This window comes from Equus asinus, chromosome 19 (genome assembly GCF_041296235.1).
Source record: "Equus asinus isolate D_3611 breed Donkey chromosome 19, EquAss-T2T_v2, whole genome shotgun sequence".
NCBI lineage: Eukaryota > Metazoa > Chordata > Mammalia > Perissodactyla > Equidae > Equus > Equus asinus.
Genome location: NC_091808.1, coordinates 19,119,427 through 19,253,077, shown reverse-complemented (window position 1 = coordinate 19,253,077; position 133,651 = coordinate 19,119,427). Strand labels below are relative to the sequence as shown.

The window sequence follows — 133,651 nt, the reverse complement described above, 5'->3', positions numbered from 1 at the left end:
CTGTCCTCACCATGGGCCTGTAAGGCTGGTACTATTATCCCTGTTTACAGATGGAGAAACTGAGGCTTACATAGGGACAGGGACTTGCCCAAAGGCAGCAAGGACCATCTGATCTGGCACCCACCTCCTACCTAGGATGCACCCGTCGCCCATGCCCTCCTCTCCCCTCCCCATCACGTCACCGCTGTGGCACTGACCCTCCCCTCAGCCCCCACCTCGGCTGTCTTTCCTCAGCCCACAGGCTTCTTGTCTCTTGATCTGCTTGAGGCCTAGGGTGAGTGTCTGTCTCAGGATCTGAGCTGGCGTCTCTGCTGTGTCTGATCTGGGGTCAGTGGCAGCCTGTGGCTTCTCTTCCATTATAAATAGTGTCAGCAGAGATAAGTGAAGGGGCGACTGTTCCACGCGGAGATAACCTGTGAGAGAGGGATGGGTGTTTGGGATGGCCCTGACGTGGAGGAGGACAGTGCAGGCCTCTTCCCCCTCACGTCCCCGCCAGGGCCAGCCTCCTTATCATCGTTCAGGGAGCACAGCGTGGGGAAAGAGCTTCAGAGTCAGAGGGAACCCAGTTCAAGCCAGGGCTCCATCATTTATTAGCTGTGTGACTTTGGACAAGTCCGTTAATGTCTCTGACCTCGTTGGCAAAATGAGGATCATTTTGCAGGGTTGTTGAAAGGATTATGGAAAAAAGATGCATGTTGAGTAGCTGGCATAGGCTGGGCACAGAGCAGACAACTTTTATTGTGATTTATAATATAATGTTTTTGGCACCTACTGCAGGCAAGGTTCTGGGCCTGGCAGGACAAGTCAGTCCTATCTTTAAGGAGCTTTCAGGCTGATTCAGGAGCCATGACGTGTGCAAGTGAAGAGGCAGGACCACCCAGGGCAGTGTGGGCCTGGTCCTGGAGGTCCTGAGGAGGGCTTTGGGGATTGGGGTGCAGGGTGCCCTGGGCCGGGGCGCCCGGCAGAGGAGGCTTCCCGGGCTGGCACTCGAACTGCATCTTGAAGGAGAAGATCTTAAATAAGAGAAGACTGTTCCAGAAGGCAGGAATTTTGTGAGCAAAGACCTGGAGCTGGAACTCCTGTGGCTTGTTCGGGGACCTCACGGCAGGTCAGGGTCAGAAGGTGGAGGAAGAGCAGGAGACGTGGCGGATGGGAGTTTGGGATGCTACCCCGTAGGCAGTAGGTACCTTTAAGGTTTCCCAGTCTAGAGGTAACGTGCAGTGCCATGGGCGGGGTGTGGACCGCAGTAAAGGAGGGCTTTCACGGGCTCTGTGCTGGAGATGGGACTGGCAGTGGCCATGGGGGTGGAGGAAAGGGGGCTGAGCGAGGGACCTTAGGAACAGAGACTTGCCAGGACTTTGACATGGAGGTGTGATCCCCCCAGAGGTGCTGAGGTGAAGGGCAGTCAGCAGGGTGGGAACCTGCAGAGGGTGACCACTGTGGGAGCAAGAGGAGAAGTCACTGGGCCTGAAGTGCTGGAGGCGTAGACTACCCCAGGGTTTGCTGCACTGTGGACTCACTTCTTGCTGTCTGCCCCACCCCTTCCCCCTCACCTCCTCCCTGCAGTGGGTGGGGGTGAAGGGCCAGGCCGGGGTGGCATGGGCCTGCCCCTCAAAGCATCCTCCTGGCTCAGGCCTCATGTCACTGTCTCTCCCCCTCAGACAGGGATGTCCATCGCCTGGTGTTCCCTGCGGTGGGACCTCAGCATGCCGGCGTCTACAAGAGTGTCATCGCCAACAAGCTGGGCAAAGCTGCCTGCTATGCCCACCTCTATGTCACAGGTGAGGCAGGCACCCTCCTGCCAGCCACATCCACAGCCCAGCCTCTGGCCTGCCCAGGCTGCTGGCTGAGCAAGGGGCCTCCGTACCAGCGCCCTTCCCCTCAGTTCCCTGGGGAGCCATCTAGCCTTACCCCTGCCCCTGTGGCTGTGCCCCCAGCCCCCCACCCCGAGGCTTGCTGGTCTTGCAGAGCCCTTGGGCCCAAAGGCTCAGCTGACTTCCGACCTGTGGCTTTCAGATGTGGTTCCAGGCCCCCCGGATGGTGCCCCACAGGTGGTGGCTGTGACTGGGAGGATGATCACACTCACATGGCACCCGCCCAGGAGTCTGGACATGGCCATCGGTGAGGCAGGGTCACACAGCGCTGTGGGGTGGAGATGGGGACATGAGCAGGGCAGGCTCGGGATGAGGCCCTGGCAACGGGGCAGGAGAGGGGACAGAGGGAGCCGCCGCCTTACCGTCTCTTTCTCAGAGGGACTGGGTGCTTAAGACATGGTCCTGGGAAACCGCTCTCCTTCCCTGCGTGTGGTCTCTTCCTGCTCTGTGCCTAAGTTTCCCTACCTCAGATAGTGGCAAGGAATTGGGACACAAGTCAAGCTTCCTCCATGCCTGTAACCAGACCCCATGCCTGGCACCTTATTGGCTCTGAGCCCGGCCAGGCCAGTGGTCCGGCCAAGGGCAGATGGGGGCCAGGCAGAAGCAACCAGAGAAACAGAGGGGGGTCCTCAGAGCAGACTCGTGATGGGCTCCTGGGTCCCGAGCCAGCCGAATGGGGGTGGGGGGGCACCCCCTAATGACCGCCTCTGGCCATTGCCTCCCCCACAGACCCGGACGCCCTGACCTACACTGTGCAGCACCAGGTGCTCGGCTCAGACCAGTGGACAGCGTTGGCCACGGGCCTGCGGGAGCCTGGGTGGGCGGCCACAGGGCTGCGTAAGGGGGTCCAGCACATCTTCCGGGTCCTCAGCACCACCATCAAGAGCAGCAGCAAGCCCTCGCCCCCCTCCGAGCCGGTGCAGCTGCTGGAGCACGGTGAGCCTGGCTGCTCCTGTGGGGTGGGGGCAGGAGCTGCTGGGCCCCGGGGTGAAGTCTCAAGGGCTGGTCCGGACATCACAGCTGTGGTGGGAACAGTGTGGCCGGGTGTGACCTTGACCCGTCAGAGTGCTTCCTTCTCTCTCCTGAAAGCAGCATGCACAGTGGGCCAGGCTGAAGCTCTGCAGTCAGACCAGCTCGGGGTGTAGCCCCTCCTCTGCCGCCTCCTAGCTGTGTTCCTTAGACAAATTGCTAAACCCCTCTGCACCTCAGCTTCGTCATGTGTGAAAATGGAGCTCACATGGTGCTTGGGAGGGTTAAAGGAGCAGCGGGTGCTAAGGATCCAGCATCAAGCCCTCATAGAGCCTGGGCTCTCCTCCTCCCAGGCCCACCCCTGGATGAGGCACCCACTGTGCTGGACAAGCCAGACATCGTGTATGTGGTGGAAGGCCAGCCTGCCAGTGTCACCGTCACCTTCAACCATGTGGAGGCCCAGGTCGTCTGGAGGAGGTAGGCTCCAACCTTGCATGCCCTGCTTCCTGCATGTGGCAGTCCTGCTCCAGCCATCCCGGCCTGACCTCCCTGTGGCTAGATCCTGGGTGACCTCCCTGTCCTGTGTCCCCTAGCTGCCGAGGCGCCCTCCTGGAGGCACGGGCAGGTGTGTATGAGCTGAGCCAGCCAGATGACGACCAGTACTGCCTTCGGATCTGCCGGGTGAGCCGCCGGGACGTGGGGCCCCTCACCTGCACTGCTCGCAACCGCCACGGCACGCAGGCCTGCTCGGTCACACTGGAGCTGGCAGGTGGGTGACAGCGGGTCTGCTTCCCCTCTTCTCCCTCTGAGGCCCACAGCCCCCTCGTCACACCCTCAGGTGCACACACCCACCTGCCAGTCCTAACTCTTCGCTCTCAGGCGTCTCCATCTAATGGCTGTAATAATACCAGAAATGGCAATAATAACAGTAATAGTACTGACAAGATTTATGGAACACCTACAATGTGCCAGGCTCAGTGATGTCTCACCTCGTTTAATATTTACATCAGCCCTGTGAGATGGGGTTGGTTATCAGCCTCATTTTACAGATGGGGAAACTGAGGCTCAGAAAGTGTGCTAAGTAAGACCCAGGGTCGCACAACCTGATAAGTCGGAAGCGGGGATGCTAGTGCCCGACTCCACAGCCAGAGAGCGCTCTTAGCTCCTGCATTAAACACAACGGGAAATAGCACCTGGAGTATAACAAGCCTGGGGAGATCAGGGGACTTAAAGAAAAAAGCTCGAGTTAGTGGTCTTCTCACCAGCCCCCCAGCCCCAGGGTCCTGGCTGCCCTTCTGCACAAGCCTGTTTGACAGAGCCTCCAGCCTCTGCACAAGGGCCCTTTTTATCATTTCTCCTTTAAAGACGTAGGCTCTCAACCCGCAGCCCGCGCTCAGCAGTAATTGTCTTGTTTTCCGGTTTGTTAATTAACTGTAGACATATGTAGCTGCCACTCAGCTTCGGCTCAGCGTGAGTTAGACAGTGGTACCTGCTGAGGAGATACAGTGCCAACCAAATGCAAAGAAAGTGACATTTTAGATAGCACAGGCCACCTGATCATGGGGTAAATGTGCATTTTCTGGCACTTTAAAAAAATTGTGGAAGTTCTCTTGAAGCCTTCTGATCCTTTGACCCTCATAGACGGACCCCCACCAGCAGACTAGGGACAGGTTCCTAGAGGGAGACAGGCATATTTAAGGTGGAAGAGAAGTGGCAGTAGCACGTGTGAGGAAGGTATGAGGGAGACCCCCAGCTCTGCTGTGGGTGGTGGATGGGGTGGGGCCACAGATCATCTGGGCCCCTGGTCTCCCTTCTCCTTGTCCTGCTTCCCTGACCCCCACCCCCATCCTGGCACTTTCTACTCAGCCCCCACTTTGCTCCTTAAAGGTACCATCTGCAAGACTCATCTTCCTTCTCAGATATAGGAGGAGCCCCGAGGTTTGGGGAGACGCTGGCCACCGAGGGCCCTGCAGCCAGCCTGGCTGGGACAGTGACTAAAGGAGACTGTCCAGCCGGCCAGGGCTAGAGCAGGGCTACCTGCCTCCTACTGTGCCCCATACCCAGGGAGGTGGAGTGGCCCCTTTCCTCCACACCTGCCTCACTGTAGCATGGACCCCACTCCCAGAGGCCCTCCCCTTTTATCTGTCTAAAATCAAGCCGTGTGCCTGTGATGGGTGGTGGTCCCTGCCCAGGGTCCCTGCTCTCCCCTCAGGACGCGATCACTCGTACTCCCCTTAAAGCCAAGATCCCCACACATGCTCAGGAGGGGTGCACCAGAAAGTCACAGCCTTCTCTGAAAAGCACATTGGAATATGTACTTAATTCTATGGTGAGAATTAGAATCTGCTTTACCAAGAACTAACATGGCCCATATGTGTGGAGAACAAAATCACAGTAATACCGGGAAGAACTAAGCAGAGCATCGGGACCATTAGTGCATCTTGCCACCTCCCAGATGGTGGAAGTCCCCTTAAATAAGATTCAGAGAGAAAACTTCAAGATAGAGGCAATGCCATCCATGAACCTGACTCAGGGTCACAGACTGAGCGCCTACAGGGCCCAGGGTGGCGGGGCTGGAGCAGCCCGCAGTGGGGCTGCTCAAAGGGCGATCGCCCACAGGGGGCAGCGTTGAGCCACTCTGTGCCCACTGGCCATGCCGCGGGGGAAGCGGCTCAGGGTGGGCAGCCCTGATTTTCCAAGAGAGGCGGGAAATCCAGATTTCTTTTGCATGTGAGAATCTCCTAATTTCAAAGCTGGTAGATGAACACTGAGGGTCAAGCGGAGCCAGCCTGCACCCTGTGCTTGGGTTTTCTGAGATTTGGAGAACATCACGTATGGATTGACAGGGAGAGTGCTTGGTTCAGGCAAGGAACTCTGTGTTCCCAGGCGCTGAGTTTGAGAGTCCCAGTAGGCAGGGCGCTGGGGCTCTGGGAGGTGGGCGGGTCTGGTGTTCTGCCTGAGCCAGTTCCTGAGGGAGTGCTTGGAGAGGGGCCAAGGAGGCAGGCCCTTGTGACCCCAGTGTTCTGTCCCCACTCCCACCCCGTGTGTTTCAGAGGCCCCTCGGTTTGAGTCCATCATGGAAGACGTGGAGGTGGGGGCTGGGGAGACTGCACGCTTCGCAGTGGTGGTTGAGGGGAAACCGCTGCCGGACATCATGTGGTTCAAGGTCAGAGGATGATGAAGGCCTCAGCGGAGTCCTGGCCAGGAGCTTGGGGAGAGGGGAGGAGGGATTTCCTAGGGGCATGGGAGGGGTCCTGCAGCCTTAGGAGGAGGCGGGCCTGGGCAGAGAAGAGCAAAGGTGTTGTCAGAGGTGTGGTTAGGAGAAGGAAGGGGGACCCAGGGGTGCTGGGTAACTCTGGTGTGGGGTTGAGGAACCAGGGGACTAATTGGGGTGCAGGGCTATTACGGGGAGATAAGGGTGGAGCTGATTCTGGGTCCTGGGATGAGCAAGGTCCCTGGGGCAGGGATGATGCTGGGCCCCGAGGTAGGGAGGTCCCTGGCCCTCAGGTAGGGATGAGCCTGGGTCTCTGGCCTGGGGGTCCAGCTGGGTCCCAGGTGGAGGGGGAACCCAGGTCCCAGGCTGGAGGTGACGGCCAGCTCTGCAGGACGAGGTGCTGCTGACCGAGAGCAGCCACGCGAGCTTTGTGTACGAGGAGAACGAGTGCTCCCTGGTGGTGCTCAGCACCGGGGCCCAGGATGGAGGCGTCTACACCTGCACCGCCCGGAACTTGGCTGGCGAAGTCTCCTGCAAAGCAGAGTTGGCTGTGCGTTCAGGTGGGCTGGAGTTCAAGGGGAGAAGGGCTCAGCGCTCACCCCCAGGAATCTGACCTGAGTCCCTCACCAGGAACCGCTCACCCAGCCCTTTACTCCTTGACCACAGCGTCTGCCAGCCCCTGCTCCCCGCCTCGGGCCCCCACCATTCTTGCTTCTCTTCCCTCTCCTCTTCCTTCTGCCTGCCTGTCCCAGTCTCTTCTCTCATTCCTCTCTTGCCCTCCCCACCTAACACCAGGCATCTCTTCCCCAGCTCAGGCAGCTATGGAGGTGGAGGGGGTCGGGGAAGATGAGGACCAGAGAGGAAGGAGACTCAGCGACTTCTATGACATCCAGCAGGAGATCGGCAGGTGTGGGGCCAGGAGGGGGTGTGGTGTCTGGGGGCCCCCCCGAGAGGCTGGCTCTGAGGCCAGGAGGAAGTGGAGGGCTGGGGCCGCAGCGACGCCTGGGCCCCATCCTCTCCCCGTGTCATCACCCAGGGGTGCCTTCTCCTACCTGCGCCGCGTGGTGGAGCGCAGCTCCGGCCTGGAGTTTGCGGCCAAGTTCATCCCCAGCCAGGCCAAGCCCAAGGCATCGGCGTGGCGGGAGGCCCGGCTGCTGGCCCGGCTCCAGCATGACTGTGTCCTCTACTTCCATGAGGCCTTCGAGAGGCGCCGGGGGCTGGTCATTGTCACCGAGCTGTATCCTGGGACAGGCTGGGCGGGTGGGGGACCCATGGCCTGAATGATGGTCCTTGTTGTAGCCAATTAGCAACATGTTTTATACCTTACCAAGTAGTCCCGTTGACAGCTGGGACGGTCTGATACCTTTATAGAATGTTCCCATTGGCAATTGGGAGTTCTGAAGACATCTTATAAATACTCACAGAGTGGAGTCTGGAGACTCCTGCAAAAACCAACATTTTCAGCCCTTTTTTTTTTATTATTTTAAACTTACATAGCACTTACTATGTGCCTGACAGTGTTCTAAGAGTTTTACAAATATTAACCTATTTAATCCTCATGTATACATATCTCACGGAATTTTTTTATCCCCATTTTATGGATGGTGAAACTGAGGTACAGAGAGGTTAAGTAACTCACTTGAGGTGACACAGCTAACAAAGGGCGTGTGATTTTTGTCATGAAATGCAGACACAGTGTGTCTGAACATTTGAAGTGACCCCGTTTCAGATGAGCACCAATCCCTGGCTTTACTGGGAGGCCGTTTGCATAAAGAATGGGTTTTATCCTTTCACGAGAGCTGTGGTTAAGCAGGCACACTGTGATAGGGTGCGGGGTCATCTGCTTGCCACTCCCACTAAGAGGGTGACCATGTCCTTCACACCGGCCCCCCAGTCTGCACTGTTAGAACCGAAACTGCAGCAAAATGACCAATTATTTACATGTCCGGGACCTTCTGGGTCATCCTCAAATAGAGTCAAGAAGTTCCATCCACAGTGAGTAAAGTTCTGCTCTAAGTTGATCCTTGTAAATACCTCACAGGGTTGGCGAGGAGATTTCATCCCCATTTTACGCCTGAGGAAACCTAGGCTCAGAGAGGTTAGGTGATCTACCAAAGATGCCACAGCAAGTGAGAGTTCACGCAGGGTTGTCCCATCCGTGCCCCCAGATGACAGGGGGAAGGAGGAAGACACAGTCGCTGTCTGGTATCAGATGAGCTCTAAGGGGAAGGAGAGCCTGTGCTGAGCCGGGATCTGACTTGGGCTCCGGGGGTGGAGGGCAGTGCTCAGGGAGGTCTGGCGGTTGGCACTGGTCACTGTTCTCCTTGATCCGGGACACAGATGCACAGAGGAGCTGCTGGAGCGAATGGCCAGGAAACCCACCGTGTGTGAGTCTGAGGTGAGGGCAGGGGTGGTCGGGGTCAGGCTGGGCACTAGCGTCCACCCACCTGAGTGGTGAGAACGGACGGGTGGGTCCGGGGCATGCCCTCTGGGCCCATGAATAAGCCAGGGCGGTGCTGGAGAGCGCTGTTAGGCAGGTAGCAGAGCCCCCCTCCCCCAACAGACCAGACCCCTGCCCTGGGACTTGCACTGTCCTCTGTAAATCTCAGCATACCCACCCTGGCCCCTAACCCTATTGTTTCCCAGTCTTTCCCATATAAACATTCCTCAGACATTTCTCCCAGAATGAGCCCCACCTAGACTCTATTCAGTCTCACTGCTGTCCTGCCATGTAAGGCTGTACAAGTTGTGCACTGCACAGTTCTTTTTCTTATAATGTAAATGGCTCCCTCCTATAATTTTTGCTCTGCCCAACCTGTGTAGCTGTACATGGAAACCCTGGATCTCAGCAACCCCAAACCTATCTTTGAACCCCCTCCATCAGCCATCTGAAGGCCACTTTCAAGGCATAGCCTGACCTCTTCCCACAGCCCTGGTGGTGATCAAACATAATACCCCACCCTTCCCCCATGGACTCTGGGCCTCCTGTTTCCCCAGATCCGGACCTACATGCGGCAGGTGCTAGAGGGAATATGTTACCTGCACCAGAACCACGTGCTGCACCTGGATGTCAAGGTGAGGTGCAGGTGGGGGCTGGGGAGCAGGCAGCCCCTGGGGGAGCCAGGCAGTGGGGTGTCCTCCCCGCTTCGCTCAGCTCCCACGCCTCGCCTGTCCTGCAGCCCGAGAACCTGCTGGTATGGGATGGCGCAGAGGGAGAAGAGCAGGTAAGGATCTGTGACTTTGGGAACGCCCAGGAGCTGACTCTGGGGGAGCCCCAGTACTGCCAATACGGCACACCCGAGTTCGTGGCGCCCGAGATTGTCAACCAGACCCCTGTGTCCGGCGTCACTGACATCTGGTAATGTTGGCATCCTAGGCCGCTGGGGTGGGCCAGGCAGCTTCCATCAGTGCCATGCCGGGGACTTGCTCCCTGGCAGAGAGGAGCTTTCCTAAGCCAGGTTCCTGCTCTGACAGTTGGCTGGTGGCATTGCGTATGGTGTCTTCTGCCCATGTTTCTACCTGCCCCTCATCCATCAGAGCTGACCCAGTCACTCAAGGCCTCAGCCCTCGCAGGCCTTGGCTCCTTGGCCCCCTGGGTGCTGGGCCTCCTGCTCTGCAGCCACCTTGCCTCCCCCCAGTGAGGCCGGCATGGTCCCTTGGTTTCCTGGGCTGGCCCTGCTGTGACCCTTGACTCCTCCAGGGATGTCCAGCCCTCTGGATTGACAGTCCTCCATGAGGGAGGCACCCCTGAGCCCATTGTCCATGGCAGTGTGCACGGGGAACACCTTCTCTCTAGATGAGCAGTAGAAGAGAACTGGGAACTGGGCGGTCCTCTGACCCACCCACTCTCCTTCCCCCCCAGGCCTGTGGGTGTCGTCGCCTTCCTCTGGTAAGGACCCCTCTGCGCGGGAACCCCAGTCTCCCCCAGTCTCCTAGCAGGCCCACCCCTAACACTACAGCCCACCCCTTCTCTTCCACACCCTGCTCCTTCCTGCACGGCGAGGGGCCTCGTGTGTGTGCAGGTGGATGCACCAGTCTGCGTGTCTCAGCCCTGTCCCCCACCATGTTCTTCCATAAGGGGCGGGCACACTGGGGGGCTGGGCAGAGAGGGACCAGTGCAGGCTCCCTGCCATTTGGGCAAGGCACAAGGTCTGAGTGTGCAGAACAGGACCTAGAGGGCGAGGCTCGGGCTCGGGGAGGGCGTCTCCCCTTGGCACAGACTCCTCACCTCAGGGACAGGCTGCACTGGAGGAGGGGCAGCACAAGTCTTCTGAAGCGTGGGCCCAGGGCGGGACCTGGTTGCCCAGGTCTCAAGGCAGTCTTGCCCCCTGTCTGTGTAGGGGTGAGGCAAGAGTCTGAAACACCACACCCTGCCCAGTTTCACAGCCTCTGCCTTCCCCGAAGCCCCGGGGCTTCCACCGGGTCCTGGCCCGTGTCCCTACGTGGTCTCTGCGGCAGCCCCGGGCTCCTGCCGGCCCCCTTATGCCAGCCCTCTCCACCCCTGCAGCCTGACAGGAATCTCCCCATTCGTTGGGGAGAATGACCGGACAACGCTGATGAACATCCGCAACTACAATGTGGCCTTCGAGGAGACCACGTTCCTGAGCCTCAGCCGCGAGGCCCGCGGCTTCCTCATCAAAGTGCTGGTGCAGGACCGCCTGTGAGTACGAGGCCCCGGGGTGCCGCCACTGCAGAGTCCTCATGCCCCCTTCCTGCCCAAGCCTCTGCCCTAGACGTTCACTCACCCAATTCCTGAGGACCCCGTTTTCCCAAACATCTATGGCCTGAAGGAATGCATGATAAATCCCTTCTTGACCCTCGTTCCCTTCCAGGAGGCCTACCGCAGAGGAGACCCTGGAACATCCTTGGTTCAAAGTGAGTGTAATCCTGCAAAGTTGTGGTAGAAGAGGTGGAGGGAGAAAGAACGTTATTAACAGCTCCGTTTATTGAGGACCTACTGTGTGCCGTAACCATGATAGGCATTTCATATACATGCAGTCTATTAGCCGCACAACAGCTGGGCAAAGGAAGGTATTATTGCTCCCATTCTGTTGATGAGGACACTGAGGCTCAAGTTGGGCTATCATGGACTCCAAGGCACAGGTCTACCCCACCCGCCCCAGTCCTGGGGGTCCTCATCGGGGTTCTCCCAGACTCTCGAGACCAGGCCTGGTCCTCCTACTCCTGTGTGTCCACCTCTGTCCTGCACTGGTCCCACACACTGTGGTTGGTGGGTGGCCTGGCTGGCTTGGCCTCTTGGCTTTGAGCTCCACGTGGGCAGAGTTCTCACTCATTCATCTGCAGGGCACAGTGCCAGGTTAGGGGGAGAGAGCCGTGTCAGCAAATGACCCAGAAAGATCAACTGGATAAACCGTCCATTGAGTGATGTGCTGGTCAACTGAGGCTGAGGTCATTCTGGTATCTGTCTTTGGAGTATGAGCCTTGTGTATCACATCAAAAACGAGCTCTGGAAAGGGCTGCCTGGGTGGGTGGCTGAGGAGAGCATCTGCCTTGGTCTGGCCCACCAGGGCTCCAGATGTCTGGGGCGCTGGCTCTACATGGAGACAGATGGTGAGCTGGGGAGCAGGGCCAGGCCAGGCGCCTAAGCACAGGCCTCCCCGAGCAGCCAGGATGCAGGACAGGGCCCTGAGCCCTGGTTCAGGCTCCGATGCTCACCCCAGGAGCCAGATTCTCTGCCTCTCCACTTGGTTCAGGGAAGTTGTCCCCACGTGGGCACCTGGGCTGTGGGAGTTATTGTGACAGATCCAAGGGGAAGGGGACCCGCAGGAGCCCAGATTTAATGCTGCTCGGTCCACTGTCCCCTCCTGTGGACTTTGTCTCTCCATTGCCAAACCTTGAGGGTCCAGGTCGACGGAGGACTCCCCCTCAGGCCCTCTTTCCCGGGTTTTCAGACACAGGCAAAGGGCGCCGAGGTGAGCACGGACCACCTGAAGCTGTTCCTCTCCCGGCGGAGGTGGCAGGTGAGCCGAGCTGGGCCCTGCCTCTGTGCCTCTCCCTCCTCCCTCTGCAGCCTTCTCCTCTAACCCTGCCTTTTTCTATCATGTGCCCTCACCTCCTGCTCATCCATCTTCATCCACTTTTGATTCTCTCAACTCCCAGCGTGCTTCCTGTCCCTGACCCTCTGCCTGCCTCAGGCCTTCTCCCCTGGGGCTGAGGAAGGACCCGAGGGCTCCCTCAGGTCTGACTCTAGTATCCTGTCTCCAGCGCTCACAGATCAGCTACAAGTGCCACCTGGTGCTGCGCCCCATCCCCGAGCTGCTGCGGGCACCCCCAGAGCGGGTGTGGGTGGCCGTACCCAGAAGACCACCCCCCAGTGGGGGTCTCTCGTCCTCCTCCGACTCTGAAGAGGAGGAGCTGGAGGAGCTGCCATCTGTGCCCCGGCCACTGCAGCCCGAGTTCTCGGGCTCCCGGGTGTCCCTCACTGACATTCCCACTGAGGAGGAGGCCCTGGGGGCCCCAGAGGCTGGGGCTGCCACCCCCATGGACTGGCAGGAGCAGGGAAGAGCCCCCTCTCAGGACCAGGAGGCCCTGAGCCCTCAGGCTTCCCCTTCCCCAGGCCAGGAGCCGCCAGCTGGGCTCAGCCCCCGGCGGGGGGAGCTCCGGAGGGGCAGCTCAGCTGAGAGCGCCCTGCCCCGGGCCGGGCCGAGGGAGCCGGGCCGGAGCCTGCATAAGGCAGCATCCGTGGAGCTGCCGCAGCGCCGGAGCCCCAGCCCGGGGGCCACCCGCCTGACCCGGGGAGGCCTGGGCGAGGGCGACTATGCCCAGAGGCTGCAGGCCCTGCGCCAGCGGCTGCTGCGGGGGGGCCCTGAGGATGGCAAGGTTAGCGGCCTCAGGGGCCCCCTGCTAGAGAGCCTAGGGGGCCGTGCCCGGGACCCCCGGCTGGCGCGGGCCGCCTCCAGTGAGGCAGCACCCCACCACCAGCCCCCACCCGAGACCCGGGGCCTGCAGAAGAGCAGCAGCTTTTCCCAGGGGGAGGCGGAGCCCCGGGGCCGGCACCGCCGGGCTGGGGCACCCCTCGAGATCCCGGTGGCCCGGCTTGGGGCCCGCAGGCTACAGGAGTCTCCTTCCTTGTCTGCCCTCAGTGAGGCTCAGCAACCCAGCCCTGCTCGGCCCAGCGCCCCCAAACCCAGTGCCCCCAAGTCTTCAGAACTTCCTGCCACCACACCCAGTGATACTCCCCAGCCTTTGGCACCCCGGCCTGCCCAAGAGAAGCCCCCAGAGTCCATGCCAGAACCCGTCCCAGGCTCCAAGCCTGCACAACCCCCCGTGGCTCTGCAAACCCCAGCGCCCCCACTCACACCCTATGCACAGATCATGCAGTCACTCCAGCTGCCAGGCCACGTGCCAAGCCCCCCGCAGACCCCTGCAGCCCCTCCACTGGAGCCCAAGCCCCACCCGGCAGTGTTCGCCAGGGTGGCCTCCCCCGCTCCGGGAGGCCCCGAGAGGCGTGTTCCTTTGGCCGGGGCTCCCCCAGTGCTAGCCGAGAAAGCCCGGGTCCCCACCGTGCCCCGAAGGCCAGGTAGCAGTCTTAGCAGCAGCATCGAGAACCTGGAGTCGGAGGCCGTGTTCGAGGCCAAGTTCAAGCGCAGCCGTGAGTCGCCCCTGTCGCGGGGGCTGCGGCTGCTGAGCCGCTCGCGCTCGGAGGAGCGCGGCCCCTTCCGCGGGGCCCAGGAGGAGGACGGCATGTACCGGCCCAGCCCAGCGGGGACCCCGCTGGAGCTCGTGCGCCGGCCCGAGCGCTCCCGCTCCGTGCAGGACCTCAGGGCAGTCGGCGAGCCGGGCCTCGTGCGCCGCCTCTCACTGTCGCTGTCCCAGCGTCTGCGGCGGACCCCGCCGGCGCAGCGCCACCCGGCCTGGGAGGCCCGCGGCGGGGACGGGGAGAGCTCGGAGGGCGGCAGTTCGGCGCGGGGCTCCCCGGTGCTGGCGGTGCGCAGGCGGCTCAGCTCCACGCTGGAGCGGCTCTCCAGCCGCTTGCAGCGCAGCGGCAGCAGCGAGGACTCGGGCGGCGCGTCGGGCCGCAGCACGCCGCTGTTCGGACGGCTGCGCAGGGCCACTTCCGAGGGCGAGAGTCTGCGGCGCCTTGACCTCCAGCACAACCAGCTGGCCGCCCAGGCAAGCGCCACCACGCCTTCCGCGGAGTCCCTGGGCTCCGAGGCCAGCGGCACGTCGGGCTCCTCCGGTGAGGAGGGGCAGAGTGGCGTGTGGATGTGTGAACAGTGTGGAGGGGTGGGGGTGCCCGTCTGGGATGACAGGTGCAGGGTGCTGAAGAGGGCGGGGTGCACTGGAGAGGCTCTGGGAGGAGGAGAGGGACTGAGACATCCACCAGGAAGAGGCTGGGAGATGCTGGAGGCCCTGAGGATGAACTTGGCAGAGCTGGAGCCACAGAAGGCTAAGGGCAGAGGCTGGCAGGGGAGCAGGCTGGGGTGGCGGCTGAGGGCTGCAGGGAAGTGGGAGCATCCTGGGACTGGCTGGGCACGTGCTCATGGGCCTGGGTCTTCCCAGCTCCTGGGGAAAGCCGAAGCCGGCTGCGCTGGGGCTTCTCTCGGCTGCGGAAGGACAAGGGGTCGCATCCAAGCCTCTCTGCCAGCATCCAGGAGGACCTGGGTCACCAGTACGTGCGCAGCGAGTCAGGTAATGGAGGCCTGCTGGGTGAGCAGCGCCTGCCCCACCCCAGAGGACAGTCCTAGCTGATAGGGAAATGACCTGCCTTCAGGAGCCCGGCAGTGGTGGGAGGGGCCCAGAGTCACAAACACAAGGACAGCAACATCAATAATAATAACCACAGCTGCCCTTAGTTAGCAGTGCCAAGTGTCCTGTTAAGCACCACAAGCACTGCCTCACTCAGCCCTCCCACACTGTTTGGGGGCTACTTTTCTCATCCCCATTGCACAGGTAGGGATACTGAGGCTCAGCATGCAGCCGCTTGTCCAGGTCACAAAGCTGGTAGTAAGCAGAGCCGCCAGAGATGGGCTGTGTGCCTCTCTGCAGCCAGACGCCAGAAGGGGCTTCGGGATACCACACTAATGCTTTTCTTTGGCTGGTCTCCTCCCTCGTGGGAAGGTCTCTGTCTCTGGGTGTCACTGTGAAGTAGCTGAGATAGGGCTCCCTGGCCCCCACAGCCCCCTCGAGATGTGTGTATGCTTGAACGTCCACTCAAAGACACCCTCTTCCAGCCTAGAGGCCCACAATCTGGACTGTGTCCCCAGTTCTCCATTTCTCTACAGCCCTGAAGATCTGCCTGCCTCACCCCGTCCCTCTGCCCTCACAGAAGGCACTTCTGGGCTCTTTGCTGGAGGGACGGGAGCTCGGGTATATGCCCTGGTCTATTTCTCAGCCCGAGGGTCCTGGGGCTGCAGGGAGGGGACCCACTTGGGGTCGCCCTGGTCCCCCACCTGAAAAGGGGGCATTACTCAAGGACTCCAGGAAAAGGCTTTGGGAGGCCAGGCTTCCGGGACCAGCATGCAGGAAAGGAGCGGGCCCACCAGGCCAGCCTGCGTACCGGATCTTTATCAGTCACCCATTCTCTTCTGCCCGTTTCCTGATAAAACTCCTCAACCATGCCTCAGCTAGGCTTGAGGTGACCGTGTCTGGCTTTGGCCAGGGGAGTTGGGGCATCTTTCTTGAGGCAGTGGAGGTGGGAGTGAGTGAAGAGGATGGATTGAGGCCAGCTGGTGGGGGCAGGGGTGGAGGAGGGGGAAAGAGAGAGAGAAGTCAGCACAGAGGCCTGGGGACAGCTGATCCCTTCCCACCTGGGTCCTCCCTCCCAGCTCCGTTTTGCTTGTGCAGCTGATTCCTGCCTGCTGAGGCAGTGTCCCCTTACCTCCTCCTCTCCCCCCTCCCGGCAGGAAGAGGGCTTTCCCGTGTCCACTTTACCACCTATGGCCAGCCCTGGGGGTTTTGGGGTGGGACTGGCAGAGCTGGGCTGGGGTCCCCTTTCACCTCTGCTCCTGACTTCCCTCTCTCTCCCCACCACCCAGTACCTTCACTTGGTCTGGAGGCCCATTGATGAAACTTGATGTTGTAGGACCCCTCCTTGGGGAACACAGGGATACAGTGGGAAGAGGGGGCCACACTACTGTCATGGTCATCCAGTCCTGCTAAGCATTCCTCTCCTGCCCAGCTCATCCCCACTCCGCTCCTGGTTCTTTAGACAGGCCATAGCTGGGGCTCCCAGGGGTATCTACCGCTCAGCTTTCTCTGCCCATGTGAAAAAAATCCACCCCCCTCCACCCCTCCCCCAGTGACCAGGACCAAATTGGGATTTTTCTAAAGAGACATTCCCAGGGAGCAGGAATGCAGACCCTCGTGGCACTAGGGAGCCACAGGCCGGCTGCCCTGGAGCAAGACGTTGGCCTGTCCGCAGCCCCGGCCTGGGCCCGTCACCAGCCAGCTGCGAAGCCAGCTTTGCTGAGACAGCCTCTTTCTTTGGGGGTCTGCATGTGGCTTTTCTGCTAGGCATATTAACAAGCTAATAATCACAACAACAATAAGAGCTAATATTTGCAAGCCCTTATAATATGTCAGACACATGCTAAGCACTTTATATGCCTCTTAATTCTCACAACAACCCACTGAGCTTGGTGTTATTATTTTCCTCAGTTTACAGACAAGACATGGTCCAAGGTCATGCAGATACCATGTCTCTCGCCATTCAAAAGCTCTCACCACTTAGCTGACCTGAAAGAATATTTGAGTCTAGGCTGGTCTGCCCAGACCCCAGGGGGGACGAGGAGTGGGGGAGGCTGGCGCACATCCAGGGTCTGTCTCCCGTCTGCCCAGACTTCAGCTCTTTTGAGATTGCACATTTTGATTGAACGTTGTGTTCAATTCCAGAGTCTTCCCTCAGCTCACCAGCTCCTCTCACTTGCCCTGTCGTGCCCCAGACGGAGTGGGTATCGCAGGATCTTAACCATTACAGTTTTTCAATATTTATTTGTTTTTATTTTGCTTAACAAATGCTCATAGGGCACTTAGTGCCAGGCCCCTCTCTAAGCAATTTACAAACAGATGAGGTGGTCAGCATCTTTAGGGGTCAGTGAAAGGAAAAGATAGTTCTAAACACAGTGAGTGCCTGGGAAAGTGATGCTCACCCCAGAGAAAATTCTCGAAGGCACGGTGTGGGGTTCAACTTCCCACATCTGACTGGGAAGAGACCACCTTCCACTCTGCTCCCCAGCTCTCACATGCCTCCTCCCCTCACTCAGCAGTGAGTGAGCCAGGGTCCCTGCAGACCCGTGGCTGTCTTTGCTCTCCCTCCAGACTTCCCCCCAGTTTTCCACATCAAACTCAAGGACCAGGTGCTGCTGGAGGGAGAGGCAGCCACCCTGCTCTGCCTGCCGGCGGCCTGCCCTACACCCCACATCTCCTGGATGAAAGGTGAGGAGGTCACTTCTCCACAGAGAGGCACAAGTGGCCCCAAGCCCAGGGGGGCTCGGGATGGGGAGGGGGCTGCCTCACTCAGCAGCCCCTCCTGCTCCTCCCTCCGTCAGACAAGCAGTCCTTGCAGTCAGAGCCTTCAGTGATCATCGTGTCCTGCAAAGATGGACGGCAGCTGCTGAGCATCCCCCGGGTGGGCAAGCGGCATGCTGGGCTCTATGAGTGCTCTGCCACCAATGTCCTAGGCAGCATCACCAGCTCCTGTACCGTGGCTGTGGCCCGTGAGCCGGGGGCAGGGACCAAGGCGGGCAGGGATGGGGGATCATGGGGTGGGGCTTGGTGGGGCCCCAAGCTGGGACATGGGGGCTCACTGGGGTTCCCCTCCTCTTGCTAGGCATCCCAGGAAAGCTAGCTCCTCCCGAGGTGCCCCAGACCTACCAGGACACAGCGCTGGTGCTCTGGAAACCAGGAGACAGCCGGGCACCTTGCACGTACACACTGGAGCGACGGGTAGATGGTGAGGGACGGAGCAGGCTGGGGGGGACGGGGTGGCAGGTGGGAGGTGGAGAAGCCAGGGAGACAAGGGCCCTCCCCAGGCAGAGGTCCCCTCCCTGGGCTCCTCACAGATAGCACTGGGAGCTTGGGCCACCCCTTCTGTGGACTCAGCCCCTCCCCATGCTGCCTGCAGGGGAGTCCTCCTGGCACCCAGTAAGCTCAGGCATCCCCAACTGTTACTACAACGTGACCCACCTACCAGTCGGTGTGACCGTGAGGTTCCGTGTGGCCTGTGCCAACCGTGCTGGGCAAGGGCCCTTCAGCAATCCTTCTGAGAAGGTCCTCGTCAGGGGCACGCAAGGTCAGTGGGACGGGGTGGAGGGTGGCCAGAGAAGAAAGGGGACTCTGAGCCCAGGGTCCACCCCCTCCTTGGAGCACCACTGTTTTGCCCCCCCGGGTGCCCTAATGATGATTTTCTTTGTCTCCCCTTAGATTCCTCAGCTCTGCCATCCGCTGCTCACCGAGACGCCCCTGTTACCTCAGGGCCAGCCAGGGCCCCGCCTCCTGACTCTCCTACCTCACTGGCCCAGTCCCTGACCCCAACCCCGGCTCCTGCTCCCACAGCCCCCCAGTCAGCCACTCCCAGCCCCTCATCTCCCCCACCACCACCCAGCCAGGCCTTGTCCTCACTCAAGGCTACAGGTCCACCGCCCCAAACCCCCCCACGAAAGCACAGGGGCCTGCAGGCTGCCCAGCCAGCAGAGCCCACCCCACCCAGTGCCCAGGTCACTCCAAGTGAGCCCAAGTCTTCCTTCCCTGACACTGGGACCCCGACCCCAGCCTCTGCCCCGCAAGGGGTTAAACCAGCATCTTCCTCGACTCCCCTGTATATGGTGACCTCCTTTGTGTCTGCACCACCAGCCCCTGAGCCCCCAGCCCCCGAGCCCCCTCCTGAGCCCACCAAGGTGACTGTGCGGAGCCTCGGCCCAGCCAAGGAAGTGGTCGGCTCTCCGGGGCCGGAGGGCACCACTCTTCGACAGGGCCTTCCTCAGAAACCCTACACCTTCCTGGAGGAGAAGGCCAGGCAAGAAGGGCTGGAGAAAGGAAGGGGTACAGAGGGGGCAGTGGGTGGAAGGTCGGGAACACAAGGATTCAGAGAGAAGACCAGACGGCCCTGGCCAGGATCGGGGAGGTGCTGAGATCTGGGTCCTCAGCACTACTGAGTTCAGATTGTCTCTGTGCCAGGCCCCATGCTAAGTCTTTAGCCATAAGATCCCATTTAATCTTCACAACTCTGAGAGGGAGACACTGCGTTATCCTCATCCCCCGTTTCACAGACGGGAAACCGAGCTTAGAAAGGTTCTGGGATTTGCCCACGGTACAGAGCCCGTGAGTGGCAGAGCTGGGGCCCGAACCCAGGCTCCTAGGGTTGAACTCCGGAGCCCCAACTTGGAACCACTGCGTTCTCGCCCCCAGGGTCCCTGCTCCTCTCCCACTCAGCCCTCACAACGAGGTGTCCCACTCTCTCCTCTGAGCCTGTGATGTCCCCCGACACACAGGGGCCGCTTCGGCGTAGTGCGGGCCTGCCGGGAGAACGCCACGGGGCGGACCTTCGTGGCCAAGATCGTGCCCTATGCAGCTGAGGGCAAGCGTCAGGTCCTGCAGGAGTACGAAGTGCTGCGCACGCTGCACCACGAGCGGCTCATGGCCCTGCATGAGGCCTACATCACCCCACGTTACCTCGTGCTCATTGCTGAAAGCTGCGGCAACCGGGAACTCCTCTGTGGGCTCAGCGACAGGTAGCTGGACCTTCTGAGCAGACAAGGGACAAGAGTAGGGGGAGGTGGGCTGGGAGATCACCTGCTTCCCCGGGCTCCCCAGGTTCCGGTATTCGGAGGACGACGTGGCCACGTACGTGGTACAGCTGCTGCAAGGCCTGGACTACCTCCATGGTCGCCACGTCCTGCACCTGGACATCAAGCCCGACAACCTGCTGCTGGCCCCGGACAACGCCCTCAAGATCGTGGACTTCGGCAGTGCCCAGCCGTACAACCCCCAGGCCCTGCGGCCCCTTGGCCATCGCACGGGCACACTGGAGTTCATGGGTGAGGTCACCAGGCCAGGCAGGGTGGGGGATGGGGTACTGCCAAAAGGGCAGCAGCCAGGGCTCACCCCACTTCACCCACCCATGTACCATTTATTGAGTGCTTACTGTATGCATGCAATGAACTAAGTCCCCTTCATGGATATTTTTCAATTTATCTTTACAGCAGTGCTGGAGATTGGCATGATATTACTCCTATTTTACAGAGGACGAAACAGAGGCCCAGTGAGGCTAAATATTTGTCCAAAATCAGAGTTATAAACGTAAAGCCAGGATTTGAGGAAGCTGGAAAGACAGGAGAATCAATTATTAATTTATATAAATAAGGAAAACCAGCTCCCATTTAGCTACCTGCTAAATACTTTATGTTCATTATCTCTATTCTGTAGAGTTATTCTACAAGCCACACTTTACAGATGAGGAAATGGAGAGCCAGGCACGTTTAGTACATTGCCCAGGGCCCCATCACTGCAAGGGGCAGGCCTGGGACTCAAGCCAGCCGGGCTGATTTCAAGGGCTCTTAATCTTGGTGTTGGCCACACTCTGAGTGGGCGCCCTACCTCGGAGCTGACCCCAGGGAGCTGGTGACCCTTGTTCTCCACTCCTCCACAGTTCTGGGGACACCCCCATTCAGTGCCTGGGCTCATTCCTCAGGTGCCCCACATCTCCCCTGGGAGCCACCCCCACTCCCACCCTGCCTGCTGGCATCTAGGGCCTGCGGTTCCAGTTGTATTCATGGTCTGGTGACCTGGACATTGTCCAGCTCCTCAAGTCCCCAGGGGCCTCCCCTGCCTCTGCCCGCTCCTCTGCCCGCTCCCCTGCCACCACCGGAAAGCTGGTTCAACTGGGCCTCTGTCTCCTGTCAGCTCCTGAGATGGTGAAGGGAGAACCCATCGGCTCTGCCACGGACATCTGGGGAGTGGGTGTCCTCACTTACATCATGTGAGTGTCCCCAGGACCCCCTCTGGCTACACCCTCTCCCCCTCCCCCCCCCCGGGCGCACACACACTCACGCACACGTGTGTGTGGACCCAGGTGCCAGTAGCCCTGTCCCTGAGTGCTGTGCCCCTCAGAAGCCCCACACTGATGTCCCCCTGGGCCTGGGAGTTGACCCTCAGTCTGCGTGTGTCAGCTGAACTGTCTCCACCACAGGCTCAGTGGGCGCTCCCCGTTCTATGAGCCAGACCCCCAGGAGACAGAGGCTCGGATTGTGGGGGGCCGCTTCGATGCCTTCCAGCTGTACCCCAACACCTCCCAAAGCGCCACCCTCTTCTTGCGAAAGGTCCTCTCAGTACATCCCTGGTGAGTGGGCCCCACACCCGCCAACCCCACAGTATCACCTGCCCTGACCCAGCCAGTGCCGTAAGATCCCCCACCTCCTCCCTTGCTGCCACCTCTGCTCCTAAATGGTTGCACTACCCACCAATGAAAGCCCATCAGAGCCCTTTGACATACGCAGAGTCACTGCCCATTCCAGATATGGGGAAACTGAGCCCCAGAGTGCCCAATATCACTCACTAGGGATGAATCCAGGATTGGGGCACGGATCCCTGGGAGGGCAGAGCCGTCCCTCCAGGCTCACCGTCCCTGGCTCGCCTGGCAGGAGCCGGCCCTCCCTGCAGGACTGCCTGGCCCACCCGTGGCTGCAGGACGCCTACCTGATGAAGCTGCGCCGCCAGACGCTCACCTTTACCACCAACCGGCTCAAGGAGTTCCTGGGCGAGCAGCGGCGCCGCCGGGCCGAGGCCGCCACGCGTCACAAGGTGCTGCTCCGATCCTACCCCGGCAGCCCCTAGCGCTCGGACCGCAGCCCGGCCTCCTCGGGCTTCGACTCGGGTTCCCGCTGACGCCGCGGGACATTCCAGGGCCCACGCTGAGCCGGCTGGGCCCGGGGCTTCGGACACCACCAGCAGCAACATCCGGCCGGGCTATTACCTCATGGACCTGCGGGGACAGAGGCCCCGGGCTTTGCTGACGTGACCCCGGCCGGCCGGAGCCAGAGTGGGAGACCGTTGGCCAGGCTGGGCGGGGTCGGGAGCAGGAAGAGGGGCAAGAAGGGAATGGGGAAGTGAGGAGGAAAAGAAGCGGAAGGATACGGAGGGGAGACTCTAGGAAGGTGGTGGGGGTGGGGGACAGTGCATCTGGGGCAGGACCGTCCGAGGAGGGTGTGAGTGGCTGGAGAGAGGAAAAGGCAGGGCCCAGGGTGTCAAGGCCATGGGCCGGGAGTGACTGTCAGTGAAGCAGGGGCAGGACGTGGAGACAGTGCCAGGGAGCCAAAGGCAGCATGTGAGAGAGGGCCGCGAGGTGGGGGAGGGGGAGGAGAGAGGACTCAGGAGGGGGTGAGCGGGCCAGCAGCCAGCATCCCGGAAGGAGGGGAAGGAGGAGGGCGGAGGGCAGAGGCTGGAGGCAGTGGGCACTGAAGCTAGTGCTCTCCTCCCGTCCCAGTGGACGCAGCTGTGGGCGCTCTGTGCTGGCCCCAGGATGTCCCCACCACCCCTCCGTGGCCTTTGCCCTTCTTCCCATTCGTATTTATTTATTTATTGACTTTTATGAAATTTCCCTTCCATCCAATCCCTATTGCCCATGTTGTCCTGACCATCCCCCCAGCCATCCAGCTGTCTGTGCAGCTGTCTGTCTGTCTGTCACAAGGAAAATAAAAACGGCAAGCAGCAGGACCTGTGTGTGGTCTATGGGGAGGGATGGCTGAGGGTGCTGGGGGTGTTGGGACGGGGCTCCAGCCTTCTCTGGACCATCGAGAGCCAAGTTATTCCAGCTAGCCCCTTGAGATCTTTCTCCCCTCCTCTGGCCCTCCGGCCCACAATGCTCCCTTGTTCCTGGAGGGAGGAGAGACTTCAGTCTGCTTCTCCCTCTGAAGTTTCTAGAATTCTGGCAGGACCACCAAATCCCTACCACCACCCTCTAACCAGACTCTAGTGGCCCCCACCTCTTACATGTCCCGTCATCACAACTGGAAGATGCTGGGCCCTGGAATGGACAAGCCCACACCCCAGTCCTGCTCAGCCTCCTTCACTCTGTCCAGGAGACAGGCTAGCTCTGGTCCTGACCCCTGGAGCAGAGGGGTTTCCTCATAATGATTGGCAAGAGCGGGTGGTATGAAGAGCTGCAGAGGAGGCCAGGACAGGCCCATGCCCCAGGCTCTCCGAATAGGTCATATGGGCACCAGCTGCCCAGGCAGCTGCAAGCGCTCTGGTCAGCCTGTGTCCTGTGATGGGGCCACAGATGAGCATTTTCCCAGGGCCCAGGGACGCTCATCCTCCTTCTTGTCCCCATAGCAAGCTAGGGGGTCTGCTGTGTGCCAAGGCACCTTGACTCTAGCTGCTTGCTGCAGTGCCACAGAATGGCCACTGGGTCCTAGAACCGAGCTGCCCTGTCCTGAGGTGGGGGGAGGGAGGAGCCGGTTTTTGTATCTAGAGAGACTGTCTCCCCCCATGCCCCTCCCCGCCTTGAAAACTCTGTTCTTGGCCGAGTGAAATGAATAAAGCTTTCCACCACGATCCGGCCTGGTGTGTTGCTAATTGAGGCCGAGGGCCCCTTGGCTGGAGCCTAAACAACCCTTTGCCCAGCCCAGCCTAGCCCAGCCTCTCGGGCTTCTCAGGACCTCAGGGAAGAGGGAAGCCCCATCACCATAAAATAACAGGATGTTAAAGCCAGCTGGAAGGGACCAGAGAGACGCCTTGCCCACCTGTCATTTTAGCGATGAAGATGTACAGTTAGCCTGTGAGAATCTCTGATCCCCTACTCACTGTGAGTGTTTTCATAAAAATGAGGTGCCTGAACTCATATCTTGATAAATGGTAAAACTCCTCTCCCGCCCCCCTCTGATCTTGAGCTCCCTTCCCATCTCCATTGGAAATGGCATGTGAACTGCTGGCTCCAAACCCGGAGGAGCAAAGGTGATTTATGTCGGCAGAGCTGTGTCAAAATTGCTCTGATCAAAAGGTGACAGTCCTCCACAGCTGGGCGGGCAGTTACACCAAATGGAAGCAATGCTCTGCCTGGGGACCTGGCCTGGGCAGCCTGGACTTCGGGCAAGTCTCGGGGGGGGGGGGGGGTGGTTAACAGAACCCCTGCACCCCAGGTAGTCTGATACCCCTATGCACCAGTTTATGCCCCCAAAGGAGCTCGGACAGCCCTAGAGTTGGGGAGTCAGTATTGGTGCCAATCTCCAGGGACAGTGCAGCCCAGCCAGACCATATCATGCCACATGGAGGGGAGGGAGTGGGGGTGGGGTGGCAAGAGGGGATGCTGTTCTCAAAAATCTTTACTGTCCCCTCTAGGTTTATCTCAGTTTACCGCCAGGGGGCACAGTGCAGAAATGACCAATCCTAGACTCCTGGGGCTGGGGGAGAAAGGTGCTTTCGGATTGGTCCTGACAGCCAGGCTGCTCTCTCATAATTGGCTGGATGGACAGTGAAGTCCACGGCTACTCTTGCTTCATTCAGGGACACCCCTACAAACACTTGCACCCCTTAACTGAAGGTGTCCTAGGAGGGGCACGTCGTCTGACTGGGGATTGACGTGAGTGTAAAGCTGCTCCAGCAGGGAGCCTGGGGTCTTGTCTGGTCCTCCCAGGAGCGGGATGGATGCCCTCTGCCCTGGGAGGGGATGGGGCAGCATCCAGCTGCCCAGCTGTCCGGCTGCTGACACCGAGTGCACCCTGCAGCTGTTTGGGTTTCCCCCACTGCAGGCCTGCCCCAGTGGCTGAGCCAGCATCCCAGTCATCCTCAGGCTAAATAAGGAGGCCGCTTAGGTCAGGGGGTGGGGGCTTGGGTCCCCAGGGTTCTTAGGGCAACCACGCCAAACAAGGCAAGGAGGGGAGCGATATATAAAAACCATGGCCAGGGCTGAGCACCTGCCCACGCCCCTACTGTGCCATCTGGAAGGGCTCTGTGCCACCTGCTCCCCAGCTAGTCGACCCAAGTCCTGAAGTCGACCCCCACAGTGAGTCCTGATCCTCAGACCAGCCCCAGATACTCCCACCCCGGAGATATTCTGAATCGGCACGGAAAAAAAGTCTGAAGGCCGAGTCTCTGTGTCAGCCTAGATTCTGTGTTTATTTTGTGCTCCCCAGATGTCCAAAGCTGCTCCGGCCAAAAACGGTGGCTGCAGCCCCGCCTCCGGGATGCACCCTGGATGTCAATGATCTCCAGGTCCAGAAAGGGGCCATTCACATCCAAGCCTCATACTGGGGCCACAGGTGAGGGGGAGCCCTGGAGCCCTCAGGAGGAAGGGAGCTGGAGCTGCAGAAAACGCATTCCTGCATCAGGAGAGAGGTCCTAGTGTCATGGACCACCGGGGTCACTGGACTTCGGAGAGAGTGGTTACTGAGGTGTGGAAGGGTGGCCGACAAGAGAAAACTGTTTCATCAGGGTAATAATTAAGGAGCAACCCCCTTCCTACTCGTCCCCAGGTTTAAGGTTCTAGTGGGTCGAGGGGCAGGGGATCACATGTGGTTGGACAGGGCTGCGGGCGGGCTGGAGCCGTGTCTTGGGAGCTCTGGGCCCTGACCCGGCTCGCGGGCAGGTCGCGGAAGGAGCTGCGCGAGAACGGGCCGCCACGAGTGCTGGAACCGCTGAAGGACGTGGTGCTGATCGAGGGCAGCGCAGCCAACTGACTTGCCGCATTTCGGCTTTCCCGGACCCATTCATCCGCTAGAGAGAGGACGGCAAAGAGCTGCGCGACCGGCCCAAGTATCGTTACATCTTCGAGGATCCTGACGTCCTCGCACTGCTGGTGCGCGATGGCGAGCTGGCAGACCTGGGCCAGTACAGCATCAACGTAACCAACCTCTTCGGCTAGGGCTCCGACTCGGCGCGCAACCTCGTGGAAGGAATGCGCGCCCCGGATGCAGTGCCACTGCGCAGAGCAGCATCACCCCAGGGGCGCCCGCAGCTGGGTCCAGCCGCTCGTTTACCGCTGGGCCTAGCCGAGTCCGGATGTGGTGGGGCCCAAGCCAGCCCCGGGCACAGCCTGGGGCGCAGCGCAGCGGCGCGCGGGCTGGGTAGTCCTTCCCTACCTCAGGATCTGGTCCCACTCAGACTGAGAAGTCTGCTGTGGGCTTTGATCACTTGATTCCAGGGACCAAAGGTCACAGCGAGCCTGACACAGAGCCAGGGTTAGATTCCTTGTCTGGCTCCCAACACAGAGCAATTTCCACTACCCGGAGCTGTCTCCAAGGCACAGCGAGATGTGTGAACATTCCCGGGCTTTCACCCGTTGTATCTCCGTTGACGCTCCATTCAACCCTGCGGAGAAGGAGGAGCAGCTATCAGTCCCATTTAACAGCCGAGGAGATGAAGCCCCAGAGAGGATACAGACTTGCTCAGCATCACACTGCGCGTTTAAATCAAATCCATCTCGTATTTAGGGCGGGGTATTAGTTGGAGAAGTGATGCCCAGCCCCGCCTCACCTCTAGGTCCCTTACTGAGACGCATTCCCTTTCCCTTCCTCTAGTGTCCCCAAAGACTCAAAAGGGACCGGATAACACTAAGGCGAGCAAAGGCACCACGGTGACGCTGACCGCGGCGATCTTGGGCGAGCCTGCGCCCGACGTGGTCTCGACCAAGGACGGGGAGGACAGCGAGGAGGACGACAGGCGAGGGCGGGCACTTGCCGCAAGGGCAGGGCCTGGAGCTGGAGCCTGGGCTGGACGGGGCCCAGAAACCGGGAGGGCATTGGATGGAGCGGGGAACTGGGAGGCGGAGAACAGAGCTGGCTAATGAGCCCGGCCCAGGGCGCGTGTAAATTGCCCCGTGCCGACCCCCTCATGTTGGCAGTACCACCACGACCCTGACCATTCGTCCGGCCACGCCCGAGGACAGCGGCAAATATGAGGTGTACATGGAGAACAGCCTGGGCACGGACCACAGCTTCGCTAGCGTGGACATGGCCTGAAAGGGACCCTCAGACCTTTCGCCCTGGCTCCCAGCCTGGGCGTAGACGGGACCGACAACCCTCCTTAATAAAATCTTGCTTAATAAAACTGCTCTCTCTGACCCTCTGCGTCTATTCTGTTCCTTTGCGACGCCATTTCCTCTCCCCCGCACCCACACTCACACTTATTCCAGACCCACACACCAAGGTCACAGTGTTGGGATCAAAATGTTTGCAGAGTGGCTAGTCTAGTGCTTCATTTTACAGACAGTAAATCTGAGATAGGCATTCGGTCACGGTCGGAAGCTCCTTCTCCTACCAGCGGGACCCGCAGAAGAGTCTACGACTCCGCCTTCTCTTCTCTTTTACACCTCAAGCCCCACCCTCTCGTGGTGGGGCGGGGGTGGGGGGGGGTCTGCGCCCTGGCCCCGCCCATTTCAAGACTGGGCACACCTCCTCTTGTCTCTAGCCCGGCTTCTCAGCGTGACCTCGTTCACTACTTTGGCGGCTACTCCTTAGCCCGTTGCCAGACAGCTCCGGGTCCTAATCTTAGGCTCCAGCCTCTGCGTCTCAGGCCCCACCCTTCTTCTCATTTAGGCCCGCCCCCTCGATCCTTTGGCCTCGCCCCCGTGCCCTCACACTTCTCTCCTCACAGTCAGAACTAGGGGAAGAACTTAAGAACTACAATTCCCGGCATACGCTGCGAAGGAGTTCTCGCGAGTTGCGAGAAGACACGTGCGCGGAAGGAGCAAGCATAGCGGAGGGCAGAGCCGGAATAAAGGGGGCTAGTGGTAAAGATGTTGATGGAGGGGTGCCGAGACGAGGGGAGGGTGGGGGACGGGCCCTAGGTCGAGGGCGAGCTCGGAGGTGCGGGTTGGTTCTCCGCACGTCCTCTCCTGTGTTGGTCCCACAACCCCTGGCTACGCAAGGCTAAGGTTTATAAGGTAGAGTCAGTTGTGGGGTTCAGAGGGTCAGCAGTCAGTCCTCCAAATTCGGAGATTCAGCGCTTGTCGTCAGTATTGGGACTCAGGGGCCTGGTAGGTTCAGTGTTTGGGACGCCAAGGGAATCTGTCTTTTGATTCAGACTTCATCACCTAGAGGTTAGTTTTAGGATTCAGGTTCAGCACGTAGAGGGTTTTTGCTAGGATTTAAGATTCATCAGATGCGGATCAGTGTTAGTTCAATACTTGGGGTTCACTCAGGATTGCGGTTAAATAACTGGGACTCAGGCTCTGAGGTTCAATATTCAGGGTTCATTTTGGGGATTCAGGGCTTAACATGTAGAGTGAAGATGCAACAATTTGGGAATCAGTGGGTTCCGAGTTTTGATTTTCGAAGTTTAGGGTCTGAGAAGGGGGGTCTGTTGCTGAGTTTGTTGACTTTGTGGCCAGAGGCAAGTCTGTTAAGGGTCAAATTGTGGGATGTGAATTTCAGAATTGGGGAGGAATCGCTGGGGTATGAAGCCTTCTGCATTCTGGGTTGAGATTTGAGATGTGTGGGATTTGTGAGGTGTGTCCAGGGAGGTACTATACTGAACTTTGGATTTACATCCTGGGAGAGGGCTGAGGGTTGCTATTTGGGGCTTGGTTGGGGTATGAGTGGGGTTCTGGGTTGGGATGTGAGATCTGAGCTTGTCTTCCCCATTGGGATTTGAGGTCTAGGGTGCAGTTGCCATCATGCTGAAAGCTGTGATCCTGATTGGAGGCCCTCAAAAGGGTGAGGAGCCAGTGGCTGAGGGGCGAGGTTGGGCTGGAGTGGTTGGTGGGTGGGGCAGAGGAGGCAGGAGGCTGAAATATGCTTCTTCCTTCTCCCAGGGACCCGCTTCAGGCCTTTGTCTTTTGAGGTGCCCAAACCCCTGTTCCCAGTGGCAGGGGTCCCTATGATCCAGCACCACATTGAGGCCTGTGCCCAGGTAACCTCATAAATTCCCCTCTCCCACCTCACTGTCCGCTCATCTCCTTTGTGGTCTGTTTTCCCCTTTTCCAAACATGACTTCTTCCCACCCAGCATAACGCCAGGGACCACCATTTACAAATGACGATGTGAATGGCGCCCCTGGAGTTGTGCAGTGCTGTCTTCTAATCTAGTCTCTCCTCTGGCCTCTTCTTGCTCAGATTTCCCTCCTATTTTTAAAGCACAGAATGTGAGGTCAGGCAGGAATCTTAGAGACAGTGTAAAGCTGTAGCATTGGAAACCTTAATGATAGCCGAGCACAGAACTCATTTTTCGCACTGGAGCTAATTGCTTTATTGCTTCTGGTCTGGGGACAGGCCGGGTTTTGTTTGAATCCAGTCTTTGACTGCTGTAAGGACTTGAGCAAATTTCTCACCCTTTCTGAGCCTTAGTTTCCTTATTTGTAAAGTGGGGGTGATTAGACCGACTTTGTGGCATGGCAAAGCCTGGAGACGGTGTTTGTAAAGCCTGGAGTACAGTGTAGGCATTTGATACATGGTCTCCTTCCCTCAAGCTCAGAATGACAGATAATAAATATGGGGGCAAATGAATGGAGTACCCTTGAATGCAGCTTAGTAGGTAAAATCTTTCCTGGGGTGAGCCCCAATTCAGAGGTGAGGTCGGGGGAGGGAGGAATAGAGTAACAAAAGATGGAAAGATTAGGGACTGAGACTTCCTCTAACTTCCTCATCGTCCAGAGGAGAAGTCAGACCAGAGCAGTAGAGTGAGTGCCCAGAGCCCCACAGCTGAGACTGAAACTGTGGTCTCTGGGTTTCTGGGCCAGTACCAGGGGTTTCTCCAGCATTCCCTTCTATCAGATATTCTTTCTTCCAACTTATCCCTTGTCCTCAGGTCCCTGGGATGCAGGAGATTCTGCTCATTGGCTTCTACCAGCCCGATGAGGCCCTTACCCGGTTCCTAGAAGCTGCCCAGCAGGAGTTTCACCTTCCGGTCAGGTGTTTGTGCCCCTGGGCTGTATGGGGTGGGGGGTGTACCCCAGGCCTCTGAGTTCTTGGGAGTGGGTTGAGTCAGCATTGGCCAGATGGCACCGTCACACACGAGGAGGGTTCTTATTTGGGCATCTCGGAATCACTAAATACATTGAGTTTCTCTGTGGGCCTTGGGCAGCTGTGCCCCTGAGAGGAGGAGGGGTCACAGTGCCCCAGGCTCATGGGATCTGTCTCCTCTCATCTCATTGAGCTGGCTCTGGGGTCCCTGGGGACAGGTACCTGCAGGAATTTGCCCCCCTGGGCACAGGGGGTGGTCTCTACCATTTCCGGGACCAGATCCTGGCCGGAGGCCCTGAGGCCTTCTTCGTGCTCAACGCAGACGTCTGCTCCGACTTCCCCTTGAGCGCTATGCTGGATGCTCACAGACACCAGCCTCACCCTTTCCTGCTCCTCGGCACCACGGTGAGGGGGCGTGGAGAACTGGAGGGTGTAGAGGGGGTGATCCAGAGAGGTTCCTGGAGTGAAGGGTGACAGGGAGGCGGGGGCCACCCGGGGAGTTCACTGGGAACAGGCATCAGGAGAGAGATGGGCCAGAAGCCCAGCGGCAGTGGAGGTGGCAGGCGGTGGAGACCCCGAGCCCTTTGGCTGTTCAGAAGCAGGGAGGGGGAGGGCAGCTGTCAGTTCTCACCCCTGCTGAAGGCCTGTCAGTGGCAGAGCGGACTGCCAGGTGCTATGGGGGAGGGAAAGAAAGAAAGAAAACAGACCGTGCTGCCCTGGAGCAGGCGGGTCACCGTCTCCGTGTGTCTGTCTTTCAGGCTAACAGGACGCAGTCCCTCAACTACGGCTGCATCGTAGAGAATCCACAGACGCACGAGGTGAGAGCAGAGAGGGGCTGGCTGGGTGCCTTCTCATCGTTGCCCACCCCTCAGCCTCTAGAGAATGCTGCAACGCTATGGGGTGGGCCTCAGTCCCGTCAGACAGGTGGGATGCACCCTCACTTGTTCATCTCATATCCCTTTAAGAAAGATTGGCAGAGGAGTAGCAGTTCATTTCCATGAGTGTGGTGCTCCCATGGATGTATGCACTCGGGGTGCTGGGGGATCACAAAAGGGGGCTCAACCCAGCTGTGCCTGAGCGGGGGTGGGGAGGGCTCCCTGGAGGAGGCGAGGTCTGAGCTGAGTTAAATTTGTCAAGATGAAGGAGATAGCAAGGCATTGCAGGTAGAGGGAACGGTATGTGCAAAGGCACAGAGGCAGGAAACAGCATAGCGCCTGCAGACTTATGGAGGTGGGAGCATCATGGGCAAGGCAGAGGGTCTCTGTTTGTGAAACCCCCTGTTCTGGAGCCTAGCCACCTTTCACACACACCTTTTATTTGTTTAAACAGCTTTAGTATTAAAAATACATGTGAAAATACACATACATAGACACACATATATTTTTAAGTTTTGTGCTGGGCACTAGCCAGGTGTGAGAGAAACAGCCCAAAAGACGCAATCCCTGCCCTTCAGGAGCCCTCAGGCTAGTGAGAGAGATGGTCAAAAGCCAACCGTTGCAAATGACACAAGTGCCACGGGGGAGGTGTGGCCAGAGGACAGGGGTGCCTGGAGCTGAGACGCTAACTGTGGAGCAGACAAGAGCAGACTCAGAGGGAGTGACAGTGCCAGCTGGGTTTTGAAAGCTGAGTTTTCCAGATGAAGAGAAGGGAAAGGGCATTCCAGGCACAGGCAGCAGCGGCACGGAGCTGTGGCCGGGAGGTGGGGAAGATGTGGAGGGAAGGGCGTGGGGTTCAGACTGAGCTCGAAGGTGAGGGTGAAAGGCAGTGGCACGATGCACTCCGCATTTTAGGAGGACCAGCCTGGCAGCAGGGAGGACCTGGAGATCAGAGGGGCTCAGGGGAAGGTGGCAGCCATCCCTCCTCTACTGCACCCAGCGCGCTCTGTCCCCAGGTCCTGCACTATGTGGAGAAACCCAGCACGTTTGTTAGTGACGTCATCAACTGCGGCATCTATCTCTTTTCCCCGGAAGCCCTGAAGCCCCTTGGGGATGTCTTCCAGCGGAATCAGCAGGATGGGCAACTGTGAGGCGGGCCCCATGGCCCTCTAACCCCAGGCACCCCAGTCGCAGACCCCCCAGTCTCCGCAGGCTTCATCTCAACCTGCTCACCTTCCTTCTCCCCTCTCCCTTCCATTTGTCATCTGCAGCCGAGCCTTCCCGGTCCCTCCCCTTCTAACCTGATTCTGTCCCTCTTCCTTATCCATCCCAGTTCCTTCTCTGTCACCGCCTGCCCACTCCCCTTCTGGTCCATTTCTCTCAAGCTTTGAGTGTCCCAGAGATGTCTTTCAGAACAGACGGCAACACACACACTTGGGTGCACACACGCTCGGGTACAGACACAGAGACACACACACACGTACACTCAGGCGGAGGCTCCCCTTGGAGCATAGCACCCAGAGCCCTGCTCATCGTAAGCCACAATCCCCAGCTGGTCCTCCTAGGCCTGGACCTGTTCCCTTCTGTGGATTCACTCCCCGCCCATCTCCCCATGTCGTGCCTCATTCACTCGGCCATCTTCTCACTCCCTCCCATATCTTTGCTTCTCTCTCCATCTCTCCTGGCCTCTCTGTCTGTTTCTGCTGAGCGGGCATCTCTACCATCTCTCTCTCCCTCTCTTTCTGTGACTGTCTCTGCTCTCACCAGCTGCCTTCCTCTGGGGTGAGTCTGTCTGTGTTTCATTCCATCCAGTGAGAGGGAGGGTGTCTGGGGGCAGGGTTCGGAGGAGGGGTGGGGAGGAGAATGTGAAAATGGGGGAAGCCAGGTGTGGTTGAACTCCTTGGACATGGGCCAGGGATGGGCAGTGGGTCTGTGGCTGGGGCTCCCCGGGATGCACCTCAGCTGGGGGGAGGGGTGACGTGCAGGAGCTGTCGGAGCTCCCTGGGGTGTGAGCATCCCTTTGGAGAGGATCTGACCAGACCCGGAGAGGTGGTGGGATTCCCTCCGCTTCCTGTCCCTGAGAGGCTGTTGGCCCCCAAGACGGGCTCAGCTGGGGAACTGGTGTCAGCATCCCTTCCTTCCTGGCAGGGAGGACTCTTCCGGCCTGTGGCGGGGGGCAGGTACCATCCGCCTGGAGCAGGATGTGTTCTCAGCGCTGGCTGGGCAGGGCCAGATCTACGTCTACCTCACTGAGGGTATCTGGAGCCAGATCAAGTCTGCAGGGTAGGGGAGGGGCCTCTGATGGGGTCGTTGGGTTGCCTGGGGGTTGCGGCTTTGGCCCTTCTGGCCCCTGAGCCCCTGCTCCACTTTGTGGCCCCCAGCTCAGCCCTCTATGCCTCCCGCCTCTATCTGGGCCAGTACCAGCTCACTCACCCAGAACGCCTGGCCAAGCATACCCCAGGGGGTCCACGGATCCGAGGTACCCACCCTGCCAATTCCTAAGCTTCGCCCCCACCCCAGCACCCTCTGCCCTCAGAGCCCTGACTCCTGATCTCAGATCCAGAGGTGAAGGCTTCACCCTGCCCTCCCTGGACCAGGACCAGAGTTTGGGCTCTTTGTCCCCAGTCCTCTCTTCTGCTTCTAGGAAACGTTTATATCCACCCAACGGCAAAGGTGGCCCCGTCGGCTGTGGTAAGTGGTGGCCCAGCCTGGGGAGGAAAGGGGCTGTCAGCATGGGTGGGTTGGCATGGGTACTCCTGAGCTTGGAGTGCTGGTCTCTCACTTTGTCACAGCCTGTCTTGTGGCTTCAGGCAGGTCCCTTCCAGGGCCTGCTTGTGTGTTCCATGAGGGGGTTGGACTTGGGGTCCTCCAAGCACCCCCAGTTCTTATGGTATGTACTCCTCTCCACAGCTGGGCCCCAACGTCTCCATCGGGGAGGGGGTGACCGTGGGCGAGGGTGTACGGCTCCGAGAGAGCATTGTCCTCCACGGAGCCACGCTGCAGGTAGGCACGCGACACACACAGCACGGCAAGGTGCCCCCGGAGGCTGGGGAAGGGCTGACCCCCCCCCCCGGGCTCTGCATCTGGCCCCTTCTCACCCCTCACCTCGCACGTCCTGTTTGGCAGGAGCACACATGTGTTCTGCACAGCATCGTGGGCTGGGGGAGCACCGTAGGGCGCTGGGCCCGCGTGGAGGGTACCCCCAATGACCCCAATCCCAACGACCCCCGAGCCCACATGGACAGTGAGAGCCTCTTCAAGGATGGGAAGCTGCTGCCTGCCATCACCATCCTGGGTATGGCTTCCCAGGGGACCTGGGTCTGTGAGAAGCCTCCACAGGTGATGGCCACGCTCTGTGGGGAGCATTTATTCGTGTGTGCGTGTGTGTGTGCCTGTGCACGAGTGTGTTTATTCCTTTAGCAAACGTTTACCAAGTGCCTGCAGTGTGCCAGGCTCTGTGTGTCGCTAGGGGGCATGAGGCCAGAGCACAGATGGTCAGGGAGGGATCCCTCCTGGCTGGCAGTGGCCCCCAGCTCCTTGTCCCTTACCTCCCTCCCCATGGCCTCCCCTGGCACCCTCGTCCACCCTGCAGGCTGCCGCGTCCGGATCCCTGCTGAGGTGCTGATCCTGAACTCGATTGTTCTGCCACACAAGGAGCTGAGCCGAAGCTTCACCAACCAGATCATCCTCTGAGGGGGGCTGCCAGAAGGCCCCCCCCCAACTCCTCCTCACTCCCCTCGAGGCTACTGCCTGCATGGCCAGCCTCGGGCCAGAAAGGACTGGAGGGAGTCAGGCAGGATCCTCACACACCGGCAGCAACGTGGGTGCAACGTGGGTGGCGGGGGGATTCCTGGCCTCCCTCTCCACTCCCTAATAAACCCCCGTGAACCTTGGAGCCAGCACGGACTCCGCTTGTGCCTGGGCTGGGGGCGGAGGTGGAAGGGGGGGCAGCTGAGTCAGGCCCCCCCACATTAGCATTTAAATTGGAGTCGTTGCTGCGGGCTCATGAATAATGAATCTGGAGCCCTGGTAAATCTCCCCCTCCTACTGCCTCAGCCTCCTGCGCTGCTCGGGAGGAAGGCCCTCCAGGCTCCCAGCCTGCCCGGCCCCCACCTTCACCCCTACCCCGACGCTGCCCGCCCACCTCCCGGTTCCTCTTCACTGGGCCTGCGTCAGGATTCCCAAAGGAAGGGGTGAAGGATTTCAGTTGGGCAGTGGGTTACGGATGGCAGGGACTGGGAGCCACAGGGACCAGGAGCCACAGGCCCGAGGTTGGATCCCTGGTCCCTGCTCTTGTTCCTGCCGAGCCCGCGCGGGCCTGTTTTCCGCTTTGCCAGCTCCATCTGTTCCTAGCCTGGCTTTTGGCGGGTGGGGTTTCTTCCCCGCCAGAGGCCTGGTGTGTCTCCTACTCCCCCAGCAGCCAGGGCAGACCTGAGCCCGTGCCTTTCTCTCCAGAAGCACAGTGGGAGGCGCTCTTTTCTGGAAGGGGAAGGCCCCAGCCACCTCCCACCACCCGGGCTCTGCCCTTTGGGAGGTCTCAGGCCTCCTGTCCACATTCCTGGAGCCCCAGAGAAACCCAGCCATCTCCCATGTTGCCCATGACCCACTCATGCCCCTCCTGGGGCCCCCCCTTCCCCAGCTGTGGGTGCCGAGCTTAGTTGCCAGATGAGCTGGTAATGATCGTAATCTGCTAATTGAGAGGAATCTAATTACCCGAAGAGAATGGGGGGGCAGGGCGTGGGTGGGAGGGAGGAGGGGGTCCTGGCAGCAGGCAGGGGTGTCAGGCGGCAGGGTGCCGGGGCCTTGTTATCAAGCACCAGGTCTGGGACAGAGCCCAGGATTTCATCGCTTCTCAGCTGGGCAGTTGGGAAGATGCGCTTTCTCAGGAGCTGGGCTGAGAGTGACATGGGGATCCGCCAGGTGTGACCTCCCAGCCCCTCAGGCCCTGCAGGCTGTGTGAGAGCCGGTGTGAAACCACCCAGGGATTTAGCGTCCCAACCTATAACCTGCCCTGACTCAGCCCCTTTCCCGTTTCCTCTGGTCCCTGCCTCCGGCCCAGCCCTTCCGTCATCTCTGCGTGGGGTTGGGAGGCAGCTGCAGATGCCTGAGCCTGGGGTCAACCCCCTGAGGAAGGGGCTGGGAGAGGGGTGGGCTGTAAGGCCAGGGGCCGGGTCCCTTGCCTCTCCTCCCCCAAGTCCTGACCCTCCTGTTCCAAGTGGTTGGCAGAGGCCATGGCAGTTCCATCATAAATATGATAATTTAATTATTTTCTCAGCAAAACACCGTGAAATCCAATAAGTCTGTGTCAGGCCCTGGCCCCGGGGACCCCCCTCCTAGGCCCAGTGGGGGGTGGGGACATGGTAGGGAGAGGCACTGAAAGGCGACAGGGTCAGTCCTCGAAGTGGGAGGGGCTAGTGAAGCTGAGGTCTTTGCAACATGCCCCCCAGGCTGATGGAGTCACTGTGTGTGTGCTCAGGCGGAGCGGGGTCTGAAGAGAGAGGTTTTAATGCCCCCTCTCCTCTCCAGCCCTTGTCTGCCCTGGGAGAAACCCAGCGCCCCCTCCCCATCTCCAAGGACACAGCTCAGGGCCTAGGGTGTGGGAGCACCCTTCTCCACCACCCCTGGGACCTCATGGGCCCCGTAGGGGTAGGGGGTGCTGGCCCCCGGGAGGGCTTGAGAGAGGGAGAACCGAGGGAACTGGGGTGGGAAGTGGGGGATGAGCGGTGGGGGGGAGGCATGCGGGGGAGGGGTGCGCTCCTGCCATTAGCGCTTTTTTCGGTTTCCATAAAAAGATTATTCTGTAAAATCAGCGAGGGGGAGCGAGCTGGGGGCCGGGGAGTGGGGCGGGTCCCTGGCACCAAGCTGGATGGGGCGCCAGGGGGGGAAGCTGGGGACGGGGACTGAGCGTGGAGAGAAATTTGGATGGGCTTCAGGAGCTAGCCAGCGGGAGAGGCCGAGCCAAGAACACAGATGGGGGGAGGCTGGCCAGGACGGGGTGGGGCGAGGGCGGGGCCCTCATCTCTCTCCTACCCCTTTGGCGCGGCTGCCCCGGGCCCCCGTCCCACCCCCCCCCCATCCCCCCCCCCCCCCCCCCCCCCCCCCCCGGCACTTAGCAGCCATTATCGGGGGAGCAGATTGAGCCCCCTCCCCCTCTACGGGAAGCAGGCACAGCTGGGGCCCCGCCACATCTGCCGCATCAGCACGGAGCACAGCTGGGTGTGCCCAGAACCACGCTCCCCAAAACACAAAGGGGGGGGGGGCGGGGGCCAAGGAGAGCCCAGACCCCTGAGACAGACACACTGACACCTCTGCCAACAGACATATACTCTTCGAGGCGAAGCTACACCCACCAGCACACACGCTCCCTCGTGCGCAGAGAAAGAACTGACAAACACGCTATTACTCTGCCCCGCCCGCCGCCCCCGCTCCCCTCCCCTCGCCCCCTCCCCCCTTCCCTTCCTTCCCTCCAGGCTCCCCTCTGCCACCTCGGTCACCTCTGAAGCGCCCTCGGCTCTCCCCTGGAAGGGAGCAGGGGCCTCATCCTCCCCAAGCGCACCCTTTTGGGAGGCTTGGAGAACAGGAGGGCAAGGGGTGGGAAGGGGCATCCGGGGCAGAGGCCTAAGCCTGGAGAAGCCACTGCCCTCCCTCCATGCCCATCCCCCTCCCCACAAAGAAGCCCCACTGCAACACTGGTCCTTGCCACCCTGGACATGATGGGGTCTCCACCCCAGAGCAGGCTGGACACCCTGCAGCGCGGTTCCCCTGACCCTGTGTTCCATTGGCCACCTCTAGGAGGCGCTGCGTACCCTCAGTCTCTCGCCGTGAGAGCAGTGGCTCCCAGAGCTGGCCCCTGCCGCTTCCCACCCCCCATCTGAACCATCCGCCGGTGCCCCATCCTCAGCAATGCAACCATCCGCTTAGCTCTGCTACCCGTGACATGCGCAGGGGATGGGGGCTCGCCAGTGACAGAAAAGACCCCCTTCCCAGAAGACAGGATCAGGAGTCCCTGCTTTCCTCTTTCCCAGGCTATGACCACCTCTTGGTCCTTGGTTATAACCCGCCTCTTTCGCAGCCCTCGCTTCTCCCACTCATCTCCTTGGCCCCCGTGTCTTGCCCTCAGCCCTCTCCTCCCCGTGGTGCCCCCGTGTCCCACGCCGCGCCCCCGCCCCTGCCCCTCAGAGCTTTAATCCCTCCTGCTGCTGTGCCGCCTTATCTGCTCCCAGCAGCTTTCGCTGCTGCAAAGCCCTCTCCCCCTCCTTCTCTGGATCTTCTCCCTCCTTCCCTGGCTCTCTCTAGTCTCTGACCGGCCCCCCTACCAGTCTGTCTCTGCCTCTCAGGCCCCCATGATGGCTCCGGGCTGACACCAAATCTGCACCCCAATGCCCCTTGCCCTCTCCAGCCTCTGCTCTGAGGTTGCCGGCTGCCCACCCACTCCCACACTCGCCCTTTCCCACCCCAAACCCTCTCCCACAGACCCCACAGACTTGGTCAGTTTCTGTCCAGCCAAGATTTTTCATCTTCCTTCCCTGCCCTCCGTTTCCTGGGCCCCTCCCCAGTCTTACAGCTGCCCCTCGATCTTGGACCGGGTCCCCTTCAGTCCCAGTGACCCACTGCCTGGGCATCCCCAAAAGGGGATGGGGAAGTGTTGATACTGGCCACAGGAGAGGGGTCAAGGCAAGGCCGGGTGGGGGGTGCAGAGTGCTGGCGGGCAGTCGGGGTAGGGTCTGGCAGTGGGTCGCTAACCCTCTCCAGTCGCCTCAGATCACGTCTGGGCCTCCCCACCCCCCTTCTCTGGGACTCTCATTAACCGCTTCTCCTGCCTCGTCCGCGGCATAAATAACCCAGATAAATCAGCCGCCGTCCGCCCCCCCGCCCCTCGGCCCCCGCACAGCCCGTTTGTCACCGCTGCTCGCTCACCAGCCAGGCCTGGCCCAGTCCCGGCCTCCACCCCCCCATCCTTGTCCCTTCCCGCCCACGTCTGTCCCACGCTGGCTCATCCCGTGGTCTGCACCAGTGCCAGGCCTGGGATAGGTGTCTAGGCTGGGGAGGGTTGCAAGGTGTCCTCTGGGAGCAGGGAGAGGCTGGGGACTCTCTAGGAGAATGCTGTCTAGGAGTTTAGGGGGCACATTATTTATGAATTGGGCCACCCAGGCAGGGAGTCTGGGGCCCACGAATGATGGGAAGGGGCAAATGTGGCCCCGCATGGGGTCTCTTGCTGGGAAGAGACCACACCAACAGCCTGGGGGCAGAAAGGGCCTTGGAGGCCCCCTGGGAACCCCCAAACTGGATCCCGGGAGGTCTCCGGGTCTGCCTGTGGGCATTTTGCCCAAATTAATCCTCCACACCCCCTGGTCCCCCTCACCCTGTGCCCCCTAGTCCCAGGCCCTGCCTTGGCAGGCTGTACAGATGCCACTCTCTCTCTCTCAGTTCATCCACCATTCCCTTTCTCGTTCTCAGGAAGCCTAGTTCATCTCTGGGGGGTGGGGGTAGCTGGAGAATTGGACTGGGAACAAATCCGGGGAACAGGGATGAGTGGAGTACAGAGGACACCTGGCTAAGGCTTCACAGCCTGACCCTACAGCCCCCTCGCCCCACGTCCCACACCCACACTCCCAACTCAGAGACCCTGACAGCCTCACCCCCAGCTCTGGTCTTGGCAGGCCACACTTGGCCCTGATGCTCACTGCAGGGGGCAGCTGGTCCCCTGGGAGTGGGTGGGCAAAGCGGGGAAGGGATGGGAGAGCTTGGGCGAAGGGCTGGGGCTGGGGGTGGGGAAGAAGCTGGGCCGGGCCCCAGGGACCAGCTGGGCAATGAGCCGGGGAAGCAGCCGGGAGGCTAAATGAGGGAGATTATCACCCAACTGCAGCCGGGCAGAGAGGGAGGCAGGCAGGGAAGCGGGGAGAGGGAGGGGAGAAGGACGGGGGCCAGAGGGAAAGGGGGTGTAGGGAGACAGAGGAGACTGGCAGAGCAGGGGGAAAGGCCACGCGATGGGCTGAAAGGATGTGGGGGTACTCCTACTGAGCATCACCCAATTCCTGGGGGTCTGGGAGACTGGAAGATGGGGACTGGGGACAATTGGAGACAGCTGGCCGTGGGGCACTGGTGGGGGCGGTGTGCAGCTAACTGCTGTTCCACTTCCCAGTGGACTGGAACTCGCCTCTCTACCCTCCTCCCCCTCCCCCTCCCATACTGGGGTACCACCCAACTTCATTCCTTCTGGAGGTTGAAGGCTTCCTGCCATGCCCTCAGGAGGAAAGAAGGTGTGCTTTGGCCTCATGATGGAGGCTAGTACGTTGGGGGAGTATAACCCCATGATCTCAATGGATGGCAGGGCAATTTACGGACACGCACTGAGTCCAGGGTGGCCAGGAAAGCTTTTGGGGGCAGCTCCCCGCTTTCTTGGCAGAGCCCCAGACTGAAGTAACCTTAAAAAAGCAATTAAATCACCTTTTAGAAAAATACCTAGTAAAAAAAATCGATACTAGGAGAAAGGGGAAGAGAGAGGCTGGGGGAGGACGAGGAAGTGGGGGAGGAAGGCTGGAAGAGTCTGGAAGTCTAGCAGGGAGGGAAGAGCATGGGAGGAGGCTGCCTGGGCAGGGACCAGAGAGAGGGGCACCGCCTGTGGTCACTTGGAGACTCTGAGGGCTAATTCAGCAGCTGCTTCCAGTGCAGACCCCACTATCCCCTCTGGGAGGCTGTCCGATACAGCCCCTCACCCCAGGGGTCTTATCTTCCCAGCTTGGGGAGCTGGCTTGTGGGGAAGCCCAGCCAGTCGAGGGGGTCCCTGAGGAATCTACTTTGATGAGAGGCTGGGGACAGCCCCAGCAGGGTGCCACACATGGCCAGGGGTATGTGTGTGGGGGCTCCATGCTGGGGTGATCTGTGACTGATGGGGGCATGACCTGGGCTCACAGCCAAGGGTGGGCAGAGTGGCTCCCTGCCCCCGATGGCAGCCGTCCCTGGGCCCCTCCTCCTGGGCCAGGCAGGGGCTGCGACCTGAGGGGCAGGCCTGACGCAGGGGAGGGGTGGCCGCTGGGCAGCGGGTGGACCTCGGGCTCTAATCCCCAGCAGCTGCCGTTTCCCTCAGATCGATTCCCTCCTCACTTTTTTTTTCAGCTGCTGGTTCCGCGGCTCGGATCGATGGAGCCGCCTCCCCCGCCCCTCTGAGCTTCCTCTCCCTGCTGCTCATTAGCGCCCCGATTAATCAGCCCCCCCCCTCCCCCCTTGGGACAAGTGCTTCCTTCCCCGTGAGGGCTCAGCCTCTCACACGGCCCCCCCAGAGCACAGTCTGCTCAGTGTGACCGCCCCCACCCTGGGGGCACCGAGGCAGCTCCTCCTGGCCTGCCAACAGGGGAGAGTGGCTGTCTGTGGTAACAGCTCACATGCAGGCTTCCCCTCCGCAAGACAGCAGCCGTCCCAGGGCTCCCCTGCCCCACTCTGCCGGGGGTCCCCAGCCCTCCTCCCAGTCAAGCCCAGCACAGCTCAACTCCCTCTGACATCCCCATTTGGGATCTGCCTCACCCTCCATTCCACACCCTCCCCCACATCATTACCTCCTCTCTGCTCCCTGGCCTGCTTACCCAACACCCTCTCCCCACCCCCAGCCTGGCAGTGGCAAGGGATTGGGGGAAGCAAAGTGGCCACAGATGTGCAAGTCAGCCAGGGTGCCCTGTGTCTCAGACACATGAGTGACTGAGTTTGGGGGTGAGGGCACAGTGGGGGAGGGGGCGGCCAGCATCCCAGAGTAGGCAGGGGTATGGTGGGTGTTGAAGTCGGAGTAAAGCTCCAGGGAAGCCGAGAATCTCGGTGGACTCACTGTCATCCTCTTGTCTGTCTTGCCTGCCCTCCCCTCCCTCATTCAAACAAGTGGCTCTCCCAAGGAGTTTCTGGAAGCTGCTGTGAGTGGGGTAGTGGGGTCAGGTGGTGGCTGGGTACTGGAGTCAGGAGTCAGGGAGGCCAGGAGGTGGGGAGGTGGAGTTGGCTGCCCCTTCCTGGGGTGTGGTCCAGAAAAGTGGCAGAATGGGCTCAGGAGTCTGATACAGCACCCTGGGTGGCCCGGGAGTGGGGCCACCTGGGGACCCTATGAGTGGCTAGGGTATAGCCAGAGTTTGGGGGACAGCCCGACGAGGTCTCACGCAGAGACCAGGGATCCCTGTCCTGGGCTGGGGGCTGCCCCCTCCCCTGGCCTGGCTCCTGTCGCCCGTGCCGCCGTTGAAACGCTGTTGACATGTCCTGAATTATTAAGCACGGGGTGGGCTCCGGAGCACATGCTGTGCGGAGCGGCTGGGGCTGCGCGGCGTGGCGGAGCAGTGCTCGCTCCCTCGCTCACTCGCTCGCTCGCAGGGACACACGCAGGGGCTGACAGCTGTGCTGGTGCTGATAAGGGAAGCCACAAGGAGACGATCGAGGAGAGAGACAAGCGGCAGCAGAGGCAGCAGCGGCAGAGGCAGCACCAGGGCTGCGGGGCTGCTGGGAGTGGGAGTGACTCCCCCACCTCAGGCCCCCACCCTGTCCCTGTCCTCCTCCCGCTTGCCCTGAGTTTAGAAGAGCAGCCGCTGCCACCACCGCCACTCCGGAGGGCACCAGGGGCTGCTGGCCAGGGAGGGACAGGGGCAGGGAGGCTCTGGCCAGTCCCAGCAGCCGGGGACAGATGCCGATCGAGATTGTGTGCAAAATCAAATTTGCAGAGGAGGATGCGAAACCCAAGGAGAAGGAGGCAGGGGATGAGCAGAGCCTCCTGGGGGCTGCACGGGGGGCAGCAGCCCCCCGGGACCTGGCCACCTTTGCCAGCACCAGCACTCTGCACGGGCTGGGCCGGGCCTGTGGCCCAGGCCCCCACGGACTGCGCAGAACCCTGTGGGCACTGGCCCTACTCACCTCGCTGGCTGCCTTCCTGTACCAGGCGGCCGGCCTGGCCCGGGGCTACCTGACCCGGCCTCACCTGGTGGCAATGGACCCTGCTGCCCCAGCCCCCGTGGCGGGCTTCCCGGCTGTCACCCTCTGCAACATCAACCGTTTCCGGCATTCGGCACTCAGCGACGCCGACATCTTCCACCTGGCCAATCTGACAGGGCTGCCCCCCAAAGACCGGGACGGGCACCGTGCCGCCGGCCTGCGCTACCCGGAGCCAGACATGGTAGACATCCTCAACCGCACTGGCCACCAGCTTGCCGACATGCTCAAGAGCTGCAACTTCAGTGGGCACCACTGCTCCGCCAGCAACTTCTCCGTGGTGAGTCCTGCCAGCTGGCCTGCCTGGCCTGGGGTGGCCAGAGGCTGGCAGGGGGTGGGGTGCACGGGGGCATCCTCAACAGGGCTTCCCTTCCTTCCGCCACCAGAGGCTGGCCTCGTGTCTCCCCGCAGCCCGGTGTTTCCCTCTGGCTTCCCGGGCGTGGAGCAAGGGACGCTCACAGGGGCTTACCCGGGCGCTGCCGCTGCTCCGCTTCTTGGCGCTGCTGCTCTGCTGCTGCAGTGCCCAGGTCTGGGGCCGGGGGGCCTGGAGTGGGCCCCGGCCCTGAAGCTGGTCAGCTTACAGGGAAGGGATGCCCCATGCCAGGGACAAACCAACCGACCCCCACTTTTCTCTTGCTCCCTTTTTCTTCTGTGGCTACTGGGCTCTTCTCCCCACCAAATGAGGGTGATGGAGGGGGTTTGGGGGGCTCCAGCAAGGGAGAGGCTCAGGGCTGCCTCTTGGGGAGCTGGCCCGACCGGCAGGCTGGATAGAGACGATCTTCGTGTACACTGGGTGCCAGTGTCTCCTCTGTCTCTGTGTCTCTCACACACACCCCCTTTCACAGACTCCCTCACACATCCCTCTTTCATGCTGCCCCTCCGGCTTCTCCCGCTTCCCAGCCCTCCCTCCCTCTCCTGGTGCTGGCTGCTCCCTTGCGCGGCTCTGGCTTACACTGAGAATCACTCATTCATTCAAGTGCACGGCTCACCCTCACTGCTGCCCAGCACACACACACACACACACCCCTACTGCTCGGGGACAGTTTCCTGCACACTCACACACTCTGTATCCCTGTCACTACACTCATGTGCACACCTGCACACCCACACACCCAGACATCTACTCATCTCTGTGCCCACATCCCAGCTCTTACTTAGCTGCCGAGGACAGGGTCACACTGTGGGTGCCATCCCCTCTTGTGATCCCCCCCCCATCTAGTTCAACCCGTGCTCCCCATGCGGGGACTGCTGGCGCCATCTCTCACACACGTGTGAACACAAACACACATACTTTCACTGAGAGTGGAGTGTCGGCTTGGGCTGCCCTTCCGTGCACACCTCCCACAGTCAGGTGTGTGAGTGCTGGGGGTGTGTCTTGTCTGCTGTCTGTCTGTCTGACAGTGCTCCACAGCCACAGGGTATCTATTATTCCTGGTGCTGAGACGCCTGTCCCCAGTCCCCAGCTTACTCCCAGCATTGTGGACGTGTGCATTTTCATCCTTGTTACCACTGCCCGGTGCATACACGAATACATGGTGTCAACATGTAGCCCACTCCAGCGGCCAACCCCAGAGATGGGGGACTTCCCTCCTCATGGCCCAGCCACCCCCTGTGCAGGTTCTCATTCACTCCCTGCCTCAGTGTCACCAGGAATCATGCTTCCACTCAGTTCCTGGCCACCACCATCACTGCAGCCTCTGGGTCCTCCTGCCATTGGGTGGGGGGAGTTGGGTAGAAATGGAGGAAAGGGCAGGAGGGAGAGAGTTGTACTGGGAGAGGAGTCGGGAGGTGCTGGCCTATCCTCCAGCTGCACACCCCCCTTCTGGGAAAAATCACCAGTCGGAAAGCCAGGGCTGAGGGTCCCCGAGGAGGAGGTGGGGCACAGAGTGTGAGTGTGGCCTCTCGGATCCGTGGGGCTCCTCTCTGCGGCAGCTTCACCCCTCTGAGTTGGGGGGGACAAAGTCCAGTCTTAGCAAGTGCTGTTGGGGGAGAAATCAATGGAGGCTTTGTGTCCCGGTGGGAATTTGTGTCCCAGGCCCCGGCTGGGGGTGGAAAGGAAAGGGGAAGAGTCATGAAACCCCAGTGGGAGTGAAGGGGGAGGAAGAGATGGAGGGGCGAGGAAGCAAGGTCAGGGGGACAAGGGTTTTCTGCCTGGCCTCCAGGAAAGGGGAGGTGACCAGTGGATATGGGAGCAGAGAGTCCCCTGGTCAAGGCTGGCCAGTCCGTCTGGACCAGAGGGTGGCCAGGCAGGGGTGAGGGCGGATCCCACAGGCCCTTTTGGACCCTGGGGCTGGAGAGAGGAGGGTAGTTGATGTTTATGGGCCTCAGCTCTGGGGCTGTGGCAGGACAGTGACGGGCAGAGGAGCAGAGCAAGCATCGGGGGACAGGAATTCCCCTTCAGATCCTGCCCCCCGACCCCCACCCAGCTTAGACCCCACACCTCATCCCCCGTCTGCTGAGTGTAACTCTCCCTGGACCCAGCATTCTAGGGCTGAGTCTGCTGCAAATGCACTAGGAGCTAGGGTTAGGGGCTGAGATGGGAGCCCAGGATCCATGGCAATGGGGAAGATGTGGGTGCGTGGTGGGGGCAAGATTGGAGAAGGGGAATGGAGACAAAGACACAGGGTCTCTGATGAGGACAGGAGGTCCGTAACAGACTCTGTGGTGAGAGCATGGAGCCCATGATGGGGATTTGGGATCCATGGCGGGGAGATGGGTACAGGGACCAGTTGGTGGGGAACCTGCCAGGGTGGGGGTGGTGAGCTGGCCAGTGACAGCGACAGGCTTTGGGTAAGGGGCTGTTACATGTTTTCTGTTGATTTCCCTGTTTCTTCCTTCCCACTCCCCACTCTACTGTGACCTTTCCTCCGGAATCCAAGTTAATAAATGTCACATTTTCCAGCCTATTTTTATTCCGGGTAATGCACCCTCCCCCAGTCCCCTAAGCTGCTGCTCTTGCTTCTGTTACCACTGCAATTGCTCTCACCCCCACGCTCCCCAATATCCCCTCCCCTCCTCCCAGCCATTCACTCACTCACTCAACATGGAGTTCTGAGCGCCTACTGTGTGCCAGGCTCCCTGCCAGGTGCTGTGGGGGAGAACAGAGAAGGAAAGCCCTCGGCCCCCGTCCCTGTCCTCAAGCAGCCTATAGTCTGGTGGCAGAGAAGACAGGGGGACACTCAAAAGCTTAACCAACCATGCAGGAGTTAACCAGCCCTGCAACGGTGTCATGAGGTGCCAGGATGAACTGCCAAAGGAGGTGCGTGTAGAGACCGAGCCTGAGGTTAGAGAGAGAGGCCACTCTAGGCTGGAAAGGGCTGGGAAGGCTCAGCGATGAGGCAGTCTGGCGAGGCGTGGAGAGGACAGAGGGACGGGGGAGTCGAGGGCTCCTGGGTGGTGGTGGGTGCTCTCACCTCTCCACCCAGGCTCCCCCCCTACCCTGCTCACCCCAGCTCTTCTCCTCTTCTCCTTCCCCCGCCTCACTCGGTCTCACACCAACCCACCCCCACCTCCACCTCCTACTCTCACCACCACCTGTACGTTCTCCCCCTTTCTGGCCGATTCCCACCACCATCCGCTCCCCCCACCCCAGTGCGCCAAGCTCCGTCTCTACTTTCCCCACTGCGGCTTGCTCTCAGCCTGCCCACTTACTCGAAGGCAGAAATCACTCTTTCTCCCTAGGCTTCATTTCATGAGCTGTAAAATGCAAGGGTGGCTCCAAAACTCAGCATCTCCTCTTGGCTGGGGACTGGATGGTGGTGGAAGTGTGTGGGTTCTGGAGCCAGACCGTCTAGAATAAAACCTTGGCTCTACCCTTTAAGCCGCGTGGCCTTGGAGAAGTCAAAAAGCTTCTGTGTCAGTTTCTGAATTCGTTAAATAGAATATTAGAACCTCAAAAATTCGGGTGGTTGTGAGGATTAAAGAGATGGCTGTGAAGAGCTTAGCACGCTGCCTGGCACGCACATAGTGTGCACTCTGGAAGTATCAGCTGTTGTAAATGCCATCACCCCAACTCTTGGCTCTCTTTAACCTGACCGTTTCCAGCAGCACCTGCTGTTTTCTGACCCATGCACTGGCATTCTCACTTCACCCTTGCTCTCCATCACCCAGCCTTCCACTCTCTCCACCCTCAGGACCACACCCTCCCCTAACTTAATATGGCATTCGCATGCCATCAAACCCTCCCAGATATTCCCGCACTGTGCATATGTGCAGGAGTGTGCACACACACACAAGATCAGTGCTGTTCCACAGAACATTCTGTGATGATGGAAATGTTCTCTGTCTGCACTGTCCAACATGGTGGTCACTAGCCACGCTGGCTCCTGAGCATCTGAAACAGGATTAGCGTGACAGAGAAGGTGAATTTTCAATTCCAATAGCTTTATGTGGCTAGTAGCTGCCATATTGGACAGCGCAATTCTAGGGGGTCCCAGGAACGAGGTTCAGCCCACCAGATTGTGCAGGGCTAGGAATTACAACTGGGATTAGGGGATGCAAGGTGATGGCTGTCGGCTGTGTTTGGAAGTCTGGCCATCTACTCTCCGGACTGAGGTCCCAGGCTGAGCTGAGGGTAGGGCCTGTGTCCGGGGACATCGAGGTGTCTGGAAACACCACGTGAGTAGAAACACCTGTCTTCCCAGGTGCAGGACATGACCTTGGTCTTCTCCATTCCATTGTCTGGAAATTTGAGACATGCAGGAGGTGGAAAATCCTTGGGGAGGCAGGGGTAGGACCCACCCCCTCCTGTGGGGTCCTCAGGGGTCCAGGCAGCCCCTGGAGGGGCAGGTGACAGGGACCTGTGGCTGCTTCACTGTCTCCATCCCCTCTCGGCTCTCCGCCTCCCTCCCCCTCCCAGCCCGCCTTCCCCACACGCTGGTGACTGCCATGACTATTAATCACTCGCCCTGTTCTCTTCCTTTCTACTAATCAGGCACAATTAGACAAGGCCTCTTCCAGCTGGGCAGTCCTCCCTGCTGCCCTCCTCCCTCCTCTCCCAGCCCCACCCCAGCTGCCATCCAGGACAGCTCTGAGGCCAGGGGAGCAAGATGCAAGCCCTCCTTCACTCACTGGCTCCCCGGCCCCCAATTCGAGGCTCCTTCCATCCAAGCTTCCTCCTGAGTCTGTTCCCCTCCTTGGGGTGGTCAGGCCAGTACTGATGGTTTCTGTGCTCCCTCCTTGGTTGTGGGGGGGCTACTCCATGCACATCCCAAGTGCCTGAGGGCTGCCCCTTGCCCCCTTGACTCAGGAAGGGAGGGGGTTTCCACTGAGGTTGGTCCAGGCCTCTTACCTACCAGACAAGCCCACCTCTGACCCTCACCTCCTGTCCAGTCCTCTGTCCCCTCTGGTCCCATCTTCTCCTGAGACATGAACCTTGAGAACATCTAGTTCAACATCTAGTTCAGGGCTCGTCCTGCCTGCAGGAGCCAGGCAGGTCAGGTTGGGGAGGGAGCACAACAGAGAAGGGTGGGGTCTGAGGAGAACTGAAGATCACTTATCCTTGAAGGAAACAGCTGCTCCTCAGCCCCAGCTTCCTGTTACGCTATGGTCAGGGATGCCGGTGTTGGTGGGTCTTCCAGTTTGTCCAGAGGAGCCCCAAGTCTTGATTATTTTAATAAAAATTTTCCTGATTTAAAGACAATACTCCTAGAGCTACCTACCACGCACAGATTGCAGAACCCAATGTACTTGCCCTCCCTACCTCCACCTTGCCACTGGCTGCTGTCCCTCAGGCCCTCCTGGAGGGGGCGCTGTCAGTCAGCCCACTTCCCCTTGGCCAGGGGAGTCTGGGCTGGGGGATTTGAGTGGTGTGGCCCAGCAGCCAAGGCAGGGGCTGTTATTGCTACAGAGGGCCAGCCTACAAGGGCAGTAGCGGGGGCCATGAGGGATGTGCCCCACCCGGCCCCACTCAGCAGCCCTGTGGCCTCTTCATTAATCAGGAATCAACCCCGAGCTGGGCTCATTATCAGCGCAGCTTCTCTGGCACTGCCGGAAGACGCTGATTAGCATTTGAAGAAATGGCCCCCACATCCCCCTCCCGGCCTAGCCTCCCTCTCTCCCCCTACTGGAGCTCCTTCCTGGACCCCACCCCTGCCCTTCTGCTTCCCAGGAGGAACCTGCTGCCTCTCATGGCTGGTGACAGGGCTGCCTCTGCCAGGCCCAGGCTGGGGAGCACAAAGCGTCAGGAATGGGGGTCTGGAGGGCAGGAGCACTAGGAGTGGGGAGCCTCAGGGCGGCTCAGGTTGAGGCGCCCCAGTCACTAGGTCCCACTGGGGGAAGGGGAGGGAGTGAATGCCAGGTGGAGACTGAGGGTGGTCAAGGAGAGATGGACAGCCACCCTGGAGGAGGGGAGGCAGGGCAGCCTCAGGCTGGTGAGTACCGGTGCTTCCCTGCCCTTCCTGGCTCTGCCGGCAACGCCACCTCCTTAGAGCAGCTGGACAGAGGGGGTGGGTACAGCCAGAACCCGGACAGGAGGCCTGAGGTTGAGGTTGCTTTTTGGGGGCCAACAATGGTGGAGGCTCAGGGTCTCGGAACCATCCCAGATGAACGGGGGTGGGAAGGCAGGAGGAGGACAGACCTCGAGGGTGGAGATGGGAGAGTTCAGAGTACTGTATGTTGTCCAGAAGGCGGAGGGTGTGTCTGCACTTCTTCCCCTGGCTCCCAGGCTGGGGCTGGCGGCGCAGGAAATCCAACCCCCCTCCCCCAAAATGTTCACCATGCCCTTGGGACACCGTTTGGGGTTGGAGGGGGAGCAGTTCCAGAGAGACAGGCATAGGCTGCTGCAGCCGAGGCAGCAGCGAGAGAGTTCAGAGAGGAGCCACGGGATGATTAAGGGGAAATGGAGGATTGATTTAGGAGGAAAGATTAAAGGAGCTAAATCCGTGGCGCTTGGCTCAGCGGTGACTAAGCGTGGACAGGATAATAGCTTACAAATGTGTGAAAGGTGTAAATACCAAGCGGGGGGAGGGGCGGCGGCTCGGCGGGCCAGGGGAGCGGGGACGGGGGCTGGGCAGGCCCCCGGGAGGGCTAGGGACCCCTGGGAGACTGCCCGGGACGGCTGGCCCCTCTCCAGTGGGGATGCGGGGAGAGGGAAAGGGGTGTTGGGAAGCCCCCAGCTCCAAGAAGGGGTTCCGTTTCTGAGGCGCAGCTTCGCGGGCCTGTGCTGACCTCCACGCCCCACTCCCGCCCGCTGAGGATCCGAGGTCGCGGGTTCAAATCCCATCTGAGCCCCTTCGCGCCCCTCGGCCCCAGCCTTTCCCGCCGCTCCCGGGCGCGCCGGCCGCCCCGGCCGCCCCGGCTCTGCAGCAGTCTCCCCGGCCCCGCGCCCCGCGGTCCGGGCTCGCGCCCCCTCGCCCCTCCCCGGCCGCGGCGGGAGGCGGTGTCTCCCTCCGCGGTGGAAGCCTCTGGCGCTGCTGTGTGCGGAGGTCACTTTGCCGAGGAACGGGGAGCCGGGGGAATGCAAATGAGGCAAACCCAGGGAGGAGAGCGGAGGAGCCCGGAGGAGACGGGAGGGAGGGCGCTCGGGCGCCGTGATGGATGCCTGCCCCGCAGGAGGGAGGAGGGGGTCGGAGAGGAGCGCCAGGCGCTGGGTGCGGCCCTCTGGGTGCGGGTGGCCCGGGCTGGATGCCAGGGTGCGTGTGCGGGCTGGGGGGCATGGGGCCGGCAGCGGGCGCGCACCCACCCACCCGGCCATGCGACCCCCGCCACTTCTCCGTCTCGGCTCCTGAACTCCCGCCCGGCCGTGGGTGCGTGCTCCACTGTGTACGCAAAACTCTTAACAAATAACTTTGCATCGAGGGCGGCGGGAAAGTCAGGGAAGGGCTTCGTTACAAAAAAATATATATTCCCGCCTGGAAAACTGACTTTCTAGGGTTTAAGGCTTAGATAGTCGCTACCTGGGAACAGGTGTGGCTGCTCACCTGCGTCCTGGAGGCCCTGCGCTCTCCCTCCGGTGGAAACGCGGCGCGCCCCTGGAACCACCGCGTTCGTCTGCGGCCTCCAGCTCTCACCGGCTCCGGGCTCAGCCTCAGCCTGGACTCACACGGCCAAGACCGTCTCCTACCGCCCTCCCACCATGGCTCGCATATTTACATTTGAACCAACCCTGCGTCCATTTGCCCATTTCCTCCTGGACCCACAAGCCTTTCTGCCTTGGGGAGGAAGTCGCCCTGAAAAGCGTTTGGGCGGCTGTGGGGGTGGGGCTGGGGGCCGTGTTGACCCTGCGGTAGGGGAGGGGGGGGCAAGGCCTGCTTGGGGGTTGGGTATTCTCCCACTGTCTTGACTGAGGCACATGTGATGCCTTCCTGGGTGCTTGAGGGGGTTCGTTCTGGGAAGCTTTACTCTCCAAACCAAGTGGAACCCCCGTTCTGCTCACAGAGGACTTGCCCGGGTCCCCCCATCATAGCACCAATCACAACTAGTAATAATCTGCCTATACCAGTGATTGTTGGTTTTGTGGGGTTTGTTCCCTGCTGCTGTATGTGCGCATCGTATAGATGCTTGATAAACATGTTTTGAGTGAATGAATGAATAGCTCTGCTGCCAGACAGCAAACTCCTTCAGGGCAGAGACTGTCTCTTCTGTTCTTGGAATCATCCCCAGCAGGAAGCACATTGTACAGGCTCAAGGAATAGTATTGGACAAGTAAGTGTGCTTTAACACCCACCATTTCTTAAACACCTGCCATTTGTCCGTGTGCCAGGTGTGCCTCACACAGTGGCTCGGAGTCTGGCGCCAGACTGCCTGGCCCCCTGCTCTGCCATGCTGTGTGACCTGGCAGGTTCCTTACCCTCTCTGGGCCTCCATTACCCTGTCTGTAAAATGGAGATGATAAGAGACCTCCGGTATAGGGTCTTTGTGAGGGTTGAGGAGTTAACTTATATAAAGCACTTAGGATCTGGCTTGGCACAGAGTAAGCACTAAGGAAATGTTAGATGTTGCTATTTTTGATGTACATTCCCTCTTTCCTCATCCATTTCCTCACCTCTGAAGGGTGCCTATTATTATTCCCATTTTACAGATGAAAAATGGAGGACCAGAGAGGTTAGGTGACTGAATCTGAAACTCACAGACAGTAAGGGCAGGGCCCAGATGCGAACTAGGTTGGGCTGCAGGCCTGTTCGCTCGGGGCTGCGTCCTGCCCGGTAGGAGAGCCTATTTCCGAGCTGGGGGTTTCACGCGGCAGAGCCCAGTCCTCTAAGAAGCGCGGTCTCCCCGACATTGCTGCGAGAGCCTTTCGCAGGGGGCCCAGGGAGGCTCCATCTGGGCAGGAAGCTCCCTCCCTAGATGGGCTCTCTCCTTTCTCCTTTCTGGAGCACCTACCACGCATCGCTCCAAACTTATCTCTAATCCTCAGGACTACCCTTCGGAGGAGGAATTACCACTCCCCTTTACAGATAAGCAATCCAAGGCTCAGAGAGCTTAAATCACACTCCCAAGATTGGTGGCAGAGCCAGGATTTGATCCCTGTTCCGTCAGGCTCTAGAATATGTGTCCCTGTCCCCACGTCATGAAGCTTACGTGGATCCATTTCCAGCACCGCATTCGATGGTCGGTCTCGGCCCCAGCTGGGTTCTTATTGGTCTCTGCGTCTCTGCAACACTCTTACCACTGATATTGATGCCTCGTGGGTACGATTTCACTTTGCAAATGCCTTTCACACACTTCCTCGCTTTTGAGACTTGCAACCACCCTGTGAAATTAGTCAGGCAGGAATTTCTATCCCCACTTGACAGATGAGGCAACTGAGGTTCAGAGAATTCATAGATCACGTTCCTAACCAAGGTTGTGCAGGCTGTCAGTGGTGGAGCTGGCGTGGGACCAGGGTCTACTGACAACCAGGGGTCACTGGGGTCAGCGGAGAGTGCTGGGGCCGGTGGCGGAGCGGGTTCTGGTTCTGAATTTCTCTGTTTTTTCTGTGGGCCTTGGATATGTGCCTGCCATCTCTAGGCTTCTGTTTCGGCCTCTGTACAATGAGAGTTTGGACTCAGTGACCTCCAAGGTCGGCCAGCACAGACACCCCAGGCGTTCTGAGTCCAGGGCTATCTTCCTTCCTCTGCCCCTGGTGAGAGTAGAGAAGGACAAGGCTTTGAGCCTGATGCTTGGGCCACCCCTGAGTAAAGCCGTGGCCCAGGTGCTGTCCGACCCCGGGGTGCTAGTCACAGTCCAGGGCGGCTGAAGACGCACCCCCTTCCACTCTGGACCCTGGGACACTGCAGGGTTAAGGGGAGTTCATTCCAGGGGCTAAATGAGAGGCCTGGGGCTGGACTGCAGCAGGGGAGAGCTGATGGAATTTGGGGGGATGAAGCACCATGGACAAGTGAGGTGGGGGTGCCAGGGCCTTGGCAGAGGCAGGTGCCCAGAAGGCGGCGGAGATAAAGCCTGGCCTGCAGATTAGCCCGGGATTAGCCCAGCCTCCGCTGCTCTGGCTGCTGCTTATCTCCTGGAGGCACGGGCCCTCTCCCCGCCGCTCTGAGTCCTGGCCCTGCTAATTGCCTGTTAACCCCGTGGGTTCCGTGACTGCAGGGAGGATGAGGGGGCGGGGGTGGGGGGTGGGAGGGAGAATGCAAGCAAGCCAGCCAAGGAGAGCTTTCCGGGGGAAATGGGAGCTGTGGACAGATGGAACTCAAGGGACTGACAGGAGCGAGCTCTGTCCAGATCTCTCTCACTGACTGGGGCAGAGCGGGAGGAGGGGGTGGGAGGAGGAGGGGAGGGCACCTGGGGAGGGGGCCCTGGGTCAAGGGGGCCTCTGACCCAGGGAAAATCTAGGAGGAAGACAAGAGAGACTAGCCCACTAGACTAAGGGATGGACAGAGAGGAAAGCCAACAGAATAGAGATGCAGAGGGCAAAGGAACAGAGAGCCCGGGGGGCAGCCAGGCCAAGAAGAGAGAAAGACAGAGGCCAGCGGGATGGACAGGCCAACGGAGGACAAGGGATCAGATGCTGAGGACGGACAGGCCAGGAGGATAGAGAGGGACTTGAGGGCAGACTGAGATCAGGGGACAGACCCAGGGTGGGCTCCAGGCCAACCCTAAAGGAGAGGTGGTCCGAGAGGGACAGGCAGAGGGCCAGCCAGAAGGAAGGGTCTAAGGGTCTGCATTCAGCCAAGGTCCGAAGGGATCTGGGAGGCCATGTCCTCAGCCTGGGGCCAGGAGAGTGGGCCTGGAAGCTAAGGCAGAGAGCAAAGAGGGAGGGTCAGACCGAAGGAGGAAGTGGGGGCTGAGATGTGGACAGGGTCCAGACGCTCAGCGCCAGTGGAAGATGATCAGGAGATAGACCCTCAGCCCATCAGGGCACATCCTGGCCCAGGACCTGCCGTTCTCCATGGCTGGGCCCTGGGCTCTCAACTCCTGTACACACACCCTCCTTCCAGGCCAGTCCGTGGGGAGAGAGCAGTGGACAGCCAGGGGGACCTTGCGGCTGAGCGGCCGTGCCGTCTCCATGGAAGAGGCTGTGGGCTGTGCTGCCACTAGAGTTCTGCCACTTAGGAGCTGGTGGCTCCACCCGCCACTGCCTGCCTGGCCCTGGGACCGTCTCCGGGGCAACGCTCTGCGCTGCCCAGCAGTGGGGCCTGACCCAGGCCATGCAGGTGGCCTGGCCCTGCCAGTGTCACCTGACCATCCCCTGCGGAGCATATCCATCAGACCCAGTATACCTCCACCCATCTCCCTGTGTCATTCCCACTCTGCATAACCACCTCAAGGGCAGGGTGCCATGTAAGCACCCCCTCCGAAGCCATTGGAGCCACAACCTTCTCTGTTGGCTCTGCCCTGCACAGGGCTGGGCTCAATGCCATGCAGCATGCGTCCGTGTGTAAACTTTGGAGGTGTCAGGTGGGTAGGCTGCCCCAGCCCCACCCAGGGTCAGGAGCCTACCAGAGTCATTTATCCACTGAATACCCACCAGGTGTTTTATAAGCACCAACTCTGCTTTGGCATCGGGCTCGGAGCTGTTTGAATCTCTGCTGTCATTTATGTGCTGTGTGTCCTTAGCCAAGTCGCTTTCCCTCTCTGAGCTTCCTCATTGTTAAACGGGGGCAACAATACTTATCTCATGTGCTTTTCTTGGAGGCTCAAAGGTGAAAATAGATCAAAACTGTCTAGCACAGGACTTGGTACAAAGTAGGGATGGTTGATCGTGTTCACCTTGCAGCCTTCTGTCCACCTCACACCTCCTTCTGCAAATTGTGCTGGGCTCTGGGGGATGCCAAGATGGTAAAATGGGCTCTCAGCCTTAGGGAGTCCACGATCCCCTGGGTGAGGCTGAGCTGTGGAGAGACCGTGACGGTGCCAGGCAGCCAGGGTCAGCCGAGGTGATGCCACACACTGGGGGGCACGAGCGAGCCACTCACTACCAGGGCCTCCCATGTACCCCTTTCCTCGCTCAGTCTCTCAACTGGAACACACACTCAAAACCGGCTGCGTCAGCAAGAGCCGATTCCAGCATCTTCTTGGCCCGAAATAGGAAGAGAGTGGGTGCTTTGGGATTTGGGGCAAAGACTTATGTATTCCCCCATCTGCCTTTCCCACATGGCCGGGACCCAGGACTCTTGCACACGGCCCCCTGCAGGCTTCTCCCCTACCCAGTGACAGGCTGTAAGAGCACAGGTCTAGAGTGGGGCTGCCTTGCTGGACTCTTGCCCCCGCATCGAGGGCCTTTCTACTCAAAAAGTGGTCCGTGGACCAGCAGGTTGTTAGAAATGCACAATCTTGGTCCTGCCCCCCCAACAAGCGTTTTCCTGAATTGGAATCTGCATTTTTACAAGATGCCCAAGTGCTTTGTGCACACGTGACAGTTTGAGAGGCAGTGATCTTGGAGACCTTGGCAAATCAGCCCACCTGTCCAAGCCTCAGTTTCCCCATCTGTAGAATGTAGCTCAGTGCCGGGGGCAGAACCGTCAGCCATACTTGCTCCTGCCCCAGAGATGGACACATAGCAGGGGGTGGGGGTGGGGGGGAGTGGGGGGGTAGTTGGGGCAGGGGTGATGCAGATGGGGTCAAGGACCAGAACCCAGCTAGAGAGGGTGCAGGAGGAGGGAAGAGACAGGTGACGAACTGAGAGGCAGCAGACACGGACAACAAAGGCTGAGGAAGAGGTAGAGGAGTAGAGTGGAAGGGAAGGGGGGATAGGAGAAAAGGGGACGAATAATGAGTCACCCTTCCGTCTCCTTCCAGCTGGAATGAGCTGGAGTTAGGGTAGGCCAGGGTGGGGGTTGGGCAGCTGCCAGCAACAGGTGGTGGGAACAGTTTCAGTCTTGCATCTTGATGAGTTCCACCTCTCTGCCTCACTAGCTGTGTGACCTTGGGCAAGTCACATCCCCTCTCTGAGCTGCAGTTTTCCTCATCTGTAATAATCCAGCGAATTAAGCATACCTGATATCAGAGTTGCTGAGCGGCTGAAGTGGGACATCGTAGATGTTGTCATGTTTTGTAAACTGCACCACGCTTGGTGTGCGCCTATTTTTGCTTTTTTCCTGAGGCAGGGTGTTGGGTGATAGAAGAGCTGTATGAGAGGGGAGGATCAGCAAGGCGATCGGCCTTGTGGGGGCGGGAGACCTACCCTTGCCCCACGACAAGGGTCCCCCGGCCCCCAGTGCTTAGAACTCCTCACTCCCATTGCCCTGGGCCCAGCCCCTCTCCCGTCCACACCCTCCCTCTGGAGCTAGGCATTTAGGGTCTCTTTTCCCTTCCACGCTGCCTTTTTGCCTTTTCTCCCAGCGTTTACCAGCATGGAAATGTTCCCAAGGAAAGGGGAGGGAGGGCGAGCGAGAGAGATTGAGTGCGCCGACCCCTTGCCCCCAGGGAAGGGTCTGACTGTGATGGGTTTGACCCGGGGGCTGGTCTCCGCGGGGTGAGCCCGGCAGAGGGGGAGCTTGCATCCCCTCTCTCAACCTCCTCCCCACCCCAGCCGCTGCGCCACTCCGGATCCCAGCTGCGCCCCAGCCAGAGCCTCAGCTTCCATCTCCGGGGCGCCAGCGCCACCTGGTGTCCATGCCGGAGAACTCTCCGCAGCGGAAAAGGGAGACAGGCTTGGTTCAGCGCGGCGGCAACAGCTTCGGAAAGCGTGCCAGGCGCCAGGAAAGGACCCCAGACAGGCCCACTGCTCCTGTGCAGCATAAAATCTCATGGGGGGAAGGTGGACACTGAACAAGGAGACAAACAGATAAACAAGATCATCTCGGGTCTTGATAAGTACTTCGAGCAAACCGGCAAACACGTGATGGGGTGGAGGGTGACACTGATGTGTGTGGTATACGGGTGTGCATCTGAAGAAGGGACACAAGCTGAGGCTAGCCGTGCCGGGGGTGGGGTGGGGTGGGGTGGGGTGCATTCCAGGAGAGGGACGGCATGGACGCGGGCCTGAGGAAGGAAGGCGCTCCGTAAGTTTAAATCTGTCATGGAGACCTGGGGGTGAAGTGGCAGGAGAGGCGGGCAAGGGTCGCATCACACAAAGACTTTCAGGCTAGGAGTTTGGCTTTATTCTCTGAAAAATGGGAAGCCACTGTTGGGCTTGAAGCTGGCAAGTGATGTAATTAGATCTATGCACTCTAGAGGGGGGACTCTGGCTACTGTGTGACTGATGAGAGGAGAGGCGAGGATAGACAAAGGGGGACCAGTTAGGATCCCACTGCCATGGCCAGGCAGGAATGATGGTGACAGGGGGACCCAAGGTGGAAGGAAAGTGGGTGGATTCTAAGCAGGTTTGAAGTAAGATTGCCTGGGACGCTGCTGGATGGAATGTGGGGGTGAGGGGGGAGGGAGAGTTCAGGGGTTCTGATGTGTGGAACTCGGCATAGAGTGGGGCCCTCTACTCAGAGGAGGGGAGTGGAGGGGGCCAGGATTTGGGAAGCTGTCAAGAGCTCTGCTATGTTAAGCTGGAGATGCCTTTTAATCATCTAGGGGAGGATGTCAGTAGAAAAGATGGTGCTCAGGGGAGAGGCTGGGCAGCCGACTGATTGCTGGGATATGGGGCTGGGGTGTCCAGGCAAGTCTGGTGGCCCCTGGGGGGACAGGGAACCTTAAGCCAAAGGAGCTGTCTCAGCCCCTCCTTCCTTCTCTCCCTCTCCTCTCTCACCCTCAGGTCTATACTCGCTATGGGAAGTGTTACACTTTCAATGCGGATCCGCAGAGCTCCCTTCCCAGCCGGGCGGGGGGCATGGGCAGCGGCCTGGAGATCATGCTGGACATCCAGCAGGAAGAGTACCTGCCCATCTGGAGAGAGACAAGTATGCAGGCAGGAAAGGGACAGGGCCAACCTGGGGCTCCAGCCTGGGCCCTGTGCCTGGGGTGGGTTTCCAAAGGTCCCCATCTCCACTGTGCAGACGAGACGTCGTTTGAGGCCGGCATCCGGGTGCAGATCCACAGCCAGGAGGAGCCGCCCTACATCCACCAGCTGGGCTTCGGCGTGTCCCCAGGCTTCCAGACCTTCGTGTCCTGCCAGGAACAGCGGGTGAGCAGCTCCAGCTGGACCCCGGGTTGGGCGTGAGGCCAGGCCTTTGGGCTCAGAGGGGCTGCTGACCACACCTGCCCTTCAGCAGCTCACAGCCCGCCAGCCCACCCTTGGGCTTTGCTGGGGCTGTGGGTGCTGGAGGGCCGGGTGGGACTCCTGGGCATGACCCCATCGTGCCCGCCTCTGCAGTTGACCTATCTGCCTCAGCCCTGGGGCAACTGCCGGGTGGAGAGCGGGCTCGGGGAGCCTGAGCTGCAGGGCTACTCGGCCTACAGTGTGTCTGCCTGCCGGCTGCGCTGCGAAAAGGAGGCCGTGCTTCAGCGCTGCCACTGCCGGATGGTGCACATGCCAGGTGGGCCCCCCGCCCCGCTCCGTGCCACCTTGCGGTGCCAGAACCTCCAGGGGCAGAGCGCCACTCGTGTGTGTGGGCACGTGCATGTGTACAACAAAGGCGTGCATGTCTGTGCCCCTGTGAGTGCGGATGTGATGCGTTTGGGACTTTAGGCACGTTTTCACATGTGCATGCAGGAATGCACATGTGCATGTTTGTGTGCACGTTAATATGTATTTATGCATATGTGTGCTTGTGTACATCTGTCCTTGTGGGGGTTGTGTGCATGTGCTTGAACACGTGCATACAAATGTGTGTGCATATGTTTGCATGCATATATGCATGTGTATATTTTCATGCTTATATGCATGAGCATGTATAAGTTCATGTGGGCATGTGTGTGTGCCCACCTTTGGGAACGTGGTCAGGGAGAGGGGATGGCACTGTAGTCTCCAGGAATAATATTCTCTCCTTTCAGGCAATGAGACCATCTGCCCGCCAAATATCTACATCGAGTGTGCTGACCACACACTGGGTCCGTGCTGCCCTCTCCCTTCCCCGCCTCTCCATCGCCCTCCTCTCCATCTCTGTCCCCTTCTCCTCACTGCCTTGGCTCCCCTCCTCCCAGGCTCACCCTGAGGGGTTCTTCCTGGAGGGTGAGACTTATCCCATACCTCTGGGGGTCTGAGGACACTTGGGTAAGTGGAGGCAGCAGGGTTGGGGTTGCAGAGAGCCCAGGACTGAGAGGGAAGGGCTGGGCTTCTGCTCGTGGTTCAGCAAATGAGCTTGCCTCTCTGGGAGAGTGGAATGACTTCTCTCTTGGTCTGAGGAGAGATGCATGGCTACCTATCAGTATGGGTAAGGCAAACCCCGTCTGTCCAAGGTCTCGCCTGATCTGCACTCCATTCAGTCATTCATTCATTCGTTCATTCTACAGATGTTTACAGCCCGTGCTCATGCTGGAAGTGAGAGTGGGATTGAGAGCACTGCTCTTGCAAAACCCGCTGCCTGGCAGGGCTGCGGATGGGCAGTACATTGCAGCATGTTAGCTCTTGGGGAGGGGAACCTCAGGGGTCCAACAAGGCCCCAGGGAGGGGCATGCAGCCCCACCTGGGAAGGCGGGGAGGACTCCTGGAGGAAGTGACATATTAGCTAAGGCTTGAGGGTCAGGAAGAGTCAGCCAGGTGAAAAGGCCATGGGAACAGCACGTGCTGGACACCTTGTGGCCAGAGAGAATGTGTGTTCCAGGCACTGAAAGGTCAGGGTGGCTGGAGGGCAGAGAACAGGGGAGGGGGTGGAAAGGGTGGAGGAGGCTCTGGGAAGCCAACAATGGCTTAAGGCAGGGCAAGAATGCCAGCTGATTTTAGGAAGGCGACTCTGGTCAGATGTGGAGAATGGACAGGCAGGGAGTGAGGCTAGAGGCAGGGTGACTGGTCAGGAGAGCATGGCAGGAATCCAGATGACAGAGCAGGGGGAGGGAGAGAGGTGATGGGTTGAGGTTCTGGACAGTAGAATCACCTCGAGACCTTCTCTGTCCCACACCAACTGCATCAGCCAGAGGGGCGACAGAAGGGGTTTCATGAAGGACCAGATGTGTGAGCAGGGATGAGGGAACCACAAGGGCTGGCGAGACTCCACAGAACTAACAACTTCAGGGAGGCTTTACTCCCCCAGGCCTGAAGGAAGAAAGGAAGGGAGTCCCTCTGGAGCCCAGTGATTGATCTGGGGCTGTCCAAGAGGCTCATGGATGGGAGTTGTGGGCATGAAAGGAGGAATGCAGCCCCTGCCAACCCACAGCCTGCGGTGAGGAAGCCGGGGGAGGAAATGCCCTGGCATTCCTCTCCTCTTTGCCCTCTGACCCTGCCAGGGCCTCACATTAGTTGCATCCAACCAAAGTCAGAAGACTAGGGAGTCTAGGTGACACCTTTGGCAGAGATCAGCCTCCTGGGCACAAAGCAAGGTGGAGGAGAGTGGAGAGTAGCTCTGAAGGGGCGAACAGAGGAAATGCAGCATGTTGAGCACACGAATCCCATCTATCCATTTGTTCTTTCTGTCTGTTTTGCTCCATCTATCCATCCATTCATCTCTCCATCCATCCATCTCTCCATGCATTCATCCATCTCTCCATCCATCCATCCATTCACCCATCTATCCATCCATCCATTCATCCCAGCATCCTTTGCAAGCCCCTTATCTGTCTTGAGGCCTCATGTGGTTGATTAGCTCTGGTGGATGGGCTGTGCCCTCCTTCTGAGCCACGAGGACCTCCCTGCCCCAGGGGGCTTGGAGGCAGAGGGATAGCAGGACAGGCCCTATGCCTCCTCCGTGCAGCCAGTGGGCCTCTGAGCCACACCACCCCCTCTGCAGTTGATGCTTCTGTGTTGCAGACTCCCTGGGTGGGGGCTCCGAGGGCCCATGTTTCTGCCCTACCCCCTGTAACCTGACCCGCTACGGGAAAGAAATCTCCATGGTCAGGATCCCCAACAGGGGCTCAGCTCGCTACCTGGCAAGGAAGTACAACCGCAACGAGACCTACATACGGTATGTGTGTGTGTGTGTGTGTGTGCAGTGGAGGCCACCCTCAACGGGCCTGGTGCATGGTGGAGACTGGGAGCGGGCTGCATCTCTGTTAATGAAGAGTCTTTTGCGAGGAATGCCTTTCAGGATCCTTTTCTTCTAACTGCTACCCATCCTCTAAGTCACATCCTGTGTCTCCACCTCCAGGGAGCCCTTCTTGGTCCAAGCGCCTTTCGTCTGCGCTCCCACAGCACCTTGCACATATCTGTCATTGCACTGACTGTTATTGTTTTAGAACCTCTATTTATGTGTCTTTCGCCCCCAGCAAATTGGGAGCCGTGAAATGCACATTGAGTGTGTGCCGAGGGAGAAGAACTGAAAGGGATGTGAGAGGAACAAAGTGGCCTGCAGGAGGGGCCACCCTGAGCCTTGGGTCTGGTACCCTGCAGCCAATCTACAAATGCTGAGCATCCTCTGGGGGCCAGGCCTAGTGCTGGGTCCTGTGGGGACAGAGATGATTACGACACAAAACTCATGCCACAATTTATGGATGAGTTCGTGTTTGATGGTGTGGTACTGATTCTCAGGCCCCAGGAGAGATTAATGGGGGTGGGATAGGGAAAGCAGGGGAGGCGTGAGCTGGGCCTCTGAGGACCCCAGGTTTGGGTCTGGGAGAGGGGGAGACAGGGGAAGCATCCCACTTAGAGAACACGGGATGATGCAGAGGCCAGCCTGAGCTATAGGGAGGCTGTCTGGAGAGAAGCAGATAAGAAAGCCGTTTGAATAAAAAGACACAGTGCGACAGATCATGGGCAATCTTGAAAGTCTGGAAGAGGAATTTTAGAGTAGACCATTGGGCAATAGGGAGCCACTGAAGGTTCTGGAGAGGTATAGGGATGAAGGAAAGTGAACACTACTTGCTGCTTTAGAGAAAGCAGCAGGAGGGAATCCTGCAGGCCCAGGAGTTTTATTTGCTCTCCTGGGCCCTTTGCTAACCCTCAAAGTGTGAGGCCAGCATGTATCTGGAACTACCTCCCTTGACAGCCTTTGGGAGCCTGACAGTAGTCACCAGCTTCCTAGCACAGGGGTCTCAGATCAGGATCTGCTGGGCCTGGGATGTCCCTGCCAGCCACCTCCTCAGGAACATGGCCCCTTGTGGACACCCTGCTTCCTGTCTCCGCAGGGAGAACTTCCTGGTCCTAGATGTCTTTTTTGAAGCCCTGACCTCTGAGGCCATGGAGCAGCGAGCAGCCTATGGCCTGTCAGCCCTTCTGGGTGAGACCCAGCCCTGGCCCCGAGTCCAGGAGGTGGATCAGCCCAGCCGGCTCCCTCTGACCCTGCTCTCATGCTCCCCAGGAGACCTCGGGGGACAAATGGGCCTGTTCATCGGGGCCAGCATCCTCACACTGCTGGAGATCCTTGACTACATCTATGAGGCAAGGGGTGGGGGCCTGTGGGGGCCACCCAGAGGGGAATGGCAGGGGGGAGGAGGGGCTGTGGGAAAAGCAGAGGGCTGTGCCACCTTCCCGGTGGGGCTGGTCTGGTGGGCAAGTCAGGCTCAGGGTTCTTTGCCGAGGTCTCCTGACCGACTGGAAGGCCTGAGTCAGGAGAAGGGGGTGGGTGAGGAGGGTGGGGAGTCCTAGCAGGGGTTTGCTCGGGCAGCAAGTCCTATATGGTGGTGAGGACTGCCCTGCTCCTCTATCAAGCTTTCTGAGCCCACTGCCATCCCCCCCTTGAACCCCAAGGTGTCCTGGGACCGACTGAAGCGAGTGTGGCGTCGTCCCAAGACCCCCCTGCGGACCTCCACTGGGGGCATCTCCACCTTGGGGCTGCAGGAGCTGAAGGAGCAGGTGAGGACGAGCCCTGTAGAATGTGCCGCTGACGCCTCCTCCCAGGGCTGAATGCCCCCCAGGATTTCTGAACTAGCCTCCGGGAGAGGTTCCTGGGCTCCCCTGGAGCCTCTCCCCGGGGGGACAAGGAAAGGCTGGCTGTGTGAGCCTTGAGGGCACCGCTGGAACTCTCCCTGTCCCATCCCTCTTTGCCCTGCAGAGTCCCTGCCCCAGCCGGGGCTGCGCTGAGGGTGGGGGAGCCAGCAGCCTGCTCCCCAACCACCACCACCCGCACGGCCCCCCAGGAGGCCTCTTTGAAGACTTCGCTTGCTAGGATGGTGCTGTGTCTGAAAGGACCCAGAAGTCTGGGACTGCCCCCACTCCTGGATCCCCAACATAGACTCCTCTTGCTCCTGGGACCCGCCTGGGGCAGCCCAGGGCTGAGGGGGAGGGCGGTGCTCACTGGGAGGGAGGACTCAGCTCCTGCTCTCACCGACCCTGGGGCCAGCTGCCTTGCACAAGGGTCCTTCTTGTCCACACCCCCCATCCCCGGGCTGGTGCCCAGGGAGGGCTGGAGACCAGACCATGGGCCCCCGTGGAGGGGAGGGGAGGAAAGGAGAGAGGGAGGTGGAGGAAGGGGCCCACCCAGCAGGGGTGGAACCCGCTGTACATTTGTATATATTTAGGGAGGACAGGGTGGGGGTGGGCATACAGATGTAGAAGGTGGGTGGGGCTATGGGGGAGGGTGATTCAGGGACAGCCAGGATCCCAGCCCTAGAATGTCTGCAGGAGAGGGCAAGCCCCCAGGACTCCGGAGTGCTGGGCTTGGCCTACTTCCTGCCCCTTCCAGGCCCAGCTCCCCTTTTGGCAGGGGGAGTGGGTGGCCCAGCAGGCCTGGCCCAGCTCCCAGTTCCCCCTGCCCCCGCCCCCACCCCCAGAATCCCCTCCACTGGGAGCAGGCTGACCTTTCAGACCTTGGCTGAGCTTGGGGGTGGGGAGGGGAGCCTTCTCAGGCCTCTCCCTCTCCCGTCTGGTTTTATAAAGTGCTGACGAAATTGGGAATAAAGAGGCATAAAGAATTCTCTGTGTGGATGTGTGACCAAGCTGGGAGCTGGGGCGGGGCTGGGCATACGCCTGACTTGGTCCCCAGGCAAAGGAAATCCAGGCCCCAGCCCAGACAGGGAGCCTCCATCCTCACCGCCAGCCCTCCCTGCCCCCATGCCTAGCTTTCAAATCTCAGAATCAATAATCCGCACTCAGCCAGTTTATTAAAGGCAGGGGGCTTCATCAGGGGTCCAGAAGGGAGAAACTGGGAGCTGCCCCACCCTCCTCTCTCAGCTCCCCACTTCTCCACCAATTCATCTACAGCCCAGCCCCAGGGCCTGACCCTAGGAGGAGGGGCTGGCGTCAGGCAGACTGCACTGCATAAATACTCGGAGGCCACAGCCTGAATCAGCAGCGTCAAGGGGGCAGGGAGACCCGAGACCGGGTTTGGGGCAGGAAGGAGGGCACCTCCCCCAGGGCTTGTCCTGAGCCCAAGGACCCACAAAGCTAGAGAGAGGGGGTCAGTGGGCTGCCCTGGGGTCTGAGGCTGCAGCCAGCCCTGTCCAGCGAGGCTGGCAGGTGGCTCCAGGTTGCTGGGGAGGAGTGGAGTGCCACCAGGCCAGGGTCCAGGCGCAGGGTGGGGTCAGGTGCTGTTGCCCTGCTCCTGCTCAAAGAGCAGCATGGCCAGCTGGGTGCGGGAGCCGAGGCCCTCGAGCATGCTCTGGCGGCAGCGGTGGAACAGGTCCTCGCTGAGCTGCGCGCTGCACGGCTGGGCCCGGTAGCGCTGCAGCAGCGCCGGCTCCACTGCCCGCAGCACGTGCAGGCTGGAGAAGCGCAGGAACAGCTCATACACGTCCATGCTCTCCAGCAGCTCCTCCTCCTGCTCCGAGGCTGCTGCCAGCCGCCCGCGGGCCGCCACGTAGTCGGAGTTGTAAAAACAGGCCTCACTGGCTGCCTGGCGATCAAAGTGGCCCGTGTCTCGGCCCAGCTCCGGGGGCCCGGGGCCCTGTGGCGGGGCCACAGCCGGGTGGAAGGCCTGGAAGTGCATGGGAAAGAAAGCCTGCCAGCCAGAGATGGCGTGCATGCGGCAGCGGTTCAGGAAGTCAGGCGTGAGCACCGTGTCTGGCCCGGCCAGCAGGAACAGCGTGTCCAGAGGGTGCTTCTTAGAGAGCAGATCCATGAGGCGTAGTGGTGAGGGCGCGGCTGTCTGCACGCTAAGCCAGGGCACCCGGGCCCCAGGGAATCGCCGCTCCAGCTCTGCCACGTGGGCCTTGACGGGCGCGAAGACATCTGCATGGGCCGCCCGCTGGGCCTGTCGTGGCTCATACAGTAGCAGCAGGGTCAGAGCAGCTGCAGCATCCCCAGGTTCCAGTGCCGCGGTGGCAAAGGCCTCCAGGAAGCCTGAAGCCAGGTCACTCTCGGCCGCAGCCAGAGGCAGTAGCACAGTGAGACGTGAGGCCTCAGTGACATAGGGCACAGGCAAGATCTCCACGCGGCTCAGCGGTCGCAGCAGCTGCACCCGGCGAGTGAGGGGCCGCCGGCCGCCCTGGGGGGTCAGTGCTTCCAGCTGTAAGTCCAGCGTGTACTCCATTCCCCGGGCAGGGTCGAAGCGGCGGTAGCCGTTAACCAGCTGCTGCTTCTGGAGTCGCAAGGCCGGGCGGTAGCGGCGGTTGAGCTCCTCCAGGGCTGCCCCCAGAACGTCGGCCACGTCGGCTCGGTCAGCCCCACGCAGCGGGCAGCGGGGCGAACCGTCAGCACAGGAGAAAGCATGCTGCTCTGTGAAATAGTCCCAGCGCAGCACTTCAAAGCGGGAGGCGGGACGCGACGGCGCTGGAATGCCCACGGGCCAGGCGGCCGCCCGCTCCCCATCAGCGGCCAGACGACTGGTGTTCTGGATCTCCCACTGCGTTGGAGAAACAGACCATGAGTGAGGCAGAGACCCCGGGGTCCCGCACACAGCTGGGGGACTGAGCTGGCAGCAGGTGCTACTCAGGATGGGTCCCCAGGGCCCCCACCTGTCCTTCTCCAGGTTGAGGCAGCCTAAGAGTTAAAGGAGGGAGGGTTCTGGAGAGGCTTCTCTGGAAAGGTAGAAACAAACAGGGACTGGGAAGCAGGTTTGTCCTGTGATCCTAGGGCTAAGTTTTATTTCCTTGGGATCTCTGAGACCTCTCAGCACCCCCTCCACCCCCAGCCCAGACAGTACCTGCAACTCCTGGATCTCCTGGTATGTGCGTTCCAGCTCAGCCCGAGCAAAGGCCTTGTGCAGCTGGTACATGTGCACAGGGTCACGCACAGGGTGGGCTGTCAGGGCGCTGCGGAAACGAGGGTCCCCCTCCTGCAAAGGCTCCCCTGGGCTCAGCTCCAGATAGCTATAGTGTACCCCCTGGGGAGAGGAAGGGAAGGGGTCCGTAATGGGAAAAAAGATGGGACAGCCTCCCTCACCTCATAGTGTGTCTCATCTCCCCATCCTATGACCTGTTGTGGGCTTGGAGTCAGAAATCTGTGGATTTAAGTCCACCTCAATCAGTTGTGAGCTTGTGTGACCTTGGGTAAGCCTCTGCTAGCTCATCTGTGAAATGGGCATGCATCCTGTCTCAGAGCTGTCCAGAGGCTCAAATAAAATAATAATAGCCAAACACTGAAGACCTACTATGTGCAAGGCGCTCTTATTTTTTCTAATCCTTGTAACAACTCTGAGCAATACTGATTTCCATTGGTATGGATAAGGATACTGAAGGTCAGGAGATTCAGTAATTTACCCAAGGTCATAGGGATAGAAAATGACAGAAGTGGCAGGAAAACCCAGGCCTATTTCTCCAACCACCGCTTTGCCTCTCAGGGGGAAGTGCACAAACTCAGAGAGGAGGTACCAGTGGGGCGGCTTATCTTCCCACCTGGTGATCGCCAGTGCAGCCCACCCCGGTGGCATCAAGGATGCAGCGTCCCAGCCACTCATCTGGGTGCGCACTGACGATGTCGTTGCGGCAGCCTTCCAGGTGGGGGCGCAGCTGCTGCAGCAGTGTGCGCGACAGCAGCACCCCAAAGCCGCCATGGCAGTAGCGGCCTGGGGCGGGGTCTCCGCCAATGAAGTCCTGGGGTCGGCCCAGATAGAGGTGGGCAGCGGCTGCCAGGCTGAGGTGACCAGCTAGACGCGCCAGTCCGTGCGCCTCCGTGTAGGTGGCATCAGGCACTAGAAAGAACCAATCAAAGTCGTCGCCGTGCTGCTCCAGCAGGTGGCGCAGCGCCAGGTGCAGGTGCCCAATGGGCCGCTCCTCGCCCAGCGTCACCACGGCCATGCCCGGTGGTGCCCGGCGGCCCCGCGAGCCTGTCAGGAACACCACACGCTCTAGCCGGTGCCCCAGAGTGCGGTTCACGGCCACACCCAGCGTGGGCAACGTGGCCTGTGAGGTCAGCACCGCCACTAGCAGCCTCTGCCTGATGCCCAGCTCCGTGCTGATGTAGCGGGTCCTGGGGAGAAGATGGCACAAAGTTATCAAAAAGACAACAGGGCAGGCAGAAGGCAGCAGACACAGGCTCGGGCAGGCCATGTCCTCTCTGGGCCTGTTTCCTCACCTCGGAATAGGACAAGAACAACTCTTTCCCAGGGGTCACGAGGATCTAAGCTTTACCTACAGAGTGCTTCTGGGAGATGGCAATATCCGTGCAGATATGCGAGATATACTGTGGGTCAGATTCCCTGTTCATGACTTAGCAGTGGTGTCCCTGAGCAAGTTATTGAATCTACCTGAGCCTCAGTACCCTCTTCTGCAAAGTGGGGTTGATCGTATCTACTTGAAGCACTTAGACAAATGCTTGGCACATGGGTACTCTACACACCATGTATACACTTATGTCTACATAAATATGCCATTATACCACTCATACATCACACGAGTAAAAGAATATATGGCATAGAGATGTATTGGTGTGTTTGGGGGAGGGGCAAACTGGGGCTCAGGGGTTCCAGTAAGTTCCCTTCCATAAGGCAGAAGGTAAGTTGCAGAACTGCAATTTGAACTCAGCATTACTTAGGAGAAATGATTTCAACTCTTTGGCAGAGGCACTAACAGGATGAGTACATCACCCCTCCCCCTAAATCTCGCCGCGAGGTGTCCCACCCAGGAACAAGAGACACAGGTAAATCCTAGTTCTCTTTCCCTCTCTCTATGCACCCACTCTATATACCAGTCATTTCTCTAAACACAACAGCCCAGCCAGGGAGCTAAGAGGATCTTTGGGGGACCATGGGGTCAAGCTGGTTTCTCACAGAGTCGGGTAAGTTCAGCCCAAGCCCGGACTGGGCCAGAGGAGGGCCTCAGATGGACTCCACAGCTCCCAGGGAAGCAGGGCCATCGGAAGTTATCGGGACCCAAAGACTTCCTGGCCAGTCAGCCCCTTCCTTCCGGAGCCTGACCCGGCCCCTGGCGGCCTCCCCGGCGCGCCGTCCCAGCCGGTGCCCAGGGGGTGGAGCTGGCGGGGCTGATCCCTACCTGACGGCCTTTTTGGCGGCCTGGCCCGGCTGTGCGGGGTGGTAGGGCAAGACACGCGGCTCCCAGTTCTCCCCGGCCCCTGCGCCGGCCCCGGGCCTCTCGCGCTCCGCTCCGGGCTGCACCGAGTTGGGCCGGCGCGCCGCGTTGGTGTTGCCGCGCGGCGGCAGCTCAGAATCTCCGGGTTGAGGCGGCCCTGGGCCGCACGGCTCCTCCACCCAGGTGACGCTGAGCAGGCTCAGGGTGAAGCCCAGGGAGATGCCCACAGCCACGGGCCCTGCGGGCCGCAGCACCGACAGCAACAGCGATGCCCGCATGGCGCCCGGACCGCGGGCCCCGGCCCCGGAGCGGCCCCCGAGCAGCCCGAGAAGGCTCCGAGGGGGCGGGACCGGGGAGGGGGCGGATCCGGAGGGCCCGGGCCCAGAGGGCGGCCCGCTCCCTCCCCGCCGAGCAGAGCCCGCGGCCCGAGTCGACTCCCCTGCGCCGCGCTCCGACCCCCCTCCAGCCGCCGCCCGGTACCGCGCAGGGTCCCCGCGCCCGGCGCGCGAGCCTCCGCCGCGGCCGCCGCTGTCCGACGTGTCACTGCGAGGGCCCCGCCCCCGGGGTGGGGTCTCCGGCTCCTGCTACCGGAGAGGGAGGAGAAGGGGGAGGGGAAAGGGGAAGGACCCCCGGAAGTGCCCCCTCCTCGGTGAGCGAGAGCGAGACGCCGGGGCGGAGTCCCCTGCCTCCCCCCGGCGTGGTTGGTGCGTCCCGGGTGACGTCAGAAGCAGCCCGCCCCTGCCTGATGGTGCGCCCTGAGTGACGTCAGGAGCAGAGGCCGGAGCTGTCCATCAGCACCAAAGGCCGCGGGCGGGCTCAGGGCATGGGGCCGCGGCTCCGGGGCAGCCCGAGCCCCTGCGCCCGCTCCTTTCCCTTCCCCGGGGCCAGCCCGGGTCCCCGGACGCCGCGGGACTGGAGCGCCAGCCAGTGTTGGACGCGGAGCGGCGACGCTGCCGCGCGGAGACCGCTCCCTCCGGCCCAGGAGCCCCCTTCCTCGAACGGCGGACTTTCCCCGGACCCCAGTCAGCTGGGGCCTCCGGCGACCCGCCACCCCGGCCCCTCCGGCCCCTGCACAGCCTTTTTGGGTCAGAAGCTCGGGTCGCCTCCAGCCCAGGTAGATCTTGGACAATACCAGATTTAAGCCGCCCACAGAGGAATCCCCTGGCTGCCTCCTTCTCACCGGCAGCACACTGCCCTCATCTCCCCCAACCCAGGCCCCCTTTTAACTCCTTCCTCCTGGCCCCCTCTAGCCAGGCACTTTTGTCTCCCTTTGTCTTGTGGCCCCACTTCAGGGATGCTCCCAGAGCTGCCGGATGTGGGCACCACTCCTTTGTCCACCGTGTCCCTCCCTAGTTCCCCCACTCCCATCCTCGCCCCCATCCTGGTGGAGACCTAGGACTCCTCCTTGACCCCAACTTGCTGTCTGTCAGGCTGACCTGGGGGAGTGACTCCCTCTCGTCTCCAGCACTATGCCGGGCACTGCGGCGACGCTGCGGTTCCAGCTGCTGCCCCCCGAACCAGATGATGCCTTCTGGGGTGCACCCTGTGAACAGCCCCTGGAGCGCAGGTACCAGGCACTGCCGGCCCTCGTCTGCATCATGTGCTGTCTGTTTGGAGTCGTCTACTGCTTCTTCGGTGAGACCCCCATCTCATCCCTCACCTGAGCTCCCCTCTGTTTCCCCAAGTTACTTTTGCGAGACACCCCGAATCTTCTCCAGAACTTCACCGCTACCACCACCCCCATGGATAACTATTTTTCTTTTCCTTCTTTCTTTCATCACACTCATGTTCATAGATCACCTAGACTCTAGATCCTAGAGAACAGAGGTTTTTGAGTTAGGTTGGAATTTGAACCTGGCTCTGCACCTTACTGATTGTGATGCCTTGGGCACATTAACCTGCCTGACCCTCAATTTTCTCATCTAAACAATGGGAACAATGATATTTCTCTCACGTAGGGTGGTTGTGAGAATTAGGAGGCACTCAACAAATAATAGCTATTGTGGTGAAGATGTATTTGGGTCCCTGTGCGAGATAGGCACTGAAAACATTTAGCAGAGTGATTAAACATGGTCTCCTCCCACAGGACATATTGTCTGATGGGGGAGAGACTTCTGGAACAGTCATACCTGTGATACATATTAGAGTGGGCTAGATGGAAGTCATACACATGGAGATTGCCTACAAGGCAGACTCCAGTAATAAGGGCTGCTGTGAACAATTGTACAGGATGGGTACTGCACAAAGGAGTTCAGTTGAATGGGCAAGTGGTGGCTGAAATCCACTTTCCAAACTCCAGGCCTTGGCAAAAGGCTGCTTTGCCTAGAAGAAGGCACACCTTTTTCTCATTTGCACAAAGGTGCCAGATGAGCTAAAGGAGTGAGTGCCCAGTGATTCTACAGCAAGAGTTACAGAACTTCAGAGAGGGGAACAAACTATGGGCTGGGGACCCAAGGAAAGTGGATTATATGCAACTGGAAGAAGTGCAAAGGAAGCTTGGAGGTTTGGGTTCTAGGCCGGGCAGAGGTGGGGTGAGATGTGTTCTCTGCAGCCTCTTCACCTCCCCTAGAATGGCTGGGTAGTAGGAGAGATGGGAGCCAGATGGCCCCTCCCCTTCCACCTCCACACTCTGGCTGAACAACTGCAGAGTGGGCAGGAGGAAGTGCCCCTCCAAGGGTTCAGGACACATTTTGGGTGTGGCCTCACCCCCTCCACTCTCCATACCCACTCCCTCTGCAGTTTCTCAGTGCAGCCTGACCCTCCCCCCGCCGGGGATTCTCTGCCACCCTACCCCTCTTGGGCGCCCCTCTCCCAGGCTCTTGAACTCAGAGCCCTTGCCCATGTCCTATGCCCCTTTCTGACCCCAAAACCTCCTGGACCCTGATTCTTCCCCTCATTCCTAGAACTGAATCTCCTCTTTCTGACCTTTCTTTTTGGCTCTCCTTGACCCCTTGACCCCCATCTCTGACTTCCATCTTCCCCACTGTTCAGGATCTACAAGTCTCTCACCCTTCCAGATACCCTTAATGGGCCTAATAGCCCATAACCTCCATTTTTCTGAAGCTCCACAACCACTATTTCTCCCTATAATCCTCTTTGACTCCCTATGACCCCTTGTAAGCCCAGTGACCCCCAATCACCCCACAGTTATCTATTACCTTCTGTCCGACTGACTCCTTCTATTGCTCTTAACTCTCTGGTCCCTATGACTTCACTGTCTGATTGCTTCCTCCCCCCACTGTGATCTCAATGATCCCATTGCTCTGGCCTCAGTATTACCCTCTCTCCCTCAGAAACCCTTTAACACTCTCAATGATTCCACATCTGTCAATCCCTCTGACATGCAAAGACCTCATCTCCTGGGACCCCACCCCAATAACTCTGCTTCTCTGTTCTCCTTGCAACTTTCTAATGATGTCATATCTCTGGGACCCCTCAGAGCCTTCATCTTTCTGAACCTGTGTGGCCCTCATTTCTCAAGTTCCAACTTCCAAATGCCTCACAGCTCTGAACAATCGCTCCCCAAAGACTCCAGTGACTCTATTGCTGATCCCCTTGTGACCCCAGTGACCTAGCTCTGACCCCTGTGATCCCAAAGACCCCAGTGACCCAATCACTGGTTCACTCTTGACTCCAATGATCTATCTCTGACTCCTCTGACCCTCAAAGTCCCCGTGCTTCTCTCAATGACTCCTCTTCCCAGTGACTCCCAATGTCCTATCTCTTGGACCTCCCTTGACCCCAGTGGTCCCATCACTGAGGCCCTCAGGACCCCTGTGGCCCCCAGTTCTCTGATCTTAGTGTCCCGCCTCTGGCTGCCCTGTGATTCCATGTCCCTGACCCCTCTGGCCTCCTGCCTCCAGCCTGGTGGCCCCTCACTAGCCCCTGTTCCCCTCCAGGTTACCGCTGCTTCAAGGCAGTGCTCTTCCTCACGGGGTTGCTGTTTGGCTCCGTGGTCATCTTCCTGTTGTGCTACCGAGAGCGGGTGCTGGAGACGCAGCTGAGTGCCGGGGCGAGTGCGGGCATCGCGCTCGGCATCGGACTGCTCTGCGGGCTGGTGGCCATGCTGGTGCGCAGCGTGGGCCTCTTCCTGGTGGGGCTGCTGCTCGGGCTGCTGCTCGCCGCTGCCGCCCTGCTGGGCTCCGCACCCTATTACCAGCCGGGCTCCGTGTGGGGCCCCCTGGGGCTGCTGCTGGGGGGCGGCCTGCTCTGCGCCCTGCTCACGCTGCGCTGGCCCCGCCCGCTTACCACCCTGGCCACCGCCGTGACTGGTGCTGCGCTCATCGCCACCGCCGCTGACTACTTTGCAGAGCTACTACTGCTGGGGCGCTACGCGGTGGAGCGACTGCGGGCCGCCCCCGTGCCCCCCCTCTGCTGGCGGAGCTGGGCCCTGCTGGCGCTGTGGCCCCTGCTCAGCCTGATGGGCGTCCTGGTGCAGTGGCGGGTGACAGCCGAGAGAGACTCCCACACAGAAGGTGAGAGGGCACAGGCCAGGGTGGGCATGAGAGAAATGGGTGGCCAGGGACGGGTGGGGGACTAAGTGACTGGGGAGGGGGCAAGAAGCTGTGCACACCAGCACCGGAAGGCCTCCATAGTGAGAGAGCTGACCTGCTCAGGGTCTGGGAAGATAGGGCCTCAGTGCCGCCATTCCTTCCACAACAATTACGGAGCAGCGGCTCTGTGCCTAGCCCAGTCCAGGCACCTCAGCAGAGACAAAACAGAAAGGTCTTTGCCCTCATGGGTTACATTCAGGTCAGGGGAGACAGACAACAGACATGCAGACAAGCCAGATAATTCCGGTTGTGCAGAATGATATGAAAGAGATATGCAGGGTAATATGGAATAGAGACACAGTGGCCAAGGAAGGCCACTTGGAAGAGGTGACATTGAAGCAGAGACCTGAAGGATAGGGGCCAGCCATGCAAGGTGCTAGAGAAGAGGAACAGCAGGGGTGAGGGCCCAAGAAGGAGTGAGCTTGGCTCATTGAGGACGTGGCTGGAGTGTGATGGGTGAGGGATGCCAACTGTGTGGCCTGGGGGCCATGAGGACTGGGTTTTATTAGCAGGGCAATGAGATGCCATTGGAGACAAAAGCAGGGGAGGATATAACCTAACTCAGCCTTTGGGATGCTCACCCTGGCTGCTGAATGTAGAAAGCACTTGGGAAGGCAAGCGCAGAAGGGAGCCCAGTGAGGGGGCAGCTGTGGTTGTCTAGCTGAGAGGTGACAATGGCTGGTCTCCGTGATTCACCTATGGCTGAGGATTGGAAAAGGGATAACAGCAGTGGAGGGGGGACCTGGAAGTCCAGGAATCTTTCGTAAAGGCCTTGGGGAGAAAAGAACAACTGCATTCCCATCTGGGAGGTGGGAGACCAGGAAGGAAGAGGGTGTGGCTTACGGACTAGGGGAAGCTGGAAGCCTGGAGCGCCAGAGGGGGAGGGCCGGGGGCTGGGGAAGATGAGGCACCCTTCTCTGCCCATCCCCTCCCAGTGGTCATCAGCCGGCAGCGACGACGAGTGCAGCTGATGCGGATTCGCCAGCAGGAAGAGCGCAAGGAGAAGCGGCGGAAGAAGAGACCCCCACGGGCCCCCCCCAGAGGCCCCCGAGCTCCTCCAAGGCCCGGGCCCCCTGACCCTGCTTATCGGCGCAGGCCAGTGCCCATCAAACGCTTCAATGGAGATGTCCTCTCCCCGGTCAGCACCCCAAGCCCCTCCAGCCCGAACATGGGAGAAGGGAGTGTTGTGGACTCTGTCCCGGCAGGATAGGGCCCTCCACAGTAGCGTCACTGTCGCAAAGCCCTAGCATGTCTCTACCCCTGGGGACCCCTGCACCAGGACCCCAATGGGTCCAGCTCTGGGGTCAGGGGAAAGGTGTCCTGAGGATGAGTTTTAATGAGGTATGGGTGGGGCAGGGTCCCAGGGCTGTGCACCATGGGGGTGGTGAGGTTCTGGGGCTGCAGGGACAGGATGAGGTGGCTCTCGGGGCAGGGGTCTGTGGTGGCTCTCTCACACTGGCCTTACTCTCCCACAGAGCTACATCCAGAGCTTCCGGGACCGGCAGACGGGGAGCTCCCTGAGCTCCTTCATGGCCTCGCCCACAGATGCGGACTATGAGTATGGGTCCCAGGGGCTACTGACGGCCTGCTCGGGGCCCCCTGTGCGGGTGTAGCAGGATGGCTGCTCCTGCCCACCTAGACTCTGTGGTCACCAGCTCTGCCAGCTTGGGGAGGCCTGCTGGGCCACTGCCCAGCCCGCCTGACCCTGCGCCTTTGGCTGTCCCTCTGCCCAGCTGGAGAGGGCTGGCCTAGCACTAGAGAGGAGGACCTGTCTCAGACTGGGCCTGGCCCGAGGGGAAAGCCCCCTCCCACACTCCCGAGGGGCTCCTGAGGGACTCGGGGTGTGAGCCCCATTGGGGTGTGCTCAGGGTTATGAGTGTGTCACCTGTGTTTGTGTGTGTGTGTGTGTGTGTGTGGAGGGGTGGGCTTGGACGGGACACTGGGACCTTTGCCTTAGATTTATGATGGGTAGGGCTTCTCCAAGGTGGGCCCCCTCCTCTCCCACTGCTGGGGCCCCGTGGCCACCCTTCTGCATGTCTAAGAGGAGGAGCCTGCCTTCCTCCCCCATCGCCCCGCCTCTCAACCAGACTCATCTAAGGCTGCTTGTCTTCGTCCGCCAGGCAAACTGCAGCACCCCACACCCTGGTCCCCTGTCCTCTGCAAAGCCACCAGCCTGAGGGCAGTGGCAGGGGATGGGTGTAGGGGGTGCTGCTCTGGGCTGGGCTGGGGAAGGGTGCTGGGGGGAGGGGGCTTAAATGCACGGTGCATGTCTGGTGTCTGTCTTGCCACCTGGACACCTCATGCTTGTGTCTCCCCCCACCCCACCCCACCCCACCCCACCCCACCCTGTTTTACATCTTTTATAAATGTGCCAAACTGTGTGGGTTCTGCCAGGAGTGGTGGTCTTTGGTGGCTGGCACCTCCAGGGTCCAAGCTGGAAGCACTGCACCCCTTGTCCCCTGTGTCACTCACTACGCAGGGGCTCCAGACAAGTTCTTCCCTCCTGTGTCACACAGAGAGCCAGGGAAAAGGACTGTACCACTTTTATTGTCTCCCAACACCTCTGTTCCCCTGCCTCCCCACCTCTGCCTGGAGTTAGGGCATGCGCCTTCCAAGCTGTCCGAGGCACCCGCCTGGCCTGGTTCGGTCCTCCTAGCTACCTGCGGAGGAATGACTCTGCTTGGGGCTGGGGAGAGAGTGGGTACCACCTCCTCTCCCCTGGCAGAGCCTAGGCACCCACACAGGAAGAGCTGGGCCCTCACCTCTGCCCCACCCTCTTGAGGCCTCTGTCAGGGCTGTCTGTGGGGGCAGGAGAGTGGGGGTCCGTTTGGGAGGGCAAGGCATCTGAAGGGAATGCAGAAATTCAGGTGCAGGGTGGGGCATCTCCTATGTGGGAGAGGAAAGAAATGGGGCCAGCACAGGAGCCCTCTGCCCAGGCTGATGTTGAACTTGCTGAGATGGGCAGAAGCCAGCCGGGCAGAGAGCAGGAGGCGGGTGAGGGACGGGGAAGTGGGGCACAGACCAGGGGCCCATGGGTGGGAAGGAGAGGAACTGGGGTACAAATGGGGCATTCAGAAGAGACAAACATGGTCCAGAGGCAGGAGGGGGTGAGGGGAAGCCTGGTCAGGAAGGAGAGTAGAAAAGTGGGAACAGCTGCCCTGAACCGAGTGGTTCCTGTTGGAACACAGGGCTCCCTCCTGTCCTCAGCCCTGGACTCGATCTACCGCCTCCCCACCCCCGGCCCCCAACACATCCCAGAACCAACTTGCCATCCCAATTCTGGGAAACTTGCAGTAGGTGTGTCTCAGCCCACTAGCTCCTAGGCGAGCCCTCCTGCCTGGCCAGCCCGTCTTGTCCCTCTGACCTCTACCAGGACAGCTTCACTCACCCTCTACCAGTAGCTGTGTGTGGGCGCTGTCCTGGCCGGCCTGGCAGCAGTAGGTGCCCTGGTCCTCAGGTCGCACGTCATGGATGACCAAGCTGTGGGTGGGGCCGTGGCTGCGCAGCTCGTACTTATCTCCTGGACATAGCTCGACCCCCTCCCGCAACCAGCACACGTGGCCCCCGGAGCGGGACACAGTCACCTCCAGCACAGCCCGGCGGCCGACCAGAACCGTCTTCTCGCGAGGGGGGCGGCGGCACATCTGGAGAGGCAGTGCTGGGGGTGGAGAACGAAAGCTTAAGTGAACAGGGACACGCAGGGCCCCCAGGAGGAGAGACGCATCTTCCCTCCCCCTGCGGCCTCCAGTCCTGGTCTCAGATCTCAATGCCACCAGCCCGTTCCGTAGCACACCCAACCCAAAGTCTCCTCCTACCCATCTCCTCCCTAGGAAACGCACTGCCCTCTATGACCCGCCCCAGGAGAGCCCCTCGAGGAAGGCAGGTGAGGAGGCAGCGCTCCTAGGACCTCTCGCCAGCCTGCCAGTCCCGGGGGAGATGATGCCCACTACTGGCCGCCCCTGCCCCCGTTGCTTACCCTCCACCTCCAGCTGAGCCACGGACTGGGCGGGTCCCGCCTGGAAGCGAACCTCACCGGCGTCCTCCGCGCGCAGCCCGCTCAGCACCAGAAAATGTTTCTTCCCTGGGGGTGAGGGAGGAGCTAGCGAGGCCGAAGCCCCCTCTGGGGAAGGTTCAGGGATGAGGGTGGGGCCGGAGGAGATCCCCAGGTCTCTTCGGACGCGTTAAATGTGTGCTCGGTTGGGCGGAAACGGGATGCCGAGAGGGAAGAGGAGCGCTCCAGGACCGAGGGCTCGTGGCTGGGGGCCAGGGAAAGACAGGGAGACGGCTCCTTGGGCCGTGGGGCGGGACCGTTCGAGCTGGAGGCGCGGCTTATCCTCGTGGGGCGGGGTCTGCCTGAGCTGGGGGCGGGTCAGCAAGGGGCTAGACTCGGGAGAAAGTCGGCCAGACCTTCCTGTCGGATGCGGACGCGGTCTCCGGGTCTCAGCGGGCGGCCTTCAAGCTCCCAGCTCCCGGGGATCTCGACCTCCGACACGGTGCACTCGAACGTGGCGCCGTCGCCTTCGCGGGCGCGCACCGACCGGAGCTCGGAGAGCACCGACGCCGTGCGCTCTGGGGCGGAGCCGCGGACGTCAGCGGGGCGGGGCAGAGGGGGGCGGTGCCCGACCACGCCCACTGCCCGCCCCTCTCCCTGGAAGCCCCGGGAGTCAGTCCCGAGGGAGGACGGGCTCACTGCCCGCGCGCCCACCCCAGCGTCCGGCCCCGGCAGCGCCCCGTACCCACCGAGCACGGCCAGGCGGACGGGCCCGGTGCGAGCCGTCCCCACCGCGCAGCTGTAGCTCCCGGCGTCCGAGGGGCCGCAGCGCCGCAGCTGGAGCAGGCGGCGCGCGCCGAGGGCCTGGAGCCTGAGCCGAGGGCTGGGCGTGAGCGGGCGCCCGTCCTGGGGGCGGGAGTTGCAGAGGGTCGGGGTGAACTCGGCTGGGCGCAGGCGGCCGCGACCCTGGGAGGCGGCAGCGCCCTCTGTTGATGCCAAGTGGTGTCGAAGAGCGTTTTTACTTGTCTCTGCCCCTCAGGCTTGGGTCGGGCCATCCCGCACCTTCGGGGCCGCGCCAGAAGCCTCATGGGGAAAGTGCCACCCTTTGGGGACGTTAGGGCTGAGAAGGGGCGCCATGGGCGCGGGAAGCCCAGAGTCCTGTACCGGTCACAACGGCCATGAGCGTGGCTTCTGGAATTAGGTAAACCTGGATTCAAATATGGGCTCTACCCCTTTTGTCTGGCCTGGGCAATCCATCACCCCGCTGAGCTCCATCTCCTTGTAGACAAGGTGGAGATAACAAGACAGCCTCATAAGGACGTTGTGAGGATTAAAGGATTAATGTAAAGTGAATCTTAGCACCAGGGGCAGGCACATCCGCTCAGTGTTAGTTGTTTGTTTAAGGCATTATTATTGTGATTATGACGCCAAGGTGGGCTGGGCCGGGGCTGGGCTCTGACCTTCTCCCAGGTGACATCAGCCAAGGCCTGGGAAAGCTCGCACTCGAATGTAGCTGTGTTGCCCTCGGTCACCTCTAGATCCTGTAGCCCCCGCACAATGGTCACTGGGGCCTCTGGGAGAGGGAGGACAGTGCAGAGGGAGCAAGGGTAAGGACAGGACAGGGACCCAGCTTGCGGGGACAAGGAGGACACACTTGGGCAGAAGGGTCAGTGATACATTTAGACAAGGTGATCCATGGAGGCCACTAATGAGTGGGGGATGAGCTGGGACAAGTGGTCCACGGGGGATGCTGGTCAGTGGAGGACACAGCGGCTCACAGGGGTCAATGGGGCAGGAGTGGCCAACTGGGGATCAGACTTTAAGGTGGTCAGTGGGGGACATGCTGGGGCTAGAGGGGTACGGTGGGGACCCAGAGCAAAGATGCCAGTGGAGTAACCCATAGGCAGGCATGGTCGGTGGGGGCCACACTTGGCTGGAAGGCACAGGAGACACTGGCCAGTGGGAGACACAATGGGTTCAGAGGAGCAATAGGGGGACCCTTGAGCAGGTATGGTCAGTGGGGAACGCACTAGGACTGGAAGCCAAAATGGGGGACACGGAAACAGGTGCTAGTGAAGTCACACTTAGGCATGGTCAGTGGATGGTTGGGACTTGAGTGGTCAGAAGGGCACAGACAGGCAGGGCGGCCACAGCAGGCAGGCGTGCCCAGGTAGACAATAGGGACCACACCACACTGGCACGGACATGCTCACAGGGGCAGGCCAGCAGGTTGCAGGCACAGAGGAGCCACACTCAAGCAGGGTAGTCACTGGGGCCACAGGTCAAAGGGTCAGGGGAGTCCTGCTCTGGCAGGGAGGTCAGTGGGGGCCACACAAGGAGTGGGGTCAGTAGAGTCACCCCCAGGGCAGTCAGCAGGCAGGCAGCGGTCCCCCAGGCCGCACCTCTCACGGTGAGTCTGGCCGCACAGCGCAGGGAATCCGCAGTGAAGGAGATGCAGCCCGAGTCGGCCAGGCCCAGGCCACTGAGGACCAGGTGGTGAGTGTGGCCCTCTGTGTGAATGTGGCACTTGGGCCCCGGCTGCAGCCGGACTCCTCCCCGGGCCCACTCCCCAGTCACACCCTCCTGGGACAGCTCCAGGTGGAAGGTAGCACTGCCCCCCTCGATGATGGTCACATCCTCCAGAGGCTGCAGCACCCTGAGCTGCCTCGCTGGTGGGGGGAGATGGGGAGAGAGGGAGAATGAGGGCTCCATCTCTAGGCAGGGGCTTTGGGGGGCTCACATACCCCTTGACCCTGCCCGCACCATCCCTAACACCCGACCTAGTGACAAAGTTCAGAAGCAGGGTTCAGGAAGAAGGAAGCACAGCTGGCCAGACTTCCGGGGAGAGAGAGCCTTACTGGGGTTAGGAGGCGGGACACAGGAAGGAGGTGAGGGGCGGACAGGGGGTGGAGGAGTCTGGGTGAGAGGTGCTATGACCTCAGAAGGTCAAAACCTGGGTCAGAGAGGTTAAGGAATTTGCACGAGGTCACACAGTCAAGAGAGGGCTCCAGCTTGCGGGCTGGGGGGTGCTGTTTGCCAGCCACCCCTGCTTCTCAAACGGGCCCCTGTGTCCTGGGGCATGTGACTGAAGGACCAACAGGGCAAGTCTTTCTGGAGTATAATATTGATGTTTATAGCAAAGCTAACTTGGACACGTGAAATGGAACGCAAATCCACATGGGCTTCTAAGGTGGAAAAAAAAAAAAACACTAGAAAAAGCAAAGTTCTGCTTTGGGCAGGCTGCTTTAGTCATATTCCTGGAGGTCAGCCAGGGCTGACTTGCCTCAGCGGCGAGGAGCACTTTGGTGGGGGTCCGAGGGGCCCTGGGCCAGCCGGGAAAGGCTGTGCCATGGGGCAGGCGACATGTTAGGAGAGGACGGGGCACTCACGCCTCACGCTGAGCCTGGCCAGGGTGCGATCGTGGTGGCTCTCGCAGCCGTAGGTGCCCTGGTCGGCCAGCACAACGCCGCGGATGCAGAGGCGGTAGATGTGGCCATCCTGGGCCATGGATAGGCGAGAGTCGAGGGGCAGGGGCTCCCCGCCCCGCAGCCAGCGCACGGCCCCTGCTGCGCCCACGCGGCCTGTCTCCACTTCCAGGCACACGTCCTGGCCTTCCTCTGCGCGCACATCCTGCAGCCGCCGCAGGAACAGCAGCTCTGTTTCTGGGGGGAAGGAGGAGGGAGCATGGAGCCCAGCGGGGGCTGGGGGCCACCCCCTGCTCCATCTCACTGGCCCGTTCCTGGGCAGAAGGGCAAGGCTGCGAGGGCAGGGGCTGGAAGGGTGGGTACAAGGAACAAGATCATTTCAGCCCCATCAGGACCAAACCTCGAACGTGGAGCCGGGCACTTGTGGCTGTGGCCCCTGCTCGGGCAGTCACCGTCCCCGCATCCTCAAGCTGGCAGCCTCGCAGGGTCAGTGTGCGGCTTGACCCATTCTGGGCCACCTCTAGCTGGGGCCCTGGAGTGACAACGGCCCCATTGTGCAGCCAGGTGACATCGGCGTCCGGTGGAGAGACTTCACACCGGAAGGTGGCATCATCGCCTTCGTGGACGGTCAGTGGTGTCAGCTCTGAGACCAGCTTCACCAGCGGTGGTTCTGGGGGTGGGGGCGGTCAGTGAGGTGGGCTGGGCCTTTCCCCCTCCCTCCTTTTCATCCCCTCCTGGGGTGCAGGCCTTCATCCCCCAGTTATTTAACACACCTTTCCTGGGACCTACGGTGTGTCAGCCAAAGGACAATATGCCAACTCCCTGCCACTTCTAGCCAACTCCCCTCGATCCTGGCCTGGCACCTCTCTGACTCCCTAATAGTAATGGATCGTTGACTACGGACCCTATTTGTCTCAATTAATTGTCACAGCAGCCCTGTAAGATGAGCATTATCCCCCCACTTCAGAGCTGGAGCTCAGAGAGGTTAAGTAACTTGCCAGTGTCACACAGCTACTAGAAAGCAGAATCCAGACTGGAACCCAACGGGTTCAGAGCCTCAGCTTCTAGCCTGAGGGTCCCTGGAAGAGGGAGCCCTGGGTACCCATCCACGTAACAGCGTGTGTGTGCAGTGGCTGGAGCCAGAGGCAGTGAGGTGGGGCTGAGGGGTGAGGGCGGGGGTGTGGTCCTCAGGGTGCCAGGGCCGCAAGGGTGAGCAGTGCACTGTTACCTTCCACGCTGACGAGAAAGATGCGGCTGTCCTGGGGCGTGTCGCACAGGTACTCCCCAGCGTCCCTGCTGCGTGCCCCCCGCACCCGCAGCACCTGCCTCGGCCCGGCCTGCTCCAGCTGCACCCGCCCCTGGCTTGCCAGTCGCTCCCCGTCCTTGTACCAGCGCACAGGGCCCCCCGGCCCGGAGAGGTGCACCACCAGCTCTAGGTCCCCGCCTGGGGTGCTGCGAACCCTCGTCTGGGCTGCCTCGGGGGCCACCACCCGCACGGGGGGGTCTGCGGGGTCAGAGCTGGGGGTCACTGGGAGGGAGGGCTCAAGGGCTGCGAGGAGGGCAGGAGGAGGCGAGATGGGGAAAGGCACTGCGGGGGGCAAGGGGTGGACAAGGTGTGCTAGAGAGGTGGGGGAGCCCGTGGGTTTGGGGTGCAACTCAGGCTTTCTGCCCAGGTGACACTCACCAGCCACTTGGACAGTGAAGCTGAGGCTGGGGGCGTCCGGGGCTGCCCCAGATTGGCAGGTGTAGAGGCCTGCGTGGGCCGGGTCTGCAGCCCGGATGCGGAGGACGCGGCGGGGTCCCTCAGTGTGAAGCTCCAGGCCCTCGCCCTCCTGCACGGGCCTCCCATTGTGGCTCCAGAAGACCAGGGCGACAGCTCGGGACAGCTCACAGCTCAGCACAACTGGCTCCCCGGGGGCCACACAGAGTGGGCTGGGGGCTGCCTCTGGGGCGAGGAACTGGACAGGGGGCTCTGGATGGAGAGAGGGTGTCAGCTCAGGCATGCCTCCACCTCCCCCGCCGGGACTGGCCAGGAGCACCCACCAGCCAGGCTGACATTGAAGGTAACGGCCTCATCACGGGTCTCGCACACGTACTCCCCAGCATCCTCAGGCTGTGCGTGGGGCAGGGTCAGGGTTCGAGCAGGCCCCTCGGCACCCAGATGTAGGGCGTCGGACGCTTCCACCTCCAGCCCATCCTTGTACCAGCGCACCTGGGACCCCGCAGGGGCCACCTCGCAGCGCAGCTCCACACGCCCCGGAGCCCCGAACTGCAGGTCCAGGGAGCGGGCTGCCGGGTGCACGATCCTCTCCGGCGGAGCTGGTGGGTGGACAGAGGGGGGAACCGGCTCAGCCAGCAGGCCTCCACCTGCCTCACCGGCTCGAGTCTCAGCCCTCTCCCTTCGCAGCACAGCTCTTGGGACGGTACCAGCTACAAGCCACGGGCACTTACTGGTGCTGGGCAATATGCTAAGCACATTGCAGACACTCCCTCGGAGGTGTCTAGCCATTGGCTTCACTTTACAGATGAGGACCTGAGGTCACTTTAGAGAGAAGTGACTTGCCAAGGTGGACAGAAAGAGATAGACCCAGACTCACACCCAGACCAATCCAACCGCAATGTGCACCCGCCCCGCCCCGCCCCGCCCCGCCCCCACTTTCCATCTCCTTTCTCTGCTTTGCCTCTGATGCACTTCTCACCACCTGAAAAACCACCTACTGTACTTCTTTGTTGTCTGCCACCCTCCCTAGAACGCCAGCTCCACGAAGAGAGGTTTTTGTCTTATTCACTTGCTACTGTAGCCCTCAGCATCTAGATCAGTGCCAAGCATACAGCAGTCATTCAATAAGGATTTGTGGAATAAATGATTGAATGAATGAATGAATGCTTCTAATTGCTGAGCTCTCTCCCCCAGGTCTCCGGTTACTGTTCCGCTCTGACTTGAGCAAGCCCGGGGCTCTCTCTCTGATGGCTGAGAGTGAGGAGGCTGGGGAGGAGAGGAGACGGGGGGAGCCCCTAAACAGTGAGAAGTGGGAGGGTTGGGTGTCTGTCCCTCAGCCCCCTGCCTCACTGGCTCCCCAGGGTGCCCCAAGACTGCCCACCTGTGACGGTGACAGTGAAGAAGGCTGAGTCATCTCCAGCATCACACACGAACTCGCCCCCGTCCTCAGGCTGGGCGGCGGGCAGCACCAGGCGGCGGTGGGGCCCATCACTCTCCAGCACCAGGGCCTCGCTCTCCTCCACCTCCAGCCCATCCTTGTACCAGCGCACGGGGGCGTCCTCCCGAGACAGCTCACACATCAGTACCACACACTCCAAGCTCACGGCGATCAAGGTCACCTCATCCCGGGGGTAAATGATGCGCACCGGGGGCTCTGCAGAGTGGGGGCAACCACAGGCTGTCACAAACTCACCATCAGCCTCCCTGGGGCCATCTGGCAGCATGAAGTACCTGTCACCACAATAATAAGGGTAATAAGAGTAATAATAATGAGGAATGATAGGTCCACAATCTGTTCTCTGAGATCCCTGGGGCCAGAGGTGTGATGGAATCCAGAATGCTTCAGATTCCAGAAATGGTGCATTTATCACATATCACCTCCCTCCGTAGCCCCCACGGGCCACCCCCCCAATCAATCACATTAACGTTTCTGCTGTGTAACATTTAGGTATATTCACTCTAAGCAGGATAATTAAAGAGCAGAAATAGCTTCCAGCAGTTAAGGTCAGGTTTTAGTGAAATGACTTTGAGTACCAAACTTACAAAAAGACTTTTGATTTTGAGAGTTTTTTGGATTTCGGAATTATGGCTAAGGAATCATGACTGTGTAATACAAATCCTTATATCGGCTTCCTAAGGTTCCAGGAACAGTCCTAAGCACTTTACACAGTTAACCCTCACAGCAATCCTCGGCGGTGGGTATATTTTTATCCCGTCTTCCAGACAAGGAAACTGAGGCACAGAGTGATTAAGCAACTTCCTAAAGATCACAGCTGGCTACACCTACTGTGAGGCAAGAGGAAAAACTCTTGTCTGTTAAAGGGAGGCTCAGACTCTGCAAGCAGCGGTGGAGAGTCCAAGTCAAGGCTTGCCGGAACGCAGTAAAATTTTTGCATCTGTGCGTAACAGTTGCCAACACCTGTCTGAATTCCCCAGGGATGTTACACGCTGATTCTGGGAGTTCATCTCCCACTGTTCTAAAGTGGTCACTCTTTCACAGAAAGGGGGCCATGTCAAAATTGGAGATGACCAACGCCAAGCTTGGGCCTGCCCACCTCCCACGCGCCCCTGAGATCCGCCAGAACCTGCAAGTCTCCAAACACTTTTGCGCTCTAGCCTTCGGCCCCCTTGTGGTTGTCTGGGGAACTGCAGCTTCCCGGGCCCGCGTTTTGCAGGGGCGCGCGCGCGCGGCAGACGTGCTGGCCAGCACATCCTCGGCCCTCGGCCCCCGCAATGCGCCTCCCTAACTGGGCTTGAAGCAGCCTGGTTCTCTCGGGCCCAGCAAGGAAGGCGGGTAGATTGCAGAGTGCGGCTCCCTGAGGGGTGGGAGCAGTGGGGTGAGGTCACGGGGCAGCGATGGTGCTGGGGTGCTTGCACAGCTGTGGGACCTCAGCTCAGCACTACACTTGATCCTCCCTGGTCCACAGCGGAGGTGGTGTTGGTGCGAACTTCCCCGTGAGGAATCTGGTGTTCGGTGGGGAGGCTGGTGTGGGCTGAAGAGTGCACAGTTGTGGCCATTATGCCTGGCCAGGGCCTGGGTGGGAGAGGTTGGAGGGACACACTGTAGAGCAGAAAGGCCTCTTCGGCTTGGTGGGCTTGTGTGTGCCAGACTCACTATCTGCAGTGTGGGGAGTGGGGCCCTAAGTGGCTCAGCCTAGGCTGAGGCATTATTTCTAGGGCAGGGCAGGGGAGAGGGTGACAAGACGGTGCCAGCAGGAGGATGGTCACTTCCGGGCAGCCAGTGGGGTTCATCTGTGCCACCAAGAGCTGCCAAGGCCCTAGACACTCCTTCCTCAACATACACACTGGGGTTGCGCTGTGGGCTGCAGCCCCAAGTTTCCAGCACGGAACCACCATGGCTGCCACAGTCGTCCTGAGCTTTTCCACGTTGAACATTCCCCGTCCGCCACCTTCAGCCCAAACCACGACCCCAATGAACTGACTCAGCCCTGCCCCAAGTATCTGTTCTGAAGGCTCCTGCTGCCTGCTGCCCAGGTTAGCAGCCCCCAGCACCCTATGGCAACACTCGACAACTCACACACACTCTCACCCTACGCTGGGTCGGCCTTTCCTGCTGGGCCATGTGCTCCCGCAGGGAAGCGGGCCTGTCTGCCTGCCTGCTGCCGAGAACCCGGAGCCCGGCCCAGGGCTGGCGCCCGCGGGTGACATGGTGCCTGTCTCCGAGGCCCTCCCTGGCTCTCCTGTCTTGCTCTCTTGAGCCCTCTGCCCTCCTCATCCCTCACAGCACTTGTCACGAGGTGTCACTGTACATTTATTTGTGTATTTATTGATGTAACACAGGGGTCGCAAACTCGAATGCCCACAGGAGCCAGGGAGGTAAGTGGCTGAAGCAGTCTGGGGAGAGGCAAAAAGGGATGGCGGGGAGCGTGGGACAGAGGAATGTGGGCCCCGTGTTACGGGGGCAGCTGCTACTCAGCGCCAGCTGTTCGTCTCCACGGGGGGAAGCGGGACCAGAGGCGCCGGGTCTTCGGCTTTTTCAAGAGGACGCATAACTCCGGATTGTTATTTGAACTGTCCTGACTTTGGTAAGACTCTGCAGGCCAAACAAAACACATCTGTGGGCTGCATGGGGCCCTAGGGACTGCCCGTTTGCGACCCCTGGTTAACGACTGTCTCCCCAGCTAGACTGGCGGCTCTCTGAGAACGATGACTGTGTCTGCATTACGTACCAGTGACCCGCAGCCTCTGGCCCGGTGCCTGGCACAGAGACAGTGCTCAGTACATGAGCTGGGGGAGCTGGGCTGTTCCTGACTTTGGGTGATGGGGAGCAGCCTGCCTGGCTGAATAGGGGCCCTGGGCGATTTCGGGCCGGGAACTCTGTGCATGCACCCGCAGCCCCGCCTCCCTCCCCCCCAGCGTGCTAGCTAGGGGTACATGGCCAGCCCCCCAAGGGCTCAGGACTGTCTTCTGGTGACCCTGGGGAGCTGGGGTGGGCTCACACCTGTGACAGTGACGGTGAAGGAGGCCGACTCGTCATCGATTTCACACAAGTACTCTCCGGAGTCCTCCAGCTGGACAGCGGGCAGCACCAGGCGGCGGATGGTGTCCTCCTTCTGCAGGAGCAGCGAGGGACTCTCCACCACCTCGTCACCATCCTTGGTCCAGCGCACCTCGGCCCAGGGCCGGCACAGCTCGCAGGTCAGCACCACGCGCTCCAGGCGCACGGCTGCCACATACACCTTGCCGCTGGGGTACACAATCCACGAGGACACGTCTGGAGGACAGGAACAGCCGTGGCTGGGCGTCAGTGGCTGGGGCCCACGGGCCCTGCTGCCCTCCCTGATCCACGCCTGTTCCCTACTCCTGGAAGGTGGGTCACAGGTTGAAGAAGAGGGACCTCGCTCGGATGGTGTCTCCATGCACAGCTGGAGACACAACCAGTCACCAAAGCACATCAGGAGCATGGTGGCACGGTGGGGCCAAGGTGTCATCCTCTGCTCTGGAAACTTCCACATTCTCTGGGTTGGGACGGGGACGGTATGAGAGCGGGAAGAGGAGGGTTGGCTGCCCACATGAAGCTGCGGTCTCCGCTGGCCTCTGAGATCTGACCCCTCCAGTGTCTGCTCTGGGAGAACTGCCATCCCTAGAGGGTTCCCCTGGCAGGGTCTTCAGGAGAACAGGGACGGCAGGGCTCCCTGTGCCTCGTGTAGTCGTGACCGGTGTGTTTATGACAGCGCACTTTCTGTGAGTGACTGAACCTTGGGGTGCAGGCCATGGGTCAGGGAAAAAGGGGGGCATCTGCTCAGCCTAGGGGAGGGAAGCAGGGGCTACTAATTGTGGTCCAGGGCTGAGAGTGTGGCAGCTGCCCAGGCGGGAGCGGGGGTACCTTCCCCTGTCCCGCGGCCCGCCTGGACCCCCACCTGTGATGGTGACGGTGAAGTAGGCGCGCTCATCTCCAGCGACGCACTGGAACTCGCCCCCATCTGGGGGCTGGGCGGCAGGCAGCACCAGGCGGTGACGCGGCCCTTCCTTCTCCAGCACCACGAAGTCGCTCTCCTCCACCTCCTGGCCGTCCTTGTACCAGCACACAGGGGCGTCCTCCCGGTCCACCTCACAGGTTAGCATGACGCACTCGGAGGTTATGGCGTGCACGAACACGTGCTCCTGGGGGTCCAGGATGTGCACTGGGGGGTCTGGGGGGAGCAGAGATGGGGTCACAGACACCCCACACACAGGACACATGAGTCCACATCGGCTGCTTGGCCGGGAGACAGTCTCATCCTAGGAGGACACTGGGAGGGTTAGGGCTGTGCTGTGCTGGGGGCTCTGGGGCAATGACATGGGAAGCTGAGGGCATGACAGGGGATCAGGTGGACCTTGAGTGCTCTGTGGGTCCCCAGAGGGTCAGAGGTGGCTGGGTGGGGACATGAAGGGAGGGAGGCAGAGAGCCTCTGTCTAGGCTGAGAGGCGGTCACCATCACAGGCCACATCAGGCCATGCTGGCTGCTGCTGTCACAAGGAAGGCCCTGCCACAATGGTCCCAGGCTGGGCAGGAGGTGGGAATGACTTAGCGGGGCCACAGTGGTTCAGCTGCTCCCTACAGGTAGTGAGCTCCCTGTCTCTGGGTACATTCAGGCAGGGGCTAGAGGACCTCCTGGCAACAGGGCTGAAACAGGATTTCCACCCAAAGTGAGAAGATGAGCTGGATCTGTGGTTCCCAAGCTGCCTTCCCGGAGGAGATCCCAGGCTCTGCCCTGGGTATTCTGGCTCTGGCGGTCTGCGGGGCCTGGGCATATGCATTTAGAGCAAGCTTCCGGGGTGGTTCTGAGGCAGCCAGACCATGGACTGGCCTCTGAGAACCACTGGACCACTGCACTCAAAGCTTCCCTTTGACCCTGGCCGCCTGGGGCAGTAGGATGAGCACAATCCTGGGTGTGAACCCAGCTAGGGTATGTGCTTGCTGTGCGATACTGCGCAAGTCACATAACCTCTCTGAGCCTCAGTTTCTTCATCTGTGAACTGGCAATATATTACCCCTCATCTAGTTGTGAAGATTAAATGAAATAGTGTATATCTGAAGTATCTAGTACTTGGTTCTTGGTAAATGTGCAAGCAACGTGAGCTCCCCTCTGTCCTTCCCGTAACGGAATTTAGTTCTCCCCCCACCCCCAGCAGAGGGTATGTGGGGGCAAGTGTGCTGGAGAGTGTTGGTGCTTGGGAGGATAAGCAAGCGAGAGCCGAGTGATCTGAAAACATGTCCCCAGCCCACGAGGTCCGCCCTGGAAGGGACCCCCTCCCCAAGCAGGCAGACCGGGGGCAGGGCCTGCACGGCCCCCGAGTCAGCCTCAGCTGGAGGAGCCCAGGCCGCCATAGCTCCTGACCTCGGACGGTGACGCTGAAGAAGGCCGAGACCCCTTCTGTTCTGCACTCAAACTCGCCACTGTCCTGGACTTCGGCCTCAGGCAGGATCAGCCGGTGTCTGCGCCCGTCCATCTTCACCACCAGCGACTCACTCTCCTCCACCTTCTGCCCATCCTTGTACCAGCTCGCCGGGAAGTCCAGCCGGGAGAGCTCACAGGTCAGCACCACTCGCTCCGAGGTCGTGAAGGTCAAGGACACCTTGTCCTGGGGGCTCAGGATGTGCACCGGGCTCTCTGCGTGCAGAGAAGCACAGTCACACGCAGCGCCCTTGCGTGCTCTGCCTGGAGTAAGCACCCTGCTCCGGGATAAGCACCCCACTCGGGGATAAGCACCCCGCCTGGGGATAAACACCCTGCTCTGGGATAAGCACCCCACTCAGGAATAAGCACCTCGCTCAGGGATAAACAGCCCGCTCCAGGATAAGCACCCCACTTAGGGATAACTGCTCTGGGATAAGCACCCTGCTCTGGGATAAGCACCCCACTCGGGGATAAGCACCCCGCTCCGGGATAAGCACCCCGCTCCGGGATAAGCGTGTGCCCAGTGTAGGCGGTGGGCCATCAGGCCAGACAACTGCCATCAACGCACTTGTTGGAGTTGCAAAAAGTAGGTTTAGGCTTCCATACCACCTCTTAGGAGCGGTGGTTTTAGTGTGCCTACAAACTCTTAGGGAGCCTGCTAAAAATGCAGATGCCTCAACAACCCTTCCACAAGCATGCAAGGGCCAGGAGCCTGCCTTATAAACCAGCCCCCGAAAAGGACTCTCGTGTCGGTGATCCCAGGCTGCATTTGGGAAATGCTGCTCTGGATGCTGGTTATTTCTCACTTTGCCCTCTTCCTGGGTTGGTGGCGGCTAACTGCCCCAAGGCCCCATGCTTGGGCGCCGAGGAATTTCCTTGACTGGCCCTACAAACCCCAACAATGGTGACATGGCCAATGCCAGCATGTGTCCTGAACTTTCAGATGCCCACCAAGACTGTCCTCCTCAGGGACACCTCATTCCCTCTCCTTCCCTGTTCCCACAGGTGGCAGAGCGTGACTCCAGACCCAGACTGCCTGGGTTCATAATCCAGCACCACCACTCATTAGCTCTGTGACTTAGGGAAGTCACTTAACCTCTCTGTGCCTCAGTTTCCCCATGTGGAAAATGGGATGACAAAAGAACCTATCTTATAGGGCTGCTGAGAGGACTGTGATAATTACTATATGGAAAGTGATTAGGATTGTGTCTGGCACATGGGAAGTTGCTGACATGTTAGCAGTTACACAACAGGGCAAGAAACAGTCAGGAACTAGGAGCCAGGGCCCATGTCTCTGAGATGATAAATGTGACAGAATTCTGTAAACCACAGAACGCTCCAGAGAATTTGGAATACGATACTGAAGACAACCAAGGGTCCCCTGTACGTTGCACATGGGTTGAAATCGGCCTTCTGGACCACTGAGCCCTCTCTCTGAGCCCACCATGGATGCTCCTTACTCGCCTGGCGCAGATGTGAAAAAAGGGAACAGCATCTGCCTCATTGTGCCAACAGGACATCTGTGTCTTGACCCTACCTGCCCACCCTGGTCCCCACCAGCACCAACCTTGGATGGTGAGGGCGGCTGAGTCCTGCACGCCTGGGCAGCTGAAGCCGACCAGGGCCCCGCTGTCCTGGTGCTTGACGGCTTGCAGGATGAGTCTGTGCTGTAGGCCCTTCTGTTCCACTCGGTACCGCAGGGCCCCAGGCTCCACCTGGCCCTCCGGCTCACTACTCTTGAGCTCCTCCCCGTTAAGGAACCAGGTGCCCTGGATGATGGTAGAGAGATCCAGGGAGAAGACAGCATCTTCCCCATCATATACCTGCACATCCTCCAGGCCTGCCACGAGGCGAGCTGTGGGCACTGAGATGGAGATAGAACATAGCCATCAGAAGGCAGAGGTTGGCAGGCGAAAGGCTTAAATGAGGACGGGGACTGAGGGCTGATAAAGGAAGGAGAGGTGATGAGGAGGGCGTGAGTTGGGGTACGGCTGCCGACAGGCCAGGTCTGACAAGACAGACTCACCGAGGTGAGCAGACCCGTGGAACACAACGTGGGGACTGCGTCCGTGCTCGCTGACCGTGCAGACGCGGAAGCGGTAGTCGCCCTCGGAGGGCACGCAGTCTCCCGGCACCTCCACGGCTCCGGCTTTCTCAATGCTGAAGCACTGGATCCAGTCTTCCGAGCCCACCTCCTGCCGCTCCAGCCGGTAGATGAAGGGGGTCTCGGGAGCTGGCTCAGGGGGCTTCCAGGTCAGCAAGACCGTGTTCTTGTGGCCCTTGAACATCTCTGCCAGCACAGGGGGTCCCGGGGGACTGTGCTTGACGCCTGAGACAAAGGCAGGGTTTACATTCCAGCCCCGCTCCAGCCTCCCACAGCCCTCCCACCTTAAGTCCACTTTGCTAACCCAGGCTGTGGCATTTGGTCACCCCCCTGCCCTGGCCCTCTTGTCCAGTCCTTGAGGAGTCTGCCCCGGGGCTTTCACGCCCTCACATTTGACTCTGAGCAGAGTGGTGGTACGGGAGTTGCCCAGGCTAAAGGTGACCTCGCCAGCATCTTCTCGGGTGACCCCTGGAAGGACCAGGGCATGCATGTGGCCAGAGCTGCTCTGGCAGGTGGTCGGCAGGTCCTCCCCATCGCGGCTCCAGCGCCCCTCGACCCCAGCCTCTCGCGTCTCCACCAGCAGCACAGCGTTCTCTCCCTCCAGGACATCGAGCTTCCGGGGCAGCCGCTTCAGGATGGGCCCTGAGATGCAGACGGGAATCCATCAGCTCAGGGTCTGGGCACCTGCCTGCCTCCACCTTGACGTCCTCCCACCGGCCAGCCAACCTTTGACTGTTACGTTGGCCACGGTGCGCACCCGGCCCCGCATCTCGCACAGGTAGACTCCGTCGTCATCTGCCTTGAGCCTGTGGATGATGAGGCGCCGGACGGTGCCCTCCTCGATCTGCTCGTACTTGCGGCAGGGCAGCAGCCGCTGGTCCTCGCGGAACCAGGCGGTGGGAATGCGGGAGTTGGGTACTTTACACTCCAGCACGGCAATCCCATGCTCCCGGCCCTCCACGTCCTGCAGGGGCCTCGTGAACCGGAGCCGGGGCTCTGAGGAGAGGGGCGAGACCAGAGAAGGCTCTAGAGAGCCAGACCCGAAGGACTCCTCCTCGCATCCTCAACTGCCTGAACCCACATTAGCTCTAGGCGTCTGCTTCTCTCCAGAGCCAGCAGGCACTGTGGAATCACAGAAAAGCCACCAGAAGGGAAGCCAGGTGGCCTAAGTTCTCATCTGACCCTCACACTCCCTGGCCACATCACCCCAGCAAAGCCACTTCAATGATCCTGCGCCTCTGTTTCCTTAATTGTCAAGTAGGGAAAGAGATGGACCACATTAGTGATTTTCAAACTGTTCCCTGGGGCCCCCAGGAGGCACCTCACAGATTCTGCGAGGCTCTGAGTTGAATTACATCTTTAAATCCTTTAACCATTTTCAAAGCTGCCTTTTATAAAAAGAAAGCACGGTGGTGGAAACGACCAGAGGGTTCCCTCAGGCTGCCGGAGAAGCACGTTCGTTCGTCCTGCAGCTCTGGGAAGCTCCGCGCTCCCGCTGGGCTTCTCTCTCCTGATGGGGTCAGGCTCAGCGCGGCCTGGCCCATTTGTGCACATGGAGCCGCACCAGCGAGGCCACCGCTGCGCCACAGGTGCCCCACGCCTGACTGCGTGCCAGGCAGGGCTCAGGAAATTTGCCAACTTTTTTCCTCTGAGGGAAAAAGTTGGGCAGTAACCACAGAAGGTATAATCCTTCCAGTTGTGACGCAGCCTCATTACAGAAAGCTTTAACTTCCAGTGTGAGTTTGGGGTGTTTTCTTCCCCCTGAATTTTCTGTGTCGGAACAACGTGAGCATTTATTAGACACTGTTGGTGACAACTTTGAAACATCAATTTCCTCTTCTTCACCTTCCTCTTCTTTCAAACCTGGAGGGCGGTTTAGTGAAAGAGTAGTCAAAAGTCCCAGGGTATTTTTCCTCCATCGAGTTTACCTTTGGGGTGAATCAGGAATTTCTCAGTGTGAGGCCTGCAGCCAGGTGTTCCCCCAGGGCTCACAGGCTAGACTCAGTTATGCACACAGCCTCCACTTAAAACGTGTGTATTCAATAAAACACACCCCTTGTTCTCACTGATTGGTTTTGTAGGTACGTGTTATAAATTTGGACTTAGAAAGTTACACTCGTAAAATGTTTCTTTTATCTGTCTTTCATATCGGGGCCCCAGCGGGGTTTCCACTGGGGGAGGGGGAGCGAATTAACAAAGAGGTTTAAAACCACTGGAATAGAAGAGATCTAGGCCCCTTTGCGTTTGTGCATCAATCACTCCTTAAAGCTGTTTACCAAAGGGTGGTTTTCCACCATCTGCCTCAGAATCACTTGGGGGGTTGACTAAGAAGTTCCTGGGTACCCTGGAGACCTACTAAATCCGAATCCCTGGCGGGTGGAAGGCGGGCACGAAATGGTATTTTAATATCCGCCTCCCCTCCCCCTCCCTCTTCAGGGCGGCGGGGCACCGAGGGGGGTTGGAGTGAGGAGGACCCCGGAGGGCGCTGGAGGCCCCTCTCCAAGCCTGGGCTGCTGGAGGCGCCGCAGTACCTTTTACGTGCAGCTGCACGGCACTGAGCGTCTGGCCGGCCGAGTTGCGCGCGGCGCACACGTAGAGCCCGCGATCCTTGGCCTGGCAGTAGAGCACCTTGAGCACGAAGCCGCCGTCACGATCGCGGTACATGAGGCGGCGGCGATCGGGGAGCAGCGGGTGGCCCTCCCAGTGCCATTCGATCTCGGGCTCGGGCTTGCCCATCACGTAGCAGCGGAACTTGGCGTGCTTGCCCTCGTTCACCCAGAAGGTCTTGGGCGCGCACTTGAGCGGCTCCACCACGGGCGGGGGCGCCTCATCGGGGTCTTCGGGCGGGCTCTCGGGGGGCTGTTGCACCTGGAGCAGCGCGCCGGCCTGCGCGTGGCCGTGCGCGTTGCGGGCGTGGCACACGTACACGCCCGAGTCGGGCAGCCGCGCCGCCAGGATGCGCAGCGCCAGGCTGGCGCCCGGGCCGCCCTCGGCGCGGCGCGGCTCGAGAGCGAAGTGGCCGCTGTCCCACACTTCGTCCAGGGCCATCCCATCCTTCTCCCAGTACAGCGTGGGCGCGGGGAGGCCCCCCACCTGGCACGTCAGCACCACCTCCTCCCCCCGCAGTACCCACTGGGACCGGGGCCCCGTAAGGAACACCGGGGCGCCCTCCCCGGCCCCGGGCGCCGGCTGCGGGCGCTCGGCGGCCTGGGGCTCGGGCTCGGGGGCCGGAGGCTGCAGCACGGTGACGGCGGCCGCCGCGTAGGCCTCCCCGGCCGCGTTGCGCGCGCGGCACACGTAGACCCCCGCGTCGGTGGGCAGCGCGCCGCTCAGCAGCAGGCCGTGCTCGGCGCCGTCCGCCGGGAAGCTCAGGCGCTCCGAGGCCACCAGCGGCTGCCCGCCCTTCTCCCACACGACGCTGGGCGGCGGCTCCCCCAGCACCACGCACTTGAGCTCGGCCTCGGCGCCGCTTACCACCCGCACGGGCCGCGGGAAGCGCAGGAAGCACGGGGGGCTCCCCTGATCCCCCGAGCCCGCCTTCATCGCGCCGGCCGCAGACGGCCCGCCGCGGCGCGGGGGCAGCGCAGGCGGCCTGCGGAGGCCCGCAGCGGCGGCCGGAGCCCGGGAGGCGGGGCGCGTCCGGGGACGGGGTGCGGGGACCTACCGAGCCCTCCCCTGGCCGCGCGCTGCCGGCTCGCCTCCTTACCCGGGGCCCGGTGCTGCAGCTCGGCGGCGGCGGCGATCGCGGGCCCGGAGCGCGGAGCTTAGGGGGCAGTCCTTCCTGTTTGCCTTGACGGCGAGGGGCCCCTGCCCGCGGCCTGGCTTCCTGCTCCGGAGAGCCTCCCTCCCAGCCCCCTCCCACAGCCTGGGCCTCTTCCCCCTCCTCCCTCCCACCTCCAGCCGCCAGGTCCCCAGCCGCCCGCCAGGCTTGGGCCTGAGTGGCAGAGGCGCCTGCAGCTGCCAATCCCAAAAATATTCTCTGATGACACAGCTGGAGGACAAGAGCCCGGACTGGCTCCTCCAGGCTAAGTATAGAGCAGGCGGGACCACCTGCCCCCCACCCTAGTCCCAGCTCTAGCCCCAGCCTCAGCCCATCCCCCCACAGCTGGCCCCGCAGCTGCTGGGTTGCAAGGGGCCCCAGAAGGTCTGAGTGGCTGGCACATTCTGCTTTTCTGACAAATAACACTTTTAGGAGCTGGCAGACCCCAGCTCCCAGGCTCCTGTCCCACCTGATGTCACCTCTGTGCTGGGTGCCGGGATGTGACTCGCACAGTGTGTATGTGTGTGTGCGCGCGCGTGCACGCGCACGCGTGTGTGGAGTGTGTGTGTGTGTAGGGGAAAAGGTTGTATGTGTGGGTCAGGTCACTTGGGGTGAAGCCCTCCCCTGCCCCCTCCCCTACATTCCTGGCGGGAGTGGGAGATAAGGCTCAGGGCCACAGACATCTGCGTCAGAGATAGGAGGTCTCAATGCCATGGGCAGGGGCAACTCGGCCTGCAGGGTGTGGGAAGGGCTGGGGAAGACTGGGTGAGAAGGGTAGAAGAGGGTGTGTAGTGGGATGCAAAGTGGGGAGGCCCTGGGTGGACCCTGACGGAGGGCAGAGGGCAGGGAGTGGGTTTGCCGTTGGCAGGGCCAGGTGAGCGATGGTGCCCCCACTGCCACTGCTGCTCCTCTTGCTGCTGGTTCCACAGGGTGGACATGGCTGCCAGGGGTCAGAGCTGGACCGGGAAATTGTCCTGGCCAAGGTGAGGGCCCTGTTCCTGGATGCCTTGGGACCCCCGGCAGTGACTGGGGAAGGTGGGGATCCTGGAGTCAGGCGTTTGCCCCGAAGACATGCCCTGGGAGGCTTCACGCGCAGGGGCTCTGAGCCCGAGGAGGAGGATGTCTCCCAGGCCATCCTTTTCCCAGCTTCAGGTAACGAGCAAGGGTGGGGAACTTGGAGGGCGGCTTTGAGAAGCAGCACGGTACAGCATGGGCTTGGAAGCCAGGCACATCTCACTCAACTGGCTTTGCAGCAATGGGCTGGTTACTAAAGCTCCCTGACCCTCTGCCTCTTCTTCTGTAAATTGGGCAATAACGCCCACCTCTCAGGATTAAGTAAGACGGGGTATCCAGAATGCATGCCACATGGGAGGGATCTGGGAGATATTCATCCGGGCAACCAAAAGTCTCTGGAGACAGAGAATCTGGGCCTGGGCCCCTTCCTGTCACCTTTCCTTCTTTCTCTGCTTCTCCCTGCTCCAAACCTTCTTCCTTTAGCTCCAAGTAGCTGACACTTGAGAAGATGTCAGAGATGCAGGAGAAAGAGCAGTTGGGGAACTTTTCTGGGAAACCTGTCCATCTTCTGTGGAATTCCCTTCTCATCTCCTTATGTGTGTCCCCATGGACTGAACCAGTAAAGCCCTCCTCTGGGTCGACTTTCTTGTAATCTGGCCCACCTTTCCCTTAGGGAGGACCCCGGCCTGCTTCCCCGTGCCTCAGCCCCCGTGCAGCACAGTTGGTCAAAGTGTGGCTTTGGGATCAGGCAGAGTCCTAGTCTGGCCACTTAGTAGTTAAATGTCACTTCACCTTTCTAACCCTCAGTTTCTTTATCTGCAAAATGGATCGGTTGTTGTGAGGTTTATGATGAGAGAATCCAGGTAACAGTATAGCTCTAACCACCCGTCCTTTGACTGGTGCTGGTCCGTGATGGTTTAGTGTGGTCCACGTACCTATCAGGGTCAGGATGCCGGCTCCACTTTCTTAGAAAGCACTGCCCTCTGTCCCGAGTTACAGTCTTTCTTTTACTCCTCCTCCTTCTTCTTTTTGGTGTTAACCTATCTTTTTAAAGTGGAATTACTATTTTTTAATTAATTTTTTTATTGAGGTAACATTGGCTTATAACATCCTAACACGACAATATAAATCTCAGTTGTTCATCGTTATATTTCAGCTTCCGTATGGACGACGTGGTGTTCACCACCAAAAGCCTAGCTGCCATCCGTTAAAAGTGGGATTATTTTAAAGAATTTTTCCTGCACTATTTCTGACATGTAAAAAGATGTAAAGAGTAATACAACCAATGCCTGTGTTCTCACCATTCGAGGTACCATTTCACACTATCAGATGAACAATTTCAGGCTAACCAACAATTCCAAGTGTTGGTGGAGGTGGAGAGCATGGAGCCTCTGACACATTGCTGATGGGAATATTAATCGGTGAAGCCACTTCAGGGAGAAGTTGGCAACGTCTTGTATTTTTTCAGCCCTTTAATGGTGAGATGATAGATGGGGAGCCTCTGTCAGTTCTCTCAAGACTGGAAGGAGGCCCCAAATTGGCAGAGCGCTCGATGGAGTGGTCGGCAGGCCCGTGCGTGGCAGCCCTCCTGTTGAAGGGGAGGGCTCCCGGGTCTGCAGTCAGACTGCCCTCTCTCTTCCCTCTGTCTCCTGCAGGTTCCAGATGTGAGGATGAGCCAGCTGCAGGAGAGCTGGCCCAGGAGGCTGAGCAGGGCCTCTTCACATACATGTTCCGGCCATCTCAGCACATGCGCAGCCGCCAGGTGACTTCGGCCCAGCTGTGGTTCCACACCGGACTGGACAGGCAGGGCACAGCAGCCTCTAATAGCTCTGAGCCCCTGCTAGGCCTGCTGGCACTGTCATCTGGAGGTCCCATGGCTGTGCCCGTGACCTTGGGCCAGGCACCCCCTCGCTGGGCCGTGCTGCACCTGGCAGCCTCGGCCCTCCCTCTGCTGACCCACCCTGTCCTGGTGCTGCTGCTGCGTTGTCCTCTCTGTTCCTGCTCAGCCCGGCCTGAGGCCACACCCTTCCTGGTGGCCCACACTCGGGCCAGGCCACCCAGCGGAGGGGAGAGAATCCGACGCTCGACTCCTCCACTGCCCTGGCCTTGGTCTCCCGCCGCGCTGCGCCTGCTCCAGAGGCCGCCAGAGGAACCCGCTGCCCACGCCAACTGCCACCGAGCGGCCCTCAACATCTCCTTCCAGGAGCTGGGCTGGGACCGGTGGATCGTGCACCCTCCCAGTTTCATCTTCCACTATTGTCACGGTGGCTGTGGGCTGTCTGCCCCACCAGACCTGCCTTTGCCGGTCCCTGAGGTTCCCCCTACTCCTATCCAGCCCCTTTCTTTGGTGCCAGGAGCCCAGCCCTGCTGTGCTGCCCTCCCGGGGACCATGAGGCCCCTCCGTGTCCGCACCACCTCAGATGGAGGGTACTCGTTCAAGTACGAGATAGTGCCCAACCTTCTCACGCAGCATTGTGCTTGCATCTAAGAGTCTTGCTGGTGGCCGGGCCCCCTCTGTCGCCAGCTAGAGGAAGGGCAGAGTTCAGAAGATGGATGGTTCCCACTTCCCTCTTCCTTCCACTTCTCTGCCTGAAGGCTCTTCTCCCCATCCCACCCCTGTCCCATGGGTAACATGTGACAATAAACAACGTAGTGCATATGACTTGGCATGAATTCTCAGGCTTCTCTGATATGGCGGGGGGCAGGTCTGGACCCCGGGAGCGTGGGATTCTGGGATCTCAGGTCGCTCAGCCTGACTTGACCTTGGAGATGTGAGGTTCAAGAGCTGTAATCAGGTATGTATCTGGCGGGAAGCTGCCATGCTTGGGGATGACACAAAGGTGCTCCGGGCTCCTGACAGCCACTCTAGAGACAGAACCAGCCCTTGTGCCAGCCAGACCTGACATGTCCGTGGGGCCGCCTGCCCTGCCACACCTACAGGCAACTAGTGCACTCATGCCTGCATCTAGGGTGGCCACAGCCCCTCCCGTGCCATTCTCTACCCCAGCTGATGGACACCAGCCCAAGGTCAGATGATTTGGAGACTGGCCAGAGATCATGGCTTGGGCCCCACTGAGGCAGATGTTCAAAGCTGGTCAGATCTGGGGTTGCTGAGGCACTTGGGTGGGAAGTGAGGGAAAGATGTGAGCTGGCAGCGTCCAAAAGTTGACAAGGGCAGAGAGGTAGAAGGCTGAAGTCCTGAGGATTTCAACTGGCGAGGGGCCTGGACTCCTCCGAACCTGCCCGTGGCTCTTGAGGTGGCTTCTGTGAGGGCTGGCTGTGCTGGGATTCGGGTTCTTGAAATCTTCGGCTCCCTTCATGCGCCCTGTGTATCCTTCTGTAACCCCTTAACTCAGTGCTGAATGTCGGAAGCGTGGAAAGGCAGAGCCCGCTGCTGGAAAAACGTGTGCTCTTGTGTGAATTTGTGTACACACTTTGTGTACACGCTGAGAGTCCAGAGCAGCATGCAGAGTCCTTTTCCCACTGTCTCCTGTCAGTCTATTCTGCCCACCTCAACTGGGGGTCGGGAACCCCGCTTGCCCGGCCTTCCTCCCTGCTTTTTCCACTCCCCTCCATCTTGTCATCCTCACGCCCTGCCCCAGGATCCTGGTTCTCGGTCAGTTGATTCCATCCGGTCTCTGTTGAAGGGAGATGTCTGCGTGTGTGTGGAGGGGGAGCGTTGGGGATGTTCAGGTCCCTCGGACTGAAACTCGAGAGCTCTTCCTGCTGTTGACTGTACAACCACAGTGCGTGTTTACGCTAACAGAGTGTCCTGTCAAAGTCAAAGTCCGGCTCCCTGGGGTGGGCGGGGGAGCGCCTGCCCCAGGAGGAGGGTGTTGGGGAGAGAATCCTATCCCACCACCCTGAGGCTAACACCTACCCCTACTTGAGCCGGGCTGAATGAGCTCCTGTTCCTCCCAGCACAGGAACCCTCCAGAGCAGCCCCCGGCCACACTCCTGCCCTGGGCTCAGTCTCTGTTGACGCTGAATCCCCAAGGAGGCTGCCACTGCTCTGGAGGGTGGAACCTGCCTGTTCATAGTCCCGAGTCTCTCCCAGCACCTTCATCTAGACCCGGCATTGCAACCAGTCTGTGCTCAGGACTCCTGGGGACCCTCCTCAGGTGGCGGGCTGGCGGGAGGGCTGGCGGGGCTCGGCCGGTGGTGGGACTAGGAGATTTTCCTCAAGCCTGTCCAAACGCCACTGTCCCTGGCTGGCTTCCCTTGTCAGATCCTCCTGTCCTGAGGGAGGCCTTCCCCCTGGGATCTTCAATCCTCTTACCAGGCTTAGGATCCTCCTTCTTCTTGCTGGGGCTGCCTAGGACCCTGTGTTGTCCAGACTTTCCCTGTCCCAGGGTTGTGGATGAGCTCTGAGGGCTGGGGACACTCTACCAAGGGGCATGGGGTTCTCCACTAGGCCGGTCAGCAGACTGGTGTCGCTAGGAAAAAGTTTTTACATATCTGAGACAGAGTGAGAAAAGTGAGTACAACATAGTGTCTTTCACAAAGCCAAAAGTATTCTTATTTTTTTTGCTGAGGAAGATTCACCCTGAGCTAACGTCTGTCCCAATCTTCCTCTATTTTGTATGGGGATTGCTGCCATAGCATGGCTGCTGACAAGTGGTGCAGGTCCACACCAGGGATCCAAACTCAGACTGCTGAAGCGGAGTGCCCTGACCTTAACCACTAGGCCGTGGGGCCAGCCCCAAAAGTATCCATTTTCAAGGACTGTCCTTTATTCTAAAGTTATCCTTTGTCTCTTTCTCTCTTGCTCACTCTCTATGTGAAATTATTATTTCTTTTATGATGTTATGGTGATGGTAGAAGGTAGTGGTTTATTTATTTTGTTTTTAAGTTTTTACCTAACAAAATTAAAACTTGGAAATTCTAATTTGGACCCTGTGATTTTCCTTTGTAATTTTGCTGCTGAAATCTGTGAAATCCCAAGTCTGGGAGTCCTACTGGTCTGGGCCACCCCTTCCAGGGTGTCTAAAGCCTTAGATTCTGCTAATTTAGCAAAAAAGGAACATAATATCTGCCCGTCCCTAAGAGGAGCTGACAGCAGCTCAGACATCTTTTTGTCCTCACTCTTTGCCATGAGGCTAAGAGCAGTGGACTCCAGAGATGCTCCCTGTCCCCACTGCTAATCATTAGGGACACTCTGAATACTCTCAATTCGAAGTCAGTTTGAACAGAAAACACAACTCAGGTAAACCAAGTAAAATAAATATAAAATAAAATAAGCAAATCATAGGCTCAATGACAAGTCCATGACCACAGCTGGCTAAGGTATGGCTTGATTCTGAGCTCAAAAGATGCTACCAAGATTCGGCTATGGGCTCTACCTCCCTTGGGTGGACTCTATCCCAGGTCCCTGGAAACCTGGCCACTCCAGGCTTCTATCCTCACACCCCCTGGTCCAGCAGGAGGGAGTTCGCCTACGGAAGTCCCAGCCTGGGTCTTGGTGGCCTGCTTACCCTGACTGGGGTCATATGCTCCTCCAGGAATGGTGGCCAAGGGAACAGAATGAGTTAATGACCTAGATCATGTGTCCTACCCCCAGAGCCCAGAGCCGAAAGCACAAGGGCTAAGGGTGAAGACAAGTGGGATTCCCAAAGCAGGGCATAGTTACTACAAAAAAGTGGGGTAGATGCTGCAAGGCAAGGACTGTGGGTTCCTCCTCCTAATTACCGCTCAGATCAAGCCCTTTCTCTCTCCCTACCGAGACGCCATTTTGTCACTTAGGGGGCAATTCTTGCTTGGGCAATGCAGCAGCTTCCTTAACAGCTCTCTAAGCAGTCATCCCCACCTCTCCAATCCATGTTCCCCTGGCTGCCAAAGGAGACTTCTTTTGTGATCATGTCCCTTAGGTGGCTTAAAAAGTTGTCTCCACAAAGTGCAACCTGCTTTGTTGGTAGACTAGCCCTTTACAATTGATTCTAAACCCATCCTTGCAGCCTGATTGCATTCCCATTCCTCCATTCCTCTCTCTACCCAAACACACACTCCCGAACTCTGAGGATACAATTTCTGGTCGTTCCTCAAATACATCCTTTTATCCTCAAGCTGCCGCGTCTTCAGCATTTCTCCTTGAAGACCCAGTTCTGATGTCATCCCTTCTGTGACTTCCCTTGACTCCCAGATGGCAGGGCTAGCCACTCCCTCCTATTGCTTCCTGGGCACTTTGTTTTTTAATGTGGATTTCAAAAAAAAAAAAGTTACTTGTTTTTTATTTCATAAAAAACACACAGATACGTTCTCACAAAACAGTAAAGGTTCAGATATTAACAATAATGCTGAGATTCTCCTTGGTCATTTCTCCCAATTCCAGTCCCTCCACAGAGGCAAGTATCCTGCCAGACATATTTGTATATTTCTGTGAGTTTACATACAGACATATATCTTATAGAAATAGCCATTTCCCCCCCAAATGGTAAGCCTTGTGTATTGTGATGCAATTCTTTTACTTTATGTCTGAGAGCTTTCTTGGACTTTATTTTCCAGTGCCACTATTGCTTTTTTATCTTAGCAATCACATTTTTCCCTCCAAGAAATACGCGTCTTTTGTTAACTTTATTACTTATATAAAAAACACATATACACTGATTATGAGCCGTTTACTATGAGTCAGGCATGCTACAACTAAAAGTGCTTGCAATCCTCAACCCTATAAGGTAGGCACTGATATTATATCCATCGCACAGATGAGGAAACTGAGGCACAGAGAGATTAGATAACTTACCCAGAGTTGCATCCCTAGTAAGTGGTGGAGCCAGGGTTTGGATTCCAGAAATCTGGCTCCAAAGTCTATGTACCCACCATTATACTACATTGGCACTTGACCTCTTCTCTCCTCTATTCTGCAAATATGCCTGCTGAGGAGATGAAAAGATCTGTGTCCATTGATGAGGAGAGCATCCTAGTCCCAGGCCATGTGGAGATGGCCATCACTTTTAATCTCTGAAATTTCTTTCCTTTTTTTTTTCCATGAAAACATTCTTCATTGGTAAGCAGACACTTCAAACTTTTTTATTACATACGTCATGCAAAACGACTGACTTCATGCATGCTCGTCTAACTGCTCATTGCTACATAATCTTTTTTGAGATGACTATAAATTTTTGAAGTTACAGTGATTGCAGCAATAAGAAGAATTCAGCAGAACAACTCTAAATGAAGCAGAAAACTATGTAGCACGTGTGAAGTATTGTTCGTCCCTTCTGGATGCTTACTTTCTCTCTTAATGTAAACCTGCATATTTTGGAAGACTATTATAAACAAAAATGGAAGACTATTGTATACAAAAAAAAGTTGTTTTTGTATGTGCTTCTATAGGCACTCCACCTAACTGACAAAAACAAACTACAAGAATAAAATTGCAAATAATTTTACAGGGTTTGGTTAAGTTTTTTCCTGTTTTGTTAGTCTAAAAGAGGGCAATCAAGCCAGCCCTGATGGCCTTGTGGTTAGAGTTCTGCTCACGGCTTCTGTGGCCCAGGTTTGCTTCCCCATCACAGAACCACACCACCCGTCTGTCAGTAGCCATGCTGTGGCAGTGGCTCACACAGAAGAACTAGAAGGACCTACAACTAGAATATACAACCATGCACTGGGGCTTTGGGCAGGAAAAAATAAATAAATAAAAAAGGGCAATCTCCTTTTATTTAAAATATTTGTTTCTTTCAATAAATTATTTCCTTAGGAAAATGACTTTGCTCCTGTGAAAATGTCATTTGTCCCTGGGAGTCTTTTTTTTAACAGATTTTTTTTTTTAAAGATTTTATTTTTCCTTTTTCTCCCCAAAGCCCCCCGGGTCCATAGTTGTATATTTTTAGTTGTGGGTCCTTCTAGTTGTGGCATGTGGGATGCTGCCTCAGGATGGCTTGATGAGTGGTGCCATGTCTGTACCCAGGATTCCAACCAGCGAAAACCCGGGCTGCCGAAGCAGAGCATGTGAACTTAACCACTCGGCCATGAGCCAGCCCCCCGGGAGTCTTTGTAAACTATGACTGTTATTTATGTATTATCCAAGTTCTTTTCAATAACTAGAAAGGAGCAATGCTTTCTATTCTGAGGGGAAGACTTAGAATAATCTTCTTCCTCTATCTTATGACACCAAGAAAAAGTTTTCTCCGTGGTGGTGGGATCAACACTTTTATCCTGTGGCAGTTCTGGTAGCACTCCCAGTGTTAAAACCCTTAGCACAGGTAAATTCACCCCCTCAAAATAACCAGAACCACGAGAGAAAGGTGAATTTCAAATTTCCTATTAGCACATTTGAGTCAACAGGCAGTGAGTAGACATAACAGGCTTTTGTAGATACCTGGAGTGGGGTGCTGCTGTAACAAATACCTAAAAATGTAGAAGTGGTTTTGGAATTAGATAGTGGGTAGAGGCTGGAAGAATTTTGAAAAAAATGACAGAAAGAGCCAAGATTGCTTTGAAGGGACCATTAGCAGATATGTGGATGTTAATGCTAGTGAGGGCTTGAAGGAAGTATGAAGCATAGTAGACACCACCTAAATCATGACAGAGAATATCTACATCATTGTGAACAGACTCTTAGTAGAAATAAGGAATTAATTTAAAGGCACTGCCAGTGAGGGCTCAGAAGGAAATGAGGAACATCCACTGGAAACGGGAGGAAAAGAGATTCTGGTCATACAGTGTCAGAAAGCTTAGTTGCATTGCGTCCTGCAGTTGTGTGAAAAGCAGAAGTTGTAAGTGATAAACTTAGATATTTCGTGGAGGAGATTTTCATGCATGTGGAAGGTGCAGCATGCTTTCTTCTTGCTGATGATAGAAAAATGTGAGAAGAGATAGATGAAGTGAGGAAAGAACTGTTAAATATAAAGAAACCAGGACTTGATGATTTGAGAAGTTCTCAGCCTTCCCAAATGGCAGGAGATTCACTCTCAGAAAAGCCTGCTCTAGAGAAAGAGATGAGGATGTGGCTGTATGACTTTTTGCTGATATCTCAGAAAGATCAGAAGGTCTGAGTATTCAGTCACACAAAAGGCTTTTTGAACAATTTAAGGGTGTGATTCATAGATCACCTCAGCCAGGTCCTAAAAAGCTGAAAATAGAGATGCCATAATCTAGGAGAGATCTCTGGAGGAAACTCCTGTCTACCATGAGACAAACAGGAGATCCACAAGTTTCTTGAGAACGTTATACCAGCAGAAACATTGCCATCTTAAACTGAAAGGGATAGAGTATGAAATTAAAGAAGGTGGTCAGACTCCCAAAAATTCTACAGGCAGGAAACAAGCCGATAAAACATCTCAGCTACAAACATGTGCTACTTTTCATGAAAAAGGAAAGATGACTATGAGACAGAGTGACAAGCCTAAAGGATGGAGATGTGAGCCACAGAAGATTGTTCCCAGGCCTTAAAACTTCATGAATGCAGTGTACCTGGCTGCATTTCCAAATTGCTTGGGACCAGTAGCTCCTTTTTTCATTCTATCTTCTGCTTTTTGGATGGGAATGTCTATGATTAACTGCTATTCTTTGCCTGTCTTACCATTATATTTGGGAGCAGGTAACTTGTTTGGTAGGTTCACGGGGGCACAGATGGAGAGAAATTGTGCCCCAGGAATCATACCCAAATCCTCACCCATACTTGATTTAGATCATTTAAATGATGAGATTTGGGACTTTTAAGCTGGCAAGATTCAGACAAAGTCTTGGACTTTGAGTTGAAGCTGTAATGGGTTGAGACTTTTGGCACCTTTGGACGGGGTGAATTTATTTGGGATGGATGTGAATCTTTGGGGCAAAGGTAGACTGTGGCAGGCAGAATGAGGGTCCTTCCAAAATGTTCATGTCCTAACCCCCAAATCTGTCCATTTGTCAATTTATATGGTAAAAGAGACTTTGCAGATGTGATTAAGTCAAGCATCTTGAGATGAGGAGATTATCCTGGATTATCTCGGTAGGCCAAGTGTACTCACAAGGGTCCTTATAAGAGGGAGGCAGGAGAATTAAAGTTGGTAGTAAAAGATGTGAGGACACAGAGGAGATCGGAGTGATGTGGCCATGAGCCAAGGGATGCCAGCAGCCTCTACGAGTTGGAAGAGGCAAAGAGCAGATACTCTCCTGGAGCCTCCAGAAGGAATCTGTGATATGTTACTTTACATGGCAAAGGTGACTTGCAGATGTGAGTAAGGTTACTACAGCCCTTAAGATGGGGAGATAATTCTGGATTATCCAGCGGGCCCCCTCTCATCACATGGGTCCTTAAGCACAGAGACTCTTTCCTGGCTGTTGTAAGAGAGATGTGATGAGAGAAGTAGGGTCAGAGCAATGCAAGGTTGCTGGCTTTGAAGATGGAAGAAGGGGACTACAAGCCAAGGAATGCAGGTGGCCTCTAGAAGCTGGAAAAGCAAGGAAACAATTCTCCCCAGGGCCTCTTGAAAGGGATGCAGCCCTGCCATCACCCTGGTTTTAGGCCAGCAAAATTCAGGTTGGACTTCCAACCCACAGAATTGTGGGATCACAAATCTGTCATTCTACGCCACTAAATTTGTAGTAAATTGTTATGGCAGAAATAGAAAACGAATCAGGAGTAGTGCCCAAGGATGAGGTGGTATCTGGGAAGAAGAAAAAGCTTTTCTATCATTCGTGCTGTACCCCACCTCATTCAGGAACCACTTGGCTGCAGCAGAAATGCAAACATTTATGCTGGACATTCTTTAGATCCAGTATGTCTGACAGACAATACATTCCTAAATTTCCACACTAGTTTTGTCCTGGAGTAGAATAGACTCATGCTCGAGCAGTTATAACAGTGTTTAGTGAACATAGTGGGTCCCCTAGAAAAATATGTTGAATAAATGAATGAATGTGATCCCGACAGGCTCTGAGAGGGATTGTAATTACTGGATTTTTTTTTTTTTTTTGAGGAAGATTAGCCCTGAGCTAACATTTGCCACCAATCCCCCTCTTTTTGCTGAGGAAGACTGGCCCTGAGCTAACATCAATGCCCATCTTCCTCTACTTTATTTGTGGGATGCTGCCACAGCATGGCTTGCCAAGTGGTGCCATGTCCCCACCCGGGATCCAAACCAGCGAACCCCGGGCCGCCAAAGCACTTAACCACTGCACCGCTGGGCTGGCCCCTAATTACCGGATTTTTAAAGTGCTATTTTACCACATATTCTCAAGAATTGCTGACCTTTATGTCTCTTTGCTTCTAGTTTATGATGATCATAGCTCTACAAAATACAATGCCCAAATTTATTTTTTGCTACTAGTAATACAGCTAAATCCATAAATAAAGAATGTATAAAATCTTAATAGGAGAAATAATTATTGTATAATCAATTTATTTCAAAATCAGAATATAGATACTTTTCAGTCTATATCACAGAAACACTTCCAACTTATTTGATAAAAAGATTTCTTAATGGCTGTTGGTCAATGCAGCATCAAGAAACTCTAGTACAAATTCTACCAAATGCATTTATCAAAAAGGGGTTTTGGGGCCGGCTCCGTGGCCGAGTGGTTAAGTTCATGTGCTCTGCTGCTGCAGCCCAGGGTTTGGATCCTGGGCGTGGACATGGCACCGCTCGTCAGGCCACGCTGAGGCGGCGTCCCACATCTCACAACTAGAAGGACCTGCAACTAAGATATACAACGGTGTACGGGGGAGTTTGGGGAGATAAAGCAGAAAAACAAAAGGGGGTTTTGTTCATTTTTTTCCGGCAAACAAATGTTGTTACATGAACACTGAGCATGTAACAAATTGGTCTGCCTGGATATTTAAAAGCTATCAACGTACACCAGCCCTGGAACTGAAAACACAAACGTATTTATCTCAAGATCTACACCTAGTCCAAATTTCTTTATACTAAGGCTGGAAGATAGAATAAGAATAAAACCAAAATGTGTCTGTAAAAGTAATAAAAATAATTTGATTGTTTTTATGCTGGAAATATTTTCCTTATCAATCCGGCACATTATCTTTCCTACCTGCTACTTCATGGATAGGAGCAATATTATTTTATTGCTGGAGTACCACAGTATTAAGAATATCTGCTTCTTGTGGCAGGCTTTCCTCCGTTAGCTCTCTGTTTAGAGATGAAGTCACAAAAACAAAGTCAAGAGGGACCGGCCCTGTGGCCGAGTGGTTAAGTTTGCGCGCTCCGCTGCAGGCGGCCCAGTGTTTCGTTGGTTTGAATCCTGGGCGCGGACATGGCACTGCTCATCAAGCCACGCTGAGGCAGCGTCCCACATGCCACAACTAGAAGGACCCACAACGAAGAATATACAACTATGTACCGGGGGGCTTTGGGGAGAAAAAGGAAAAAAAATAAAATCTTATTAAAAAAAATTTAAAAAAAATAAAGTCAAGAGTTGCAAATTCAGGACGCAACTGTACAATAAAATTCCCAGCATCCAGGATCCTGTGCGTCCTATTGAATCTTTGTATCAAATGACTCTCATCTGCTAACTTGATTTGAGTTTTTGTCGTTGGCACCAAATCATCAGCAAGAACAACTACATTAAGCATTCGTTTCTCCCCTCTGCTAGGGAGGAAGGTGTACTGACTGTTTCAGATGTGAGGCTTCCAGGTTTTAGCTTTTCTCCACTAACAGCCTTGAACCTTACTCTGGGTTTTATGTATTCTTCATCTTCATGATCCTCCATGTCCAGATTCACTTGGCCGCCAAAAACAGTCGCTGAAGCCCCAGGAGAGTCTCTTCTGAAATCTTCTGCCAGCAGTAATTCCACTTTAAAGAATTTCTCTAACAAGTTGCTGAATTTCAGGCATACATGCAATGAGAGTCGCCCTTCTCTTAACAGACTCCAGAAAGTAAGCATTTGTTGAGTCATTGAGAGGTTTCAATTCTCCATCATCTAAACTGAAACTGCTGCTCCATAGTTTAAGCAAAATGACTTCAATTTGTCATCACCTGACCATCTTGCCGCTGATTTTCTCCACGGATGGCTTCAGACTGCTTATAAATGGAATGACCCAATCTGTCACCACCAACCGGAAATGATTTAGATTTGTCATCACCTGAAGCTCTTGTCGTTTCATTCAGAGGGACGGTCCCAGGTTCCCTCACCTCTCTGAAAATTTTCCTGGTTGAAGGTCAAATTTATGTAATCCACTGTACTCGTGCACACTTGAACAGAACCTTACAATGGGGTGCCGTGGTGGTCAGCATCTGAACCAAGTAACATACTGTAACAGAAGTCAACGGGTCCATCTCATGGCGAGCGAGCGTGGAGCTGAAAAGCACAACCAAGGCTGAAGTGGGTGAAGAAAAAGGTTTAGTGCTTGCGCAAGCAGTGCAAAACACTGGGGATGGCTCCCAAAGCAGTACCCCCAACTCCCCAGCTTAGTGCAGGTGGAGGTTTTATACTCCAGAGTGCAGAGAATGTGCTACAACTGTCTAACAACTGGGCCTGATCAGGGCACAAGCGCAGGCCCTAACATAAGAAGCTCAATGCCATTGCATAACAGGTTCAATGCAACATGCCATTTAGCCCTGGAGCGATTTGCAGGGGTCTGGCTGCAACCATGTAAGTTTCACTGTAGAATGGCAACATCTGCAAAAAGAGGACATCAACTTTCGAAGAACAGCACATTTAGTTTTCTCCTCGTCTGGAAAATGTTTGACAGACCATGTTCAGTTATGGATCTGATTTTCATTAACCCTTTCCTTGCCTGGTTTCTGGTCTCAAAACACCAGTATCAGGAAAACCTTTGAGGTGGTATTAATGTGCTTTTTTAAAGACTCTAACTTTAGGTCTATCAGATTTGGAAGATTTGCATCTCCTTTCATCATCGTTCTGCCAAGGCCAATTTATTTCTTGATACTTCATCACTGGTTGTTTTCAGGTTTCTTTGCAAAGTCTTCACATTTGTACTAAGTTCTGTAAATCCTGTGCCCTGAGTGGGGAGCCTGAAGATCTCGTCCCCTACTCTGTGTCTAGGCGCTGCCCTCGCCATCTTCTGCCAGCTCCCCAGCCTCTTATCCTTCTAATGTTTCTTTCTGTTCCTCCCCCCTCCTTTTGTGTGTGTGCGCATGCGCATGCCTGTTTTGTCCTACTCTTTAGTTTGAACAAATGTATTAGAGCCACTGCTTTTTGCCTCTCGCTTCTTCCTCCTGGATTCATTTCTCTTAGTGCTGATCTATCCTCTTTAATTATTTATTTCAGAGTAAGTCTGTAGATGATAAACTTTCTGAGTCTTCCCCCAATTGAAAAAGGCTTTCTTTTCAGACTTGAATGATGGTTGGGCTGTGTATAGAATTCTAGATTCAAAGATATCTTTCCTCTGAACTTTTAAAAATTCTCTCCCTTTTTTTCTTGCCTTCTGTTTTTCAGTGAGAGATTTAATGTCAATATGGTTCACACACATTTGTAGTTCATGTTTTTTTCCTCATTGGAAGTTCTCAGGATTCCCTCCTCACGGTGACATTTGCATCACAATAGATCTACGTGTTAGTTTTACAAAAGGACCCTGATTGGCATTTGGTGAGCCCTTTCGAACTGAAGATTCACGGTTTTCTTCAATTCTGGAGCATTTTCTTCTTTTACTTATTTGAATAAAACTTCCTCTCACGTTCTTTCTATTTTCTACTTCAGAACTTTTGTTAGCTGATATTGAAAGTTTTAGATCGGTCCTCTGCATATCTTATCTTTTTCTCATAATAAACACATTCCATATTTTGTCTTGTGCTGTGTGATAGAAAAACGTATCTGCTTAGTCCCCCAGGGTACACACGTACCTTTTTGCTGTGCCCATTCTGATTATTCTATTGAGGGTTTTTTGCTGTTTCGTAAGTATGCTCAATTTTTCAGTTGATTTTTTAAAAAAGAATGTGATATCCTTTTGCATCCTAAATGTTATAATTATTCTAAAGTTCTATTCTTGCTCTACAGGCTATTTCACTGGGTAAAAGCTCTTCTATATGTCGGATTTGATATCCTTTCAAGATGTTGATTTTCTTGCGTTTGATACTTACTGGTTGCAAGCATATCTTGTATCTGAGATTCCCTGTTAGACTGTTTGCCCTCTCCATTTGTATACGCCTTAGCAATGGGGGTATGAGATAATGTCACAGTGTCTATCATAATCTATTGCTGGTAAGTGTCTGGAGGCAGGTGGGGGGTATAATGATGGTGGGGCATTCTGGCAGCTCATTTTCTGCAAGTGGGCACTTCCTTTTCCTCTTGAGTGTCACCAGCAACCAGGAACACTGTCCTTTCTCTCCACCTAATGATCTCATATCCACCACTCCCCCATGGAGCAGATAATCCTGCTAGAATTTCTTGGCCCCAGGAGACAGGAGGGGGGAGTGTGTGCGCAGTGATTGACATGCTCCGTGGTGCCTGCCGTGGCACCTTGAATAATCAGTGAGCACCCAGGGGCTCCCCGGCTCCACCCCCTTTGTGCCTGGAGTGCTCTTGGCGCTGTTTTCGGGTCCTGTGGCAGTCTCCTGCTATGCACATTTTGGGCTGTGGTGTTCCTCTCGGACTAATTCTCGCCTGCTCTCCATCTTTCAGGGATTCTTCAGGGTTTCTGGTCCACCAAGGGCCCTCCTTGTTGTCCAGGGTGATTAGGAATTTATTTACTTATTTGTATACCTTTTCTGTTATTGAAAACCATTTGGAATGGGAGGGAGAGGCTGCAGCATGCATTTAGTTTGCCGTCTTGGACTGGAACCATCTCCCACAGCACGATCTCTATCATAACATGCATCATGCTTGTGGTAGGAGAATAATGATGCCCTCCTCCAAAGACGTCTATGTCCTAATCCCTAGGACCTGTGCAAATGTTATGCTATGTAGCAATGGAGAATTAAGACAGCAGATAGAATTAAAGTTGCTAATCAACTGACCTTAAAATACAGAGGTTATTCTGGATTATCTGGGTGGGCCCAATGTAGGCACAGGGGTCCTTAAATGTGGAAGAGGAAGGCAGAAGAGTTAATGTTTGAGGTGAGGAAGACTCCTTTGGCCATTGCTGGCTGTGAAGACAGAAGGGGGCCATGAGCGAGAGAAGCAGGCAGCCTCTCCAAGCTGGAAAAGACAAGAAGACAGATTCTCCCCTGGAGCTTCCAGAAAGAAACGCAGCGCTGCCGACACCTCCATTCCAGCCCGGTGAGACCCATTTTGGACATCTGACCTTCAGAACTATAAGATAATAAATGTGTGTTGTTTCAAGCAACCAAGTTTGGTATAATTTGTTACAGGGGGACCAGGAAGCAAACACAGTATTGAAATGTGATTGTCGGTGTCTGTCCTTCCACCAGACCGCCAGCTTCTTGAGAACAAGAGCCACACTGCTGTCTCCTTTATTTACCCTGTACGTAGTCAGGGCCCAGGAAACATTTGTTGAATGAAGGAAAGAATGAAAGACTGCTTGAACTTTCAGGTTCTACAAGGCTTTGAGATTCCAAAGCTGCTTCCCCTGGCCCTGGAGACCTTAAGCCCTTTGATCTCACTTTTCTCTCACTGTCTTTCCCCATTCCTCTTTTCTCTTTTTGTGTTTTGAATTAAGCACAAGGTCCCCATCTTTCTTACAGCCTTTCTTATCCATTTCTCGGATGATTCCATGGGTTTCCAGGTTAGACACCGAAAAGAATTAAAGGCACTCTTGGGTGATCACAGGTTTACTATAAAGCCACTCGGGGAATCCCGCAGCTTATTTTGTGCAGAATTGCAAAGTGCTCTCAGGATGGGTGCCCAGAGCTGCCGCGGGTCACCGGAATATTGTTATTTTGTTGCTTCCTTTTCGGTCAGCCACCCCTGGCTTCTCTCAATTTCGCATTGAGCTTGATTTCTGCTTCTCCAGCTTTCTCTCCATGAGCATCGTGGTCAGCCTCTCCCGGAACCAGGCTCTGATGGGCTTGCTGGGTCACAGTCTAACGCAGAGTTCTCATGCCAGGCCTCCTCCAACACTGCTGATTTGTCTTGTATGTTTGATTGCGGTGATTGGGTCAATTCCCGGGCCAGGTTTTCGTGGCTAGGTCTAGCAGCAAAGCCAAGAGACACAATGTGTGGTAACTTATGTAGAAAGACCTGCCTCTGACCACTCAATCCTGGGGCGGTGGGTGCCAGGCACACGGACTCCTCTCTAGTACAAACTCTTTTACCAAAACCTATTTTTGAAGGTAATATTCATACCTTTTCATTCTCTTCCATTTTCCCCCCTTTCCCTCTCCATGAAGAAATCTAGTTGATGAAACAAGTAGATCATTCAATTTCACCCTCCCCACTCACAACCCAATTTCAAGTGTGAAATTTTCATTTGGAGGAATCTTTAGGTCTCAGTCATCTGATCTGCTGTAAGAGGCTGTTGCAGCAGAGCAGTGACATCCAGATCCAGGACAATGGCTCATGTCCTAAAGATGAACGATTACTTCTGTTCCCCTGTGGGCTTGCATGCTGCAAGGTATCAATAACAAGCAGGCTCTGGACCAGGACTCTGAGGTCTATGTTCTCTGGCAGTTGACATTGTCATTCTTGTACGAAGATACCCTCTCCTCCCTTCTCTCCATCCCTACTGCCTAAACTAGTAACCAGCTCACCTTTCCTTATTCCTATGATCATAAGCATTTTGCAGAGGGGACTGAGGGGTGCCAGGGAAGCTACCAATGGCAGCTGCTTACAACTCACTTCTCTCCTCACACAGTAACACGGGGCTGGAGCCTGAGGCCAGTGAGCTGCCTCTCAATACCAGATCCTCTCCTGTGCTGAGAGGTCTTGGTCACGTGCTTGGAGGGTTCAGCTGCACATTTCTGATTTTAGGTGGAGTGTTACTCTTGGCGAATAAAACTCAGAAGAGTGTTTATAAGTTAGGAGCATGATATCATAGCATTTCTATGAGAAATACAATTTCATTCGTGGTAATATGAAATCATGCAGTAGCAGGACATACATATTATATTTCTAAAGTTAAGTTTTTTTGAAATGGCATTGCATGCCTTTTTGATAAAGATAGTACTTCTTTAAGAAGTGAATTTGAACTTCAAACTTTAAAGATTCCTTATGTTTAATTTTTTTAAAGAAATGTTTAGCTCTTTAATTCTTCTGGAACTTGATGTGCATGGTGTGTGGGAAGGAACTTAGCCTTGCTGAGATGGGCAGCTCATTGTCTCAAAATTATTGAACGATTCATTATTTATACCATTATTTTATTTTATCTTATTCACTTTTAATTTTTTATTTTATTGAAGTCACTTGGTTTACAAAATTACATAAATTTCAGAGGTACATCATTACATTTTGGCTTCTGAATAGACTGCATTGTGTTCACCACCAAAAGTCCAGTTTCCATTCATCAGTCACCATACATATGTACCCCTTTGCCCCTTTCGTCCTCCTCCCACCCCCTTACCCTCTGGTAACTACCAATCTGTTTTCTGTTATCTATGTGTTTGTTTTTGTGCGTACACCATTAATTTAAAGTCAATTTTATCATGTACAGTAAAAGTAAAACAAGTCCCATGTAATCATGCTTGTTTCTGTATTGTGTTTCACTGATCTAGCAATATTTGGCGTGTTCTCTGTAAGTCACAGGCTGCTTTGGTTACTGTGGCTTTCTAGAACATTTTGCTATCTGGTAGGGCAAGGCCCTTACTAGTGCCTCTTGTTCTTTTTATTTTCTCCTCAGAATATCTTGGCTGTGCTTGTGTGTGTTTAGTCTTCTGCAGGAATTTTATTTTATTTAAAAAAAAATTTTTTTTGAGGAAGATTAGCACTGCTAACATCTGCCGCCAATCCTCCTCTTTTTGCTGAGGAAGACTGGCCCTGAGCTAACACCTGTGCCCATCTTCCTCTACTTTATATGTAGGATGCCTACCACAGCATGGCTTGCCAAGTGGTGCCATGTCCGCACCTGGGATCCAAACCAGCGAACCCCAGGCTGCCAAAGCAGAACGTGCGCACTTAACCGCTGCACCACCAGGCCGGCCCTTCTGGAGAAATTTTAGAATCAACTTGCTAAGTTCCAAAATCTTCCCATTGTGATTTTGATGAAAATTGCATTAAATTGACATCATTATAATACTGAATCTTTTCATCAGGAACCTGGTGTCTTTTCATTTACTTAGGTCATTTTTAATGTCCTTAAATTTCTCTGGTTTTCTTCATATAGATCTGGCATATTTCTCAAAATGTTCCGGGTACATTCTCTCTTTTTTTTTTCCTATTATAGTGATTGGGATAACTTTTTTTTTCCTTTCAGATTTTAATTTCTTAAAAAGGTTTTGTCTAAGTCAAGGTTCTTATGGTAACAATTTACAGAAATACACTCAAAATAAGTTAGGCAAAAAAAAAAAAAAAAAGAGAGAGAGAATTCTTTGGAAGGTGGCCAAGCCCTCGCCTGCAGGCCAAGGACAGAAAGGGGAGTGGGCCTCAACAGGGGGCTGGAAACAAGAACTGCTTAGTCTCCTGTTGCTGCTTCTCACAGTGGATCTGTTTTTCTCTCCCTCTGTAGCTCAGCTTTCTTTGCTGCTCTCTTTGTCCCACTTTCACATTTCTGGGAAGCAACAGACGTAGAACAAATCTGACTACAGGGGTTACCCATATGAACGGAGCAATTCTCAGAAAAACGCTGTGGACTGGGAAGGTACCATGAAACAGGTTTCAAAGCATTGCAATGTCAGGAACTTCAAAACAACCTGTCTCTTCTTGCCTAAGAGGGTTAGAGTCAGCAGTAACAGTACTGGAGAGCCCTTCCTCCCTAGTTCCAAGTGATTGACAAGCAGGGACTGACAATCATCATAGTTATGGTATTAATAATTCAACAAAAACACAGAGCCCCTATTCTTACTTTATATTTGTATACTACTTTGCTGTTCAGATGTGTTTCCACTTATTTCACTTTACTGCCTTTTAGGCTTTTGGCTCAGACCACATAGTATGCCATAAATGCTAAATTATGCGGTAGGGGCATAAATTGCCATTTCAAATATTTTGTCTTTAGAAAATAAGATGTTTCAAATTTTGCAACTTGGGATGACTATGACCCTATTCCTACTCTCAATTGGCTTATGATTCATTTTGATTTTCTTCTGCAGAAAAGGCACTTCATTAAAAAAACAAAGAAAAATCTTCCCTGAAAACTAGAAATTCTGTTAAAAGAATTTACTTAAGCCAGTTCACTAGCTGATGTCCTTATTTGATCAGGAGCCTGGTGAAAGCTACAACGACAACCTGGAGCCAAGAAACTTTGGCAGTCTTTGCGCTAATGGTTACTAATTGAACGACCTTCGAAAGTAACCTAGGCTCTCTGAACCGGTTTTCTCATTTTCAAACCCTGGATAAGAATAACTTAGATTCAGGCGTAATAGACGAAACAGTAAAAACAAAGCACTAGGTACACGTGGAGAGTTATCGATCGCGATGGGAGAATCTGATACCGCTGAAGGAAAAAAGAAAAATGAGTTTGGAGGGAGATTAAGGAAAAATCGTCAAAAGAACCCCAGAGGTGGCACCTCCCCCAGCCTCAGCTCTTTCGACAGATATCGAAAAACTCCCTTCTATGGCAGACACGCTCTCCTCTAACTGGAAAACGAGTGTTGGCTTTGGACGACTCTTTCACTAAGAGAAAATTCCGTTTCTCCAAACTCTGCTTCCCCGCCCAGCCTGCAAACAACGAGTCAGGTTTTCCTCACTGGCCCAGAGGGGCCGCAGTGAGCCGACAGGGCGTCCCAGGCTGCGGGGGGTCCACAGCGGGGCGGGGGCGGCGGGGACGGTGGGGGCCCAGCTCGGGGCCGCGAGCCCGGAGGACAGGGGCCGGAGCAATGCGCTCCGATAATCGAGGGACCGCCCTGCGCGAAACACGCGGGCACCGCCCCCATCCGACACGTTTGCACGACTTAGGGCGTGGTTTCCGGCAGAGGAGGCGTGCTTTCCGGTCGTCCCTCCGCTGACCTTCCTTCCGGGGCGGGACTTCCTGTCCATCATTGATAGGAGCCGAGCTGTAGAGCTGGTGGCAGGTCCACACTGGAGGGTCAGTCTGGTTGACTCCGCCTTGTGCTTCTGGAAAGGGTACCTGGGAGGACGCTTTTCCTCGCTATCTTTCTTGCTTTTTCCTCCCCGCGAGGCCTCGGTATGCGCGGACGCCCTGCGCTTTTGGCAATACCACCCACCTGAGGCTCTTCCGCTTCCTCTTTCTCCAGGCTCCGCCCCCAGCGTTCGGTGGCCATGACGACCGCCCCGCGGGACTCCTTGGTGTGGAAGCTCGCCGGGCTCTTGAGGGAGTCTGGTGAGTGGACTTCCGGTTGGCTGGGGCGAGGTGGGGGTGCTCCTTACCTTCCAGAGGGCCTCCCCCTTGAGTCTCGGAGTTACAGTTGTTGAGAGTCACGAGGGTTCGGGTGCCATTTCATTTCTTTGCTCCTCCGGGGTTTGTTCGCTCTGGTACCCTTGCCTGCAGTGTTCTTTGTGACTGTCTAAACCGTAGTCATCCTTCGAGGCCGAACTCCAGTGCCCCTTCTTCTATGCGTTCTTTGCTACTCTCAGAGGGAAGTGATCATTACTACCAGGGACTGGTCATAATCATTGTTGTGTGGCAGGGCACTTAGTATAGTTAAAAGCACGAGATTTGGAGTCAGACCCACCTGGGTTGGAATCCCAACTCTCTTTCAAACTTGGCCAAGTCGTTTAAGTTTCCTGAGCCTCAGTTTTCCTCACTAGCAAAATAGCATAATGGTTGTCCTTAACTCAAAGGTTGTGGTGGGGATTAATTTTAGTTCACGTAAAACATATAGTATAGTGTTTACATATAGAGTCAGTGCTGAGAATTGGGAGCTCTTATTACTATAATTTCTTTCCTCAGTGCCTGGGCACAGTGGAGCCACAGTAGTTGTTCAGCATGTGGTTGGCGTTAGTTGTGTGGAAGAAGCCTTGGCTTTGGGATCAGACAGAAGTAGCAACTTCCTACCAGCTATATGATCTCAGTCAATATTCTTAACTTCTCTGAGCCCCAATTTCCATATCTGTAGGAGGCAGTCATTAATGTTTTTCTTTAGGAGATTCCAGTGGAGTTTAAATGAGATAACAGAGGCATCTGCCACATATTTCCCTATTACTGTTAGCTGCCTTCTATCACTCTGCACTCCCATGAATGGTATCTGTGGAATCTCTCTTTATAGCAGTTTTACTTTCTGGCTTGTTTTATTAACTGTGCACATATCTTATCTCCTCTTCTAACTGGGAGGCTCTTTGAGGGTGGGAAGAGTCCTTGTACCATATCTGTATCTATCCTCGGTGTCTAGTACATAGAAAATCTTTCATGCAAGGCTGCAGGAATTGTTAATTTATTCAGGAAAAATCCAACTTGGCCCCAGAGGTTAGGGATGATGGTGTGTATGTGTGTATGACTATAAAGAGATAGCGAGAGACAGACCTTTATGGTGATGGAATAGTTTTGTGTCTTGATTGTGGTGGTGGTTACAGGAATCTACGCGTATGACAAAATGGCATAGAACTATAGTACATACATATACCAAGTAAGTTTCCTGGTTTGGCTGTTGTACCGCATTTATATAAAATGTAACCTGGGTGGGAAACTGGATGAAGATTATAAGTAGCTCTCAGTGCTGTTTCTGCAACGTTCTTTGACTCTTATCTATCCTTGTTTTTAAAAAAAAGTTAAAAAAAATTTCTCCGTGCCTGCCTTGTAGCTGTATTTTTTTAGGTGCAGTGATGAATACCAAGGTGACCAAAAGAGGCTCTCAAGGATGACAGTCTTGTTGGAGAGAGCAATCACAATACCTTGGTGCCACATGAGTGGTTATTCTTTCTATGACATGCATTTTAGTATTGTTTGAAAGTTTCTGTAAGTGTGCATATATTCTGATTTTTGCAATCAGCAAAAGAAAGAAAGGTGAAACACCCACTCAACTTTTTTGTAACGTGAGTGATGATCGTGTAAAAGTTCAGCAGTGTTGAGTATTGAGAAAGCTGCCTGGAGGAGGAAGGTCTCAAGCTAGGCAGAGTGGAAGGGGGTGTACCAGAAAATGAGTGAGCTGTGAACGAAGTTGACTGTATTTCCAGCACTGTGAGGAGACCAGGCTTTTGGAGCAGATGGTAAAAGACAATTTGGAAAAGTCAGGTGGAGTCATTACATGATGCAATCTCATATATCGGGCTGAAGAGTTAGGACTTTTTTTGAAGATAGAGGGGAGCCGTTGAAGACTTTTGAGCGGCGAGGAGATAGAAAGTTGGATCCGGCAGTGGAAGATGTACAGTATGGATTGGAGTGGGTGGATCCTGGGGTCACAAAGTCTCGGAATGAAGGGGAAGACCCTTTTGTTATGTTGTCCTTCCTTCTGCCCCTTTTCCTGCAGGGGATGTGGTCCTGTCTGGCTCTAGCACACTGAGCCTGCTGACAGCCACACTGCAGCAGCTGAACCGTGTATTCGAGCTGCACCTGGGGCCCTGGGGCCCTGGCCAGACAGGCTTCGTGGCCCTGCCCTCCCACCCTGCTGACTCCCCCATCATCCTCCAGCTTCAGTTCCTCTTCGATGTGCTGCAGAAAACGCTTTCACTCAAGGTTCTGGGTGGGAATGGAGCAGATGTACAAAGAGCCCAAGAGAATAGTGGAGGCGGGGACTGGGGGTGCGGGCGTGGGTTCAAGGTCTGCAGGGCCCAGATTAGATGTGAGAGCCACAGGGGTGGCTGTGCTAAGGAAGAGAGGCCAAGGAAAGGGAGATGTGCTGGGCCTCAGTGACCCGAGTGTTTTTCCTTTTAGCTGGTCCATATCCCTGGTCCTGGCCTCCCAGGGCCCATCAAGATTTTTCCCTTCAAGTCCCTTCGGCAGCTGGAGGTATGGGGTGTTGGGGGATGTTGGTGCACAAAACCCAGCTTGCAGCAGCCATTTGGGGATGGAGAAAAAGAGATGGCCTCTTTTGGTGGGGGGCCAGGCCTGAATGGGCCCATTCCTCTGCAGTAATGTGGCATCCACTCTCTTTTCCGTTTAACACCTGCCTGAACCACAGTTGGCTTTTTCATCTTTTCCCTCCTGCCCATGAGGGGAAGGGAGTGAGCTCTCTGTCTTCTGTGAAGTCTGTCTTCCTCCCTCCCTTCCCTTGCCTTGCCCCAGCTCCGAGGTGTCCCCCTCCACTGCCTCCATGGCCTCCGTGGCATTTACTCCCAGCTGGAGACCCTGATTTGCAGCAGGAGCATCCAGGCATTAGAGGTGAGGAGGATGAGGGGTGGGCCCAGACACCTTGTCCTGAGGGACATAGAGGACCAAGCCCTGACATTCCCTCTCCTCTGCAGCCTTCCCTGCCTTCGCCTCCCTCAGGACAGCGTCCTTGCTCCCTCTGCTGTGCTCTCACGGCACTCTGTGCCTGTCCATAGGTTTATGGTCACATCTCCCGTATTGTGTTAAATACTCCTGTGTCTGCCTCCCCACTCTCCCCACAGTGAACTCCCTGGGGCCGGGGCCCTGGGCTTTCTTTAAGTGTGCGTCTCCAGACTGAGCTGGTATATAAAGAATGAGTGGATGGCTGGGTGATCGAGCACGGCCTTGGGTGGTGAGGAGGGGAAAGTGGAGGTAACCGAGCACCTTGTCTCAGGAGCTCCTCTCAGCCTGCGGCGGTGACCTCTGCTCTGCGCTGCCCTGGCTGGCTCTGCTTTCTGCCGACTTCAGCTACAACGCCCTGACTGCCTTGGACGGCTCCCTGGTGAGGGCCTCAGGGAGGGGGGTTTGGGAAGGACAGGGGTGGGCAGGAGGGCCTTAGGGAGGAGAGCCAGCTGGCTGCCTGGGGATGTCTGATTCTCCACCACCTCTTCCCGTCCACCCAGCGTCTCCTGTCAGCTCTGCGCTTCTTGAACCTGAGCCACAATCAACTCCAGGACTGCAGGGGCTTCCTGACCGTGAGTATGAGCAGCCCGGCTGGGGCCAGCGCCCTACGGCCTCGGATCCTTCTGCTCTGACCCTCTCTCCTGGATCTGTTTTGCTCCCACCTTGCTCTTGCCCCCCAGGTGGAGCCACATCCGTAGGCAGTGCTGTTTGGGGGCTCAGGCTCTAGCATAAGACAACCCAGTGTTCAAATCTCAGCTCCTACTTTCTGTGTGACTTGGGGCAAATTGGTTAACCTCTTAGTTTCTTCGCCTACTTTTATAGTATTAAAATGATTGTGGGGCTGGCTCAGTGGCGTAGCAGTTAAGTTCCCGCGCTCCGCTTTGGTGGCCTGGGGTTCGCCGGTTCCGATCCCAGGTGCAGACCTAGCAGCACTTGTCAAGCCGTGCTGTGGTGGCATCCCACATAGAAAATAGAGGAAGATGGCACAGCTGTTAGCTCAGGGCCAATCATCCTCAAAGAAAAAAAAAAGATTGTGAGGCGTGTGTGATGTTACTTAGCCCCAATGCCTGGCTCAGAAAAGGGTAGCTTTTGTGATGATGATCAAGAGCCCTTCTCCCCTGTCTCCTCATCAATGGTAGACACAGCTGGACACTAGTTAAAGTGGTAAAAGCAGATTTTTAACCAGTAATAAACTGTTGCAGTGGTAATGAACTATTGTGATATTTAATCTGTAGTAAGACTGTTTTAATCAGTAATAAACTATTCAGCTGAACTGAACTCAAGTTCAATTTGTGCAGAGGCAACTGGGCGTTTTAAAGGGAGAGTGAGGGAGTCGGGAGCGGGACTGGCGGGGCCTTGAGCAGATTCTCTCCTTGACTGAACTCTACTCAGATTTCTCTGAAGTCAGGGAAGTGGAAATTTACAAAAAGCAGGAAGGGGGCGTTGGTCCGCGTGAAGCCTGTCTGGGTTGCTGCTTGTCAGTTAGGCTCCTACCCTGCCACGAGGCTGGCACACGGGGGCCCTCTCTTCAGGTGTGTCTGGAACACACTGAATTCTGGCAACCTTAAGTTTTTCTGGGTAGGAATGTATGGGGCTGGAGTTGTCATCCTAGGGTTGTGGCCTTGAGCTCTTAGGTTCTTTGCTAGTATTTGCTCAGGTCTTTTAAAGTCGGGGGGTGGAGGGCTGGATGAAGTCATTTGTGCTGAGAGTCCACAGTTTTGATAGGTCAGGGTTGAGGCCTAGTCAAGAAGAGGGCTCAGAGGAGTCTGGCTGAAGTTTGGTCAAGGAGAGAGTCTTTGTCACCCCCACCCCCTCCCAGGACTTGTCTGAGCTCTGCTACCTGGACATCTCCTATAACCACCTGCGTTTGGTGCCGAGAATGGGACCCTCTGGGGCTGCTCTGGGGACCCTGATAGTGCGAGGCAATGAGCTCCGGAGCCTGCATGGTGAGTGGGGGAGTGTGGTGGGGGACGTGGGGGGCAGGGAGTCGGGGAGGGTAGGGCAAACATGGAGAGGACCGAGGACAGTGTGAGACTTGGGGGCAGGGGCCCCAGGAACATGTGCTTCCAGAGGCTCATGCATACTATGGTCAGGCCTGAGGTGCCCAGGCTTGTCCTTCTATGGCACCCACACCCAGCATACACCCCACACCCACCCTCACCCACATGCCCTTCCTGTCTTCTTGCCTCCACTCCAGGCCTGGAGCAGCTGAGGAACCTGCGGCACCTGGATGTGGCGTACAACCTGTTGGAAGGACACAGGGAGCTGTCGCCGCTGTGGCTGCTGGCTGAGCTCCGCAAGGTGAGTCTTGGGCATGTCAGGACCTGGGAGCCAGCTTTGCACCCCGCCCTCCCATGCTGATTTGGTCAGTGCCTTTCCTCACTCATGGAGGCCCAAGGCCCACCTCATTCTCCTCTTCCTGCCCCTCAGCTCTGCCTGGAGGGGAACCCTTTGTGGTTCCACCCTGCGCACCGAGTGGCCACCGCCCAGTACTTGTCGCCCCGTGTCAGGGATGCTGCTGGCGGCGTGAGTGATCTTCCCGTGTCCACTCTGCTTTCCCTTTCCTGCCCGGTCCTACCCCAGCCCTGCACCCTCTGGCCTTTCCCACCCCATCCCTATGCAAGGGGCCAAGGCCTGGACCTCCTGCTTATTATGCTGTTACTGCCTGCTGAGCCTCGTGGTCCTTACAGGACGAGGAGGGCCCCCACCCCCGCCTGGAGCTCCCCAGGGGCATGTGCTCCACCACCAACACTGCCTTCCCTTTTTATCTCTGCTCAGTTTCTTCTTGATGGCAAGGTCTTGTCACTGACTGATTTTCAGGTTAGTGTTGTGGGGAGTGACGTGAGTGGGACAGCGAGGATTGATTTGGGAGGGCGCTGGCTGAGGGAAACGGGTTTCCAGGGAAAGGGTCTTCCTGGTGAGCTGGAAAGTAGGTCCCGTGTATCAGCTAGCTTGGGCAGGGCAGAGGTGCTCCCCTGGCTCTGACTTCTTTCTCCTTCCTTTTGTCACACGCCAGACCTCTATATCCTCAGGCCTCAGCTCCACAGCCCCACCCCTGCCCTGGCCAGTGGGGAGTACCTCTGAAACCTCGGGTGGCCCTGATTTGAGTGACAGCCTCTCCTCAGGGAGCATTGCTGTCCAGCCTCCACTCCGTAAGGTTAAGGTAGGCAGTGTCCTAGGTTGCCTCGTGCCTGGGGTTGCGTTCCTTTATGGGGGCTCCGGGTTGTCGGTGGGCTGGTAACAGTAAGGCCTTATCCTTGCTTGGGGATGGGGTATTTTGTGGTAGGTTGGCTGGGTGACCATGGATGGCAGGGTGGGAGGCCCTGGCTTTCCTAGAACGTCGTCCTTCTACCCAACCTCAGAGCCGAGTCCGTGTGAGGCGGGCAAGTATCTCAGAACCTAGTGACACGGACCCAGAGCCCCGGACTCTGGACCCTTCCCCCACTGGTAAGTCGGCCCTGCCCCCACCGCCTCACCCCCGACCTGCGCTCTGCGACCTTCCAGTTGGGAGGATTTTACTTCTGGTGGAGTGGAGTTTTGCAGAGGCCTCGTACTCTTTCCTCACTCCTCTTTTCAGTTTAGGGAAAGGAGAAAAGACTGCTCCTGGGTGGCAGTTTTCCAAGTGTTTTCAAGGAGCATTAACTGTGTGGGATGTCGGGAGGTCATGTAATGAAAGGATTGCATGGCCAGCCACGTTTGGAAAATGCTACACAAAGTGAAATAGGTGTCCTCCATCCAGGACATCTGAGGATCTTAAATGTGCCTCCGTGGATCGTGACTCTCCCAGAGCAGCCTGCGAGGCACGGTTCTGAGTTGCATGCGCCCACAGTGTTCTGTAGAAAGCGCTTTGGGACATGCTGCCGAGGGGAACCTTCAGCCTCCCTCTGACCCTCCCCCCGTTACACACCCTTTTCCTTCCCCGTGAGGAGCACTCAGAGAGGCTGGGCCGGCGGGTTGTGGTTGGGGGTGGGCTTGCTGAGCTGCGCCACTCTCCCACCTGCCCAGGACGGTTTGTGCAGCAGCATCGGGAACTTGAACTCATGAACAGCTTCCGGGAACGGTTCGGCCGTGACTGGCTGCAGTATAGGAATCACCTGGAGACCTCTGGGACCCCTGTTCTGCCCACCTCCAAGACCCCTGCCCTCAGCACACTGCCCCCGGGTACCCCGAGCACAGAGACTGCGGCCAGCCCTCCACCTGCGGAGAAGGAGTCACCCCAGGAAATGGCAGAGGAGGTCACTGTAGAATCTGAGCCGCAGGAGGAAGAGGAGACGGAGGAGCACGGAAAAGAGGAGGAAGGAAAGGAGGAGGAGAAGGAGGAGGAGGAAGAGCAGAGTGAAGTGGAAGGTGAGCACTCAGTGGCCATGGGGAGGGCTGGGGCCAGTGACGGTGGTGTGTCTGGGAGAGTTAGGAAAACCCGGACGCAGGGTGGCTGACCCTTTTGGATGGAGGGCCACCCCAGGGGAGGGCAGAGTCCTGGGTACCTTTCCCTCCTTACGGATCTACCTCTTGGTCTCTCCTCAGCGGAGCTCTGTCGCCCCATGTTGGTGTGTCCCCTGGAGGGCCCCGAGGGTGTTCGGGGCAGGGAGCGCTTTCTCCGGGTCACTTCTGGCCACCTGATTGAGGTGGAGCTCCAAGCAGCTCGAACCCTGGAACGACTCGAGCTCCAGAGTCTGGAGGGAGCTGAGGTGGAGCTCGAGAGCCCAACCCAGAGGGAACCGGTGCCTGAGGTGAGTGGGGGCGTGGGGGTTCTGGAAGAGGTGGCGGGCTCTTTCAGGAGCCAACTCTGACCACACAGCTGTTGGGTGCCAGGCTCTGGGCTGCGTGTTCCCCACGGTCTCCCTTGGGTGCTTGGCGCTCAGGAGGGGAGCTGTGGGGGGCAGAGACGTGGCACTATGTGGCCCCTTGGGAGGCTGGACTAGAGGATGTCAGCAGAGGCGTGTTAACACAGTCCAGAGCTCTTGTTTCCTTCGTGCTCTCAGTGTAACCCTCATCCCTCTGACCGCCCCCACTTCTCCCTGGTCCCTCTTCCCGCAGGGCGCAGACCCGCCCCCCAGGGCTCCCGTCCTCGTGCTGCGCTTCTCCTACATTTGCCCGGACCGGCAGTGGCGACGCTATGTGGTGCTGGAGCCTGATGCCCACGCGGCCATCCAGGTGATGGGCCTGGCTCGGGGCCCACGAGGCAGCGGGAGGACTGGAGGACTGCCGACCAGTCCACAGCTCACAGCTGTGTCCGGCCTGCCTGTTTCAGGAGCTGCTTGCTGTGTTGACCCCGGCAGCCACCAGGGCTCAGCGTCAGCTCGGGGAAGCAAGGGACCCGCTGGTGGGCAGACTCCAGTGTCTGCGTTGTGGCCACGAGTTCAAGCCAGAGGCGCCCAGGCTGGGACTGGACAGTGAGGAAGGCTGGAAGCCTCTGTTCCAAAAGGCAGGTAAGGACAGGCCCTGCCCACATGCCTCCTGCCTGTTCAGGGACAACGGCTTTGAGGTGGGGAGTGTTGGGGGGAGCCCCAGGGACAGAAGGAGTGGGGACCATCTTTTCTGCCTGGAGGAAAAGATCAAACCATCTGCCTGCTACGTTTACAAAAAAAAAAGAAGAATGAAATTACGTCCTTTTCTTTTTTCTCTAAAAGTCGGGAAATACCATCTCTGTAGTTGTTTAAACGTACTCATTATTTTTGCATTACTTGAAGGCTCTTTCTCCGTGTTTTGGCTAATATTTCAGAAACTCCGTAACCCTCCCGAGCCCTTCCTGCAGTGTCAGGTTGCGCTGCTGCCCCCTGAGCATGTCTGGCTGTTGAGTGAGATGCTCTGGGGGCTGGCTTGGCCTGTCCTTCCTTGGCTGACCTTGGGAGCTGCTTGGTATCGAGCAGTGCCTCGTGGCCTCTCTGCACGTTGTGTTCTTTAAGATGAGAGACTTTTCTGTTGTAGACCAGGCAACAGGCAATGTTTTTGAAGACATTGAAGAAGAAAGAGAGATTCTTGATAAGACCTCTGTTGAAACGCATGACTTTGATTAGCTACTGTTCTCTTCTTGGCAGCAGCTGGAGCAGAGGTTTAAATTTTGTTTGGAAAATGGGCTCCTCTCCATCCCCCACTGTGACCTGCCTGGCGGCTGCAGGCCCCCAAGGCCCAGCAGCACAACGTGTGCAACGGAAACAGTCCCACCCCCTCTCGGAGCCTGCCTGTACTCCGTGGGGCCATGTGACCCCTGGGTCCCTTTGGTGGTGGCATTATTAATGAACCTTCCTTTGAGCTCCATTCTCCTTTATTTTAGCCTTGGTTACCTCCTCTGAACAAAGAAGAGAATGAATTTGCCCTGTGGTACTGTTAGGAGATTTAACCGTGACAAAAAGACACCAGGCACAGGCCTGGCTCAAAACAGAAGTCCTCCATCGGTGGCAGCTTTTGTTGCCCCCTGCCCTGGCTGTACGGTCTTGGGCAGGATACATCAATTCTTTGATCTTTGCTTTCCTCATTTGCAAAGTGGGATAGGGAGAGTTTTGGTACTCCTGTCCAAGGGTCTTGCCCATGCCCAGCACACTGTGGCTGCTCGAAGAATGCTGCTTCTCTTGTTGCTGATCCGTGTCTTGGATTCTTTACCTGATTCCATTCACTCATCCTGACAACTCTGTAGTACAGACACTGTTACCATTCCCGTTTTACAAATGAGGAACCAGGCACAGAGAGCTTAGGTAACTTGTCATAATTGCTTAGATGACAGCCTTTAATTGATGGAGCCTGAACTTGGACCCGGATCTGGCACCCTGCCTTCCCAGCCTGTTGCTTTGGGGCTTTCAGACATTGTTGGTAGAGCACTGAAGTACGTGATCAGCCTGAGGCTAGGGGCGGGAGCAGAGCAGGGCCTGGTTGACTTTGGCCCTCTCTGAAAGGCCTGAAATAAGAAGGTGGGCTGTATTTTGAGGAGCTTGAGGGCCGTGGGTCTGGGTTTGCTTATCTCTCACTGAGATGGGAGAGGGCGGTCAGCTGCTGGGAGTTGAGTGGCTTGGGAGTGGTGGGTAGTGTGTGAAACTGGAGATGTGGGCCCAGGTGAGTCTGAGAGTGGGTGGGGGGTTGTGGCGCTGGTGGGGGGCGTGGTTCACGGAAACTCCCATCCTTCCCTCCAGAATCTCCTGCTGTGTGTCCCAACTGTGGTAGTGATCACGTGGTTCTCCTGGCCCTGTCCCTGGGAACCCCCAATGCGGAACAGAGACAGGGAGAGCAGTCGCCAGCTCCGCCGCAGTCCAGCAGCGCTGTCCATTACCCTCCCGGCCACAGTGACCACAGCAACAGGGCCGACAGTGCCCCATCTCAGGCACCGGTCTCCCATGACCGCCACAGTTGGAGCCTCAGTCCCCGTGAGTATAGGGGAAAGGAGATGGGTGGCATTTAGGGGAGGGAGGTGGCACTGATGGGGAGCTGGGGATGGAGCCATGGGCTACCAGGGGAGGCTCACGGCCCACCGCTTGTCCCCAGCCCCTGAGCGCTGTGGCCTCCGTTCTGTGGACCACCGACTCCGGCTGTTCCTGGATGTTGAGGTGTTCACTGATGCCCAGGAGGAGTTCCAGTGCTGCATCAAGGTCTGCGCCAGCCTGGCACTGCCCTGTTGCCCTAACTGACCAGGGCGTCCACTTGTTTCCACCATGGCAGTTGCTTTGGAACTGCTGGGTCTGGCTTCCAGTTTCAACTCCAGCAGTTCTTACTATGTAGCTCTGGACACATTCCTTGATGTTTGAGTCTCAGTTGTTGCCCTCGACAACGGGGGTGGTAATACCTACCATACAGAGTGTGGCAGCATCAGTGAGGGCTCATGTCTGTAGGCTGCCTCCCGTGGCACCTGACACTCAGTAAATGGGAGCTCCTGTCATTATTATAAACACACAGCATCATTGGACCTTCTCTGCTCGAGCATCTGGTATATGCTACATGTTAAGGATCTAAAATAAACCAATCTTGCCCTGTGTCTTATATTCTGATGTGAGAAACAGACAGTGATCATACGATATGAAAGGCTGGGATCAGGCCAAGGCCCTAGAGGGGCATCTGATCAGCCTTCGTGGGCCAGGGAAGCCCTCCTGGGGAGGCGATGGCTAAGCCAGGTCTTGAAGGATGAGTTACGGAGGAGGCAGGAAGAGGACGTTGTAGGTCTAGGAAGCAGCACATGCGTGGAGGCAGGGGAGTAGCTCATGGGGAGAGCTGCCCGTCATTGGGGCAGCCAGATGTGGGTGTCGGGGACAAGTGTCCCCAGAGGAGTCTGAACAGGCAGGCAGGGCCTGGTTCAGAAGCAAGGTCAGGTGTCTGCCAGGGAGTTTGCTCTTGACCCTGAGGGCTGGGGGAGCCCCTGAAGGATGGAAGCCAGGGAGTGGCGATTGGTTTTGTTAGAACAGTCCGTCGATCAGAATGTGGAGGGTGGATTGGAGGGGGCGAGGTGACAGGGAAACCTGCTAAGAGCCTGACTTGGGCCTGTGTGCAGGCCAGGGCTGTGGGACGGAGGGCATGGCTGGTGGAGACACTGGGGTGGATGAGCAGTGGGGAGAGTCAGGCCAAAGGCACTGTCCCAGGTCGCTCGGCTCTCGGTCTGGCAGCCTCCCCCATCCTCTCTTCCTGTTTCTCATCAACTTCTTCTTCCCCTTAGGTGCCACTGGTGTTAGCAGGCCACCCTGGGGAGTTTCTATGTCTCGTGGTTGTGTCTGACCACAGGCTTTACGTGTTAAAGGTGACAGGGGAGATCTGGTGAGTGAGCAGGCCGCGGCCAGGCTAGGGTCACAGCCCTCTGTGGGTCTCACTCCACTCTCACTCTTCCCCACCACTCTGCCTGCCTCTCTCCACAGTGGGCCTCCAGCTAGCTGGCTACAGCCAACCCTGGCTGTACCCCTGCAGGATCTGAGTGGCATAGAACTGGGCCTGGCAGGACAGAGCCTGCGGCTGGAGTGGGCAGCTGGAGCGGGCAGCTGTGTCCTGCTGCCCCGAGATGCCAGGCACTGCCGGGCCTTCCTCGAGGAGCTCAGTGGTGAGACACGGGTGGGAGGGGGAAGGGAGAGGCAGGGATGGCAGGGGCCAAGGGGCTGTGGCTCCCATGTCTGGCTCCTACAGTGGAGACAGACAGGTAATGGGACTCATCCCTCACAGAAGTTTCTGAAATCTAGACATATGGAGAATGGGAAGGTGTTGAGAGGCGGAGAGGTTGGGACAGAACAGATGGAGTTTTTGAGAGTTCCCTGTCCTTGGCTGGCTCTATCCAGATGTCTTGCACTCTTTGCCCCCGACCTGGAGGAGCAGCATCAGCACCACGCAGGAGGAGGTGACCCCGAAGCACCGGCTCTGGTGAGTCGATAGGAGGCTGAGTCCGGGGTTGGTGCCCAGACGCTGCTGTTGGACACAGGCCCTCTGCCCACCAGCCCCAGCACAGTCCAGGCCTGAGCACCTGGGCCTGCCACTGTCCTCATGCCCACACCTCCTGACCCAGGCCTGGTCCTCCTCCCCGCTCTGCCCCCTCGTGGTACTTCCCACCACTCCTTCCCCCAGGCCATTGCTGGAAAGAGACTCTTCCTTGGAGCCTCCCCGGTTCTTCTACCTTCGGGTGTTCCTGGTTGAAGGTGAGGCCTCTGTACCCATCTTGTCCCAGGCCACGGGCCCGGCCCCAGCGCCTCTGCATGCCCTTGTAGCAATTCTCAGTTCTTGGACTCTGGGCTTCCTCTCACCTGTGGGCATCCCTACATGACAGTCTCGGTGCCCCAACCTCTCTGGGTGGGGCCGGGAGGGGTCCTGGGCCTCAGCTGCCCGGAGACCTTTACTTTCGGGCCGAGGCTGTCTGTGAAGTGCAGCGGATTGGCTGGGTCTGCTCGCTGCACTACATCCTGTTGGAAAAGGCAAGAGCAGACCCTTCTTTGCTAGTAGGGTGGGTGGTGGGGCAGGTTCCCTTTGTCTTGGGCCTCAGAGGTTTTGGAGGCTAGAGGTGTCTCGTGTTTGGAAAAGGGAGGGCCTTGGACCCTGGAGGCACAGGCTGCATTGTGGCCATCTCAGTGTGGTTGCTCCTCTTCTCCCGAGCAGCACTGGGATGCTGCCCCTGGGCTCCTCCGGGACCTTCCACTCTGGGCCTCACTCTGCCTTTCCCTCCAGGCCCTGCTACCTGCCCTGTGTCCCTGTTGCTGACTCTGTCCACCTTGTACCTGTTGGATGAAGAGCCTGCAGGGTTCCGGGCAGAGCCGCCTCTTCCAGCTGCATCTGGAGAAGCCTCTGAGCAGGCCCCACCCTCGGGGCCAGGCCCCTCCGTGCGTGTCAGGGAGCAGCAGCCACTCAGCAGTCTGAGCTCGGTGCTGCTCTATCGCACGGCCCCGGAAGAGCTGCGGCTGGTCTTCTATGATGAGGTGCGTGTGTGTGTGTGTGTGTGTGTGTGTGAGAGGGGAGTGGAGGTGGTGGGCAGTGTGGGAAATGGGTCTAGGAAGGCTATGAATTGGGGGCAGTATGGAACTTGCCAGAGAATTAGGGTGCAAGGAACTGAGGGCTCCCTGGGGTTGGATGGCAGCAAGTGGAGAGGGAGGCGGGTGTTGGCGGTGGAAGCACCCCGGACGCGGAGCCCAGCCTTTCGTCAGCTGGGAGGCCTGTGGTGGGCCCGTGTGTTGGCCATTTGATCTTTACAGCCCACATGTGAGGAGGTACTCTCACTGGTCCTGCTGCAGATGAGGAAACTGAGGCTTGGGATGGTAACTGACTTGGCCAGGTCACAAGCCGTAGAGCCACGAGCTGAACCCCAAGCAGTTCCTTGGAATTAACTCCAGAACTTACGTTCTGGAAAACAGGAACGATTACAGCAACCAGATAGTAAATGTGAGAGCCCTTTGGGGGCCTTCAGTAAGTGTCGAGTGGGTTCAGTTAAAAAGCTCAGAGTCAGGATCTCTCATGGTGATCTGAGAGATCACAGGCTTGGGGGAGGGAAGCGGCTGTGAGCCAAGGAGCGCGGTGGGTCATCCCTGAGACCTCCCGTGGCTCTGGTGTGGCCCTCTGTGTGTCCCACCTCTCTGCTGCTTGGTCTGCCAGGTGTCCCGGCTGGAGAGTTTTTGGGCCCTGCGGGTTGTGTGTCCGGAGCAGCTGACGGCCTTGCTGGCCTGGATCCGGGAGCCCTGGGAGGAGTTGTTTTCCATCGGGCTGCGGACTGTGACCCAAGATGCTCTAGACCTTGACCGGTGAGGCCTCCACGCTGACCCCGCCCCTGGCCTCAGGAGCCATGGCTGCAGATGTTCCCTCTCCAGACTCTGGCTGCAGACTCCTCCAGCCTCTGGGCGCCAGCCAGTGAGGCCCCAAATGACCCACGGCTCGAGGGAAGGGAGAGAGAAATGGTCTGGCCTCTAGATGATCTGGCCCGAGGGGACAGGCCAAGTGGTCACTAGGACTGTTTGTCTGGCACTTGTTCTCAGGTATCAATAAAGTTGTTTCCATTCCTGATGTCCTGGGCATCCTGAGATGTGTCCCTCGAGGGCCTGCCATTCCCCATCTCTTCTGACAGAAGCTGCCCGCCCATCCCTCTTCCCGTGTGGACAGGCTGGGCGACCTTGTTTGAACTTGAGACCTAATCTCCAACCCTGCTCTGCCCCGGCTGATCGGATCAAGTGGTCCTCCTGACCCCCACGGGCACAGTCCTCAGCGGCAGCACCTGTCACGTGGCCTGGCCTGGCATTCCCTGCCTAACAGAGCCGGGCCTGTTAGAGTTCCACTCACTCCAGTTTCATTTGGGAGCCAGGGTGGGTCTCAGGCCATTGGCATGGGAGCTGCATATGAGAGGGTGACTGGGAGAGGGGGTGTGGAGCTGGCTGTGGAGGGAGGGCTGGCATCTGGTGGTTTCCGCTCCTGTCTGCTCCTCTCAGCACCACCTCCCTCAGCCGAGCAGGGTGGGTTGACCCCGTTCCTCTGCCTGTCTCTGTGGCCAGTGTGATCAGTCCAGGAATGGTCGTGTGGCCCGGTTTGGCCTACCAAGGCACAGTCCTGGCCTTTTGCTGGAACAACCAAGAAAGAGGCGAGTTTCCCCGTGAGGGCTGCTGAGAGGATGGCCCTGGAGCTGCGGCCACAAGGGGAGAGCGTTCCTCAAACGAACCTGCAGGGAAGGAAGACAGTGCTGAGGGATAGAGCCAGCAGTTCCAAGGCCTGGTGGTGTCCCTGGAGCCCGGGGCCAAGATGTGCCCGAAGGCAGATGCCCCTGAATTTTAGGTTGTGGGAACTAAAGCAGACTCCTCCTTTTTTCTTTCTGGCTGAAGCTATGAGCCACTGAGAGGGTCCTAACTGACTCGAGGCAGCCTGAGTGGGCATCTGTTTTTTGTACCCCAAAATGAACTGCATGGGCAGAGTGGCACCCACATATTTGTGTAGAGGCCCTGGGAAGAGGGCTTGGGGTGGAGTGGGGGGACTCAAGTCAAAGGCTGCCCTTGAGCCCAAAAGCTGGGCTCCAGCTGTGAGAGTGTGTGTGTGTGGTTTTGGGGTACCAATGGGTGCATCTCATTTATGGAGCACTTGCACACCAGGCGCTGAGCTAACTGCTTAGTGACAGTGTCTGCTCCTCACAGGGGTCCTGGGAGGTGGGTGGCATCCTGTTACAAGTGAGGAAACCGAGGCTTTGAGCGCTTAAGTGACTTGCTGGAGATCATGTCAGTAAATGGAGGAGACGTGATGAGTCCAGGCTTGTTTGACCTCAGAGTGGGCTGCACTGCCCCTCTGTTCCCTGCAGTGGAAGGGCCTGTGTGCTCGACCCCACCCACAGAGAGGGACCGTTGCCCAACCTGCCCTGGGCTGGGGAGCTCCTGAATAGTCCTGGACTCATCCGGGACACGCAGGCCCGTTGTACTGTGTTTGGAGTTTCTCTTTCCTCCAGGCTGTGGTGACATGTTGGCTGATTCTCACCCCTCCCCGCTGGGCTGGAGGGAACAAAGATGCCGGATCTCTAGGTTTTAGGTGAAAGGGCTAAGCTGTGAGAGGAGATTGAAAGGCTGCCTCAGGAGATGAAGAGCCTGGAGTGGGAGAGGGAGGGGTTTTAGAGAAGAGCATTAGAGCAGTGTGGGAGCAATCCCCTGACATTGGGGGCTCTTGGAGTAGAGGGGCCCTGTGCCTTGCTCTCTGTTTGGAGTTAGGACAGTGGCCTGCCGGATGTTCCCCATGCCACCAGGGCAGATGGAGATTGCAGTTTGGAAGGACCTGGCAGGATAGGGCTGGTGACAGCCGCCCAGATTTCTCTTGACTGGAGAAGAGAGGAGGGCCAGAGGACCTGTGGGCTCCTGTGGGGCACGGAAGTCAGCCGAGAGCATGCTGGAGAGTGGCCAGCGTCCTGTAGGAGGATGGGATGGGCCAGCCCCCAAATGGGGATGTGACCAGATTAGACTTGAATTGATTGAGTTTAGATCACTGACTGGGGGGCTGGCCTGATGGCGTAGAGTTTAAGTTCATGCGTTCCGCTTCGGCGGCCCAGAGTTCGTCAGTTCGGATCCTGGGCATGG

General features: G+C 57.5%; 9 protein-coding genes and 1 pseudogene across 47 annotated transcripts in view; 7 read left to right on the top strand and 3 right to left on the bottom strand.

Moving 5' to 3' along the window:
- Positions 1–22,728, top strand: part of SPEG (striated muscle enriched protein kinase) — a 54,600-nt gene extending 31,872 nt beyond the window's left edge. For 9 of the 11 annotated variants that reach the window (XM_014856067.3, XM_070489672.1, XM_070489674.1 and 6 more), the window contains 28 exons: positions 1,662–1,781; positions 2,017–2,121; positions 2,604–2,810; positions 3,197–3,320; positions 3,437–3,612; positions 5,897–6,009; positions 6,449–6,617; positions 6,868–6,964; positions 7,094–7,294; positions 8,398–8,455; positions 9,055–9,132; positions 9,237–9,415; positions 9,920–9,946; positions 10,565–10,717; positions 10,890–10,932; positions 11,970–12,038; positions 12,283–14,257; positions 14,581–14,709; positions 17,338–17,454; positions 17,568–17,735; positions 17,849–17,971; positions 18,143–18,310; positions 18,442–19,033; positions 19,509–19,748; positions 19,831–20,054; positions 20,920–20,995; positions 21,206–21,355; positions 21,657–22,728. In XM_014856067.3, coding sequence (XP_014711553.3) covers positions 1,662–1,781; positions 2,017–2,121; positions 2,604–2,810; positions 3,197–3,320; positions 3,437–3,612; positions 5,897–6,009; positions 6,449–6,617; positions 6,868–6,964; positions 7,094–7,294; positions 8,398–8,455; positions 9,055–9,132; positions 9,237–9,415; positions 9,920–9,946; positions 10,565–10,717; positions 10,890–10,932; positions 11,970–12,038; positions 12,283–14,257; positions 14,581–14,709; positions 17,338–17,454; positions 17,568–17,735; positions 17,849–17,971; positions 18,143–18,310; positions 18,442–19,033; positions 19,509–19,748; positions 19,831–20,054; positions 20,920–20,995; positions 21,206–21,355; positions 21,657–21,849 — 6,074 coding nt within the window. In that variant the 3' untranslated portion in view covers positions 21,850–22,728. The other 2 variants (XR_011495551.1, XM_070489680.1) reach the window with 2 other exon arrangements.
- Positions 22,729–25,145: 2,417 nt separating this feature from the next.
- SPEGNB (SPEG neighbor) lies at positions 25,146–27,054 on the top strand. Its single transcript, XM_014856160.3, is given in 6 exon segments — positions 25,146–25,171; positions 25,173–25,271; positions 25,598–25,680; positions 25,683–25,924; positions 26,540–26,681; positions 26,842–27,054. Coding segments are annotated over 6 exon segments (720 nt in total). The 3' UTR covers positions 26,970–27,054.
- A 539-nt stretch (positions 27,055–27,593) lies between these two features.
- GMPPA (GDP-mannose pyrophosphorylase A) lies at positions 27,594–34,682 on the top strand. Of its 12 annotated transcripts, none has more exons than XM_070489667.1 (14): positions 27,611–27,739; positions 28,604–28,664; positions 28,763–28,860; positions 29,754–29,857; positions 30,127–30,313; positions 30,667–30,726; positions 31,800–31,930; positions 32,551–32,565; positions 32,932–33,066; positions 33,165–33,262; positions 33,428–33,474; positions 33,694–33,786; positions 33,910–34,078; positions 34,376–34,682. In XM_070489667.1, exons 2-14 carry the CDS (start codon positions 28,625–28,627, stop codon positions 34,474–34,476), a joined length of 1,278 nt encoding a protein of 425 aa, XP_070345768.1. In that variant the 5' UTR covers positions 27,611–27,739; positions 28,604–28,624; the 3' UTR covers positions 34,477–34,682. The 12 variants fall into 12 exon arrangements, with proteins under 12 accessions (XP_070345769.1, XP_070345768.1, XP_070345764.1 ...); XM_070489663.1 differs by having other exon boundaries at positions 33,341–33,474; XM_070489666.1 differs by having other exon boundaries at positions 27,688–27,892; positions 33,341–33,474.
- A 7,386-nt stretch (positions 34,683–42,068) lies between these two features.
- Positions 42,069–63,937, top strand: ASIC4 (acid sensing ion channel subunit family member 4). The gene is made up of 10 exons (XM_014856058.3): positions 42,069–43,015; positions 57,815–57,959; positions 58,056–58,183; positions 58,373–58,535; positions 58,993–59,049; positions 60,902–61,055; positions 62,215–62,306; positions 62,388–62,467; positions 62,777–62,881; positions 63,081–63,937. Exons 1-10 carry the CDS (start codon positions 42,434–42,436, stop codon positions 63,192–63,194), a joined length of 1,620 nt encoding a protein of 539 aa, XP_014711544.2. The 5' UTR covers positions 42,069–42,433; the 3' UTR covers positions 63,195–63,937.
- Positions 63,938–64,109: 172 nt separating this feature from the next.
- CHPF (chondroitin polymerizing factor) lies at positions 64,110–68,989 on the bottom strand. Its single transcript, XM_014856057.3, has 4 exons — positions 68,395–68,989; positions 66,799–67,372; positions 66,108–66,287; positions 64,110–65,807 (listed from the first exon to the last, which is right to left on the bottom strand). The coding sequence occupies exons 1-4, from the start codon at positions 68,706–68,708 to the stop codon at positions 64,548–64,550; spliced, it is 2,328 nt and encodes a 775-aa protein (XP_014711543.3). The 5' UTR covers positions 68,709–68,989; the 3' UTR covers positions 64,110–64,547.
- A 191-nt stretch (positions 68,990–69,180) lies between these two features.
- Positions 69,181–74,596, top strand: TMEM198 (transmembrane protein 198). Of its 2 annotated transcripts, none has more exons than XM_014856059.3 (5): positions 69,181–69,544; positions 69,861–70,065; positions 72,330–72,905; positions 73,919–74,121; positions 74,459–74,596. In XM_014856059.3, exons 2-5 carry the CDS (start codon positions 69,900–69,902, stop codon positions 74,594–74,596), a joined length of 1,083 nt encoding a protein of 360 aa, XP_014711545.3. In that variant the 5' UTR covers positions 69,181–69,544; positions 69,861–69,899. The 2 variants fall into 2 exon arrangements, with proteins under 2 accessions (XP_014711545.3, XP_014711546.3); XM_014856060.3 differs by having other exon boundaries at positions 69,191–69,544; positions 69,896–70,065.
- Positions 74,597–75,352: 756 nt separating this feature from the next.
- On the bottom strand, positions 75,353–94,806 carry OBSL1 (obscurin like cytoskeletal adaptor 1). 12 transcript variants are annotated; one of them, XM_070489660.1, is made up of 22 exons: positions 93,657–94,806; positions 91,852–92,121; positions 91,516–91,767; positions 91,048–91,350; positions 90,589–90,885; positions 88,962–89,234; positions 87,501–87,773; positions 86,582–86,854; positions 83,501–83,773; positions 82,443–82,718; positions 82,084–82,371; positions 81,628–81,903; positions 80,800–81,069; positions 80,364–80,636; positions 79,377–79,643; positions 78,435–78,547; positions 77,724–77,880; positions 77,391–77,552; positions 76,960–77,064; positions 76,372–76,641; positions 75,746–75,827; positions 75,511–75,639 (listed from the first exon to the last, which is right to left on the bottom strand). In XM_070489660.1, exons 1-22 carry the CDS (start codon positions 94,666–94,668, stop codon positions 75,636–75,638), a joined length of 5,769 nt encoding a protein of 1,922 aa, XP_070345761.1. In that variant the 5' UTR covers positions 94,669–94,806; the 3' UTR covers positions 75,511–75,635. The 12 variants fall into 12 exon arrangements, 7 of the variants coding, with proteins under 7 accessions (XP_044607103.1, XP_070345761.1, XP_044607105.1 ...); XR_011495547.1 differs by lacking the exons at positions 75,511–75,639; positions 75,746–75,827 and adding an exon at positions 75,353–75,486 and having other exon boundaries at positions 77,724–77,960; XM_044751168.2 differs by lacking the exons at positions 75,511–75,639; positions 75,746–75,827 and adding an exon at positions 75,353–75,486.
- Positions 94,807–95,055: 249 nt separating this feature from the next.
- INHA (inhibin subunit alpha) lies at positions 95,056–98,561 on the top strand. Its single transcript, XM_014856055.3, has 2 exons — positions 95,056–96,037; positions 97,555–98,561. Exons 1-2 carry the CDS (start codon positions 95,767–95,769, stop codon positions 98,385–98,387), a joined length of 1,104 nt encoding a protein of 367 aa, XP_014711541.1. The 5' UTR covers positions 95,056–95,766; the 3' UTR covers positions 98,388–98,561.
- A 9,342-nt stretch (positions 98,562–107,903) lies between these two features.
- On the bottom strand, positions 107,904–109,735 carry LOC106840582 (UBX domain-containing protein 2B-like; annotated as a pseudogene).
- Positions 109,736–116,796: 7,061 nt separating this feature from the next.
- Positions 116,797–131,615, top strand: STK11IP (serine/threonine kinase 11 interacting protein). Of its 6 annotated transcripts, none has more exons than XR_011495542.1 (25): positions 116,797–116,876; positions 117,046–117,131; positions 119,215–119,420; positions 119,619–119,693; positions 119,970–120,065; positions 120,448–120,555; positions 120,677–120,748; positions 121,996–122,122; positions 122,374–122,477; positions 122,607–122,702; positions 122,955–122,996; positions 123,193–123,339; positions 123,539–123,623; positions 124,182–124,523; positions 124,701–124,906; positions 125,214–125,330; positions 125,428–125,605; positions 127,301–127,531; positions 127,650–127,753; positions 128,809–128,906; positions 129,005–129,183; positions 129,416–129,497; positions 129,658–129,769; positions 130,293–130,540; positions 131,211–131,615. XR_011495542.1 is itself a non-coding variant. In XM_014856051.3 (25 exons), the coding sequence occupies exons 2-25, from the start codon at positions 117,071–117,073 to the stop codon at positions 131,358–131,360; spliced, it is 3,225 nt and encodes a 1,074-aa protein (XP_014711537.3). In that variant the 5' UTR covers positions 116,798–116,876; positions 117,046–117,070; the 3' UTR covers positions 131,361–131,615. The 6 variants fall into 6 exon arrangements, 2 of the variants coding, with proteins under 2 accessions (XP_014711537.3, XP_014711538.3); XR_011495541.1 differs by having other exon boundaries at positions 129,640–129,769; XR_011495543.1 differs by having other exon boundaries at positions 116,798–116,876; positions 129,320–129,497; positions 129,699–129,769.
- The last annotated feature ends 2,036 nt before the right edge of the window (positions 131,616–133,651 follow it).

Excerpts from the sequence above, each read along its gene's own strand:
- STK11IP (XM_014856051.3), top strand. The coding sequence starts at position 117,071 with ATGACGACCGCCCCGCGGGACTCCTTGGTGTGGAAGCTCGCCGGGCTC. Across the intron at positions 124,907-125,213 it reads AGAGGGAACCGGTGCCTGAG|GGCGCAGACCCGCCCCCCAG; the intron begins GTGAGTGGGGGC and ends CTCTTCCCGCAG. Across the intron at positions 128,907-129,004 it reads AAGGTGACAGGGGAGATCTG|TGGGCCTCCAGCTAGCTGGC; the intron begins GTGAGTGAGCAG and ends CTCTCTCCACAG.
- GMPPA (XM_070489663.1), top strand. The coding sequence starts at position 28,625 with ATGCTGAAAGCTGTGATCCTGATTGGAGGCCCTCAAAAGG. Across the intron at positions 33,067-33,164 it reads AGCCAGATCAAGTCTGCAGG|CTCAGCCCTCTATGCCTCCC; the intron begins GTAGGGGAGGGG and ends TGTGGCCCCCAG. Across the intron at positions 33,263-33,340 it reads AGGGGGTCCACGGATCCGAG|ATCCAGAGGTGAAGGCTTCA; the intron begins GTACCCACCCTG and ends TCCTGATCTCAG.
- INHA (XM_014856055.3), top strand. The coding sequence starts at position 95,767 with ATGGTGCCCCCACTGCCACTGCTGCTCCTCTTGCTGCTGGTTCCACAG. Across the intron at positions 96,038-97,554 it reads CATCCTTTTCCCAGCTTCAG|GTTCCAGATGTGAGGATGAG; the intron begins GTAACGAGCAAG and ends TGTCTCCTGCAG.
- TMEM198 (XM_014856059.3), top strand. The coding sequence starts at position 69,900 with ATGCCGGGCACTGCGGCGACGCTGCGGTTCCAGCTGCTGCCCCCCGAA. Across the intron at positions 70,066-72,329 it reads AGTCGTCTACTGCTTCTTCG|GTTACCGCTGCTTCAAGGCA; the intron begins GTGAGACCCCCA and ends GTTCCCCTCCAG. Across the intron at positions 72,906-73,918 it reads GAGAGACTCCCACACAGAAG|TGGTCATCAGCCGGCAGCGA; the intron begins GTGAGAGGGCAC and ends ATCCCCTCCCAG.
- OBSL1 (XM_070489660.1), bottom strand. The coding sequence starts at position 94,668 with ATGAAGGCGGGCTCGGGGGATCAGGGGAGCCCCCCGTGCTTCCTGCGC. Across the intron at positions 83,774-86,581 it reads CTTCACCGTCACTGTCACAG|AGCCCCCGGTGCGCATCATT; the intron begins GTGTGAGCCCAC and ends CCCACTCTGCAG. Across the intron at positions 80,637-80,799 it reads TGCCCGGCTCCACGTTCGAG|AAACAGAGCTGCTGTTCCTG; the intron begins GTTTGGTCCTGA and ends CCTTCCCCCCAG.
- CHPF (XM_014856057.3), bottom strand. The coding sequence starts at position 68,708 with ATGCGGGCATCGCTGTTGCTGTCGGTGCTGCGGCCCGCAGGGCCCGTG. Across the intron at positions 66,288-66,798 it reads GCTGCACTGGCGATCACCAG|GGGGTACACTATAGCTATCT; the intron begins GTGGGAAGATAA and ends TCCTCTCCCCAG. Across the intron at positions 65,808-66,107 it reads AGGAGATCCAGGAGTTGCAG|TGGGAGATCCAGAACACCAG; the intron begins GTACTGTCTGGG and ends TCTCCAACGCAG.
- ASIC4 (XM_014856058.3), top strand. The coding sequence starts at position 42,434 with ATGCCGATCGAGATTGTGTGCAAAATCAAATTTGCAGAGGAGGATGCG. Across the intron at positions 58,536-58,992 it reads CCGGATGGTGCACATGCCAG|GCAATGAGACCATCTGCCCG; the intron begins GTGGGCCCCCCG and ends CTCTCCTTTCAG. Across the intron at positions 62,468-62,776 it reads TCCTTGACTACATCTATGAG|GTGTCCTGGGACCGACTGAA; the intron begins GCAAGGGGTGGG and ends TTGAACCCCAAG.